This window comes from Mus musculus, chromosome 10 (assembly GCF_000001635.26).
Source record: "Mus musculus strain C57BL/6J chromosome 10, GRCm38.p6 C57BL/6J".
Lineage (NCBI taxonomy): Eukaryota > Metazoa > Chordata > Mammalia > Rodentia > Muridae > Mus > Mus musculus.
This window is the reverse complement of record NC_000076.6, coordinates 130,320,815-130,438,815: the sequence shown is the minus strand read 5'-3', so window position 1 is coordinate 130,438,815 and position 118,001 is coordinate 130,320,815. Positions and strand designations below refer to the sequence as shown.

At 38.2% G+C, this 118,001-nt stretch overlaps 3 protein-coding genes and 1 pseudogene across 5 annotated transcripts; 2 read left to right on the top strand and 2 right to left on the bottom strand.

Moving 5' to 3' along the window:
* The first annotated feature begins 9,203 nt into the window (after positions 1–9,203).
* On the top strand, positions 9,204–20,555 carry Vmn2r85 (vomeronasal 2, receptor 85). Its single transcript, NM_001102602.1, has 6 exons — positions 9,204–9,409; positions 12,154–12,436; positions 12,839–13,642; positions 15,925–16,149; positions 17,272–17,395; positions 19,645–20,555. The coding sequence occupies exons 1-6, from the start codon at positions 9,204–9,206 to the stop codon at positions 20,553–20,555; spliced, it is 2,553 nt and encodes an 850-aa protein (NP_001096072.1).
* Ctdsp2-ps (CTD (carboxy-terminal domain, RNA polymerase II, polypeptide A) small phosphatase 2, pseudogene) lies at positions 24,683–26,569 on the bottom strand (annotated as a pseudogene).
* Positions 44,575–53,016, top strand: Vmn2r84 (vomeronasal 2, receptor 84). The gene is made up of 6 exons (NM_001081448.1): positions 44,575–44,780; positions 46,657–46,939; positions 47,338–48,141; positions 49,470–49,694; positions 50,834–50,957; positions 52,109–53,016. The coding sequence occupies exons 1-6, from the start codon at positions 44,575–44,577 to the stop codon at positions 53,014–53,016; spliced, it is 2,550 nt and encodes an 849-aa protein (NP_001074917.1).
* Positions 53,017–75,346: 22,330 nt separating this feature from the next.
* Positions 75,347–115,990, bottom strand: Tespa1 (thymocyte expressed, positive selection associated 1). Of its 3 annotated transcripts, none has more exons than XM_006514006.3 (10): positions 115,847–115,990; positions 107,663–107,834; positions 91,466–91,672; positions 90,559–90,601; positions 84,049–84,104; positions 83,312–83,365; positions 82,462–82,498; positions 81,914–82,012; positions 77,961–78,169; positions 75,347–77,044 (listed from the first exon to the last, which is right to left on the bottom strand). In XM_006514006.3, exons 3-10 carry the CDS (start codon positions 91,626–91,628, stop codon positions 76,329–76,331), a joined length of 1,377 nt encoding a protein of 458 aa, XP_006514069.1. In that variant the 5' UTR covers positions 91,629–91,672; positions 107,663–107,834; positions 115,847–115,990; the 3' UTR covers positions 75,347–76,328. The 3 variants fall into 3 exon arrangements, with proteins under 3 accessions (XP_006514069.1, XP_030101098.1, NP_899087.2); XM_030245238.1 differs by having other exon boundaries at positions 107,663–107,821; NM_183264.4 differs by lacking the exon at positions 107,663–107,834 and having other exon boundaries at positions 76,174–77,044; positions 115,847–115,964.
* Positions 115,991–118,001: the final 2,011 nt, after the last annotated feature.

Genomic DNA, 118,001 nt, shown 5'->3' with positions numbered 1-118,001 from the left:
AGACTTTGGCAAGAAGCTGTAAATACTAATTGTAAACCTGTGGGGTATGACCCCAGGGTGAAATGTTTTTATTTAAAGTATTTTATTTATTTAAATTCCAAATGTTGCCTTCCTTCCTGATCCCTTTCTCAGAATTCTTCACCCCATCCCCCTTACACTTTGACTTTGAGTGTGTATTCCCCAACTCAACCTCAACCCTCACCCATACCCACAACATCACTCTCCCTAGCATCCCTTTTGCCTGGGTCATCAAGTCTCTATAGGATATGGTGCATCTAATCTAACTGAGCTAGACTAGGAAGTCCTCTGCTACATATGCACTAGGGGACAAAGGCCATCTCATGTATGCTCTTTGGTTGGTGGATAAGACTTTGATAGCTTTGAGTGGTCTGGGTGAGTTGATACTGTAGTTCCTCTTATGGTATTTCTATCAGCTTCATCTCCTTCAATCCTTCATGTAACTCTTTCATAGTTGTCTGTGTCCTCAGTCCAATAGTTGGCTACAAGTGTCTTCATCTGTCTTAGACAGCTGCTGGTAGAGCCTCTCAGAAGACAGCCATGTTAGACTCCTGTCTGAAAACACAACATGGCATCAGTAATAGTGTCAGGGGTTGGTGGCTGTACATGGGATGGATCCCAAGATGGGCAGGTGCTTCAGTGGCAAAAAAGACAGTTCTGAAGTAGGAACAGAACACTTATTGTTGGGAATCATCACAACATAGGAATTGTATTAAATATTCACAGCATTAGAAAGATGGAGAACCACTGCTGTAAAATGAGATAAACTTGTTGGTGTGTGTTTGGTTTCAAAGATGAACATGCTCTGTAGAAGTTACTTTTCCTCTCCCAGCTTCCTTAGTTGTTGGCAGTCCTTTGCTTGTTGTGTGGGATGAACATGATGCCCCATAATATTTGTTTCCTTTCATATTCACAAGTAAATTGATATTACAGTTTTTTTAATGCTATCACTTCCTTCCTTCCTTCCTTCCTTCCTTCCTTCCTTCCTTCCTTTCTCTCTCTCTCTTTCTTTCCCTTCCTTCCTTCCTTCCTTCCTTCCTTCCTTCCTTCCTTCCTTTCTTTCTTTCTTTCTTTCTTTCTTTCTTTCTTTCTTTCTTTCTTTCTTTCTTGTTTTTTTTTTCGAGACAGGGTTTCTCTTTATAGCTCTGGATGTCTTGGATCTCATTTTGGAAACTAGGCTGGCCTCGAACTCAGAAATCTGCCTGCCTCTGCCTCCCAAGTGCTGGGATTAAAGGCGTGTGCCACCATGCCCGGCGATGCTATCATTTTCTAAGCGAGAATGCTTTACAGTAGGTGAGCTGGTATTCTTTTACCACATCCACAATGATGTTCCCTGAACTATAGATGCAGTAGCTGTGATGCAGTTGTATTTGGATGTTGGTAGATATATCTATCTGTTGTTAAATAACTTAAAGCAGTGATTCTTAACCTTCCTAGTGATGCAATTCTTGCACCATCAACATGCTGGACTGCCTTGTTTGTTTTCATTGGAGAGGATATGTGTAGGTCTGCAGAGTTTTGTTGTCAGGATGGTAGGAAACCCAGAGGGTGCTCCATTCTCTCATAAGATAAGTGGGAGTAATGGGAAATCGAATATATGAGAGAAGTCCAAGAGTGGGGAAGTGAATGGGATGTAAAGTGAATACATACATACATACATATACATTAATTAATGAATGAATGAAAAATAAAAACCAAACAAATCATCTGTCTAGCCCTGAGTAAAGGATCTTTGAAAATATTTGTATTCACTTAAAAGAAGTAAAAGGTAATTGTCTTAGTCAGGGTTTCTATTCCTGCACAAACATCATGACCAAGAAGCAAGTTGGGGAGGAAAGGGTTTATTCGGCTTACACTTCCATACTGCTGTTCATCACCAAGGAAGTCAGGACTGGAACTCAAGCAGGGCAGGGAGCAGGAGCTGATGCAGAGGCCATGGAGGGATGTTCTTTACTAGCCTGCCTCTCCTGGCTTACTCAGCCTGCTCTCTTATAGAACCCAAGACTACCAGCCCAGAGATGGCACCACCCACAAGGGGCCTTTCCCCCTTGATCACTAATTGAGAAAATGCCTTACAGTTGGATCTCATGGAGGCATTTCCTCAACTGAAGCTCCTTTCTCTGTGATAACTCCAGCTGTGTCAAGTTGACACAAAACTAGCCAGTACAGTAATAAATACCAGGAAAAATCTAGGAACACACAGCCTAAATTTATCCTTATTTTTGTCACATGGTCTTAGAAGAAATATAATTATATTTTTGGGTTAGTTAAATGATATCTAGTTGGATTATAAGACCATGTGAAAAATACTTCTTTTAAGGTAGCTTAAAGTATGTAATACTGACAGAACTATAATGGAGAAAAGAGTGGCTCAAATCCTAATGTTCAGAATATTTGTTAAAGTCATGTTTTTTTAAATGATTGATTTGTGGATTGTTTGATGGATTTATTAATGTGTATTCATATAAATGGTCAGCCTCATAGATGTATGTATTCCTGATGCCAAGGTTGTCAAATAACATGGAAGACTGAAACTCTCTCTCTCAGTATCAGTTGAATGTTTGTAGTTCTCCATTTAGGTGTGTGAATACGTGAACATTTTTCTCTCCCTATGGCATGCCAAATGATAATACAATTTGTAGGTCTTACTTAGGTGACCCACCTGTTAAGTTATCACAGGTGCAGCTCCACTATTACAGAGAAGACACTGTCTCTCATCAGGCACCTTAGTCCTCCAGATTTCACTATCTTCTAGTCCTTTTACATGATGTTTCCTGAGCTGTGGGTAGAGAGGTCATGTTGTATATATATCAACCAGGATTGGACACCCTCAGTTAGTTGTCCTTGCATGTTAACAAGTCGATATTGTCTGCAATGCTACAAGTCTCTTACGCACAATCAGTATTGTGAGTAAACAGGACTATGCTTATTTATGGATATAAGGATAGGCATTAAGAATTAGAAAAAGGAAGAAAATGCCTTACAGCCAAATATTATGCAGATATTTTCACAATTAAATTCTTTCAGATAACTCTATCATATGTTGAAATGAAACAAACAACAAACAAACAAATCTAGCAAGCACACATGTTTGTATTTAAAGAACAGGGAAATGCTCTTTCATTCTCCATTACTAGTGTTAATTCTATTTGAAGATCAGCCCCAACTCTATGCTGAATACTTCTGGCTCAGTGTTTTTATGTTGATTTTTTATTTGTTTTGTTTTAGAGTGGGTTTTTTAAAAATAATTTTCACGTCATTGTCTGTTATATGGTTATGTGAATTATTTTCTTAATGTTAATATGAATTGACTAAGACACACATGCACACACATATACACACATATACACACACCCTCTTATTTCATATACATTTCCAATTTAGTGGACTTCAGATTATTAAAGCTATAAACCTTAAGACTTTCAATTTCTTGTGTCTATTTTAATATTTTTCTTTGCAAATATAATTTTATTGATTTGGATCTACTCTCTGTTTGGGAGGAGATGCCTTATTAATCTTTTCAAAGAAAGAATTATTTGTTTTATTTTATTTCATTAATTTCATACCTGAATTTGCTTATATATTTTCATTTAATTTTATTTGTTGTTGTATGTTCTGGTATTTTGTTTTTCTTTCCCAAGAACTCAAAGAGAACCATAAAACATTCACATAAAATTTCTCTCTCTCTCTCTCTCTCTCTCTCTCTCTCTCTCTCTCTCACTCTGTGTGTGTTTGCCTCATGCACAGTAGGTAGTTACTCTTGTAAACATTTCTCACTTAATTATGTTCACTGTGTCCAATACATTTTGGTAAGTTCTGTTTTGACATTCCATTCTATTTTGTAAAGTTTTCTTCTTGTTTGCAACTTTCATGTTATTACTATCCTGTAGTATATTGTTTAGCTTCCATGAGGTTGTACACTTTGTTTTTCATACCATGTTTATTAATTCCTTGAGCATCTCACATAGTATATTTGAATCGTATTCACCCTCTTTCCTGAATCGTTTCTGGATCCACTCCAACTCTCTAACAGCGAATTTCAATTTCTTTTTTTTTAATCAATCAAGTCTAATAGTTGTTGCCCATGTGACCTGTCCAGCCATTCCAGTTATTCGTGGGTCTCGAAGGGACGGCTCCTAAAACCAAATCGGGGGTGAGAGAGAAACGGAAGCCAAGCACAGAAGAGACACAGAGTCAATCTGAATCTTGTCAAGGCCTCGTTGTATTCAGCAAAACTTGTAGCTTTGTATACAAAAAGATCAAAGGGGAAATAACCCGTACGCAGAAGGGCAGGGGGGAGCAGTGGTAATTTTCCTTGGTGACTACAAGGGGAGGTATGATATCTAAAAGTACATCTTGTGGTTATGACATCTGCTGTTTGTGTCAGTCATGTCTGGAGTCATCTTGTGGTAATTGTTGGTGACCTTCATCTGGACTTAGTCAGCTTGGGGAGGGGTTCCAACTGGAACAGTCCATTGGTGACCTTTGTCTGGACTTAGTCAGCTTGGGGAGGAGGTCCAGCTTTATGTCTTAAGACTTGTTGGTCATCTTTTCCACTTGGATTATTATAAAGAATTTAGTTTTGGCTCCCAAAACTCATGAATTAAATTAAATGTGCCTATAAATATGCCTAATATACTGATAGCCAGGCAGTGATTTAGTACCTTTGGTGAGAACATATTTAAAATTGGAAGAGGTGAAAAGCTTATAGAAAGGACTGGTATTAAGGAAACAGGGGAAACCTGTGGAGTTAATTCTACAGAAACACACATATAAAAGTGGTGTAGATTCAAAGATCAACACTGAACAAAGAGATTAACATCCATCACCTGAAGGCTACAGTTTCATTATGGGTATGAAAATCATTTATAAAATGCAACTTCCTGTAATTTTCTCCATCGCCTCTCATGATTTTTGGGAAGACATTTATACTACTATTCACATGAAACAAATATTCTAGACAGAGCTAAATATTTTGAATACCACTGATATAGTAAATCATCTGTAATGATTGATTTGTGGGGAACTACATATGACTGATCCCAGGTCATGAAATCTAATTCCCAAGCCACTACAATTAACTTATGCCCTAACACTTTATTAATAATTGTTCTCTCCTTGAATCTATACTGTTTTTATGACAGATCATATTAGACCTTGACATTTAATCTTCTAAAATTTAAAACTTTTATATATGTTGATTAAGGTTTTTCTCTCCCTTAATGTTTCCCAAATCCTTCCTGTCTCTCTACTCACACAGCTTTATGTTCTATCTCTCTAAGAATCAAACATGAATCAAAGACACAAACAACAGCTAACTGAACAGAAAAATGGGAGTCAAGATAAACAAATGAAAATCAAAAATACAGAAGGAACATTGTCAAACTCCTTTCACGAGACCACAGTCACCCTGATAAGAAAGAGAATTTCAGATCATTTCTGTGAAATAAAATTCTCACAAACTGAATTCAAGTACACATCTAAAACATTATCCACCATGATCAAGTAGGCTTCATCCCATGGATGCAGATGTAGTTCAGTGTACAAAAATCCATCAATGTAATCCATCATATAAACAAACTTAAAGAAAAAAAATCACATGATCATCCTATTTGATGATTAACAAGCCTTTGACAAAATCCAATACACATTTATGTTAAAATCTTAGAGAGATCTGAGACAGAAGATACTACCTAAACATTTAAAAAGCAAAATGCAGCAAGTCAAAAGCCAACATCAAGTTAACTGAAGAGAAACTTGAGGTAATTCTACTAAAATCAAGGACAAGGAAAGGTTGCCCACTCTCTACATGTCTATTCAATATAGTTCATAAAGTTGGGTAGAGCAATGAGACAACTAAAGGACATCAAGGAGATTCAAATTGGAAAGGAAAATGTCAAAATTTTGTTATTTAAAAATGATATGATATTATACATAAGTGACTCCCAAAGTTCTACCAGGAACTCCTACAGCTGATTAATATCTTTAGCAAAGTGTCTGGATGCAAATTTGACTCAACAATCAGTAGCCCTTCTTTACTCAAATGATAAATGGGTTGAGCAAGAAATCTGGGAAACAATACCCTTCACAATAGTCACAAATAATATAAAATACCTTCGTGTAACTCCATCCAAGCAAGGGAAATAAGTATACAAGAACTTTGAAGAAAGTCTTTGAAGAAAGAATTGAGGAAGATATCAGAAGTTGGAAAGATCTCTAATGGTCATGGATAAGTAGGATTACTAGGGTAAAATGGACACCTTACCAAAAGTATTCAACATTTGCAATGCAATTCCCCTCAAAAGTCCAAGACAGTTCTTTGCAGACCTTGAATGAACAGTACTCAATCTCATATGGAAAAACAAAAAAAAAGCCCAGGACAGCTAAATCTCACCCTGGTACAAAAAGGAATCTCTGGAGTTATCACAATTCCTAATTTCAAGCTCTAGTAAAAGGCAACATATAAAAAAACCCCAAACCAACCAACCAAACAAACAAAAAAAAACCCTCATGGTATGAACTTAAAAACAAGCAGATTGATTGATGGAATTATATGAAGACCTCAAAATAAATCCATACAACTATGGATACTTGATATTTGACAAAGAATCCAAAACTATATAATGTAAAAAAATGAGGGCTGGTGAGATGGCTCAGTGGGTAAGAGCACCCGACTGCTCTTCCGAAGGTCCGAAGTTCAAATCCCAGCAACCACATGGTGGCTCACAACCATCCAAAATGAGATCTGACTCCCTCTTCTGGAGTGTCTGAAGACAGCTACAGTGTACTTATATATAATAAAAATAAATAAATCTTTAAAAAAAAAATGAAAGCATCTTTAACAAATGGTGGTGTTCCAAGAGGATGTCTGCTTGTGGAAGAATAAAAATAGATCTGTCTATCACCCCATAAAAACTGAAGACTAAGTGGATCAAAGACCTCAAACAGAAACCAGATACACTAAATTTGATAGAAGAGAAAATGGGGAATAATCTTGAACCCATAGTCCCAGGAAACAACTTCCTGAATAAAACACCAACAGCTCAGGTTCTAAGATGAACAATTAATAAATGGGACCTCAAGAAGGAGAAAATATTGGTAAAGCAATACGTGCTATAGAAGGGGAAAACTGAAACCTAAAGAATGGGAAAATATCTACAACAACATAATATCTGAGAGAGAGCTGGTATAAAAAACTCAAGAAATTGGACATCAGCAAATCAAATAATCCTGTTTAAAATGGCATGCAGAGCTAAACAGAAGTCTCAACAGAAGAATTTCTATTGACCAAGAAGCAATTGAAAGTAACCTCCTTAATATCGAGGAAATAATCAAAATGACTCTGAGATTCCATCCTACAACACTCAGAATGGCTACAATGAAAAACTCAAGTGACAGTGTGGGTGTTATGGCAATTCAGAAAAAGCCTAGGAAGATCTATGTCTTAGTTAGGGTTTTACTGCTGTGAACAGACACCATGACCAAGGCAAGTCTTATAAAAAAGAACATTTACGTGGTGCTGGCTTGCAGGTTCAGAGGTTGAAGTTCATTATCATCAAGGCGGGAGCATGGCATTATCCAGGCAGGCATGGCACAGGCAGAGCTGAGAGTTCTATGTCTTCATCCAAAAGCAGCTAGTGGAAGACTGACTTCCAGGGAAGAAGGGTGAGGATCTTAATCCCACACCCAAAGTGACACACCTACTCCAACAAGGCCACATCTGCAAACTGTGCCACACTCTAATCCAAGAATATGCAAACCATCACAGTAGTTCAATAGCAATCACAATGGAGGGAAGAGTATGCTCTTCAGCTTCCACGCACATCCCTAGTGCTTTTGAGGTGGTGTGACCATCCAGTATACAAAAACTATAGGATATCACAACAAGACACTCAATTTACCCAATCTATAGGTTTCCAAAAGTACTGAAAAAATGTAAAGTGATAAAGTCATAATTCAACAAATATATGAAACAATGTATATTCATAGTAACTAAGATAGTACAATAAACTCCATAACAAGATTTTATTATGAGCCAGTGACATACTGTCCATTCCAAAAATGGAATTAAAGACTCCATTTAAGTCAGTGTGGATATTATAGGCAGAAATATAAGGTAGTTCAAAGAATTACAAATCAAATTCAATGCTCCATCTGTTTTACTCATTGTAATGTAACCAAGTTACATAAATTAGCATAACAGACAAACACTTGTGTTGTTGTAATGTAATGCAAGACAGCACTATTTCAAAACAAATGCCAACTAGACATGAATGAAAAATATAAGGTATATGCTAACATTAGCAATAGAATTCTCTCTCACAAATGACACCTACATTCTTTCCTTTGTTCATCATATATGAAATTGTTCTCAAACTTCTTAATGAGGTGTGAACAAACATCAAGCAAAGAAATGTTTCACCAAATGGCACTGACTCCCAGGCACTGATTATCAGGCAAGAGATCAGCATAATAACTCAGTGAATGTCTGGAAAGGTACTGATATTAGACAGGTTGGGTGTTGAATCTTTATAATTCCAGGCACTTTTGGATTTTGCGTGATGACATATTCTCAAAATGACAGGAATAACAGGAAGTTTGAGAAGATTTTGTAAACATGACTGTCATACAATAATATATGGACAACAGAGAGAAAGTTCAACCCTCTCTCCATGTTTAATGTGAGACTTCCCTTCCCTACACTAGACAATGGAAGACATAATGTTCCCTGATTAAATTCAAAGTTTGAATGATATGTAACATTTGCGACCTTCTCAACTCTTGTCTTATCATGGAAGTTCTGAGTAAATCCATTGTTTTCATACATATGGCTGTTGACACTTGGTCTGTTCCAAGGTGTCCAGGAGAAGATTGTCCTTGGGATTTATGCAATGTACATGAATGAAATCATGCCACCTGAGTATGGAAACCATGATGTCCAAAATATGTTTTCAGAAATGTGTTGATCAAAAGTTTTCAGACCTCAGATGTAGAGCTTGAGGCCAGAATTTTCTGTATGTATCCAGGGAACATGGCATAGGATAAATGGAAAGGAACTGTTGAATATAATTAAGTGGATCTCCAGACAACATTATCCTTAAAACAAACAGTTATAAATATGTGTGTGATATTTGTCTCCATAAGAAACATATTTTACAATTGCTCCATCTTAGATTTTAGCACACATGAAGAAAATGTGTTCTTTAACTATGTCATTTTTGTTTCTGAAGTTTTCTCTCATCTTGTGCTGTTTGACAGAACCCATTTGCTTTTGGAGGATAAAAAGTAGTGAATATAATGATGAAAATTTGCAAAGTGAGTGTGGTTATTTCCTTTGGACCATGAAGAAACTTATGAAAGATGATTTTTATAATGTAAGATTGGATTTTAGGTAAGTCATTAATTTTATTTCCTTTGTCAATGTCAATAATTAGAAATATTTAGCCATGTACACAAACTGTGTGTTCTGTCCTGTTTCACCCCCTGCAACTTTAGGAACTACTGAAAATTAATTATTACATCAATCTCTATTTTAATACTTTCAAATGTTCACAGTTTAGTTTAGTTTTAATACATTGTTCTCCAGTTCACAATGCTGGACAATGAGACAGTCTGGATTCTGTGAAGTGTTATCATTTGTGGATGCAGTTTACGAATGAAGTAGTGTTGAAATTGTTAAGCTTAGGCTAACCAATATGCCTGGGACTTCTTTTTTCATAAACTAATGTTTCTTATGCTTTTCTGCCTCTCCCTCTCATTCCATCTCTTATTTAATTTTCATGTCTTAGGGATTAAAAGAGTACATTTTTCAATTGGTAGTCAGAGAACACTGTATACTTTGATAGTGATGGTTGCTTCACATTATTACTTTTCTGTGTTAGGTGTGTAGGAATTTTATTTCTGATGTATTCTGCATTTTCCCACACCTCATTGGAAAAGTAGTGGAAATTCTCATTGGTGACAATTTTATAAGCCATAAGAAGTTTTAAAATTATAAATATATGAACTGTGTCATACACCATTCTGGATTAGAAGAAAAACTTAGTGCCCAACACTTAATTGAAAAATGCAAATTTCAGCATTAGAGCATATTTGGTGTTTTTACTCCTGATGAGATATAATAGCTAATAGTAACATGATCTGCCATTCGTTCCTGTCAGATGAATACATTTCATATAGAGAGAAGATCTCTTTGCTCAGATATCATTTAAAGGATCTTAAAGAATTAGGAAGACAGATGTGTTAAAAGAAATCTGATGCCGGGTGTGGTAGCACATGCCTTTAATCCCAGCACCCGGGAGGCAGAGACAGGCGGATTGCTGAGTTTGAGGCCAGCCTGGACTACAAAGTGAGTTCCAGGACAGCCAGGGCTATACAGAGAAACCCTGTCTTGAAAAACAAAAACAAAAGAAAACAAAACAAAACAAAAGAAGAAAAAGAAAAAGAAATCTGATAAGTTTTAACAAAATTGACAGAGTAAAAACACACTAAAAGGTAACATTATTAATTTAAAATTATACCCTGAAACTTAGACTACCCAAGAGACAATTTGCAAAATACATGAACCTCAAGAAGAAAGAAGACCAAAATGTGGATACTTCAGTCCTTCTTAGAATGGGGAACAAATTACCCATGGAAGGAGTTACTGAGCCAAAGTTTGGAGCTGAGACAGAAGAAAGGACCATCCAGAGACAGCCCCACCCGTGGATCCATCCCATATACAACCCTCAAACCCAGTCATTATTGCATATTTCAGAAAGATTTTGCTGACAGGACCCTGATATAGCTATCTCCTGTGAGGCTATGCCAGTGCCTGGCAAATACATAAGTGGATGCTCACAGTCATCTATTGGATGGAACACAGGGCCCCTAAAGAAGGAGCTAGAGAAAGTAACCAAGGAGCTAAAGGGTTCGGCAACTCTATACTCCTATATCAACAATATGAACTAACCAGTACCCTATCAGAACTATGTCTAAGTTGCATATGTAGCAGAGAATGGCCTAGTTGGCCATCAATGGGAGAAGAAGCCCTTGGTCTTGCAAAGATCATATGCCCCAGTACAGGAGAATTCCAGGGTCAGGAAGCAGGAGTGGGTGGGTTGGGGAGCAGGGCAGGTGGAGGGTATAGGGGACTTTTGGAATAACATTTGAAATGTAAATGAAGAAAAATCTAATAAAAATATGAAAAAAGATTATTATGCTGTTTGATGGTATTAACAGTTGAAACTATTAAAAGCATATTCTACAAATATCATGGAAATATTATTCATAATCTTCTTACTGTGAATGAAATTAGCATTTTTAAAACTTTTAGCTTCCAGAGTTTTTGTTATTTGGAAATATGTAAAATATTCTTACCTATAAAATAATTTCTCTCCCAGAAACATTGATAATCTTTTTTACGTAAACTCAGTGTTCCAAAACGTACACAGTTATATAATGTGTTTTAAAAACTCTCACATTATGTCAGATAGTATCATATAAGGGCTTTTGAATATATTTCTTAACGATTCACCTTTTTAAAATTTTGTGCTGTTTTACTAATCTTAATTTCCAAAGATTATTTTGTATGGAGTGAATCAATTTAGTACTTAACACTAAACATAAGATCCTCAGTAATGGACATTATTAAATACACATTAATGATATTTAAAGGTACAAAACGATAAGAATATAAAAGTTGAACAAAATTTAGATGTATTATTTGATTCTGAAAATATTTAATATCATTAAGATGTTTGATGCATAAATTGCATTTAAATAACAAAAAAATTAAGGAGAATTTGTTACGTATTTCATATATGGTATAAGTCATGCTTTTCCATGTATCTGTGGAATTACAACTCCAAGGTTATTTTATAGCATTCATACTCAAAAGGACTGTAATCTAGTTCAAGGATGACATTGAGAGATAAAATAAAGTTTATTGATTTTCATGAATACAAAATTTATTATATAGTAGTGCCGCATGTCTATAAACTCTTGAATTGTATTCTGCTCTAACGATCTCTAATATATGAGGCTAGTTTAAAGACATTTGGACAGAAATTTAGCATGTCTCATACTACAAACTTTACTGCAATGAACTTTTATATTTCAAACATCTTCCTTAATCATCACTATGTCTTGTTTTAGAATGCCAGCAAGAGAATACGAGTTTGTTCTGGTAATGTTTTTTGCTACTGATGAGATCAACAAGAATCCTGATCTTTTACCAAACACATCTTTGGTATTCTCTGTCATGGCTGATAAATGTCAAGATTCATTGGGAATTCTGGATTTAAAATATATGCTAGTAAATGACACTCTGAATTATGTTAATTATGTCTGTGAAGCAGATGATTCATGTGCCATAGGCCTTACAGGACCATCATGGAAAGCATCCTTAAAACTGGCAATTGATACTTGGGCACCAAAGGTAAGATTATGTGACACTGAATGAGTTAACAACATTAAATTCCATTTACAGGTGACTACAAGAAAAGTTGGACAGCATGAATTTATGAGTGTGCTGCCACACACACACACACACACACACACACACACGCACACACACACACATTATATATATAGAAAATAATTAAATAATCATATCATAGATGTACTGTGTAAATAGACAATATTGTGTTCTAGGAAATTCAGACTTCTCAGGAATAGTCTAGAATCTAATAGAAATAATACATGATATTTATAGTATAATCTTACTATCCTTAATAGGAGTTCTGAAAGGTGAGTGGCATTAATTGTATATATAATTCCAAACATTTTAATAATCATATTTCTTATGTGGATGTTTCATCCTCTCTTCTACATCCTTTAGGTTTTCTTTGGACCATTTAATCCTAACCTGAGTGACCATGACCGTTTTCCCAATGTCCATCAGATAGCCACCAAGGACACACATTTGTCCCATGGCATGGTCTCCTTGATGCTTCACTTTAGATGGACTTGGATAGGACTGGTCATCTCAGATGATGACCAGGGTGTTCAGCTTCATTCAGATTTAAGAGAAGAAAGCCAAAGGCATGGTATTTGTTTAGCTTTTGTGAATGTGATCCCAGAAACCATGAAGATATACATGACAAGGGGTAATATGTATGATAAACAAATTATGACATCTTCAGCAAAGGTTGTTATCATTTATGGTGAAATGAACTCTACACTAGAAATTAGCTTTAGAAGATGGGTATATTTAGGTGCTCAGAGGATCTGGATCACAACCTCACAATGGGATGTTATCACAAATAAAAAAGATTTCAGCCTTGATCTCTTCCATGGTACTGTCACTTTTGCACACCACAAAGGTTGGATTGCTAAATTTAAGAATTTTATGCAAACAATGAACACTTCCAAATACCCAATAAGCATTTCTGAGTCAATACTGAGGTGGAATTATCTTAATTGTTCAGTCTCTAAGAACAGCATTAAAATGGATCATTTCACATGCAAAAACCCATTAGAATTGACAGCACTGCACAACTATGATATGGCCCTGAGTGATGAAGGTTACAATTTGTATAATGCTGTTTATGCTGTGGCCCACACTTACCATGAACACATTCTTCAACAAGTAGAGTCTCAAAAAATGGTGGAAGACAAAGGAAAGTACACAGAATGTCAGCAGGTAAAGTTTCTTACATTTCATTATGATTAGATATATCAATGTGATCTTTTATGTTTTATTAGATATTTTCTTCATTTACATTTCAAATGCTATCCTCAAAGCCTCCAAAACCCTCTCCCTGCCCTGCACTGCAATCCACCCTCTCTGGCTTCTTGGCCCTGGCATTCCCCTGTACTGGGGCATATGATCTTCACAATACCAAGGGCCTCTCCTCCCATCAATGGCCAATCAGGACATCCTCTACTACATATGCAAGTAGAGACATAGCTGTGGGGCGTACTGGTTAGTTCATATGATTGTTCCTCTTATAGGGTTGCAGACCCCTTTAGCTCCTTGGGTATTTTCTCTTGCTTCTTCATTAAGGTCTCTGCGCTTTATCCAGTAGATGACTGTGAGCAATCACTTCTGTATTGGCCAGGCATTGGCATAGACTCACAGGAGAGAGCTATGTCAGGTTCCTGTCAGCAAAATCTTTCTGGCATATGCAATAGTGTCTAGGTTTGTTAGCTGTATATGGGATGGATCCCCGGGTGGGGCAGTCTCTGGGTGGTCTTTCCTTCTGTCTTAGCTCCAAACTTTGTCTCTGTAACTCCTTCCATTGGTATTTTGTTCCCTTTTCTAAGGAGGAATGAAGTATTCACGCTTTGGTCATCCTTCTTCATGAGTTTCATGTGTTTTGCAAATTGTATATTGTATATTCTAAGCTTCTAGGCTAACATCCGCTCATCAGTGAGTGAATACCACGTGTGTACTTTTGTGATTGGGTTACCTCACTCGGGATGATATCCTGCAGATGCATCTACTTGCCTAAGAATTTCATAAATTAATTCTTTTGAATTGTTGAGTAGTACTCCATTGAGTAAATGTATCACATTTTCTGTATCCATTCCTCTATTGAGGGACATCTGGGTTCTTTCCAGCTTCTGGCTATTATAAATAAGGCTGCTAGGAAAATAGTGGAGCATGTGTTATTATTACCAGTTGGAACATCTTCTGGATATATACCCAGGAGTAGTATTGCTGGATCTTCTTGTAGTACTAGATTTCCCGAGTGGTAGCACCTGCTTGCAATCCCACCAACAATGGAGGAGTGTCCCTCTTTCTCCACATCCTCGCCAGCATCTGTTGTCACCTGATTTTTTGATCTTAGCCATTCTGACTGGTGTGAGGTGCAATCTCATAGTTGTTTTGATTTGCATTTCCCTGATGATTAAGGATGTTGAACATTTTTTTCAGGTGCTTCTCAGCCATTCGGTATTTCTCACTTGAGAATTTTTTGTTTAGTTCTGTACCCCATTTTTAATGGGGTTATTTGTTTTTCTGCAGTCCATATTCTTGAGTTTATATATATATATATATATATATATATATATATATATATATATGTTGGATTATTATTAGTCCCCTATCTGATTTAGGATTGGTAAAGATCCTTTCCCAATCTGCTGGTGGCCTTTTTGTGTTATTGACAGTGTCTCTTGCCTTCAATGTGATCTTTTAAATGGACCCAAAGAAAAAATTGTACATTTGTTAGAGATTATTCTCCCAGTTGAACGATTTGCACACTGCAAAACTGCCTAATGAATCTTTTACATGGATGACTATCATGCCAAAGATAACATGTAATAGGAGACAATACATTTTTATGAATATCAGTGAGTATTTTGAAAAGATGTCTCAACATTTCACCAAAAGAGTTCAAAATTTAAAATAGTGTCCAAGAGTTTTATCATAAAATCCTTAAGTGATGAATAGACTAGAATACCTTTCTAAAGAAAAATTTCTCAAAGCTTGATACATGTGCTGTGTTTAATATTCATTTAATTTAACAATTTACAAAAATTAATGATTAAGGCTGCACATTTTATTGAGTTCATGCATTTTATGTGTATACTGTATGTACATGAAAGACCCAGAAATATTTCATATTTTCACAATTTCCAGACATTCAGACTTCCCCTTCATTCCCACATACATGGCTTCATTTATCAAAAAGTATTTTTGACAAACTTTTTCACACACACACACACACACACACACACACACACACACATACACCATGTTACTTGATATCTGGTAATCATTTTTTCTAGCACATTTTATCATCAAACATTAATATGAAGTATATAAATTTGCAATTATCAATGAAGTATACTGTATTTTACTACATGGGATTATTTTAATACAGCTTTCTTTTCTGAAAGTCATTAGGAAATTGGTGGAAATTCTCAATTTTGCATTCCCTTTATTGATATGCATATGTATGCATGCATCTCTTTTAGTTGGCTCCCTTGCTGAAAACTAGAGTATTTACTAATCCTGTTGGAGAACTGGTGGATATGAATCATAGGGAATATCAGTGTGCAGAGTATGACATTTTCATCATTTGGAATTTTCCACAAGGCCTTGGATTAAAAGTGAAAATAGGAAGCTATTTTCCTTGTTTCCCACAGAGTCAACAACTTCATATATCTGAAGATTTGGAATGGGCCACAGGAGGAACATCAGTGGGTATACCACATTTTTTTTTTCAGGAGATCTAAAATTTAAAATATCAGGCACTGAAGTACGAGCATTGTGGTTATGACTAATTGCTACTCTTGCAAAAGACCATCCACAAACGTTACAATCAGCAAAATTTGATAACTCTCAACTTCATGAAATCTGGTCATAAATGCATCAAAGGCCTCTGAATTCCATGTACAATAGCACCCACATGCCTATTCACCCACAATACAGGAATATATTTATTAAATTTATAGTAAAACATACATGTACATATAATTAAAATTTTTAACTACATATAAAGCATGGAATTTTCTGATTGTGTGAACATATTTATAGCCTAATTAAAAATAGCATGTATTCATTAACATAAATCTTTCTCCAGATTCAAGGTTTTCACTTGTTTAATTTATAAATTTTGTTTGTTTATTTATTTATTTATTTATATTTCCATCATTATTCCACTTCCTGGTTTCCCCTCTTTTGTGGATGAGTGCCTTATCTGGCATCAGTGGGAGGGGAGTCCCTTGGTCCTCTGAAGGCTTGATGTCCCAACATAGAGGAATGCTAGGGTGGTGAGGCAGGAGTGGGTAGGAGTGGGGCTCCCTCATAGAATCACGGGAAATAGGGGAAGGGATGGAAGTTCAAGGTTTTCTTTTACACTTAGGAAAACTTCATTAATTTTATGAGAGTATTATATAACATATTTTGGTCATATTCATAAAAAAAACCTCTTCCTTGACTTACCCTACCTTCTTCTTCCATACAACTCAGTTCACTTTTCTAAAGTTACATATCATGAGAGAAACACTGTTGCCACATAAATATTCCTTTAGGATTAATCAGTTTATTAAGGAAAAAATTTAAATTGCCTCAACCTCAATGTTACATATATAATATTACAGGATGTAGTAAATATTGTGTGACATTCAGTGCATTTCAGGGTAATAAAAACAATAATGTGGCTGAAATTTTTAAGTTTTACTGGTTATCAGAGCACTATGTATAGCCATATCTGTTAATGTCCCATATATCAATCTATGGTTCATTATTCATAAGATGTATACATGAACTACACAAACATATTCACACACATATTATATAATATTTATGCATTGCCTCAGGTACCCTCCTCAATGTGCAGTGTGACATGTACTGCTGGATTCAGGAAAATTCATCAGAAAGAAACAGCAGACTGCTGCTTTGATTGTGTTCAGTGCCCAGAAAATGAGGTTTCCAATGAAACAGGTACATGCTTGCATACAAAAGAAAAAATGCTGAATTTGAGTACTTTCTCTTTCCAAACTAGAAATATGATATGGCCTAGATGCAAACTGAGGGCCTAAAGTCTCCATGTGTCAGAGCTTAATTAGTTAAATAATGTCAACTTCTTTTGGACCCAGCAAATTACTTGCAATATCTTCCTCAAACAAGGCATTTCTCTCACAACATGATGGTTACTGATTTTATATTATATAGAAAATGTTTCAGGGGACATCCATGCTTAACAATTTTTAAAAGTAATATTTTAGGCATAATCTATGCATATGGTTATTTTTCTTTGATTCATTGTACAAAGAAACTTGACCACCTGATCAGTCCATAATCTTTCCCTCCATCACCCAGCTTAGTCCCTGACAAAGACCAGATGCTCAGAGTAACAGTTGTTGTTTAATGAAATATATTTTAAAGGCCCTGCAGTGGTGGTGCATGCCTGTAATCCTACCACTTGAGAGGCAGAGGCAGGTGGAGTTCTGAGTTCAAGGCCAGCCTGGTCTACAGAGTGAGTTCTAGGACTGCACAGAGAAACACTGTCTCAAAAAACCACATATATATATATATATATATATATATATATATATATATATATATATATAGAGAGAGAGAGAGAGAGAGAGAGCTTATATGGCTTAATGAATTAAGAATTTACTTTTAAAGCATTAGGACAAGAGTGAAGATTTCCAGAATGCAACAAGAGTTGTGATAGTGCTTCTCATCAATCACTTCCTAGCTAAGGAAAGAGGGATGAATTTGAACATCTGCTACACACACTCCAGTGAAGTTTGCTTGGCAGGCCGATAAGCCTGAGAGCACTCATGAGGCAAAGAATTTCAGAGAAACTCACCTCCTGGAACCTTGGTGTTCTCATAACCCATATACTCACACCCTATCCCCACGTTAGTCTGGTGTATGGTTCCACGTGCTCTCTTTTAGTATTATTTTATTATAAGTGCCTTTTAAGATTGAATTCTGACATAGCTAAGCCTTTACCAGTGTTCCAATGTCCCAGAAAATCCTTGCAGCCGACAAACTTGGAATTCAGTAGGAATTCAGTAAGAAGGTTATCTATTCAGTAACATTCAAATTTACTTCTCTTAGAGAATGTGAAACTAATTAGGCATTACAAAGAACGGAGCCAGAATAGCTCAGGGCTGGTCTGCAGTGTTTACTTGGGACAATAGCCAGTCTTACCCAGACAAGGGAATACACAGTAGCCTAGTGAATAGGTGGGTTCACCATGAAAGAGTTAGGGAATCCTCCTGAGACAGGTTTCTATACTAGGCCCAAAGAAACAGCATAATCAGGCATTTACTAAGAACCCCTGGTGGTGGGTTTAACAATAGACTAGCATTACACCTGGCTCCCTTCTTAGAGGTAAACACCAGGGCGCCTGGTCCCCACCTTCTTTTGATGTATACATATGTATACATTCCTTTTTTATTGGGTCACTGTAACTCCAAGGATGTATCTCGCCTGGTTTCTTGTTGCTCTTCTGTATAAAAAGTATGATCTCAACTTGAAATATTATATTCAGATTCTACACAACCTCTTGTGTTGAGTCTGTCTGTCATTCATTCGCCGAATCCTTGTCCACCTGCAACTAAAGACCCATTCTATGCAGACAAGGAACTGAGAGGGTCTATGTTAAACATCCATTACCTTTGTGCCATGTAACTTGGAATGTGTTCCTGTGAAAAAAGAAATTGTACCAGAATGAGAGGTACATGGATATGTCTATGAGGAATACAGCTCCAAAAATGCAAACAATGCCTTTATTTGCATGAGGATTTGTATGTTCTGGTTCCTATGTGTAGATAGAGACAAAGGGGCACAACCAACAAAGCAAACAAAGTACATAATGCATTTCATCAACTGACATCAATAACAATGTCTGCTACACTACCCTTGTCTGTGAATAGTGAATTTATGGTTTGAGGAATTAAAGAATCTGATATCATGCATATTACTATTCACTATATTTTTTGGTTAGTAAATAATTTTTTTTTAATGTTCCATTTCCTATGATGGTGATCTGTTCCCTCACAATGCATAGGTTAATAGAGAACAATCTTAAGTTAGTGGTTCCTACAGCAATAAGGAATGGAACAGATGCTCAAAACCAAATTATTTATTGATATATCCTCTGAATAATACAAGTCCCCAATTATTAACTATGTAATTATAATATCTTATAAGGGTTTATTGACATTTGCCAGCAGATATGGAACAGTGTGTGAGGTGTCCAGACGATAAATATGCCAACATAGAGCAAACTCACTGCCTCCAAAGAGCTGTGTCATTTCTGGCTTATGAAGATCCATTGGGGATGGCTCTGGGCTGCATGGCACTGTCCTTCACAGCCATCACAATTCTAGTACTAGTCACTTTTGTGAAGTACAAGGATACTCCCATTGTGAAGGCCAATAACTGCATTCTCAGCTACATTCTGCTGATTTCTCTAGTCTTCTGCTTTCTCTGCTCATTGCTCTTCATTGGACATCCCAACCAGGTCACCTGCATCCTGCAGCAGACCACATTTGGACTATTTTTCACTGTGGCTGTTTCTACAGTGTTGGCCAAAACAATAACTGTGGTCATGGCTTTCAAGCTCACTACTCCAGGAAGAAGGATGAGAGGGATGATGATGATGACAGGGGCACCTAAGTTGGTCATTCCCATTTGTACCCTAATCCAACTTGTTCTCTGTGGAATCTGGTTGTTAACATCTCCTCCCTTTATTGAAAGAGATATACAATCTGAACATGGGAAGACTGTCATTTTTTGCAACACAGGCTCTGTCCTTTCCTTCCATGTTGTCCTGGGATACTTGGGTTCCTTGGCTCTGGGGAGCTTCACTGTGGCTTTCCTGGCTAGGAACCTTCCTGACAGATTCAATGAAGCCAAGTTCCTAACTTTCAGCATGCTGGTGTTCTGCAGTGTCTGGATCACCTTCCTTCCTGTCTACCACAGCACCAGGGGGAAGGTCATGGTGGTTGTGGAGGTCTTTTCCATCTTGGCTTCTAGTGCAGGGTTGCTAGGGTGTATCTTTGTCCCAAAGTGTTATGTTATTTTAGTTAGACCAGACTCACATTTTATACAGAAGTACAAAGGTAAATTGCATTATTGAAACTTTCATACTATGAAAATGTTAGATGATAGTCAACATATCTTTTTCTTTGTCCTAACAAAAGAAGTACCTAATCATATAAAACTTTTTAGTAATATACAAATTTGAACTTACAAACAGGACAGCACTGTCCATTGTTATACTAAGTACCAAAGTTTGGTGGAAAATGGTTTTATTCATAAGTACACAAACCTGAAGTATTGATATCCAGGAATCTCAATTGAGGAATGGCTCACATAATTTTCACCTGTGGTTTTGTCTGTAAGCCATGTACTTAATTAATGATTAATATATTCTGACCCTACTGACTGTAGACAGTAGCACCACTAAGCAAGTTTTTCAATGAGGTATATGAAAAAAGATTGTAGATAGGATGAACATAAAGCCAGTAATCAGCATTTTTTTCATGGACTTTGACAGAGTTCCTACATCCATGTTCTTGTCTTGGCTTCTTTCAGTTAACTGTGATGAATGTACATAGAGAAATAACACTATCCCATATATTCCTTTTGACCATGGTGTTTTGTTATAGCAACAAAAACTAAAACATCAGCAAGTTGGTAAATTGCAATGGTTGGTATTTGAAATATCATAGATTAGTTTCAATCAATTTCTTGATTTGAAAAGAATAACAAGATTGAATGTTATTATCTTATTGGGCTTAGCTACAGTACTGCATAATGTTGAAGGCCAAACAGAGGCCTGGGATATCGGAAAGATATACCATGTTCTATGAAGACATTCATAACATCATATAACATAGTACTAAGAATATAAGAGTATATGAAAAAGAGTATGGGGTTCAGATTGTGCCTTATAAGGCTCTTGAACTTTATGTGAAAACACACCATTTCATTATGAGATGTGGATGTTTCATTCACTGAGGAAAATCGGTAGTGAAAATAATGTAGTACAAAAACCTACATCACATTTAGGTCAGTGAAGTTTGTGAACATATATCACTCTAGATGAAGGATCTCTTTATAAATTTGTTAAATTTATATAGTAACTATAGATTATTCAGTTTAATATTACACAAAGACACATAAAAACACACATTACTATTTCTGAATATCAGTTGTAGGACAGTGTGATTTTTTTTTCTCAGACTACTGTTTGTTGGTTTTTTTTTAACTGCTTTTTGGTAGCTTATTTTTGAGAGTGTATTTTAATTGTTTTTTTCTTTATATTTCCTGATTCCAACATACCATTTGTAACTCTGAACTTCTAAAATGCACATGATGCTTATATGATTAATTATTATTGAGTGCATATATGTATTTGTGTGTATATATATATATATATATACATACATATACACACACACACACATTTTGAAATATAAACTGTAGAGACCATGTAAAACTGCATACATTTATGTTCTGATGGCTCATTAATTGTTACTACATGGCTAATCTTTGTTCCATTTTCTTGCAATGACATCCTGTCCCATTCCCATATTTACGGTTCCCTGTAAATGACTGTGTAGGCTAGAAGCTTTGTGACCATTTTTCCTTCCATACTAGCATGCATAGCATAGCAGTCCTACCTCCAATTGTATTTTTGAGCCATGTTCATAAGATTTTTTTGGTTTACACATTTGCTTTCTAGAAAATTTGTATTCCCAGCCAACTTCCTCAAACTTTGACTTTCAAGATCTTTCCCACCATCTTCTTCATATTTCTGTGTAACTTGGATGAGGAAATATTTTGCAAGAGGTTACAGTCATCATAATTCCCTTTACCATTTCCTCTGGTAGCATGCAGTGTAATTTCTAGCAACTTGAATTCTAGTCATTAGAGTTAAAGCTTCTAGTTGGGAACCAGCATAAATTGTCCATATTTGATGACATAAGTAAGGTTTGTCTTTAGGACTATCTTCTTATTACTGGTTTATATTGAACAAAAACAGCACTCAGGGTTCAGCAATCTGTGTGGGAAAGTATGCCAAAAAGTATAAGTGGCAGAGGTATTGGGTGACTTGAACAAAACAGTATCATTAAGACACAAAAGAACTGACAATCATATGACCTCCAAGAGATTTCTCAGCATTCATAAGATCTGCACATGATCAAGTGTCCTAGTATTAACAAGGAGACATGAACAACTGCAAACACATTATAAATTTAGAATACATGGCAATTTCTGTCAAGGAACATTCTTTTGTTAACATGAAATTAAAATATGATTATCATTAATGTACTCTATATTTGTTTTACATCACTGGAAAAAGAAATTGAGGAAAGAAGACAAAAATATCTTTAATCAAAGACTTGGTAGTACCAGGAGATATATTAAAGGATCACTACACTCGAGATATAAGACATGTAATCTCCATTTTCTGCCTGCTGTCACACTTCCCTGGCAATGAGGTAAGTGTGTTGGTCTGGTGGAATTCTGTGTTGAATACCTTTTTGGAGAATTGTACTTGTTACAGATCACATCCTCAGCAAAGGTCAACTTTTGATGAACTTTTACATGGGGCACAAGTTTTTCCAAATCCCTTGCTTATTTGTTAAGATGTATCCACAAATTTCTTCCCCAGATGTCTTTTTCATCAAAGTTATTTTTCCATTTAATTTAATGTTTTACTTTTGATTTCTTCTTTGTGAATTGCACATCATATACACCCCCCCCCCCAGGTTCATTTGGTAAGACATATGCAAAATATTGTGCTGGTTATTTTTTATCACCTTGATACAAATTAGAGTCATTTCAGAGGAGGGAATGAAAACATGACTTTAGGCTGTTTCCTTGATTACTGATCAGTGTAGCAGAACCCATCCCAATGTGGGTGGTGCTAACCTTAGCCTGTCAGCCCTGGGCAGTTTAGAAAATCATGCTGGACAAGCTAGCAATTTGCATTCCTCCATGGTCTCCTTCACTTCCTGCCTAGGTTTTCTCTATGCCAGACTATATCCAGGAAGCCAAAGGAATCTTAAAATTCCCTATGTTGTTTTTGTTAGTGTTTTAGCACAGCAAGAGAAATCAAGCTGTAACTTTTTGCCTAATTCAATACAAATCAAGGAGTGAATCTTAGGCACAAAACAGTATGATTGAAGTGTTTTCTTTAGTAATTATTTTTTTATAACAACCTCATAATCAAGCCAGACATGATGGTACATGACATTAGTTTGCTCAATTGAAAGGCAGAGATAAGAAGAAATTTTCTGACTTTCAGAAAATGAAGACAAAGTCAGGCTCTGTAATCCTAGATCTCATGTGGTATTTGTTAGCATCTTTAGCTTTAATAGGAATAGAAATAGTTCGAATGTTTTGTGCTTGGGGCTAGAGAGATAGTTTGGAAATTATGGGGAATTTGGTTACCAGGCTCACAACTACTTCTGAATCCAATTATTTCGTTTTCATTGCCCTCTTCTATCCTCGTGCACTCATGGACATGCATCTCTCTACAACACATACATGATTGATATTAAATGGGAAAAACAAAACAAGCAAACAACAACAAAAATACTTTGAGAAAATTCGCAGTTTTACTTTTTTTCTCCTAAGAAAAATTCTTCTATCCCCTTTTAGGCTCAGATTCAAGAACTCCTACTAGTCTTGAATATTCAATTCTCCTACCCAAGAATTCCTAGGGATTATGACATGAAGTTATACAGTTCTCATATGTACTTCTTGATATAAACAAACAATCCCACATATTAGCCACTTAACAAGAAAAACAGCAGCAGCCACAACCACATAGGTCTTCTTCAGGAAGCTGGGTGGAGTTGTTGCCAAATGCATGTAATCACTGTAAGAAGAAAACGTATGGGAGGCCTATAAGTTCATCAAAGGCAGTGTTTGCTACACAGTGAACTGATGACCAACATTGGTGAACATCTCACAAGTAAAAACAAAGGTCTCTCAGCTTTGAAAGTTTCTTTTCTTTTCTCTTCTTCTTTTTTTTTTTTTTTTAATGGTGAGCATTAGACTAGAAAGCTTGGTGGCTTCTAGAATTTTCTGGAACTATTAGAAAATTTGTTCTCTCATTCAAGGACACTGGAATTAAAACAAACATACCACAGGTTCCCTTTAAAAAACTCTAACTTATAGTCTTTTTTCTTTCTATCTTTCTCCTTAGTTTCATATCTCTGCATTCTTAATCCTCTTCTTTTTTTTTTTTTGAACATTTGCATTTTCTTTGTACCCCAGCGCTTCCCACACAAACCTCAGGCCCAGGACTGGAGCTCGGGCGAATATAAACCACTCCAAGTTTAGAAAGAGATTTTTAAGAGTTAAAAGAACAGAAATCAGCTATATGTCCTCCTCCAGGGCAGAGAGAAGACCTCCTTTCCCATGGGAGTAGGACTATGGCTTGGGAGTGAGAGGCTGGCCTGGCACTGGAGCCCGGGTACAGAGAAGTGCCCATGGCAGGCATTCTTGCTGGAGCCAGGTGTAGCCCATAGGACACAGAACCTGGTGGGTCTGCGAACATGCTCTCATATTCCCAAACATGTCTGCAGCTGCTGGCTAGGTTTCTGTGTTTTCTGAAAGATGTGTGTCTGGGCATCCAAAGCAGCCTCCGGCCTCTCCCTTCTCCTTGGCACAGGTCTTGATGCTGAGGGAAAGCCATGGTTTGGCGAGGGAGCCTACAATAGTTTTCATGGCTGTAAAGCTCAGTAGCTCACAGCATAGCAGGAAAGAAGACAAATGACTTGGGTTGAGTCCTTATCTTTCAGCTTCTCCCCCTACTGCACAACTGGGCACCCAGGACCATAGTTTACCGGACGGGCACATGCACGCACACACACCCACACAACCACCTGGGAACTGAGCACGGGGTGCAGAGAGCTCTGGGTCTTGGTCTGATTTCCTGCTCTGCGTGTGACCTGCTTTTGTCCCACACGCCCTGGCTACTTGCAGACCCTGTCAGTGAGGCTGACCACAAAGGCACAGTGTAGCAGAGTCCCCTGTTGGGATGGCCGTTTCTTGGAGCAGGAAGGCTAAGGGGCCCGCAGCTGCCCAAGGCTGGTGTAGACATCATCAGTTCCACTTAGCTCCTCGAAGACTGGAATCAGGTTCAGCAACTCTGTATCTGCCATGTCATCAAACCAGGACTGCACAGGCACTGCATTTTCTGGGTGGAAGATGTAAGATGCAGGGGAGTTGTCCAGGATGACAGTTTTCCTCAGGTCCCTTCCCAGGCGGCTGAGGTCCTTGACATAGCAGCCCTGGTGGAACACACAAGCCTCTCGGAACAGGCGGGCCCGGAACACCCCGCACCGGTCCAGGAGATCAGTCACAGGGTCAGCATACTTGGCCAAGCTGGCAGTGAAGAGAACACATTCGAAGAGCTCCCCCATCCGTCTCAGGAACTCATCCGACGTAAGGCCTCTTGAGCACATACACCTGGTGCGTGGTCCCCTCAATCTCTACAGGCACTATGAAGTCAGCATTGTTGATCGGCTTAAAGGAACTGTGCACAAGGGTCTCATCCAGGTCAATGACCACGCAGATCCTGCCTTGATCTTGCTCTGTCACCTCGGGGAGCAGGCAGGTCCCAGGGATCTGATAAAACTGGTACTGGAGACACTGGAGCAGATCGGACTTGGCGATGGTGTTGGCCTCCTCCTTGTGTGTGAGCTCAGTGGAAGAGCTGGACTGGACAACATGCTGTGTGTGGAAACAGCACAAGAGGGCCTTGAAGATGCTGCGGCCACGGGGCTTCTTAGGCGAGGACTTGGAGACTAGGCCTTGCTTGGTGAGCACCAGGGCGTCTTCCCTCCGCGCCTGGGTGATGATGGAGCCGTGTTCCATCTAACAATCCCGCGGGCCCGGGCTGGCTGGGCGGGAAGACGCGCGGGCGGGCTGGGCTGGGGGGCCTGGGCGGGGGCCCGTCGGGCTCCGGCTCCCGAGACTCCGACTCCCGCAGCTGTTCACATCCCCCTCGCGTTTCCTCCCCGGGCCGGGAAGGGAGGCGGCCTGCACAGAGGGCGGGCGGGCCAGGCGGCGGCTTCCCCGGTGCCCCCAGCCCCGATCCCCCGGTGGCAGCTCCGGGCTCCTCAGTTTATAATCCTCTTCTATAATGTCAAATTAGATTGAAGATTTTGGCAAGAAGCTGTAAATACCAATTGTCAACCTGTGGGGTATGACCCCAGAGTGAACTGTTTTCATTTAAAGTATTTTATTTATTTAAATTCCAAATGTTGCCTTCCTTCCTGGCCCCTTTCTCAGAATTCTTCACCCCATCCCCCTTACACTTTGCCTTTGAGTATGTATTCCCCAACTCATCCCAACCCTTGCCCATACACACAACATCACTCTCCCCAGCATTGCTTTTGCCTGGGTCATCAAGTCTCTACAGGATATGGTGCATCTAATCTAACAGAGGCTAGAATAGGAAGTCCTCTGCTATATATGTGCTGGGGGACAAAAAGCATCTCATGTATGCTCTTTGGTTGGTGGATAAGACTTTGGTAGCTTTGAGTGGTCTGGGTTAGTTGATACTATAGTTCTTCCTATGGGGTTTCCATCAGCTTCATCTCCTTCTATCCTTCCTGTAACTCTTTCATAGTTGTCTGTGTCCTCAGTCCAATAGTTGGCTACAAGTGTCTTCATCTGTCTTAGACAGCTGCTAGTAGAGCCTCTCAGAAGACAGCCATGTTAGACTCCTGTCTGAAAACACAACATGACATCAGAAATAGTGTCAGGGTTTGGTGACTGTACATGGGATGGATCCCAAGTTGGGCAAGTGCTTCAGTGGCAAAAACACATTTTTGAAGTAGGAACCGAACACTTATTCGTGGGAATCTTCACAACACAGGAATTGTATTAAATATTCACAGCATTAGAAAGATGAAGAACCACTGCTGTAAAATGAGAATTACTTGTTTGTTGCGCGCGCCCAACTGGCCAGGAAGAACGACGCTGCAACAGGATCCTTCTGCACACGTTTATTCAGTCCTGTTTCTTCTTGTTTATATCTCCCTTGTTTATATTTCCCTTGTTTATATCTTCCTTGTTTATATCTTCCTTGTTTATATCTCCCCCGAACCCTGGGCCTCTCACTCTTTTATACTCTCAGTTCCCATCCACGCACAGCAGGCCACGCCACTTCACCAGGCACGCAGCATCAGCTAATCAGGGCAGAGGGGCATATCTCCATCAAAATGGATTCACCTGGTACACCTGCGCAGCTCTCAAGATGTTTGTGGCTTATATGAGGAAGTCAGGTGCAAATCATACGACTTAGCTGCAGTCCCTGGCGCCTTTGGGACTGCTGCCACACCCGCTCCTCACACTTGTTGGTGTTTTTGGTTTCAAGGATGAACATGCTGCATTCTACAACCAATTAATGACACTCCAAATTTGTAGAAGTTACTATTCTTCTCCCAGCTGTCCTTAGTTGTTGGCAGTCCTTTGCTTGTTGTGTGGGATGGTGACTCATAAGCCCATAAAATTTGTTCCCTTTCATATTCACAAATAAATTGATATTACAGGATTTTTTTTTATCCTATCATTTTCTAGGCAAGAATGCTTTACAGTAGGTGTCCTGGTATTCTTTCACCACGTCCACAATGACATTCCCTGAACTATAGATGCAGTAGCTGTGATGCAGCTGTATTTGGCTGTTGGTAGATATACCTATCTGTTGTTAAATAACTTAAAGCAGTGATTCTTAACCTTCCTAATGATGCAATGCTTGAATCATCAACAGGCTGGGCTGCCTTGTTTGTCTTCGTTGGAGAGGATATGTGTAGCCTGCAGAATTTTGATGTTCCAGTCTGGTAGGAAACCCAGAGGGTACTCCATCCTCTCATAATATAAGTGGGAATAATGAGAGATCAAATATATGAGAGGAGATGTCCAAGAGTGGGGCAGTGAATGGGATGTAAAATGAATACATGCATACATACATACATATACATTAATTAATGAATGAATGAAAAATAAAAACCAAACAAATCATGTGTCCAGCCCTGAGTAAGGAATCTTTGAAAATATTTGTATTCATTTAAAAGAAGTATAAGGTAATAAATACCAGGAAAAATCTAGGAACACACAGCCTAAATTTATCCTCATTTTTGTCATATGGTCTTATAATCCAACTAGATATCATCTAACAAACCCAAAAATAGAATTATATTTCTTCTAAGTACTTCTTTTATGGTAGCTTAAAGTATGTAGTACTGACAGAACTATAATGGAGAAAAGAGTGGCTCAAATCATAATGTTCAGAACATTTGTAAAAGTCATTTTTTAATAATTGATTGATTTGTGGATTGATTGATGGATTTATTAATGTGTATTCATATAAATGGTCAGTCTCATAGATGTATGTGAAACACAGGAATTCCTGATGCCAAGGATACATGAGTGTGTCAGATAACATGGAAGACTGAATTTCCATCTCTCAACATCAGTTGAATGTTTGTAGTTCTCCACTTAGGTGTGTGAATACATGAAAATTTCTCCCTCCCTATGGCATGCCAAATGATAATACAATTTGTAGGTCTTACTTAAGTGACCTAATTGCTATATGATTACAGGTGCAGCTCCACAATTATAGAGAAGACACTGTTTCTCATCAGGCACCTTAGTCCTCCAGATTTCACCATCTTCTAGTCCTTTTACATTATGTTCCCTGAGCTGTGGGTGGAGGGGCCATGTTGTGTATATATCACACAGGGTTGGATAACCTCAGGTAGTCATCCTTACATGTTAAGAAATTGAGATTTTCTGCAATGCTACAAGTCTATTACACATAATCCATAGTGTGAGTAAACAGGACTATGCTTATTTATGGATATAAGGATAGGCATTAAGAATTAGACAAAAGGAAGAAAATTCCTTATAGCTGAATATTATGCAAACATTTTCACAATTAAATTCTTTCAGATTACTCTATCATATGTTGAAAGGAAACAAACAACAAAACAAATCTAGCAAGCACACATGTTTGAATTTAAAAAACTGGGAAATGTTCTTTTATTTTCTGAGTACTAGTGTTAATTCTACTTTGAAGATCTGCTGGGACTCTATGATAAATATTTCTGGCTCAGTGCTGTTATGTTGATTATTTGTTTTGTTTTAGAGTAGGTTTTTTAAAAATAATTTTCATTTCATTGTCTGTTATAAGGCTGTAAATCATTTTCTTAATGTTAACATGAGTTGATTAAAACACACATGTACACAGACACACACACAGACACACACTCACAGACACACAGACACATATACCCTCTTATTTCTTATACATTTCCAATTTAGTGTACTTCAGATTATTAAAGTTATAAACCATAAGACTTTCAATTTCTTGTGTCTATTTTAATGTTTTTCTTTGCAAACATATTTTATTGATTTGCATCTACTCTCTGTTTGGGAGGAGATGCCTTAAACTTATTAATCTTTTCAAAGAAAGAATTGCTTGTTTTATTTTATTTTCATTTCAATAATTTCATACTTGAATTTGGTTATATATTTTCATTTAATTTTATTTGTTGTTGTATGTTCTTGTCTTTTGATTTTTCTTTCCCAAGAACTCAAAGAGAACCATGAAACAGTCACATAAAATATTTCTCTCTCTCTTTCTCTCACTTTCTCTCTCTCTCACTCTCGCTCTTGCTCTTGCTCTCTCTGTCTCTCATGCACAGTAGGTAGTTTCTTTTGTAAACATTTCTCACTTAATTATGTTCACTGTGTCCAATACATTTTGGTAAGTTCTGTTTTGACATTCCATTTTATTTTGTAAAGTTTTCTTCTTGTTTGCATCTTTCATGTGATTATTATGTTGTGGTATATTGTTTAGCTTCCATGAGGTTGTACACTTTGTTTTTTCATATCAAGTTTATTAATTCCTTGAGCGTTTCACATAGTATATTTGAATCATATTCACGCTCTTTCCTGAATATTTTCTGGATCCACTCCAACTCTATCATATGTTGAAAGGAAACAAACAACAAACAAATCTAGCAAGCACACATGTTTGAATTTAAAAAACTGGGAAATGCTCTTTCATTTTCTGAGTACTTTATCAAGTACTTCAGTGACTTTCAAGTTCTTCTTCTTCTTTTTTTTAATCAATCAAGTCTAATAGTTCTTGCCCATGAATTAAATTAAATGTGTCTATGAATATGTCTGAGATACTGATAACCAGGCAGTGATTTAGTATCTTTGGTGAGAACATGTTTAAAATTGGAAGAGGTGAAATGCTTATAGAAAGGACTGCTATTAAGGGAACAAAGGAAACCTGTGAAGTTAATTCTACAGACACAAATAGAACTCAAGAAGGTGGATTCCAGAAAATCAAATAACCCCATTAAAAAATGGGGCTCAGAGCTAAACAAAGAATTCTCACCTGAGGAATACCGAATGGCAGAGAAACACCTGAAAAAATGTTCAACATCCTTAACCATCAGGGAAATGCAAATCAAAACAACCCTGAGATTCCACCTCACACCAGTCAGAATGACTAAGATCAAGAATTCAGGTGACAGCAGATGCTGGTGAGGATGTGGAGAAAGAGGAACACTCCTCCATTGTTGGTGGGATTGCAAGCTTGTACTCTGGAAATCAGTCTGGCAGCTCCTCAGAAACTTGGACATAGCACTACTGGAGGATCCCGCAATACCTCTCCTGGGAATATATCCTGAAGATGTTCCAACTAGTAAGAAAGACACATGCTCCACTATGTTCATAGCAGCCTTATTTATAATAGCCAGAAGCTGGAAAGAACCCAGATGCCCCTCAACAGAGGAATGGATACAGAAAGTGTGGTACATTTACACAATGGAGTACTACTCAGCTATTAAAAAGAATGAATTTATGAAATTCCTAGGCAAATGGATGGACCTGGAGGGCATCATCCTGAGTGAGGTAACCCAATCACAAAAGAACTCACACAATATGTACTTGCTGATAAGTGGATATTAGCCCAGAAACTTAGGATACCCAAGATATAAGATACAATTTGATAAACACATGAAACCCAAGAAGAACGAAGACCAAAGTGTGGACACTTTGCCCCTTCTTAGAATTGGGAACAAAACACCCATGGAAGGAGTTACAGAGACACAGTTTGGAGCTGAGACGAAAGAATGGATCATCTAGAGACTGCCATATCCAGGGATCCATCCCATAATCAGCCTTCAAATGCTGACACCATTGCATACACTAGCAAGATTTTGCTGAAAGGACCCAGATATGGCTGTCTATTGTGAGACTATGCCAGGGCCTAGCAAACACAGAAGTGGATGCTCACAGTCAGCTTTTGGATGGATCACTGGGCCCCCAATGGAGGAGCTAGAGAAAGTAACCAAGGAGCCAAAGGGATCTGCAACCCTATAGGTGGAACAACAATATGAACTACTCAGTACCCCCCAGAGCTCATGTCTCTAGCTGCACATGTATCAGAAGATGGCCTAGTTGGCCATCAGTGGAAAGAGAGGCCCATTGGTGGTGCAAACTTTATCTGCCTCAGTACAGGGGAACGCCAGGGCCAAGAAGTGGGAGTGGGTTGGTGGGGGAGTGGTTGGGTGGGGGAGTGTGTGTGTGTGTGTGTGTGTGTGTGTGTGACTTTTGGGATAGCATTGGAAATGTAAATGAAAGAAATATCTGATTAAAAAAAGTGGTGTAGATTCAAATGAACAACACTGCACAATGAGATTAACATCCATCACCTGAAGGCTACAATTTCATTATGGGTATGAAAATCATTTATAAAATGCAACTTCCTATAATTTTCTCCATCACCTCTCATGATTTTGGGGAAGAAGTTTATAATAATATTCACATGAAACAAATATTCTAGACAGAGCTAAATATTTTGAATACCACTGATATAGTAAAACATGTGTAATGATTGATTCATGAGGGAACTACATATGGTTGATTCCAGGTCATGAAATCTAATTCCCAAGCCACTACAATTAAGTCATGCCCTAACATTTTATTAATAATTGTTCTCTCCTTAAATCTATACTGTTTTTATGACAGATCATATTAGACCTTGATATTTAATCTTCTAAATTTTAAAATGTTTATATATGTTGATTAAGTTTTTTCTCTCCCTTAATGTTTCCCAAATCCTTCCTGTCTCTCTACTCACCCAGATTTATGTTCTATCTCTCTAAGAATCAAATGCAAATCAAAGAAACAAACAACAGCTAACTGAACAGAAAAATGGGAGTCAAGATAAACAAATGACAACCAAAAATACAGAAGGAATATTGTTAAACTCCTTTCAAGAGACCACAGTCACCCTGATAAGAAAGAGAATTTCAGATCATTTCTGTGAAATAAAATTCTCACACACTGAATTCAAGTACACATCTAAAATATTATCCGCCATGATCAAGTAGGCTTCATCCCATGGATGCAGATGTAGTTCAGTGTACAAAAATCCATCAATGTAATCCACCAAATAAACAAACTTAAAGAAAAAAAATCACATGATCGTTCTATTCGATGATTAACAAGCCTTTGACAAAATCCAATACACATTAATGTTTCAAATCTTAGAGAGATCTGAGACAGAAGATAGTACCTAAACATTTAAAAAGCAAAACGCAGCAAGTCAAAAGCCAACATCAAGTTAACTGAAGAGAAACTTGAGGTAATTCCACTAAAATCAGGGACAAAGAAAGGTTACCCACTCTCTATGTGTCTTTTCAATATAGTTTATAAAGTTAGGTAGAGCAATAAGACAACTAAAGGACATCAAGGGGATTCAAATTGGAAAGGAAAACATCAAAGTTTTGTTATTTAAAAATGATATGATATTATACATAAGTGACTCCCAAAATTCTACCAGAGAACTACTACAGCTGATTAATATCTTTAGCAAAGTGTCTGGATGCAAAATTGACTCAACAATCAGTAGCCCTTCTTTACTCAAATGATAAATGGGTTGAGCAAGAAATCTGGGAAACAATACCCTTCACAATAGTCACAAATAATATAAAATTCCTTTGTTTAACTCTATCCAAGCAAGGGAAAGAAGTATACAAGAACTTCAAGTCTTTGAAGAAAGAATTGAGAAAGGTATCAGAAGATGGAAAGATCTCCAATGCTCATGGATTGGTAGGATTATCCTGGTAAAATGACCACCTTACCAAAAGCATTCAATATTTGCAATACAATTCCAATCAAAATTCCAAGACAATTCTTTTCAGACCTTGAATGAACAGTTCTCTATCTTTTATGGAAAAACAAAACACCCAGGACAGCTAAATCAACCCTGGTACATAAAAAGAATCTCTGGAGTTATCACAATTCCTAATTTCAAGCTCTACTAAACGGCAACATTTACAAACAACAAAAACAAACAAACAAACAAACACACAAACAAAAACACATGGTATGAACTTAAAAACAAGCAGATTGATTGATGGAATTAAATGAAGACCTCAAAATAAATCCATACAACTATGGATACTTTGTATTTGACAAAGAACCCAAAAACTATACTATGTAAAAATAAAAGCATCTTCAACAAATGTTGTTCCAAGAGGATGTCTGCTTGTGGAAGAATAAAAATAGGTCTGTCTATCACCCCATAAAAACTGAAGACTAAGTGGATCAAAGACCTCAAACAGAAACCAGATACACTAAATTTGATAGAAGAGAAAATGGGGAATAATCTTGAACCCATAGTCCCAGGAAACAACTCCCTGAATAAAACACCAACAGCTCAGGTTCTAAGATGAACAATTAATAAATGGGACCTCAAGAAAGAGAAAATATTTGTAAGGCAAAATGTGCTATCGAAGGGGAAAACTGAAACCTAAAGAATGGGAAAATATCTACAACAACATAATATCTGAGAGAGAGCTGGTATAAAAAACTCAAGAAATTGGACATCAGCAAATCAAATAATCCTGTTTAAAATGGCATGCAGAGCTAAACAGAAGTCTCAACAGAAGAATCTCTATTGACCAAGAAGCAATTACAAGTTAACCTCCTTAATATCAAGGAAAGACTAATCAAAATGACTCTGAGATTCCATCCTACAACACTCAGAATGGCTACAATGAAAAACTCAAGTGACAGTGTGGGTGTTATGGAAATTCAAAAAAAAACCTAAGAAAGTCTATGTCTTAGTTAGGGTTTTACTGCTGTTAACAGACACCATGACCAAGGCAAGTCTTATAAAAAACAACATTTACTTGGGATTGGTTTACAGGTTCAGAGGTTCAGTCCATTATCATCAAGTTGGGAGCATGGCAGTATCCAGGCAGTCATGGTACAGGCAGAGCTGAGGTTTGAAGCCTTCATCCAAAGGCTGCTAGTGGAAGACTGACTTCCAGGGAAGAAGGGTGAGGATCTTAATCCCACACCCACAGTGACATACCTACTCCAACCAGGTCACACCTATTCCTACAAGGCCACACCTCCAAATGGTGCCACTCCCTGTACCAAGAATGTACAAACCATCACATTCTACTCCTAGCCCCCATAGACTTGTTCAAACACATGAGTCTCTGTGAGGCCATACTTAAACATAGCATAATGCAAAATGCATTTAGTCCAACTTTCAAAGTCCTCATAGTCTAAAGCATTCTCAACAATGTGTTAAAAGTCCAAAGTTCAAGGTCTCTTCTGAAATCCATCCAATCACTTAACTGTAATCCTCAAAGAAAGACAGGAAACCAGGTGGGCAAATTCCAAATCTGCATCTCCATGGCTGATGTCAAAGCAGTTTTCAGATCTACACTCCTTTTTCATCTTTGTTGAATGTAACAAATTTTCTCTTGGGCTGGTTCCACTCCCTGTTAGCAGCTTTTCTCAGCATGTATCCCATGGCTCTGGCATCTTTAACATCTTTGAGTCTTTCAATATTACAGCTTCTTGTTTCAGTGTCTGGGATTCCAATTGATCTTTTGGGCTCCTCCTAAGGGCTGGCATCACTTCTCCAGCTCTGCCCTCTGTAGCACTCTAAGCTCAGGTTGATCCACTTCACTACGGCTTCTGTTCTTGGTGATCATCCTATGGTACTGACATCGCCAATACACTGGGGTGTGCCACTCCAACTAGGCTTCACCAATAGCCTCTCATAGGCTCGCTTCATGGTGCCAAGCCTCAAATCCTTTGCATGACCGCTTCAGTCCTGAGCCATCAAGTACAACTGAGGCAGCATCTTCACCAATGGCCTTCCATGGCCTCTCACAGTGCCAAGCCTCAGCAGCTCTTCATAACCCCTTCATGCTTTCAAAACCAGTAACACCTTAGTGACTCTTTCCCATTACCAAGTACAGCTGCAGCAGGAGGTACAACCTTGGCTATCTCTGGAATACAGCTTCTATGTGCTCAAAGAAAACACTTCCCAGAAGATTTCACCTTATTGATGCTCGTCTCTTCTTCTTTTTTTTTCCATTTTTTATTAGGTATTTAGCTCATTTACATTTCCAATGCTATACTAAAAGTCCCCCATACCCATCGCCCCCACTCCCCTACCCACCCACTCCCCCTTTTTGGCCCTGGCGTTCCCCTGTACTGGGGCATATAAAGTTTGCAAGTCCAATGGGCCTCTCTTTGCAGTGATGGCTGACTAGGCCATCTTTTGATACATATGCAGCTAGAGACAAGAGCTCCGGGGTACTGCTTAGTTCATATTGTTGTTCCACTTATAGGGTTGCAGTTCCCTTTAGTTCCTTGGGTGCTTTCTCTTGTTCCTCCATTGGGGGCCCTGTGGTCCATTCAATAGCTGACTGTGAGCATCCACTTCTGTGTTTGCTAGGCCCTGGCATAGTCTCACATGAGACAGCTATATCTGGGTCCTTTCAGCAAAATCTTGCTAGTGTATGCAATGATGTCAGCATTTCGAAGCTGATTATGGTATGGATCTCTGGATATGGCAATCACTAGATGGTCCATCCTTTCGTCACACTACCAAATTTTGTCTCTGTAACTCCTTCCATGGGTGTTTTGTTTCCTATTCTAAGAAGGGGCAAAGTGTCCACACTTTGGTCTTCATTCTCTTGAGTTTAATGTGTTTAGCAAATTGTATCTTATATCTTGGGTATCCTAAGTTTCTGGGCTAATATCCACTTATCAGTGAGTACATATTGTGTGAGTTCCTTTGTGATTGGGTTACCTCACTCAGGATGATGCCCTCCAGGTCCATGCATTTGCCTAGGAATTTCATAAATTCATTCTTTTTAATAGCTGTGTAGTACTCCATTGTGTAAATGTACCACACTTTCTGTATCCATTCCTCTGTTGAGGGGCATCTGGGTTCTTCCCAGCTTCTGGCTATTATAAAATAAGGCTGCTATGGACATAGTGGAGCATGTGTCCTTCTTACCAGTTGGGGCATCTTCTGGATATATGCCCAGAAGAGGTATTGCTGGATCTTCCAGTAGTACTATGTCCAATTTTCTGAGGAACCGCCAGACTGATTTCCAGAGTGGTTGTACAAGCTTGCAATCCCACCAACAATGGAGGAGTGTTCCTCTTTCTCCACATCCTCGCCAGCATCTGCTGTCACCTGAATTTTTGATCTTAGCCATTCTGACTGGTGTGAGGTAGAATCTCAGGGTTGTTTTGATTTGCATTTCCCTGATGATTAAGGATGTTGAACATTTTTTCAGGTGCTTCTCTGCCATTCGGTATTCCTCGGGTGAGAAATCTTTGTTCAGTTCTGAGCCCCATTTTTTAATGGGGTTATTTGATTTTATGGAGTCTACCTTCTTGAGTTCTTTATATATATATTGGATATTAGTCCCCTGTCCAATTTGGGATAGGTAAAGATCCTTTCCCAATCTGTTGGTGGTCTTTCTATCTTATTGACGGTGTCTTTTGCCTTGCAGAAGCTTTGCAATTTTATGAGGTCCCATTTATCGATTCTCGATCTTACAGCACAAGCCATTGCTGTTCTATTCAGGAATTTTTCCCCTGTATCCATATCTTCGAGGCTTTTCCCTACTTTCTCCTCTATAAGTTTCAGTGTCTCTGGTTTTATGTGAAGTTCCTTAATCCACTTAGATTTGACCTTAGTACAAGGAGATAGTAATGGATCAATTCCCAATCTTCTACATGATAACAGCCAGTTGTGCCAGCACCATTTGTTGAAAATGCTGTCTCTTTTCCACTGGATGATTTTAGCTCCCTTGTCAAAGATCAAGTGACCATAGGTGTGTGGGTTCATCTCTGGGTCTTCAATTCTGTTCCATTGGTCTACTTGTCTGTCGCTATACCAGTACCATGCAGTTTTTATCACAATTGCCCTGTAGTACAGCTTTAGGTCGGGCATGGTGATTCCACCAGAGGTTCTTTTATCCTTGAGAAGAGTTTTTGCTATCCTAGGTTTTTTGTTATTCCAGATGAATCTGCCGATTGCCCTTTCTAATTCGTTGAAGAATTGAGTTGGAATTTTGATGGGGATTGCATTGAATCGGTAGATTGCTTTTGGCAAGATAGCCATTTTTACTATATTGATCCTGCCGATCCATGAGCATGGGAGATCTTTCCATCTTCTGAGATCTTCTTTAATTTCTTTCTTCAGAGACATGAAGTTCTTGTCATACAGATCTTTCACTTCCTTAGTTAGAGTCACGCCTAGGTATTTTATCTTATTTGTGGCTATTGAGAAGGGTGTTGTTTCCCTAATTTCTTTCTCAGCCTGTTTGTCCTTTGTGTAGAGAAAGGCCATTGACTTGTTTGAGTTAATTTTATATCCAGCTACTTCACTGAAGCTGTTTATCAGGTTTAGGAGTTCTCTAGTGGAATTTTTAGGGTCACGTATATATACTATCATATCATCTGCAAAAAGTGATATTTTGACTTCTTCCTTTCCAATTTGTATCCCCTTGATCTCCTTTTGTTGTCTAATTGCTCTGGCTAGGACTTCAAGTACAATGTTGAATAGGTAGGGAGAGAGTGGACAGCCTTGTCTAGTCCCTGATTTTAGTGGGATTGCTTCAAGCTTCTCACCATTTACTTTGATGCTGGCTACTGGTTTGCTGCAGATTGCTTCTATCACGTTTAGGTATGGGCCTTGAATTCCTGATCTTTTCAAGACTTTTATCATGAATGGGTGTTGGATTTTGTCAAATGCTTTCTCAGCATCTAACGAGATGATCATGTGGTTTTTGTCTTTGAGTTTGTTTATATACTGGATTACATTGATGGATTTCCATATATTGAACCATCCCTGCATCCCTGGGATGAGACCTACTTGGTCAGGATGGATGATTGTTTTGATGTGTTCTTGGATTCGGTTAGCAAGAACTTTATTGAGGATTTTTGCATCAATATTCATAAGGGATATTGGTCTGAAGTTCTCTATCTTTGTGGCGTCTTTTTGTGGTTTAGGTATCAGAGTAATTGTGGCTTCATAGAATGAGTTGGGTAGAGTACCTTCTGTTTCTATTTTGTGGAATAGTTTGTGAAGAACTGGGATTAGATCTTCTTTGAAGGTCTGATAGAACTCTGCAATTAACCCATTTGGTCCTGGGCTTTTTTTTGGTTGGGAGACTATTAATGACTGCTTCTATTTCTTTGGGGGATATCAGGCTGTTCAGATCATTAACATGATCTTGATTCAACTTTGGTACCTGGTATCTGCCTAGAAACTTCTCCATTTCATCCAGGTTCTCCAGTTTTGTTGAGTGTAGCCTTTTGTAGAAGGATCTGATGGTGTTTTGGATTTCTTCAGGATCTGTTGTTATGTCTCCCTTTTCATTTCTGATTTTGTTAATTAGAATGCTTTCCCTGTGCCCTCTAGTGAGTCTGGCTAAGGGTTTGTCTATCTTGTTGATTTTCTCAACGAACCAGCTCCTCGATTGGTTGATTCTCTGAATAGTTCTTCTTGTTTCCACTTGGTTGATTTCGCCCCTGAGTTTGATTATTTCCTGTCGTCTACTCCTCTTGGGTGAATTTGCTTCCCTTTGTTCTAGAGCTTTTAGGTGTGTTGTCAAGCTGCTAATGTATGTTCTCTCTAGTTTCTTTTTGGAGGCACTCAGAGCTATGAGTTTTCCTCTTAGAAATGCTTTCATTGTGTCCTATAAGTTTGGGTATGAAGTGGCTTCATTTTCATTGAACTCTAAGAAGTCCTTAATTTCTTTCTTTATTCCTTCCTTGACCAAGGTATCATTGAGAAGAGTGTTCAGTTTCCACGTGAATGTTGGCTTTCTATTATTTATTTTGTTATTGAAGATCAGCCTTAGTGCATGGTGATCTGATAGGATGCATGGGACAATTTCAATGTTTTTGTATCTGTTGAGGCCTGTTTTGTGACCTATTATGTGGTCAATTTTGGAGAAGGTACCATGAGGTGCTGAGAAGAAGGTATATCCTTTTGTTTTAGGATAAAATGTTCTGTAGATATCTGTCAGATCCATTTGTTTCATAACTTCTGTTAGTTTCACCGTGTCCCTGTTTAGTTTCTGTTCCCATGATCTGTCCATTGGTGAAAGTGGTGTGTTGAAGTCTCCCACTATTATTGTGTGAGGTGCAATGTGTGCTTTGAGATTTACTAAAGTTTCTTTAATGAATGTGGCTGCCCTTGTATTTGGAGCATAGATATTCAGAATTGATAGTTCCTCTTGGAGGATTTTACCTTTGATGAGAGTGAAGTGCCCCTCCTTATCTTTTTTGATGACTTTGGGTTGGAAGTCAATCTTATCAGATATTAGGATGGCTACTCCAGCTTGTTTCTTCATACCATTTGCTTGGAAAATTGTTTTCCAGCCTTTCATTCTGAGGTAGTGTCTATCTTTTTCTCTGAGATGAGTTTCCTGTAAGCAGCAAAATGTTGGGTCTTGTTTGTGTAGCCAGTTTGTTAGTCTATGTCTTTTTATTGGGGAGTTGAGACCATTGATATTAAGAGATATTAAGGAAAAGTAATTGTTGGTTCCTCTTATTTTTGTTGTTAAAGTTGGCATTCTGTTTTTGTGGCTGTCTTCTTTTAGGTTTGTTGAGGGATTACCTTCTTGTTTTTTCTAGGGTGAGGTTCCCGTCCTTGTATTGGTTTTTTTTTTTTTTCTGTTATTATCCTTTGAAGGGCTGGGTTCGTGGAAAGGTAATGTGTGAATTTGGTTTTGTCGTGGAATACTTTGGTTTCTCCATCTATGGTAATTGAGAGTTTGGCTGGGTATAGTAGCCTTGGCTGGAATTTGTGTTCTCTTAGTGTCTGTATAACATCTGTCCAGGCTCTTCTGGCTTTCATAGTCTCTGGTGAAAAATCTGGTGTAATTCTGATTGGCTTGCCTTTATAAGTTACTTGACCTTTTTCCCTTACTGCTTTTAGTATTCTATCTTTATTTAGTGCATTTGTTGTTCTGATTATTATGTGTCGGGAGGAATTTCTTTTCTGGTCCAGTCTATTTGGAGTTCTGTATGTTTCTTGTATGTTCATGGGCATCTCTTTCTTTATGTTTGGGAAGTTTTCTTCTATAATTTTGTTGAAGATATTTGCTGGTCCTTTGAGTTGAAAATCTTCATTCTCATCCACCCCTATTATCCGTAGGTTTGGTCTTCTCATTGTGTCCTGGTTTTCCTGGATATTTTGAGTTAGGATCTTTTTGCATTTTCCATTTTCTTTGATTGTTGTGCCGATGTTCTCTATGGAATCTTCTGCACCTGATATTCTCTCTTCTATCTCTTGTATTCTGTTGCTGATGCTCAAATCTATGTTTCCAGATTTCTTTCCTAGGGTTTTTATCTCCAGTGTTGCCTCACTTTGAGTTTTCTTTATTGTGTCTACTTCCCTTTTTAGGTCTAGTATGGTTTTGTTCATTTCCATCACCTATTTGGATGTGTTTTCCTCTTTTTCTGTAAGGACTTCTACCTGTTTGATTGTGTTTTCCTGTTTTTCTTTAAGGACTTGTAACTCTTTAGCAATGTTCTCCTGTATTTCTTTGAGTTATTAAAGTCCTTTTTGATGTCCTCTACCATCATCATGAGATATGCTTTTAAATCTGGGTCTAGGTTTTCGGGTGTGTTGGGGTGCCCTGGACTGGGCAAAGTGGGAGTGTTGGGTTCTGATGATGGTGAGTGGTCTTGGTTCCTGTTAGTAAGATTCCTACATTTACCTTTCGCCATCTGGTAATCTCTGGAGTTATTTGTTATAGTTGACTCTGTTTAGAGATTGTTCTTCTGGTGATTCTGTTACCGTCTATCAGCAGACCTGGGAGACAGACTCTCTCCTCTGAGTTTCAGTGCTCAGAGCACTCTCTGCTGGCAAGCTCTCCTCTTACAGGGAAGGTGTGCCGATATCTTGTGTGTGGACCTCCTCCTGGCCGAAGAAGAAGGCCCCAAACAGGACCTTTCCCAGAAGCTGTGTTGCTTTGGCAGGTCCCAGAAGCTGTCCAGTTCTGTGGTGCACCCTCTCACCTGTTCAGACTGAAGCTGAGGGCTTCTGAGCCAGGCGGACACCTGTCCTCTGGTCGGGACGGTGGCCAGCTGTCTGCGGCCCGAAAAGGGTGCTGCCTCAGTGGCTCTCTGGCTCCGCCTGTCCCAGAAGCTGTTCGGTTTTGTGGTGCCGCTCGTCTCTTCTTAATCACTGCTAATTTCTTAGCTCCAGCTAACCAGCATCAATTGTCCAAGTAGTTCCTTCTATTATTCATTCTAAAGCCAGAGCCACATGGCTGAAACTGCAGTGTTCTGCTGCTGGCAGGAGATGGAACATGGCCTCCTTGTTCTATTACATTACCACCAGCTTTCTTTTCTCTAACTCCTTCACTACCTAAATTGGCTGTTCTGGATCTTGCTGTGTAGATTGATCTAGAATACAGAGATCAGCATCCCAGTCTCTGGAGATTAAGGTATATCACCATGCCTGGATCTAAATTTAGCTGGGTAGGATCTTGCCCCAAAGTCCCACTCCCTTAATCTGTTTATCCTAAAACATAAGATTTTGCTCCATTTCACTTCCTGGAACCCCTTTAATACTCGAACCATATCTTTTATATTTTTCCTTTCTAAACTTGCTATGCTTGTTTAAACTTCTCTTTATAAGACTTAACCAGAGAACAAAGTCTCTGTTGAGCTTTTTTGAAACTTCCTTTATTAGTGCAATTAATCTGAGTCTCTTCACCTTAGCCCCAGGCAGACTTTTCAGACAAGGGCAAAAGTAGCCACATTCTTCACCAAAATACCACAAAACAGTCTTTATACCACATTCTGAAATTCTTCTCCTTTGAAATCACTTGGGCCAGGTCAATAGAGTTCAAATACCTCCTAGCAACTAAGTCTTCCATATTCCTACTAGGATGACCCATTAAGCCCCATTTAAAGCATTCCACTGCTTTCCAAATCCAAAGTTCCAAAATCCACATTCTTTCAAATAAAAGCATTGTCAGGCCTATCACAGCAATACCCCAGTCCCTGGTAGTAACTTCTGTCTTAGTTGGGGTTTTACTGCTGTGAACAGACACCATGATCAAGGCAAGTCTTATAAAAAACATTTAATTGGAACTGGCTTACAGGTTCAGAGGTTCAGTCCATTATCTTCAAGGCAGGAGCATGCCATAGGCAGAGTTGAGAGTTCTATGTCTTCCTCCAAAGGCTGCTAGTGGAAGACTGACTTCCAGGCAACTAGGGTGAGGATCTTATGCCCACACTCACAGAGACACACCTACTCTAACCGGATCACACCTTTTCCAACAAGGCCACACCTCCAAATGGTGCCACTCCCTGGTCCAAGAATATACAAACCATCACAGTAGTTCAATAGCAGTCACAATGGAGAGAAGAGTCAGCTTCCATGCACATTCCTAATTCATTTGATGTGGAATTATTGTCCAGTATACAAAAACTATAGGATATCACAACAAGACACTCAATTTATCCAATCTATAGGTTTCCAAAAGTACTGAAAAAAATGCAAACTGATAAAGTCATAATTCAACAAATGTATGAAACAAATGTATATTCATAGTAACTAAGATAGTACAATAAACTCCATAACAAGATTTTATTATAAGCCAGTGACATACCAACCATTTCAAAAATGGAGTTAAAGACTCCATTTAAGGCAGTGTGAATATTATAGGCAGAAATATAAGGTAGTTCAAAGAATTACAAATCAAATTCAATGCTCCATCTATTTTACTCATTGTAATGTAACCAAGTTACATAAATTAGCATAACAGACAAACACTTGTGTTGTTGCAATGTAATGCAATACAGCACTATTTCAAAACAAATACCAGCTAGATATGATTGAAAAATATAAAGTATATGCTAACATTAGCAATAGAATTCTCTCTCACAAATGACACTTAAATTCTTTCCTTTGATCATCATATATGAAATTGTTCTCAAACTTCTTAATGAGGTATGAACAAACATCAAGCAAAGAAATGTTTCACCAAATGGCACTGACTGCCAGGCATTGATTATCAGGCAAGAGATCAGCATAATAACTCAGTGAATGTCTGGAAAGGAACTGATATTAGACAGGTTGCGTATTGAGTCTTCATAATTCCAGGCTCTTTTGGATTTTGCATAGTGACATATTCTCAAAATGACAGGAATAACAGGAAGTTTGAGGAGATTTTGTAAACGTGACTGGCAAACAATATATGGACAACAGAGAGAAAGTTCAACCCTCTCTCCATGTTTAATGTGAGACTTCCCTTCCCTACACTAGACAATGGAAGACATAATGTTCCCTGATTAAATTCAATGTTTGAATGATATCTAACATTTACGACCTTCTCAACTCTTGTCTTATCATGGAAGCTCTGATGAAATCCATTGTTTTCATACATATGGCTGTTGACACATGGTCTGGTCCAAGGTGTCCAGGAGAAGATTGTCCTTGGGGTTTATGCAATGTACATGAATGAAATCATACCATCTGAGGATGGAAACCATGATGTCCAAAATATGTTTTCAGAAATGTGTTGATCAATAGTTTTCAGACCTCAGATGTAGAGCTTGAGGCCAGAATTTTCCCTATGTATCCAGGGACCATTACATAATATGAATGGAAAGGAATTGTTGAATATAATTAAGTGGATCTCCAGACAGCAGTAGCCTTAAAACAGACACATAGGTCTACATATGTGTGATATTTGTCTCCATAAGAAATGGATTTCACAATTACTCCATCTTAGATTTTAGCACACATGAAGAAAATGTGTGCTTTAACTATTTCATTTTTGCTTCTGAAGTTTTCTCTCATCTTGTGTTGTTTGAAAGAACCCATTTGCTTTTGGAGGATAAAAAGTAGTGAATATAATGATGGAAATTTGCAAAGTGAGTGTGGTTATTTCGTTTGGACAATGAAGAAACTTATGAAAGATGATTTTTATAATGTATGGTTGGATTTTAGGTAAGTCATTAACTTTATTTCCTTTGTCAATGTTAATAATTAGAAATATTTAGCTGTGTACACAAACTGTGGGTTCTGTACTGTTCCACTCCCTGTAACTTTGGGAGCCACTGAAAATTAATTATTACCTCAATCACTATTTTAATACTTTCAAATGTGTCACAGTTTAGTTTAGTTTTAATTCAGTGTTCTCCAGTTCACAGTGCTGGACAATGAGATAGGATGGATTCTGTGAAGTATTATCATTTGTGGCTGCAGTTTATGAATGAAGTAGTGTTGAAATCGTTCAGCTTAGGCTAATCAATGTGCTTGGAACTTCTTTCTTTCATAAACCAAGGTTTCCTGTGCTTTTCTGCCTCTGCCTCTCATTCCATCTCTTATTTAATTTTCATGTCTTAGGGATTAAAATAATACATTTTTCAATTGGTAGCCAGAGAACACAGTACATTTTGATAGTGATGGTTGCTTCACATTATTATTTTTCTGTGTTAGGTGTGTAGGAATTTTATTTCTGATGTATTTTGCATTTTCCCACACCTCATTGGAAAAGTAGTGGAAATTCTCATTGGTGACAATTTTATAAGCCATAATAAGTTTTAAAATTATAAATATATGAATTGTGTCATACATCATTCTGGATTAGAGGAAAAACTTAGTGCCCAACACTTAGTTGAAAAATGCAAATTTCAGCATTAGAGCATGTTTGGTGTTTTTACTCCTGATGAGATGTAATAGCTAATAGTAACAGATGAACTGCCAATCATGCCTGGCAGATGAACACATTTATTATAGAGAGAAGATCTCTTTGCTCAGATATCATTTAAAGGATCTCAAAGAAGTAGGAAGACTGAGGTGTTAAAAGAAATCTGATAATTTTTTACAAAATGACATATTAACAACACACTAAAAGGTAACATTATTAACTTAAAATTATTTTGCTGTTTGATGGTATTAACAGTTGAAAATATTAAAAGCATGTTCTACAAACATCATGGAAATATTATTCCTAATTTTCTTACTGTGACTGAAATTAGCATTTTCTTAAAGTTTCGCTTTAAGAGTTTTTGCTATTTGGAAATACGTAAAATATTCTTACCGATAAAATAATTTCTCTCTGAGAAACACTGATAATCTTTTTAAAGTAAACTCATTGTTAGACAATGTACACAGGTATATAATGTGTTTTGAAAATTCTCACATTATGTCATATGGTATCATATAAGAGGTTTTGAATATATTTCTTAATGATTCACTTTTTAAAATTTTGTGTTGTTTTACTATGCCTAATTCCCAAAGAATATTTTGTATGATTTGAAACAATTTAGTACTCAATATTAGATATAAGATCCTCAATAATGGATATTATTAAATACACATTAATGATATTTTTAGGTACAAAAGGATATGATAATAGTAGTTGAACAAAATTTAGATTTATTATTTGATTCTGAAAATATTCAATATTATTAAGATGTTTGATTCATAAATTGCATTTAAATAACAAAATATTAAGGAGAATCTGTTATGTATTTCATATATGGTTTAGTCATGCTTTTTCATGTATCTGTGGAATTACAACTCCAAGGTTCTTTTATAGCAGTCTTACTCAATAGGACTGTAATCTAGTTCAAGGATGGCATTGAGAGATAAAACAAACTTTATTGATTTTCAATACAAATGATACAAAACTTATCATATAGTATTACCCCATATCTATGAATTCTTAAAATGTATTCTGCTCTAATGATCTCTAATATATGAGGCTAATTTCAAGATATTTAGACAGAAATTTAGCATGTCTCATACTAAAAAATTAACTGCAATGAAATTTTATATTTCAAACATCTCCCATAATCATCACTATGCCTTGTTTTAGAATACCAGCAAGTGAATACGAGTTTGTTCTGGTAATGTTTTTTGCTACTAATGAGATCAACAAGAATCCTGATCTTTTACCAAACACCTCTTTGGTATTCTCTGTCATGGCTGGTAACTGTCAAGATTCATTGGGAAATCTGGATATACAATATATGCTAACAAATGACAGCCTGAATTATGTTAATTATGTCTGTGACATAGATGATTCATGTGCCATAGGCCTTACAGGACCATCATGGAAAACATCCTTAAAACTGGCAATTGATTCTTGGACACCAACGGTAAGATTATGTGACACTGAATGAGTTAACAACATTAAATTCCATTTACAGGTGCCTACAAGAAAAGTTGGACAGCATGAATTTATGAGTGTGCTGCCACACACACACACACACACATACACACACGCACACACACATTTTATATATATAGTAAAGAATTAAATAATCATATCATATATGTACTGGGTAAACAGACAATATTGTGTTCTAGGAAATTCATACTTGTCAGGAATAGTCTAGAATCTAATAGGAATAATACATGATATTTATAGTATATTCTTACACTCCTTAACAGGAGTTCTTAAAGGTGGGTAGCACTAATTGTATATATAATTCCAAACATCCTAATAATCATATTCCTCATGTGGATGTTTCATCTTCTCTTCTACATCCTTTAGGTTTTCTTTGGACCATTTAATCCTAAACTGAGTGACCATGACCATTTTCCCTATGTCCATCAGATAGCCACCAAGGACACACATTTGTCCCATGGCATGGTCTCCTTGATGCTTCATTTTAGATGGACTTGGATAGGACTGGTCATCTCAGATGATGACCAGGGTGTTCAGCTTCATTCAGATTTAAGAGAAGAAAGCCAAAGGCACGGTATTTGTTTAGCTTTTGTGAATGTGATCCCAGAAACCATGAAGATATACATGACAAGGGGTAATATGTATGATAAACAAATTATGACATCTTCAGCAAAGGTTGTTATCATTTATGGTGAAATGAACTCTACACTAGAAATTAGCTTTAGAAGATGGGCATATTTAGGTGCTCGGAGGATCTGGATCACAACCTCACAATGGGATGTTATCACAAATAAAAAAGATTTCAGCCTTGATCTCTTCCATGGTACTGTCACTTTTGCACACCACAAAGGTTGGATTGCTAAATTTAAGAATTTTATGCAAACAATGAACACTTCCAAATACCCAATAAACATTTCTCAGTCAGTACTGAGGTGGAATTATTTTAATTGTTCAGTCTCTAAGAACAGCATTAAAATGGATCATTTCACATGCGAAAACCCATTAGAATTGACAGCACTGCACAACTATGACATGGCCCTGAGTGATGAAGGTTACAATTTGTATAATGCTGTTTATGCTGTGGCCCATACCTACCATGAGCACATTCTTCAACAAGTAGAGTCTCAAAAAATGGCAGAAGACAAAGGAGAATACACAGAATGTCAGCAGGTAAACTTTCTTACATTTCATTATGCCTAGAGATATCAATGTGATCTTTTAAACAGACCCAAAGAAACAACTGTTCATTTGTTAGAGATTATTCTCGCAGTGGAACGAGTTGTACACTGCAAAACTCCCTAATGAATATTTTACATAGATGAATATCATGCCAAAGATAACATTTAATAGGAGACAATACATTTTTCATGAATATCAGTGAGTTTTTTTGAAAAGATGTCTCAACATTTCACCAAAACAGTTCAAAATTAAAAATAGTACCCAAGAGTTTTATCATAAAATCCTTAAGTGATGAATAGACTAGAATACTTTTCTGAAGAATTTCTCAAAACTTGTTACATTTGCTGTGTTTAATATTCGTTTCAATTAACAATTTACAAAAATAAATGATTAACACTGCACATTTTATTGAGTTTATGTTTATTTTATGTGTATAATGTATGTACATGAAAGACCCAGAAATATTTTTTATTTTCACAATTTCCAGACATTCAGACTTCCCCTTCATTCCCACATACATGGCTTAATTATTAAAAAAGTATTTTTTATTTAATGCATTTTATTAGATATTTTCTTCATTTACATTTCAAATGCTATCCCCAAAGCCCCCTATACCCTCTTGCCACCCTGCTTCCCAATCCACTCAACTCCCTATTCCTGGCTCTGGCATTCCCCTGTACTGGGGCATATAACCTTTGCAAGACCAAGGACCTCTCCTCCCAATGGTGACTAAACCCAGGGATCCATCCCATATACAACCAACAAACCCAGACACGATTGCATATGCCAGAAAGATTTTCCTGAAAGGACCCTGACATAGCTCTCTCTTGTGAAGCTATGAAAATGCCTGGCAAATACAGAAGTGGATGCTCACAGTCATGTATTGGATGGAACACAGGGCCCCTAATGAAGGAGCTAGAGAAAGTTCCCAAGGAGCTAAAGGGGTCTGCAACACTATAGGAGGAACTACAATATGAACTAACCAGTACCAGTACCCCCCAAAGCTTTGTCTCTAGTTGCATAAGAAGTATTTTTGTCAAACTTGTTCACACACACACACACACACACACACACACACACACACACACACCCCATGTTACTTGTTATTTGGTAATCATTTTTTTCTAGCACATTTTATCATCAAACATTAATATAAAGTGTATAAAGTTTCAATTATCTGTGAAGTATATTATATTTTACTACACGCGGGATTATTTCAATACAGCTGTCTTTTCTGAAAATTGTTGAGAAATTAGGGGAAATTCTCAACTTTGCACTCCCTTTTTTGATATACATATGTATGCATGCATCTTTTTTAGTTGGCTCCCTTGCTGAAAACTAGGGTATTTACTAACCCTGTTGGAGAAATGGTGAACATGAATCATAGGGAATATCAGTGTGCAGAGTATGACATTTTCATCATTTGGAATTTTCCACAAGGCCTTGGATTAAAAGTGAAAATAGGAAGCTATTTTCCTTGTTTCCCACAGAGTCAACAACTTCATATATCTGAAGATTTGGAATGGGCCACAGGAGGAACATCAGTGGGTATACCACAATTTTTGTTGTTTCTTTTTTTTTTTTTTTTTAGGATATCTAAAATTTAAAATATCAGGCACTGAAGTAAGAGCTTTGTGGTTAAGATCAATTGCTACTCTTGCAAAAGACCATCCACAAATGTTACAATCACCAAAATTTGATAACTCTCAACTTCATGAAATCTGGTCATAAATGCATCAAAGGCCTCTGGATTCCATGTTCAATAGCACCCACATGCCTATTCATCCACAATACAGTAAAATATTTATGAAATTTATAGTATAATGTATATGTACATATAATTAAAAATTTTAACTACATATAAAGCATGGAATTTTCTGATTGTGTGAACATATTTATAGCTTGATTAAAATTAGCATGTATTCATTAACATAAATCTTTCTCCAGATTCAAGGTTTTCACTTGTTTAATTTATAAATTTTTTATTTTTTATTTATTTACATTTCAAATATTATTCCACTTCCTGGTTTTCCCTCTTTTGTGGAAGATTGCCTTATCTGGCATCAGTGGGAGGGGAGTCCCCTTGTCCTCTGAAGGCTTGATGTCCCAGCATAGAGGAATGCTAGTGGTGGTGGAACAGGAGTGGGTGGGATATGGGAGCTCCCTCATAGAATCAGGGGAAATAGGGGAAGGGATGGAGGTTCAAGGTTTTCTTTTACACTTAGGAAAACTTCATTAATTTTATGAGAGTATTATATAACATATTTTGGTCATATTCATCAAACAACTCTTCCTTGACTTACCCTACCTTCTTTTTCCATACAACTCAGTTCATTTTTTTTAAAGTTACAAATCATGAGAGAAACACTGATGCCACATAAATATTCCTTGAAGATTAATCAATTTAATAAGGAAAAATTTTAAATTGCTACAACCCGAATGTTACATATATAATATTACATGATGTAGTAAATATTGTGTGACATTCAGTGCATTAAAGGGTAATACAAATAATAATCTGGCTGGAATTTCTAAGATTTACTGGTTATCAGAGGACTATGTATAGCCATATCTATTAATGTCCCATATATCAATCTATGGTTCATTATTCATAAGATGTATACATGAATTACACAAACACATTCACACACATAATATATATAATATTTATGCATTGCCTCAGGTACCCTCCTCCATGTGCAGTGTGACATGTACTCCTGGATTCAGGAAAATTCATCAGAAAGAAACAGCAGACTGCTGCTTTGATTGTGTTCAGTGCCCAGAAAATGAGGTTTCCAATGAAACAGGTACATGCTTGCATACAAAAGAAAAAGTGCTGAATTTGAGTACCTTCTCTTTCCAAACTAGAAATATGATATGGCTTAGATGCACACTGAAGACCTAAAATCTCCCTGTTTCAAACCTTAATTAGTTAATGTCAACTTCTTTAGGACCCAGAAAATAACATACAGTATCTTCCTCAAACAAGGCATTTCTCTCACAACATGATGGTTACTGATTTTATATTATATAGAAAATGCTTAGAGGGACATACATGTGTAACAATTTTTTAAAGTAATATTTTAGGCATAATCTATGCATATGGTTATTTTTCTTTGACTCATTGTACAAAGAAACTTGACCACCTGATCAGTCCATACTCTTTCCCTCCATCACCCAGCTTAGTCCCTGACAAAGACCAGATGCTCAGAGTAGCAGTTCTTGTTTAATAAAATATATTTTAGGAGCTTAAATGGCTTAAAGAATTAAGAATTTCCTGTCAGAGTTAGAACAAGAGTGAAGATTCAAAGAATGCAACAAGAGTTGTGATAGTGCTTATCATCAATCATCACCTAGCTAAGGAAAGAGGGATGAATGGGAACACCCATTACCTTCATGCCATGTATCTTGGAATGTATTGCTGTGAAGAAAGAAATTGTAGCACAACAAGAAGGACATGCATATGTCTATGAGGCATACAGCTCCAAGCATGAAAAAAATGCCTTTATGAAAACTGTATTTGCATGAGGATTTGTATGTTCTGGTTCCTATGTGTAGATAGAGACAAAGGGGCACAACTGACAAAGCAAACAAAGTACATAATGCATTTCATCAACTGATATCAATAACGATGTCTGCACACTACCCTTGTCTGTGAATAGTGAATTTATGGTTTGAGGAATTAAATAATCTGTGATTATACATATGATTATTATTCATATTATTTTTTGGTTAGTAAACATTTTTTATCTTCCATTCCCTATGATGGTGATCTGTTCCCTCACAATGCATAGGTTAATAGAGAACAATTATGTTAGTGGTTCCTACAGCGATAAGGAATGGAACAGATGCTCAAAACCAAATTATTTATTGATATATCCACTGAATAATACAAATCTCCAATTTTTAACTATATAATTATGATATCTTAGAAGGATTTATTATTGTTTGCCATCAGATATGGAACAGTGTGTGAGATGTCCAGATGATCAATATGCCAACTTAGAGCAAACCCATTGCCTCCAAAGAGCTGTGTCATTTCTGGCTTATGAAGATCCATTGGGGATGGCTCTGGGCTGCATGGCACTGTCCTTCACAGCCATCACAATTCTAGTACTAGTCACTTTTGTGAAGTACAGGGATACTCCCATTGTGAAGGCCAATAACTGCATTCTCAGCTACATCCTACTCATCTCTCTAGTCTTCTGCTTTCTCTGCTCATTGCTCTTCATTGGACATCCCAACCAGGTCACCTGCATCCTGCAGCAGACCACATTTGGACTATTTTTCACTGTGGCTGTTTCTACAGTGTTGGCCAAAACAATAACTGTGGTCATGGCTTTCAAGCTCACTACTCCAGGAGGAAGGATGAGAGGGATGATGATGATGACAGGGGCACCTAAGTTGGTCATTCCCATTTGTACCCTAATCCAACTTGTTCTCTGTGGAATCTGGTTGTTAACATCTCCTCCCTTTATTGACAGAGATATACAATCTGAACATGGGAAGACTGTCATTTTTTGCAACACAGGCTCTGTCCTTGCCTTCCATGTTGTCCTGGGATACTTGGGTTCCTTGGCTCTGGGGAGCTTCACTGTGGCTTTCCTGGCTAGGAACCTTCCTGACAGATTCAATGAAGCCAAGTTCCTAACTTTCAGCATGCTGGTGTTCTGCAGTGTCTGGATCACCTTCCTCCCTGTCTACCACAGCACCAGGGGGAAGGTCATGGTGGTTGTGGAGGTCTTTTCCATCTTGGCTTCTAGTGCAGGGTTGCTAGGGTGTATCTTTGTCCCAAAGTGTTATGCTATTTTAGTTAGACCAGATTCAAATTGTATACAGAAGTACAAAGGTAAATTGCTTTACTGAAACTTTCATAGTATCAAAATGCTAGATGATAGTCTACATATCATTTTTTTTGTCCTAACAAAAGAAGTACTTAATCATATAAAAATTTTTAGTTATATAAATTGGACTTACAAACAGGATAGCACTGTCCATTGTTATACTAATTACCAGAGTTGGTGGAAAATGGTTTTATTCATAAGTACACAAACCTGAAGTATTGATATCCAGGAATCTCAATTGAGGAATGGCTACCATCATTTTCACTTGTGGTTTTGTGTGTAAGTCATGTACTTAATTAATGATTAATATATGGTGACCCTACTGACTGTAGACAGTAGCACCTCTAGGCAAGTTTTTATAGAAGGTATATGAAAGAAAACTGTAGATAGGATGGACATGAAGACAGTAATCAGCATTTTTCCTTGGACTTTGACTGAGTTCCTGCATCCATGTTCTTGTCTAGGCTTCTTTAAATTAACTGTGACCAAAGTAAATAAAGAAATAACACTTTCTCAATATATCCCTTTTGCCCATGATGTTTTGTTATTGCCACAATAACTAAGAAATCAGCAAATTGGTAAATTGTATTGGTTGGAATTTGGAATGTCATAGATTAGTGATTCAATAAAGTTATTGATTTGAAAAGAGAAAAAAGACAGAATGTTATTAGCTTATCGGGCATAGTTACAGCATTGCATATTGTTGAAGGCCATCACAGAAGCCGGGGATATTGGAAAAATTTACCATGTTCTATGAATATATTCATAATATTTAGATAACATACTACTAAGAGTATAAGAGTATATAAAAAAGAGTATGGGGTTCAGATTGTGTCTACTGTATAAGGCTCTTGAACTTTAAGTGAAAACACAGCATTTCATTATGAGATGTAAATGTGAGGAAAATCGATAGTGAAAATAATGTAGTACAAATACCTATATCACATTTAGGTCAGTGATGTTTGTGAACATATATCACTCTAGATGAAGGATCTCATTATAAATTTGTTAAAATATTACTAACTATAGATTATTCAATTTAATATTACACACAGAAAGACACATAAAACCATATACACATTACCATTTCTGAATATCAGATGTTGAAGGCCAGTATGATTTTTTTTTCTCAGAGTATTGTTTGTTGCTGTATTTTCTAACTGTTATTTGGTAGCTTATTCTTGAGAGTGTATTTTACCATTCACATAAAATCTCTCTCTCTCTCTCTCTCTCTCTCTCTTCAGGTGATGGATTTTAATCTCTTTGTGCAGTGTTGACCATTTGAATCTACACCACTTTTATCTGTCTTCATCAAGTGTGTCTTTCTCTCTGTCTCTCATGCACAGTAGGTAGTTTCTTTTGTAAATATTTCTCACTTATTTATGTTCACTGTGTCCAATACATTTTGGTATGTTCTATTTTGACATTCCATTCTAATTTTTAAAGTTTTCTTCATTTCCATCTTTCATGTGATCATTATGCTGTAATATATTATTTAGCTTCCATGAGGTTGTACCCTTTGATTTTTCATATCAAGTTTATTAATTCCTTGAGGGTTTCACATAGTGTATTTGAATCATATTCACCCTCGTTCCTGAATAGTTTCTGGATCCTCTCCAACACCCTAACAGTGAATTTCAAGTTCTTCTTTTTTTTTTCAATCAATCAAGTCTAATAATTCTTGCCCATGAATTAAATTAAATGTGCCTATGAATATGCCTGAGATACTGATAGCCAGGCAGTGATTTAGTACCTTTGGTGAGAACATGTTTAAAATTGGAAGAGGTGAAATGCTTATAGAAAGGACTGGTATTAAGGGAACAAAGGAAACCTGTGGAGTTAATGCTACAGAAACACACATATAAAATTGGTGTAGATTCATATGATCAACACTGCACAAAGAGATTAACATCCATCACCTGAAGGCTACAGTTTCATTATGGGTTTGAAAATCATTTATAAAATGCAACTTCCTGTAATTTTCTCCATCACTTCTCATGATTTCTGGGAAGAAGTTTATACTACTATTCACATGAAAGAAATATTTTAGACAGAGCTAAATATTTTCAATACCACTGATATAGTAATCAGCTATAGATTAATGATTGATTTGTGGGGAACTACATATGACTGATCCCAGGTCATGAAATCTAATTCCCAAGCCACTACAATTAACTCATGCCCTAAGACTTTATTAATTGTTCCCTCCTTAAATCTATACTGTTTTGTTTTTATGACAGATCATATTAGATCTTGACATTTAATATTCTAAATTCTAAAACTTTCATATATGTTGACTAAGGTTTTTCTCTCCGTAAATGTTTCCCAAATCCTTCCCACCTCTCTACTCACCCAACTTTATGTTCTATCTAAGAATCGAACGCAACTCTACAATCAGTAGTCCTTCTTTACTCAAATGATAAATGAGGTGAGCAAGAAATCAGGGAAACAGTACCCTTCACAATAGCCACAAATAATATAAAATTCCTTTGTTTAACTTTATCCAAGCAAGGGAAAGAAGTATACAAGAACTTCAAGTCTTTGAAGAAAGAATTGAGAAAGGTATCAGAAGATGGAAAGATTGCCAATGCTCATGGATTGGTAGGATTACATAGTAAAAATGGACACCTTCCCAAAAGCATTCAACATTTGCAATGCAATTCTGATCAAAATTCCAAGACAATTCTTTGCAGACCTTGAATGAACAGTACTCAATCTCATATGGAAAAAAAAACACCCAGGACAGCTAAATCAACCCTGGCACATAAAAAGAATCTCTGGAGTTATCACAATTCCTAATTTCAAGCTCTACTAAAAGGCAACATTTACAAACAACAAAAACAATAAACAAACAAAAACACATGCTATGAACTTAAAAACAAACAGATTGATTGATGGAATTAAATGAAGACCTCAAAATAAATCCATACAACTATGGATACTTGATATTTGACAAAGAACCCAAAACTATACAATGGAAAAATGAAAGCATCTTCAACAAATGGTGTTGTTCCAAGAGGATGTCTGCTTGTGGAAGAATAAAAATTGATCTGTCTATCACCCTATAAAAACTGAAGACTAAGTGGATCAAAGACCTCAAACAGAAACCAGATACACTAAATTTAATAGAAGAGAAAATGGGGAATAATCTTGAATCTATAGTCCCAGGAAACAACTTCCTGAATAAAACACCAACAGCTCAGGTTCTAAGACGAACAATTAATAAATGGGACATCAAGAAGAAGAAAATATTTTGTAAGGCAAAAGGTGCTATCAAAGGGGAAAACTGAAATCTAAAGAATGGGAAAATATCTGCAACAACACAATACCTGATGGAGAGCTTGTATGAAATTGGACATCAACAAATCAGATAATCCAGTTCAAAATGATATGCAGAGCTAAACAGAAGTCTCAACAGAAGAATCTCTATTGACCAAGAAGAAATTAAAAGTGTTCATCCTCCTTAATATCGAGGAAAGACTAATCAAAATGTCTCTGAGATTCCATCCTACTGCACTCAGAATGACTACAATGAAAAACTTGAGTGACAGTGTGGGTGTCATGGTAATTCAGAAAAAGCCTAAGAAGGTCTATGGCAACAAAGCCATTCAGGTTAGACATCCCCAAGAGAGATTCTTAAGTCGATAATGACAGTTTATTGAAGGCAAAGGGTTTGCTCTGAGTTGGCATGTGTATCATCTCTACACTTGACATACTGCTCCTTGGTCTGCAGAAGCCCAAGGGAAAATCCACTGTTGATTCAATATTTCTCTCACTCCCTGTATAAATCAAGCAAACATTTTAAAGTTGAGCAGAAATTGCCTTTATTGTTGCTGTAAAGCACTATCCTGGTCAATTATGCTATAGCAACACTTGCCACTCCATGAAGCATATCATCTTCATGAAGAAGATAAAAATAATCAATTTCCTCTTTATCATCTTCCATAGTTTTTATTTGTGTATTCATTAAAGAAATAAGTTTCCTAAGGCATTGTAAATGATGAAGTAAAATAGCCTAAATTGGGTATGTTTGAAAGCTTAAATTGTTTTTTTTATTAGATATTTTCTTTATATACATTTCAAAAGTTCCCTATCCCAAAAGTTCCCTATACCCTCCCTCTGCCCTGCTCCCCTACCCATCCACTCCCACTTAAATTGGCTACTTACAATTCCAGAGACTGTTCAGGGTGAGGGAAAATACTTGTGTGGTTTTTATAACATTCAGAACATTCAGCAGTTTGACTATCTTAATGACTTTGGCTATTGTATCATCACCCATAGGATAAAACTGGCATCTAAGTTCTTGAGTAATCATTGTTTATATTGAGCTGTCATTCCATTACTATTGATGCAGCTTGCATGACACCATTCAGCCTAATATCATTAATCAAGAGTTTAACTTATTCATTTTATGAGTTCTCAACATTTGGCCATTTTCAAAAATTTCTCTATAAGGATTATATATGAACTTAACTAAATTCACATCTATTTCTATTTCATTTCTCACTCTTAAACAAGAGGACAACAGGTAATTCAATCTACTCATTAATCATGTGCTAAACAATTCTATGTTTGAAATATATACATACATACATATATATGTATATATATATATATATATATATATATGTATATATATATATATATATATATATATATATATATATATATATATAGGCTTTTTGACATAGATCAATGAAGTTTGTTTAGTGCAAACACATATAGGTATAAGTTTGTGAAATACTGTGTTAGTAACTTTGTCAGTGCAAAGACATTTATACAATAGTGAAAAGACAGTTTCCAGTAGCATTCTTACACTTTACCATATTTGAGCCATCATGACAGGTTGTTCTCATTACATGCGAAATGCTAGCTGGCAACAGGATACTAGCTATTGTCCTGATTCCTCACAAAGCCCTAATCACAATGTGATTATAGATGTAAACTTCAGCATCCTTGTTTCTGAGGGTTCTTAGGAAATGTCCAATTTTAATGTCCATAAACACACATATTTCTTTGGAAATAATTTAGAAAATATTTCTTATTATTTGAACATTTTAAGGATCAAGTTTCACTCTAGGAAGATAGGACATGTATATAGGATCAAGGAAGGGCATGATTACACATATGCATAAATAATATGACATGGAACAATATCTGAGAAAGAAAGCAGTTTTAAATCTGATTCTTTGCCCAATACTTTTCTGGAAAATGTATTCTTTGCAGGCATTGTAAAGTGACCCAAATATGCAGTTTAAGTAACAGGGTAACTGCTATTTTGGGGAAAAGCTATTCATCAGCTTAATTGATTACATTAAGAACCAAGTGAGTTTACATCACCACTTGCTTTCTATGTTCCTACAGTGTTTTAGTGAGCAAAGAGGGAGAAGATAATTGATCTTCAGAATTTTTTTTCTGAAGAGAATATTCACATGTGTCATTTTAAACCTCATTCTCACTGCAAGGGAAACAGACAAAACAGCAGGCTCTTACTCGCTCCTGATGTAATTTCTTTGTATCCATGAGTGCAAGCAACCATGCATATAGTGGTGGGGATTTGTGAATAATGAAATCAGTGTTGGTAACTGATAGGGAATTCATTATTTTCATTTATCTTTAACAGTTATAGCTCTTATCCTGTTCAGGGACTTAAGCATTTCTTTAGAGCTACAATAATAATAAGGTCACAATTCTTAAAATACATTGCTTACCTTGATGCATATTTCTGTTTTAGAAAAATGGAGTTAATTAATTTTTTTGCCTTCTCAAAACTAAACAAAAGGTTAGAATGACTGTCTGGATGTTTGAAATAAATCAGGACTGAATCTCCACTTGCATCCATGTCAGATCTTCATGCCAGCTCCACAGACAGCACAGTCTGCCTGTCTCCTAGGATGTCTGCACTAACCAAGAACACAAATGAGACTCCTGCCCCATTATACATGCTATCTGGGACCCGCCCCCCCCAAGCCCAGCAGGTGTGGGATATCTCTCTGCCTGAGCCCCATCAGCCTTCCCTTCTGCACCCTAAACGGATCAGTGTTCTTGCCCAACCCCCAACAGTCTGCCTGTCTCCTAGGCAGTCTTCTCTAACCAAGGATACAGAAGGACTGCTCTAAGAAGAGATACAAGAGGCCTACCCTGGCCAGAGACTATACAGCCTGCCTCCCAGGAGGCCTGCTCTGACCCTAGTCACATAACTCTACCTGCCTCTAAGGAGGTCTTCTCCAGTCCAAGACACCCAGGCCAGTTAACACCAGAGAAAATGAGTTGGCCAAGGGCAAGCTAGGGAACATAGGCAACAGGAAGCAATGCAATTTGGCACCATCAAAACAGAGTTCTTCCACCACAGCAAGTGCAGGGTAGCCTAACATGCGTGAAAAGCAAGATTCTCATCTAAAATCCTATCTCATGAAGAAGATAGAGGCCTTTAAGGAGGATATAAATAACTCCCTTAAAGAAATACAGGAAACCACAGGCAAAGAAGTAGAATCCCTTAAAGAGAAAACAAATAACTTCCTTGAAGAAATACTGAAAAGCCCAAACAAATGACAGAATTTAACAAAATGGTCCAAGAATGAAAATGGAAATAGAAACAATAAAGAAATCACAAATGGAGGCATCCCTAGTGATTGAAACCTAGGAAAGAGAAGAAAAACTACGGATGCAGGGATCACCAACATAACCAAAAAAAAAAAAAAAAAAAAAAAAAAATTGAAGAGAGAATCTCAATTGTAGAATATACCATAGAAGATATTGACACATTGGTCAAAGAAAATACAAAGTATCAATAGTTCCTAACCCAAAATAAAAGGAAATTTAGGACACAACGAAATTAACAAACCTAAGAATTATATGAACAGATCAGGGTGAATACTTCCTGTTCAAAAGACCAGAAAATATCTTCAATAAAATCATAGAAGAAACTTTCCTAACGTAAAGAAAGAAATTGCCAGAAACATACAAGAAGCCTACAGAACATCGAATAGATGTGATCTGAGAAGAAAATCTTCTCACCACATAATAATCAAAATGCTAAATGTATAGATCAGAGAAAGAATATTTAAAATTATAAGGGAAAAGGGTAAGTAACATATAAAGCCAGACCTATCAGATTTATACCTGACTTTTCACCAGAGACTCTAAAAGCCAGAAGATCCTGGACAGATACAATCCAGATGCTAGGAGAATACAAATGCCAGCCTAGGCTACTATAAGTAAAAACTCTCAATCACCATAGATAGAAAAACCAAGATATTCCATGACAAAACCAAATTTAAATATCTGTCTAAGAATCCAGCCCTATAGAGGATATTTGAAACAAAACTCAAACTCAAGAAGGGTAAACCCAAGAATACACAAGAAATTAAACATCTCACAACAAACCCAAAAGAAGAAAATCACACACACACACACACACACACACACACACACACACACACACACTACTTTCTCCAACCACAAAAATAAGAGCAACTAACAATCATTGGTCTTCAATATCTATCAATAACAATGGATTCAATTTCCCCCATAAAAAGCCAATACAGTGAGTACATATCATGTAAGTTCTTTTGTTATTGGGTTACCTCACTCAGGATGATACCCTCCAGGTCCATCCATTTGCCTAGGAATTTCATAAATTCATTCTTTTTAATAGCTGAGTAGTACTCCATTGTGTAAATGTACCACATTTTCTGTATCCATTCCTCTATTATAAATAAGGCTGCTAGAAACATAGTGGAGCATGTGTCCTTCTTACCAGTTGGAAAATCTTCTGGATATATGCCCAGGAGATCAAGAGGGAAAAGCATCAGGGCACAGTCACAATGAAAAGCAAAATCAAATTCCAACTGTCCAATCTCTGGGATCCACTCATGATCTTCTGGATTCCTCCAAGGGTCACTTTTCCAGCCCTGCTCTTTGTAGAACACATCTTGTCTTCTAGGCTCTAGCTGCCTGTACTCCACTGCTGCTGCTGTCCTTGGTGATCATCTCATGGTACTGGCATCTCCAAATCAATGCATGACCCCTTCAGTCCTGGGCCATCAATTGCAACTGAGGCTACACCTTCACCAATGGCCTTCCATTGGCCTCTCACAGTGCTGAGCTTCAGCTGCTCTGCATGACCCCTTCATGCCTTCAAAACCAGTACCACCTGAGTAACTCTTACACATCAAATCCAGCCTAAAATATAGTACCCGAAAATGTATGGTATATTATTGGAAATTAGGCAAAATTTAAGTTGCTATCTTTAGTGAATCTGATTTATTCACCTCATTCTTCCTCATTCTCAACTGAAGTTACAGAAAAGCATCAGTAACAAAGAAACATTTGTCCCCTTATTTTAAAAAGTGAAAGATAATTCACTCTCTTACCTATAGCAGTGAGGTTCTTGTAGGTCTCCAGCATCACATCTTTGTAGAGACTCTTCTGTGAAGGATCCAGCAAATTCCATTCTTCCCAAGTGAAGTTCACATGAACATCATCATAAGTCACTGCATTCTACAACATCCCATACATGTGTACAACAAAAGCATATACAGAAATCACTATAAATGTATGCTTCATTAACAATTCATGTAATTCTGGTGCTTCCTCCACTTTTTTACAGACACAGAAGTTCTAATGTAATCACTAAGTCATTTTAGAAGGAAACTGAATAATGAGATTCACCTTTGTCATTTCTCTGCCCTTTGAATAGGATACAGCCTTGCAAGAGAAATGCCAATCAACAGACATAAAGAGAAAAAGAGTGACAAGCAAACAGTACTGAACATACATCAGAGAAATTGTATGAACAATTACTAACTACAAAAATTATAGGCAAGCTGAGTATACTGACACATACCTTTAATCCCAGCAGTAGTACACATTTTGGCACAATGTGACTTCTGTACTTACCAGGAAGCTACAACAATCAGAAGGTTTACCACATTTGTGAAAGAATAAGGGGATACAGAGGAAAAGCCAAGAATATAAGTCTCAAATTATAGTCAAGTTTGATCAAAAGAAATGCGGCCAGGAAAAAATGTATAAACTTGACCAATATTACCTATGATTGCATGTGTATACAAATTAAATAAACACAGACTTCAAAACTCCCAGAAAAATGACTCAAAGTGACCCCTAAACCATTATATTTCTGACCTTCCAGACACTATTGACCTTAATTCCAAACAGAGAGGCCTCATGGTCTAGAGCTCTCTCTGTATGGAGGTGACCAGAAAGGTGGGCTATGGCTTAGCATCCCTCCCTGCCCCCATGTCTCTTTGTGATCTCATACAAACACAGCTCCACTGAGCCCACACACAAACCAAGGCTGAAGAATAATTAATGTCTGCTTCTTGCCACGTGGGTTATGGCACATAATATGGAATCTGAGATACTTACCTACACACCACCATGTACACCTGAGAAACCTCTGTACCTCAGAAACTCCTTTTGTACCCTAGGATTGAATTTCCCTGAATCATGCCATTGGGCTGGTGGTAGTGGAAAGGTAAAAGGATTTTAATCAAATATTGCTGGAAGATGATCATCACCTCCTTTCTACCAGTTTCTAAACTATTTGTAAAATGTATCACACAAAACTGAATATGAACTGTAATGTTCAGACCTCCATTTTTAAAATCTATCATCCCACTGCACAACAAAAGCAATGCTGTGTATGAACACTGGGTCCTGATATTATAAGCAACAGCTTCCTATGGCCAGAGCAGCAGAGCCTCCTCCCCCCAAGGAATTGACCTTAGAAAGGTTCAGAGGCTGCCACATGTCCCAACAGAACCATAGTGTGGTTCACAGACCATCCTAGTTCAATTAAATTGGACTCTGATAGATTAGCCAACATGTTCTTCCTGGTGGCCATCACAATCACCATGGTATGGCTTGTGATCTCTCTAACAGCTCTCTGATGAACTGCATCAGAGGAGAATATGGAAAAAATCTTAAAGCTACCTCCTACTGGTGCTCCTCCTGATTGCTAGCCTGCCCAGAGTCACCCAGCTGGGCCTCAGGATGGTGCCTGCTCCCCAACTGGAGGATTAGAGATTAAATGACTCAGACAGCACAGGCCTTCCAAGGTCTGCTTTTCACCCTAGGGGCAGACAGAGCCCTAGTCTGGTAAATTTGTATTTTAGTAGAATCTTCCACTCTCTTAGGGCACCTGTCCATCTTCCAAGGTCGTTTGTGTGTTCACTCTATTACACACTCTACATCATCCAGTGAAGCCATTCCTTTGCTTCACAGCTGGGAGGTCCTGCAGCCAAACTCCAGTCAAACTCAAACAGTAACAGCTAACAACAACTGAAGAAAAGTTGGCTACGAACTTGAAATCAAGGAACAGTGAATGGGAGGCGAATGATAAAAGAAATAAAAAAAGGAAAGGACATGGCTGCTCCTAGGTATGGTGGAGTAGAAGGTGTATTATAGAGCAAAGGGAGGGCACAGCCAGGGCAGGGACATCTAGGAGAGTCCAGAGTAGATTAGACTCTGAGCCATATCAGGAGAGGGTGAAAGGGAGAGGAGGAGAGTCACACTAAGAGGCCAGGAGGATAAATGACAGAGGAAAAGAACCAGATACTCAAAATAGTTGATTTACATAAGGTAGGGTAGCTGGGAATAGGGCAGCCCAGTCCCTAAACTAGAGGGCAGGTATGCCAGCTATACCCTGTGACTGGTAGGGACTAAGGGATGCTGAGAGAACCTGACAGCTAAGTCCACTCTGATTTGCTAAACAGGAACCTAAGCCATTTGTCCCAGGGTTTGAGACTTAATAGTAGAGAGAAATGAGAAGGTTTAAATGATTTAATTATAATCTCAAAAGTTATTTTAAAAACTTGAAACACGCTTTATAGTTCAATATTCTCCAGGGATTAGATATATATACTAGAACACACCAAGTATTACTCATATCTTTTCTCTCAGTCTGTACACTTTCAGACAGAAAAAAACAGGATTCCTATTAGGTTTGTCCAGACCTTCTGTGTTGGTTGAACTAGTGAAACTATCCTTATTTAGATTCTTAATTGCCCTGGTCTGTGAACCTACAAAATTGGCTACTTTAGTCTTTTATTGTCTAAAATTGACTACCTTACTACCCACTGTTAATGCCAACTACTGTTAAGGCAGGAAAGCTTTCCTTCCCCCCTATTCCTTTCTGTGCTGTGACTACACCAGCTTCAAAGGTGACCAGTCAACTCAATTCTTACATAGGTCCCGTTTTACTTCTAATTCCCCTAAAAATGTCAGGGAGGTAGAAGGACACTCATTCACCGATCTTTCTTCCTTCTCACTGACCATTCAGGGCCCAGCCTGGAAGGAGTTGTAGCACTGTCTTCCAGGCACTAGACAGCAGAGGTAGGATTAGGTGTTCAAAGTAAGTCTTAAGTATATAGCATGAGCTATAGAAGATATTGTTCTAAGCAGACAGAAATAATCAAAGCACCTGAGAAAAAGGTGGGCAGGTCTATAGGCATGCAGGTAGAGCTGGTAGGCCTAGTGATCACAGGCCTCTGTCCTGGGCAGCAGCAAGCCTATAGGGATGTATGTGAAGTTGTAGCTCCAGAAATGGAGTGCAGAAGAGGCTAGGAAGAGCTTGCCACTGCTGGGTTTGCCCAGAGGAGCCATCAGGCAGGGGGTTAGGGTTAGGGGGTCTCACCTAGTGATCAATGATGGCTGTTGGTGTCTGGGGTTGTGGTTAGAGCTGTGGAACCAGAAGATTGAGTGCAAAGGGGGTCAGAGCAGACCCCACACCTGCTGGGCTTGCCAGGAATCCAATAGGCAGGAATTTGAGGCTTGGGAAACTTACCTGGTTGGCCCTGGCAGCATCAGGCCTCCAGGGATGCAGGTGAAGCTGTGACCAGGGAAATGGAGTGCCTCAATGCTTCCTTTGTTGAAGAAAATAATTGCTTTGAAAATAAAACCCATGCTCTTCTTGCCTGCTACAGGAAAAAAAAGTCTCAGCTCCTCTGTCTTGGCTTTTGTGATAGCTATTCTTGGTGGTCAAATTGTCTAAATCTGAAATTAACTAGAATCCAAAGAGTTGGGTACTGTAGGGGATTTTTCTTATTTATAGCTTTGAAATGGAAAACCCTTCTTTAATTTGAATCTTTTGAGGTGATAAGATCCAGCTTTTATCTGGGCCATAGCTTCTTGTGGCTCTCTCTCTCTCTGTATATATATATGTTGTTGTGTCTGACCAGCGGCTCACATGTCTGGGTTCTAGTCTGGAAAGGCATCTTGGAAACCTGGAAGAGAAGAGGGGCTAGGCGGCGCGAGAGGAAGATGTAGCTAAGACAGTCATTCTGATCAAAGCTCAATTTTTTATTTCCGACACTCAGTTATGAAGGAGGGGGAGGGGGCCCGATTCCCACCAAATAATCCTGGAGTCCAGTAGCAGGGTGACCACGTGTATGGCTCCGGAACAGCAAAGCGGCAGGTTCCAGCAGTGGGGGTGGCAGAACGATTGAGCGACAAGCTCCATCCCGATGTAAACAGTGGAACCTGAGCAGGGGGAGGGGAGGCTACAATATATGTGTGTGTGTGTGTGTGTGTGTGTGTGTGTGTGTGTGTGTGTGTGTGTGTCATTGAGGATGATAGCTCTTTTCCCTTTTTCCCCCTATCTCTGGCTAGCATGTTCATTTTTTTTTTATTAGCATTAGAGCCTATTTCTTCAGAATTCTGGTATATACAGAAGACCAGCTGAAACATCCAGCCACCTGAACTGGATTCTTCAGCTTTCCATTGGTACACAGTCTGGTTTTTGGCCTAGTTGAACTGTAACCTTCCTAGCCTTGAGCAGGCTAAGCAGACCTTGAACATTTGCCAGGACAGGTCTTATCAATCTGGACAGAGACATCTGTCTTGGCTTCAGTTGCAGGTTCCCATGGGAACTTAGCTGTTTTGTCTGCCTGTGCTGATCTTGCTCTACAACATACTCCAGCTGAAGCATGGGTTTGTGGGTTTTTTTCCCTTTATAAATGAAAAACTTATTATTAAACTTTGAGCCTTGATCAGAACCTTTGTCTTGGTTTCATTCTTCCCTCACCTCCTTATCTTTTCAAAACCCAGTTCACCTGTGGCTGCTGGACGGCTACATTGGACCACAGCCTGTGAGTCATTCTATTAAATCCATCTTCTACATATACAAAGCAATTCACTATATCAGGTCTGTTCATCTAGAGAACCTTTACTAATACGGCTTTTCCCCTCCCCACCTTCACACTGAGGAAAATGTGCTTGTTAACAATAGTTCCCCACAGTGTTTGCCATCTGTTTTCTGCTTTTCTGTGAGGGTTGTCTAATACCTAAAAATGAAAAGTAATTGCAGTTTACCTGAACCCAGCATGAAGCCACAAATCAAAAATCTTGTTTCCAAAAAATCCTCCTCTAATATTAATATTCTGAGCACCCTTTCACTTGTGGGACAAATTGATAACTCCACTGCAAGTTAAGTAATGGGCTATGCAAATTCTATCACCACCATGGTGTGGTAGGTCATCCATGGTGCTAGGTAGTAAGCAGCAGGAAGATTCAGCCACTCATGAGGTCCCTTGTTGTCCTAGTCTCTCCCTGGACCTGGCAGTGGCCTCTGAAGAACTTTTCTATGGGGGCGGGGGGTGGCTACACTGACACAAAGCATTCTGAGCAGGGGCTTGTGTGTAGAAACATACTTGGTAGGACTCCAAACTTGGAGAGCCCTAGTTTCTCTAGTGTCTTCTAACAATTCTGCCCTTAGCATTTAATATTTAGGTGTAAGATCCATTTGGAGTTAATTTTGTGGAGCTTGTAAAAGTCATATCATCTGAGTAGAATTCATGATGTAAAAGATTTAACAATGTTTAGGAAATATTAAGTGACACTAAATAGAATTTAGATGAGGGAGGCCTATCTCTAAAACTCCCCACAGAGAAGTAGTATGCTAACCAGGCCTGTTAGAGATTAGAATGCTAGGATACACATGTTTGTTTACCAGGATTGTCCAGAAACTTGGCTTCAAACCATAACAATGAAAACAACCCTGGTCTACAACCAGCCACTAGGCCCAGCCCATATCAAAGAGCAGGCCTTTAATAAGCTGCTCAGTGGGACATTGCAGTGTTACAATCGACATTAAGGCCTGGTACCCCATAAAGGTTCAGTTTTCTTCTTGAGAAAAGCATAGTTCTGCCACATGGACAAGACTACACAGTGTGACAACTCTTTGAAAAGGAAAAATGCTATTGTGTTGAAGGCTGGCCTGATCAAGCAAGACTTTCTATGAAGCCCTCATGCATGGAAAAAATGATATAGCTCCTTCTTAAACTTTGCTTGACAGAGCCAGTAACAGTCTGGGGCCTAGGCCTTGGGAGCTTTCCCAAGTATTCTGAGAATAAAATAAAGCTTGTTCTCTAATGCCAGGAATATGCTTAGGAGGTCTGGGCCTTTGGGGAGAGGTTGCTTCAGATTCCGAGAACACAACTCTTTCCCCCACATGGAGTTGTGGTTATCAGTCCTATAACTGAAAAAAATATAACGTAAAAGCAAAATTCTAGGCCTTTAGGCCCAGGATTGAGAATGTGACCTCTATGACTCAATGCTCCAAGGTATGCTAATCATAAAACAGATACTGACATTCCTCCACCCACCCGTTTCCTGTGTTTAAGGAGTATTCATTCAAAGAAAGTCACCCTGACCCACCCTGACTATTGCTGGAACCCGCTATGCAAATGTGCTACTGTTAGGGGCTCTTAGAAACTGTCTTGAGAAATAACCTGCACAATTACCAGGTATTCCTTGTGACTCTTGTGACTTTGCATTTCCTTGTGACTCTTAACTGGTATCTTTGGTATTTTCCAACAATGCCCTCCCCACCTCCTTGAGTTGTGATATCTTCCTTTAAGTACCCCCTGACCCAGCTACTCCGGGCGCCACAGTTCTCTACCCCTGTGTGGTGTATGACTGTGGGCCCGAGAGTGCTCTTGAAATAAAAAGTCCTCTTGCAGTTTGCAGCAAGACCGTTTCTCGTGAGTGATTTGGGGTGTCACCTCTGCTGAGTCAGAACGTGGGGGAGTCCTCACATTGTGGGTCTTTCATAGCCACTGTAGGCATGGTCAGTAATATTCTTGAGATACAGTATATTCTGCTTGTACAGCATTATTTTATTAGACTTCTCATGAGTTTGTCCCATAGTAGATAGTTTCTGCTGACTTCATAGAAGTCTCCCATTTCTTTCCACTTTTTTCTCCTATAAGTAGTATACAATAAACTATTTTTCAGAAGCTTACTTGGCATAAGACATAGCTTGTGCAAGATCTCCCCACCACAGCTTTTATACTTTATACTTTTACTTCTCTTATTTTCTCATCTTCTGACACCACCAAGTTGGGAAACTGTCACTGAGAATGACCTGCTGTTTGAGGGCACCGATGTACTTAAGAAATAATCTTGGGAATATCTTTGCTGTGTAAATTTCCCATCTGTCTTAAGTGGCTAGACTTGCATGCTCCAGTCCAAAGTTATATGTGGAACATGATTTCTACCTTCAGATCGGAATAGGAGGAACAGTTTACTGTGTACACTGCAAGGTGAAACAGGGTAGGTTGCTAAGGACCAGCCTTGCCTAAGTTCCTGAGAGAAGGAGTGTTTTGGAACAGTGGAAACAAATGACTCAAAATCAAATTGGTGGTGGGGGTGGAAGTGGTTGTCCAAACTGGTGGCCTAAGTTGTGCTTGAGTTGGATCTCTAGACAGCCCTCTCTTGTAGTCTTTTTGAAATAGCTAGATGTTCCAGGGTTGAGACATCTCTCTCTTTCTGTGTTCTGCTCTAGAGAGCTTTTTCTTGCTATTCTAAAAAACTCTCTGGTTGAGACAGCTAGCTTTCTGCTCTAGACAGCTTTCTAGTTGAGACAGCTCTCTTTGCTAGTAAAAATTCTAAAAGCTCTCTAGATAGCCCATGTGCTTTTTGACCAAAATCAGAAAAGTTGCTATGAAAAATTCTATAAGTAATTCTTGTGTTTTTTGATTAAAACCAGAAAGAAAGTAATTCTAAAAGAGTTCTTCAGACAGATTGCTAGATAGCTACTAGAAAACATTCCACAAGAGACTTATCAGCTCTCTAAGCAGTTCTTTGGATTTCTAGCCTGTTAGAAAAAAAATTCTAAAAGAGACATAAAATTTTAAAAGAGCTGTGTTCATTCTACATGGACTTTTCAACCAAAATCAAATTGTTCAGCTCTCTCTCTCTCTCGAGAAAAATTCTAAAAACAACAACAACAACAACAACAACAACAACAACAAAAAACCAAAACAAACCAAAACAAACTAAAACCCTGCTATCATTTTCTGCTAGCTAATCTCATGTAGACCCAAAGCCCAGGTTTTTTATTTATTTTTTTAACATATCAATTTGGTTATCTATTCCAGGTTCTCTCTTGAACAACCAGTCAGTAATCAACATTCCATAACCTTATCCTCTTAAGAGACATCAAGCCTAAACAGGAGCCAAAAAGATGCTGGATGGGACTCCACCCCGGAATTCCATTCCGACCACACCTGGACCTAAAAGGAATCTGCCTGCAGTTGTATCTTCCTGTCTTTGTATCTTTCTACAAGCTGGCTCATAGTGTAGCTGCCTCTGATCCTTTAGATCTGTGAAACTCCTTATACAATTCATATTGCATCCTTATATTTTTGCGTAGTTGAGAAATTAGGTTTGAACTCATGTCTTTAGAGTTCTTTTCCACAGCCTTAAGGCCCCAGGGTTTACCATTTTGCTAAAGACAGACACACCCTCGACTCCTGGACTGCAGTTTCTAATTATCATGGAGTCATTATCAGGGTGGACTTTCATCAAAGGAATGTGAAAATATGTACATTAGTATGCAAACAATCCTTATGCCCATACCAGTCATCTACACTTGTGGAGTCCCAAGCCTACTGGCCCTGTTCCAGGGGCAGGAACCATGTCATTCCACCCCTACTGAGGCCATACTGGACCCAGCACTACCCAATAGCCAGATCATAGACTAAAGTTTAAGGGAGTCAGCTGCAGGGTTCACCATTATGAAGAAGGACCTGATTCAGGCAGGATGAGTAATTTTGTAATTTTCCAGTATGTATTAATTCATGCATGTGAATAAAAACAGAATAGATTGGTGGGTGTACACTTTGGGTAGGGTAGCTTGAGCCAGAGAATATTGAATTTCTAATTAAGGGGCTGTCTCTTATGTAGCTATGTGTAATCCTTGTTGACACAGTTAAGTCAGCTCAGAAATTTGAAACACATGCCATTGGCTGTAGCTGTGTGTGTCATGTTACAGATCTCAGCAGCTAACATTGTACATAGTGGCAAGGTGAAACTATATCTTATTGATGCCATTCCATCTACCAGAGAAGGCCTGTTCTTTTTCAAAGTCAGTATACCTATGTGTTTTTTTCTATTTGATTTTTCAATTATATTACTCTTTGCTACTGATGCTCTTCTGTAACTTCAATTGAGAATGTGGAAGAATGAGGTGAATAAATTGGCTATAGTTCAAAGGTTCGCTGAAGATAGTAACTTAAATTTTGCCTAATTTCCAATAATATACCATGAATTTTCTGGTACTATATTTTAGGCTGCAATTGGGCAGACCATAATATTGAAGGACATTGTCAGAGTTCCAGAAGATATGAAAGGTTATTTTCATGTGCAAGCTGATACAAATATGCTTCTGAAGAAATTTTGATGTGTCCTGCCTGGAAATTTTAAAGAAAAGCAACAGGGTAAAAAAAAAAAAAGCACTGTCTTTTAGTGACTATTAAATTTAATGACTATTAAATTCTCAAAAAACCATGTGCCTCAATGTCAGGTATCTGGTGTGTTTGCAAGGCATTCCTGTAAGAAAGAAGAGGAGGAAATAATGCCTTAACAGCACCACTTGATCATAACCCCATTAGAGCTATGGTGTAGAAATGCCAATCTGTTTAGGCTCATACCATTTAAATATTGCAAAATATATGCATGTTGAATAGGTGTTACATATATTCCAAAACCGTCTAATAAGCAAGTAGTTCATAGTAAAGCTGGAGTTACTCAGATACTTGTAAGATGTTTCTACGTTTGGTGAGAGGGGCAGTGTATGAGTTGAGAATGTTGTTTCATAGAAAACTTAATCCCATAGCACATGTTTATGAGGAACAAAAAAAGTCAAATTGTGTGAATGCAATGTGGAACCCTTTCATTTGTTGTTATTCTTCTTTTAATAGGATTATTACATGTCACAATGGATACAAGCCATGTTAGCATAGGGATATTGAAAGAAGCAATGTACCTCTCTCTGTCTTTTCTAGACAAATGAGAAGATATGCAGTAGTATCCACTTCAAGTAGACTTTCTGAGTGTTATTCAAGTTTTCAGTTAATTGTTTTTTGTTAAGGTCTAGGGAAAACATTAAAGCCTAGATGGAATGTTAAGACCTAGGTAACTGTTACCTGGCTAGCCTGCCATTTGTGCTGTTGCTAAGGAAACTTTCTCATATGTTGTTTCTGCTGTTACTAGAAAACTTTCTCGTGCCCAAGTTATTTGTATATTCTGTTATATTCTGTGCTCTTGGAAACCAAACAGAAGTCAGTTAGAACTGCTTGGTATAGTTAGCCACAGTAAGCTTGGACCCGAAGCAACTACCCAGCAGCAATTCCTGTACCTGTGTATAAGTTTTTATGGTATTTGCTTTATAAGATGTCCCTGGGATGGAACCCAACAAGAGAGACAGCTACATCTATTTAGAATAAGACTTCCATTTTAAGTAGAGGTTGAGTGAAGTTTAAGTTCCCAAGATCTTCCTGGGAATTGACAACCTTAGTTGGCAGAAAGAGGCATGTATGTGAGTAACTGACATCCTGGTTAATGAGTTAAGACATGAAAGTTATATAAGGCAAGTTGAATACCCCAACCAATTGGTACAGGATAAATGTACAACAAAGACATGTTCCTAAGGAAATCCCCTATCCCTAAATCTTGATTGGTGGAATAACTTGATACAGGTGTTTGTTGATCTCAGGTTTACAAAGCCCCATAGGCTTTTAATTCAAGGTCACAGTTCAGCTCCCCAGTCTGAATTATAGCTCTGATTGATCAGTCCTGGGACATATACCCAGTAAACTATCCCTGTCTGACTGAGATTGGTATTTGTGTGGTTTGTGAGGTGACTCCTGGACTCCAACAGTTTTCCAAATCTATTGGGAACATTCACAAACTCCCATGAATACTAGGAATATGGAAATTCTTCTGTTTTTCCTGATTCACTTTGCAAATGTGGTACAACTCATAGGAAAAATTATGAGTGAAATCAGTGTGGTAAAGCTCTGAGTTCTTCCTGTTCTCTTCAAACATGTGAAAAGCTTCATATAGAAAAAGAATGCTATAATTGTAAAACATGTAATAAATGCTCTTACCATTCAAAGATCTAAAACAACCCACAATCTAGGGGAACACCATGAATGCAAACAAAGTGATAAAACTTTAAGATCTGACACCTCTTTATCATTAGACCAAATTATAAAATTAATCTATACATATAAAAAGAGTCATCAGTGTAATGACTCTCTACTCTCTCCCTCTCTCTGCCGTTGTCTGCCTCTACTACCCTCTTACCTGCCCTTCCCTAACCTCAGGTCCACCCTGGGAAAAGGGGGTAAGGTTTCATCACAGCTCTCTGCCATGACAATAAACACCTTAAAACCATGTACTGTCTCTTCTCATTGGGATCCACCGTGCCGGAGTAATGGAGCAGGTCTTTCTCTAAAGAGCCACAGGACTAATCTCACACAGGAGGTCCCTCTACTTTCTCAGCTACTGCTTCTACTGAGCCCAAACAAGACAAAGACTCTCCCTCTCTGCTGGATGTTTCACCTCCTATTTCCTGCCTTAGTTCATTGGCCATTGGCTTTTTAAAATTGACAGGTGATGCTTCCATGAAGCATTTAAGAGATTCTCTCTACAACTTAGAGCTTGTGGGAGTGGTCAGTCAATGACAGGTCTAACGAGGCACAAAACAAGAGAAGGAACACATTCTGGACACTGCCTGGAAGGCTTAAAGAACCAAACACAACTGACTTAAAAAAATCAATGAAATAATTCCTAATGATATTCTGCTATACTTATACATGGGTTCCCAGTTCAATCATCATCAAAGAGGCTTCCTCTGTCAGTTGATGGGAGCATATGAGGACACCCATATCCAAACACTAGGTGGAGCCTGGGTTAGGGGGTTAGGGGGTTAGGAAGTTGGGGTTAGGGTTAATATATGACATAGAATAATCACTGCATATGTTTATCATTGTTATATTATATGACAAGATAGTATATTGAAAATAAACGCCATAGTTTCCCAGATCATTTAAGTTCCACCAAACACAAAATTATACTTTGAGGTATCTATGATATGAGGATATAATCACAATTGTATTCCCTCTCACTTCCTCTAGCAAAGGCACTTCCTTGGCATATATTAAAAGAGAAAGTGGGAGGAAAAAAAAACTCTTCTGCCAATAATAGCATGGAAGGAGCAGGTCCTCTTTTAGCAGGAAGGATGCACATATGCTAATTTCAAATCAACATTTGCCTTATACAGATGAATTATTTGTAGATGGAAATGAGAAACACACAAACACACACATACACACATGCACACACACACACACACACACTTGGGGGTGGTGGATTTTAGCCTTAAAAAAATAAGATGAAGAAGTTCCTAGAGTTTTTTTGTGGGGAAGGTTGCCATGGAGGGTGGGTTCTAAGTCCTTACCCTTGGAGGTTGGATGTCTCTGGACAATGAAGATTTTTCAGCTGAACAGAGTGACTGTTGAATTTTTCTAGCATATCTTACCTATCCTTATGCCCTTAAAGAGATAGGGAGGTTTAGTCAGTATATCTCAGTCTATTTCCCCTCCACACTTAGCACATAGGTCTCAATCTTTGCTGTGCTGCACTGAGCAGTTTTTCTCACCTTGTGATCTCTTAAAGAATAATAGAAGAGAGTGGTAATTTATGTTTCTTTTCAAAACATCTCACTATGAAAACAAACTACTCTTAAGAGTAGGCTACATGACCAGCAGTAGATAGCTAACAGAAAACCCAAAACCCAAACCAAACCAAACCAATCCCTCCCCCCCCCAAAAAAAAAAACAGTTTCTGGTTTTGTGATTTTAAGGGATTCCTGAGTGTAAGCACAAATGGGCCTCTGCAACTGTATGTGGTTTTGTGACTTTTCTTGGGCTCTTTTTCTCCTGTTTGTTTTATCTACTACACGCCTATTTATATTTTGATAGGCAGATAGAGTGTGGATCTAGATGGGAAGGGAGGTGAAGAACTAGGGGAAATGGGGGAGGCCGTAATTCAGATATGGTGTATTAAAAACAACATTTTCAATAAAAGAGAGAAAAAAAAACTACATGGGAAATACTTTGCAAACACCAAGACTGAAACAAAGACTGTCCTAGAAGATATTTTTGATTCTCTCATATTTAAAATAGTTTGTTTTCATATGCATCTCTTAGAAGATTCATAATTATTCGATATTTCATGTAAACATATTAAATAAAAGGAAAGTTTGGCTAATGATAGAAATTATAACATCCTAATATGTTATAGTTTTGAAAAAACATGTGTAGGATGCAGAATATAATACAGAATGTCTAACCATCATCTCTTCTGCTATGTTGACAGAAAATATGATATAGTCATATAGTTAAAATATATTTATTTGCCAGACAATTCTGATATTTTGGATTCTGAAATTTACTCTGAATGGCTTCAGGTTTGTTAGGGGAGTTGATGTTCATGGGACATCTTGATATTTTCTTGTGTGAGGCTGACATCTAGTGGAGAAATAACATAGAAGCACATGCTCATCAAGGCAACTGCAATATACTTACATACACACATAATATACACACGGATCTGCAATATACATACATACATACATACATACATACATATATACATACATAATATACATAAGAATTTGCAATATACTTCACATGTTTTCTGTTTTAATTCAGTGACTCTAGGAGTTAACTTCCTTTCAAATTTCTGTATGATATGGATGGGTTGGACTAGTCTTTGAATGAGAATTTACTCTTGGTAAATCTTTGAGATAGGAAGAATAGGGCTGGAGAGATGGCTCAGCAGTTAAGAGTTAAGACTGTTCTTCCAGAGGTCCTGAGTTTAATTCCCATCAACCACATGGTGGCTCACAACCATCTGTAATGGGATCCGATGCCCTCTTCTGGTGTGTCTGAAGATAATGACAGTGTACTCACATATATAAAATAAATAAATCTTAAGAAAAAAGATATGAAGAATAAAGGATTCTGATAAGCTTAAAATTTTTTTTAAAAAAACTGTCTGTGATGGATTGCTAAAAAAATACCCAAAGAGATAGGACTGAGGAAACCAGAGGGATCAAGGACACCACAAGAAGACCTACACAGTCAACTAACCTGGGCCCATGGGGGCTCACGGAGACTAAACCATCAACCAAAGAGCATGCAGGGGCTAGACCTAGGCCCCCTACACATTTGTAGCAGATGCGCAGCTTCATGTTAGCCCCCTTAACAATTGGAGTGGGGACTGCCTTTGACTCTGCCTCCTGCCATTAGATTCCCTCCCCTAGCTGGATTGCCTTGCTGGGTCTCAGTGGGAGAGTATCTATTCCTGCCGAAGCTTGCCAGGGCAGGTGGTACCCAAGAGGCTCTTCCTTTCCTCTGAAGAGAAGGAGGGGTTAATAAGGGGGAGGGATTGTGAGAGTAGGATTGGGAGGGGGGGTGTGCTATGATCAGGATGTAAAGGAAACAAAGAATTTAACTAATGAAAAAAAGGACACCCAAAACCTTCCTGTCCCACTGTGTTTGTACAGATAGACAAACAGATGAATGGATGGACACACACACACACACTTAAGCAAAGACATGGACAGAGAGATAGGAAAGCAAGCAGAACATGGACAGGGAGATCTCTTAGAGTAGCAGGCAAGCAGAATATTGACAGAGAAATCTCCAGAGAGAAAGCATAACATAGAGAGAAGCAGACTGGAAAAGCTGTATTAAGCAGAACCCAGGTCGTTTGCTTGGATCCACGATTTGACTTCAAGTTGTTTGTCTTCGAAGCTCCTAGTCACCCTTTCTCTCAGAACCCCTCTCCATGCTGAGGCTGGTCCTTGGCAAAAGACATATTTTATTAAAGAATGTGTAGTTTTTTTCCAATTTCATTTATATGAAAAACATTTAAAAAAAACATCAGTACATGTACGTTTCATGAGAAACTGAGCTCTCATCTGCTCCAAATCTGAAGCATCCTGAAGCTGCTGAGTTAAAGATTGGTCAGCTCATGTCTGGCTTGTCCCTGGTTTTGTTTCTGCTGGATGGTGGGCAAGTTCAATGACTTAATATTCTTGTCCACAGGAACCCTTTGAAACAGATTCTTTCTTGCTTTGCTTTTTCTTTCCCATGGACTCTCATTCTCAGCTGAACGTGGCTTCTCATTAATGTCCTGTAGAACCCACAGCTGTCTCCTTACCTGTGTAGAGTTTATGTGGTACTGTGGACCTGGTCTTGCTAGAGCATGAGCATGGCACATGTCTCCCTGTGTTTCTTCTTTAGGGTAGGAAACACATGGAAGGGAAGAAGTAGATGGATTTGTATTTTGTATTGGGGGAACAGACTCTTCCCCAAGGGCTTGCCTATGCTCAGGGTCTTGCTGGATCTTCTCTCCTTTCACTCTGTCCATCACTTCCCACACAATTTGATCCAAACTGTTCTTTTTGGGGTTGTTGTAAGATGATGATAGCCGATCTCGGGAACCTGTATACAGGCACATTTTTGAGATTGCTCTCCTGAGACGTTCTCTGGGTGAGTAGGGTTCAGGCTCTGGAGCCAGAATCCTGATGGATGGCACATCCGTTGGGTCGAAATTCCAGAACATGTTGGATGGTGTGAACTTTTGGACAGGTGTCTTAGACACATAGGAGTAGAGACAGAAGAAAGCATCAGCAGTGACAGCCAGCGTCTGCACCTGCTTAAACCGGCCTAAATATAAGAAATAAGGATGGTGACTCTAGGAGCTCATTGGTAAATTACATTTTTAAAAATAGATTTATTTTACTTATATGAGTACACTGTAGCTGTTTACAGACACACCAGAAGAGGGCATCAGATCCCTTTACAGATGGTTGTGAGCCACCATGTGGTTGCTGGGAATTGACTCAGGACCTCTGGAAGAGCAGTCAGTGCTCTTAACCATTGAACCATCTCTCCAGCCCGGCAAATTACATTTTTAATATGTCCACTCAAAAGCTTCCCCAAAGCTCTAATTTCAGAGAGAGGTACCAGTTTATTCACTGGTGATCCTCCCATTTAGAGTTCAGGTCCCTTTCTTGGCTTCCAGACTTTCTATCTCCAGTAAATAACCCAACAAAGAGATTTTAAAATGGACTAAGATTAAGAATTTTGTGCTGATTTGATTCAGCTGAAGATCAATAGGTTGCTGTTGTTATGGTTTGCCAAGTGGTTGTGAGCAAAGAGATTAGGAGAAAATGGCTATCTGATGGCAAAGATCAAACTTGCCCCAAGGAACTTGATGCCCCTAATCAGCAGGAAGTCATTTAATAAGATCAATGCACCCTTTACCTTCTAAACTTTTTTTTCTCTCTTATCTAGTGTTGGGGATGGGTGGTGGTAGAAAGGATTGGGGTGGAGAAGAGTAGTTAAAAAAAAAAAAAACAGTAAAGTAGTCAAAATAGTAATGGCACTAGGCTTCCTGAAGATTTTTTTTTCAAGAGAAAAAAAAGCAGACACCAAGTGCTCCATTTTTAGAAAAATATAAATAAAAATGGAATAAGCAAAGGACAAAGTTAACCATGAAAAAAAGAGGGTATGGAGCTGCTGTTGCAGATGAGAGAAAGATAAAGGAGAAGAACGTGCATGGATCTAAAGTAACACTCACTGGCCAGCATCAGGCAGGGATCCTCCATCTCCATCCTTTGCACCTGAGACTTCAGGAAGAGCTGAAAGTTAATGCCCTTGGCCTGAGAAGGGTTGCTGAAAAATCTTGCAGGGATACGAGATGTGTCTTTGTGGTTCTCGTGCCCGAAGCCCAGGCTGAAAAGAATATCTTCTGCATCTTCTTGTACCTGGTCCAGAATCTCTGAGATGCTGAAGAGAGGAAGTTTTGGTACATAGGTTAACTTGGAGACATCAGTGAATTCATAATATCTGTGAAGGTTTGAGTAACAATGGCCCCCATAGACTCATATATATGAATACTTAGTCACTAGAGAGTATTGCTATTTGAAAGGATTAGAATGAATAGGTGTGGCCTTGTTGGAGGAAGCATGCCAGTGGAGGTGAGCTTTGAGTTTTCAAAATCCCATGCCAGGCCTAGGCTCTCTTTCTTTCAGCCTGTGGAACAGGATTTAGCTCTAGACAACTATTTCAGCACCATGCGTGCTGCCATGCTCTCCACCAAGAGGACAATGGACTAAACCTCTGAAACTGTAAGCAAGCTCCCAATTAACATTTGTTTTTTTTTTTTTTAAATAAGAGTTGCTTTGGTCATGGTGTTATGGTGTTTTTTCACAGCTACAGAACAGTGACTAGAGCAATACTTAATAGTATTGTAGCTTTGAAAAGAGCTGTTAATATTTGAACCTAATTTCTGTGTCTGGAGGCATGGGGAAGTATATTCCAGTTCTGTTTATAAAAAAAAATTAGCATAGAGCTTTGAACCGTTTCTACAGCAGAAAACAAATCTAAATGAAGATGAAAGCTCTTTGCAGGTGAAAAGCAATACAGAGCAAAGAAATATGTCTGCATTGTCAGCTCCTGGCTGTACACTGTTGTAGATCTGATTTTTGTCATGTTCTTTGGAGTTTGTCACTGTACTTGCCTTAGAAGTTTCTGTGAGACAACTAAACAATTAGTGTAAAAGACCTCAGGTGATTCCACCTCACACCAGTCAGAATGGCTAAGATCAAAAATTCAGGTGACAGCAGATGCTGGCGAGGATGTGGAGAAAGAGGAACACTCCTCCATTGTTGGTGGGATTGCAGGGTTGTACAACCACTCTGGAAATCAGTCTGGCAGTTCCTCAGAAAATTGGACATAGTACTACCGGAGGATCCAGCAATACCTCTCCTGGGCATATATCCAGAAGACGCCCCAACTGGTAAGAAGGACACATGCTCCACTATGTTCATAGCAGCCTTATTTATAATAGCCAGAAGCTGGAAAGAACCCAGATGCCCCTCAACAGAGGAATGGATACAGAAAAGTGGTACATCTACACAATGGAGTACTACTCAGCTATTAAAAAGAATGAATTTATGAAATTCCTAGCCAAATGGATGGACCTGGAGGGCATCATCCTGAGTGAGGTAACACATTCACAAAGGAACTCACACAATATGTACTCACTGATAAGTGGATATTAGCCCAAAACCTAGGATACCCAAGATATAAGATACAATTTCCTAAACACATGAAACTCAAGAAAAATGAAGACTGAAGAGTGGACACTATGCCCCTCCTTAGAAGTGGGAACAAAACACCCATGGAAGGAGCTACAGAGACAAAGTTTGGAGCTGAGATAAAAGGATGGACCATGTAGAGACTACCATATCCAGGGATCCACCCCATAATCAGCATCCAAACGCTGACACCATTGCATACACTAGCAAGATTTTATTGAAAGGACCCAGATGTAGCTGTCTCTTGTGAGACTATGCCGGGGCCTGGCAGACACAGAAGTGGATGCTCACAGTCAGCTAATGGATGGATCACAGGGCTCCCAATGGAGGAGCTAGAGAAAGTACCCAGGGAGCTAAAGGGATCTGCAGCCCTATAGGTGGAACAACATTATGAACTGGCCAGTACCCCGGAGCTCTTGACTCTAGCTGCATATGTATCAAAAGATGGCCTAGTCGGCTGTCACTGGAAAGAGAGGCCCATTGGACACGCAAACTTTGTGTGCCCCAGTGCAGGGGAAGGCCAGGGCCAAAGAGGGGGAGTGGGTGGGTAGGGGAGTAGGGGTGGGTGGGTGTTGGGGACTTTTGGTATAGCATTGGAAATGTAAATGAGCTAAATACCTAATAAAAAATGGAAAAAAAAAGACCTCAGGTACATTCAATACCTGATTTAGAGAGGTGTCGCTCTTTCTAGCACTTTGTTCATCTGGAGAAGTGCTATTTCAGAGAAGATCAAGTACTACCCCTCTCCCTGCCATGCATTCTCTTATTCTGAATAACTTGACATCTGTGTTCAATAACTGTTTCAACAATGGAGTCTTAATGATGATCCTATAAGAATTCCTAAAATTATATCAGTGATTATTAAGCTCTTTTATAGTGGAACTGCTATTAGATCCTTTTCTGATAGTCAAAACTGCAATGAGAACGATGTCAGTCTCCCATGTATCACCAGTTAATTGATTCTAGATAGTAACTAGACTTTCTCTTACTCAGAGCACATTCCAAGAGGTTGTAAAACAATTAACCAAAGGTCATAAAAAGGGGTACTAATGATTTATTACAAGTTCTAGGACAGAATATAAAATATTGACTGTGTTTATCTATACAAAACTTTACTAATAACTTAGTTATGGTTTTTAACTTTCAGTGAACCTGTGGAGCTGAGACAGGTGATGGATGTTTAGCCAGATACTTACTCCTAATGGATATGCATGTAAACATTCTCTGTTGTAAACTTCTACTTCAATTTATGATTTGATTTTATGTGGGAACTTGTGGTGAACTTTTTACCATGTGATCATGTATCCTGAAAGATGTATAAGTACTGAGCACAAAGAGACAAGAAAAAGAGTTTTTCCCTTGCCTCACTTAGGATCTTTCTGCTCCCCCTTTCTTCAAAAGCTTTCATAAGAAACTTTTTACAACTTAGTAATAAACACTATAATCACTTTTCAGAATGTCCCTTTTTCTTCCAGGGACTTCCAACTAGCAAGCTAAAAGAGCTGCGCAATTCTTGCTGAGATAGAACAAAGGCCACATTACTTAACATGCCCCCCTGCCCTCCCTCACCCTCCCCTTGCTGTTAGGCTACAGGTGTCAATCCCCTAAGCCAACAGCTTTTTACCTTCAGAAAGAGGAAGTACATTTTAAGGACTTTTTAGAAGTTATTAACATATCAGTACAGTTAGAGAGCTAGAACTTCCAGAGACCATCAGACTTTAAAGTCACACCAGAGTCCTACTCTATGCCTTGCCTCTACTCTCTCCAGGCCAGCAGGCTTTTGGCACTAATAAATACCCTTTCTATATATAGGGAGAGATTCATTCTATAAGTTCTGTTACTCTAGAAAACCCTGACTAATACAATACCTGAATCTTACTTCTATACATTTCCATGTCATTGAATTTTATGTAGGTAGGGTTAGCCACATGGAGAAAAAGTTAAGTCTCAGTATCACATCTCAAGTTGAAATTTTGTCCTCAAATTTCTGACACTCTTATTATAGCCCACTAATACTTTCCATCTTGTTTTAGATTTATTTGTACAGGAATATTGTCCGCTCTATGGAATGGATGGGATCCTAAGACAGATCTTGCCTCAGCTTTGCAAGTTCCATGCATTTAACGCTTGGACGTAACTGTATTGTATTGCTTCTACCAACAAATTAGTTAATTAAAAAAATACACAATGTTTATTGAACTAGGTACTGTAATAGTACTCTTACTACATCTCCTGTATAGGTTCAGTGGAAGGATGCTCCTATGTTTTGTACATAGTATCCATTTCTAAGAAGAAGGTTCCTCTACACCCCTTCCTCATTTTGGTACAAACATCACCATATTTCTTGACTGTAAATAGAAAATGTATATAAGCTCCAGGAAGCAGAGCCTAGTTTCTCATCCCTCAATGAAACTAACCCTCTAAAACTTACCTTGAACTGGTTTTGTTGGTTCCACCAGTCATGCTGCTGGAAGCCAAACTAGAGCCAAGATCAAGTAACTGGCAAAGCCTGGGTGTCTGGAGGAAATTCCTAAAGAGATGAAAGGTGATGTCATTCAATTCCAGTTTCTAATCTATGCCTTGACCTTAAGCTCCCCCTACTGAATGTATTTTCCCTGTGCTGAGGAAACCTAGACTATGCCCTCCCCCCCCTCCTGGTTAGAAAGTCTTTCTCTTCATATGCCTAGTCTTGCTGGGACTAGATGTCCCAGGGTGGGGTGGTACCAGAGAGGGGTTTCTCCTTCTTTGAGGAGAAGGGAAGGGAATAATAGGGGAGAGATTTGTAAGTGCAGGACTGGGAGGAGAGAAGGAAGGCTGAGATGGGGATGTAAAGTGAATAAAATAAATTATGGGGGGAAAAAAGCTTTTCTCTTTACTGTGTGTTTTGGATTTTTCCTTAAAATTTCTGACTCTGTAACCTCATCTAGTTCGTTGTCCCCTTGGGTGATATCATTCAAACTGTCTAAACTTCATACTTACCTAGAGAAGAGGTTTCCATTGGTAGACAGTAATGTGGCTTGGATAGAAACAGAAAGGCAAAAACAAGTTAGAAAGGAAAGCTGAAAGCACACGTGCTCTTTTTCTATCCATAAAATAACACCACTGTTTTACTCAGTGGTACAGAGTTTGGGATCAAACATAGCCTAACAAGTGCAACAGACATGTCAGAGAACACTTTGCTTGCAGTCTGAACTTGAGGTCTAGTCAAGAGATTCTCTGACGTGAGGGTCAGCATCACTCTGATCTTTAGGATCCTTTTCCTGCTCATCACATGGCTTATTCATCAATCACATGGCTGCCTATCTTAAAAGTATCTGGAGACACTGGGGAGAGACAGTCCTTCTATATTTTAAGTCCTTATCCTCCTGCATCAAATATGCCTCTTAAAACTGCTTCTCAGGGGGGATGTAGCTCAGTGATAGAGCCTAGCAGGATGGGTCACTGGGTCTGATATCCAATATAAAAATGAAGTAGGAGAAAAAGGAGCAAGAAGCTCTTAAACTTCTTTGGTTCTTTGGGCTTCTAACAAGGAAAAGAAGTCACAAAGGTAAGTATATAGCAAATATTATAGTGCTTTGATATAGTCTTGAAGCACCATGCAAAGACTGTCAGGAATCATTATAAGCAGGTTAAGAAATATTTCTAAATCTGGAGTACTTTCTGTGTTTATCACATATCTAAACAAATTAGAAACCCAACCTATTCTCTCCATCTAGATAGGACCCCAGAGAAACCCTGATTCTTTAAGTTTTCCTTCCACCCCATCCTTACATCATACCATGTGACCCTCTCTGTACTGATCCCAACATCACACAGCTGAGCCACTCACCCTCTGCTCCAAGACTCAAGTCATCTTCAAAGCTTGTCCCATGGCTAGAATATCCTACCAAAAATAAAATCACACAAAAGTTGCAGAAAATAAAGGCAGAACATAACACAACACACACACACATACACACAGCACACTTGAACATGTCCTTAGATTCACATAACTACACAAATGTGCTAGATATTTACATATTCACAAAGCTTCCCCCAAACTTTACATCAGCAATCACTGTCATGGTTTGATTCAAGGTTACATACATTCATTTATAACTTATCTGTGTATTTTGTCACCTATAATCATGTGCACAATCTTCTATTAAGTAGTTAACACATGAGGGTGTCTCAGTACACTTAGGGATAAACAAATATAAATGTACATAGTTCTCGAGGTTATTTTCTAATAGCAACTATTAGCAAAGCAACCACTAACAGGTAAATTCTGAATATTAGGGAACATTTGCTTTGAGGTAGTACTTCCATTTGTACTTTCTAGACTGTTCTATAACAAATGGTATTTTTCAGAAGCTAAAGACACTCATTTTCAAGCGTAAATATGAATGTGGATATATATAAACACAGACACAGAAGCACACACACACACACACACACAGAGAGAGAGACAGAGACAGAGACAGAGACAGAGACAGAGACACAGAGAGAGACACAGTGAGAGACAGAGAGTGTGAGAGCACATTGCACAGCATCCAAATAGAAAAAAAAAAAAAAAGAACAGCTCACCACTGTAGTTAGATTGCCCTGATTCTTCAGAAAGGCCCTCTTCAGTGTCTCTACAACTAAAAATATAATTACATTTCCAACTGTCTTTTTTCAAATGTCCCCCACATGTTCACATACTTTTCCAATGAGAGTCAGAACGACTGAATTTGCTTTTATATTGGAGACAATTAGGCTGTGGTTAATTGACTGAGAAGTTCATAGATTGAAATGTGTTTTATTTCTAAAAGTGCTACTATTGTTATGGCCACTTTGCCTGAAGTTGGTTTTGCAATGATTCATCAATCTTTATCAAAATAGGAAAAAAAAAAAACCCACAGAAGCAAAACTGGAGAAATACGTTATAATAGGACAGAGTTTTTCTATACCATAATTTCCGTCACTTCCTAGTGATCTAATAGCTAGAGTTTGACAATTTATGATGTCATAATTTCCATGTAATGTATACAAATGTCAGTTATTTTCAGGTTTTTGTCAGTTCACCATATCTACCCACATCTCTTTACTTTCCCAGCATCCATGTTCTTGCTTGACTATCACATCTTTCAAGAAACAGAGGAAACTGCATCCTGGATAGATATTTTGAAAACTGGTAATGGTACTTTATCACCCATTCACCATCTTGACCTGAACAACAATGGGAAATCAGTATAACAGACAGTGAGAAGTAGCAGTAGTTTTATAAACAAAACAAATTCCCTTTGTTTGAAATGGGTGAGCAAAGTAATCTATAAAAGAGCTTTGAGCTGGGATCAAAGCACCTGGGATCCAGTCTTGTCTTATCTTAATTTATATATTAAGTAACAGAATAATATAATTATTGGATACAGATTTTAACAGAAGAAAGGTGTGAAAAATTTCAGGTTACAAAATCCATTACTTCATAACATACCTTCTTTCTAAGAAATCACTTTTTCTAAGTAGCAATGAAACTTTTGTAATCAGCAATGTAACGTATGTATTCAGTGATGTGTCAAGTCTAATTCTAATTACACTAGTCAATGGGGAAAATGCCTTTTTAAAAATTTTATTTATTTTATTTGTATGAGTATACCGTAGCTATCTTCAGACACACCAGAAGAGGGCATTGGATCCCATTACAGATGGCTGATGGGAATTGAATGCAAGACCTCTGGAAGAGCAACCAGTGCTCTTCACCTTTGAGCTATCTCTCCAGCGCCCAAAATGTCTAACTTTAATAATCCCTTCCTGGAAGAAATAGCACAGGTTGGAGTCTTTCAGAATGTGAAGTTGGTTCTTACTGCTTTAACACAGAAAGTTGAATGCACACATCCATCATGGAAATCAGAAATACTAGTAGAGGGTTGAAACTAGAAAAAAACACAGCATTATATTCTTTTTCATGATTCTTGAGCTCTTTTGCCTAATCTATGTTTTACCTTATCACTTTATTTTTAAGTACTACTTCAGGCATTACCACCTTTGGAGGCCATAGAGAATAAAGCCCTTTCCTCATAATCAGTTTTAGATCTCCACTTCTTTCCCCAGAAACCTTAGAAAGGAAACTGCCACAACTGCCTCTTCTTAGGATTTAAAATGCTATATCAAAAGATGGAGATATCAAGACTGTTTTGAGGCCCATTAAGGGAAAGTTAATTCTTCCTGGTCAAGGAATAGAATCTCAGTTCTTCCTCTGATCTTGAGTGGAGATAGGAAATTCTGATTTGCCCCCAAAGATTAGAGCATTGCATACTATTATTTCTTTCCTTAAGAGTTATTCCATATGGGCCTGTCAATTATTTGTCCAGAAGACCACTATGATTCATTTGAGGACATGCTAAGGGATGGGAAGAAGCCTACCCACAGTGCACTCTCTTACAGAGCTTCTGCCATACTGTACTGCTAAGCTTGCATTTTTTTTGAGTTATAACTCAAGAAGATAGTAACTTTTCCTCTTCTTTCTTCTTCCCTTCTTCTCAGATGCCAGGCAAAAGTCTAAGAAGGATTTCTCTGATGCTGTGAGTATCCTAACTCATTCTCGACATGCCTAATCCCTCCAGCTTGTAGCTGCTTGTCAACTTCTGTGAATGAACACAATGGTTTTCTTGAATCATAGCTGAAAAGGCATTTAATTGTAAACACATTACATCATGAAATTTTCAGGTAAATAGATGGAACTGAAAAAGATCATATCAAGTGAGGTAACTCAGAACACAAAAGACAAATATCACATGTTCTCTTTCATTGGAGGACCCTAATTCCAAATTTTCCATTGGGAAAACACTTCCTAGAATAACTGTAGAAATCAGGAAAGTAAAATTGGACCATTTCTGGGGTAAGTGTGTGGGAACAATAGTGATCAGGACTAAATGAAATATTTACATATACATAATAATATATATTGGGAAAGAGAATCAAGTCTAAAACGTCACAGTCACTTTATATAATATTTTATACAAAGTGCCTGCCTTTCAACTGTTACCTATTACATGTGTAGCAGTTTGTGTTCTCATGTTAATTATGTTACCCCAAACCTGTTTACAGGACTAAAGGAAGCCTGTCCCCAGATGGTTTTTGACTGGTTAATAAAGTTACAGGCAGTCAATAGCTGGGCAGGGAGACAGAGGTGGGACTTTTAGGATTCTCAGGAAGGGACTGAGGAAGGAGGAAGAGGGGATTCTGTCATGATGAGGATGTGGGTGATGGAGCACACCGGAGGTACAGGAGGGAGAGACAGCTGAAGTATAGGTACAAGGGGAAAGTGGGTTGCCCAGCAGGGTCCAGGGCAGCAAAGGTGAAATATAGATTTAGTAAATAATAACTCAGGAATACCAGAGGGGAGTATGTGTTAGTCATGTGGAGTTAAAAAGTGGCTCAGCCGCTGCCTAGGACATATTAAAAATAAGAATACAGGTATGTGTCTTTCATTTGTGAATCCAAAACACTTGGGTGGGTGTAGAGGAGGCATGCACACCTGCCAGGAACATAAAACAGATTAAATATCTACCACTACACACATGAGGCTAGGTGTAGAATTTTCTACATATGATGCCATCCTAGCATTTAAAAGTTTCATATTTTGAAAGATTTTTGATTAGAGCAGCAATTTCTTCAGTGTATTTACTATCATCAGAATTACAATTAAAACGATATTATTTCACTTTTACACTCAATAGAAATGTCTGTATATATTCAGCAAAAGAAAACTAGTCAAAATAAGCCAGAGAAAAAGCCAAAGAATCTCTAATTATTGGAAAGTGAAAAAAATGTTATAATAAGTGTGTAAGTTAATACTGCACAATAATAAAAAAGGAGGTTGATGGCTTCACAAAAATGCATAGATGAACATTACAAATAATATAAAGTCAAAGAAAACAGTTCAGAAAATACCATAACTTGTGTATAATGTTATGTCAAGATATTGATTATCCTGTAAGGCAGAAGAATGAATGGAAAATGACCAAAAATTTAAAAGGCTTTTAAAATGCTGGTAATGTTCTGTGAAAATTCATTCAACAGTATTAACTCATACTAATTAATTTTTTCAGTAAAAATAATAACTTAATATGCTTTAAAGTAAAATTAAAATGCTGTTGATCTATATGCTACAATTCAGTAAGATTTACATTAAAATGACTGGTTAAAATTCTAATTTCTGCAAAAACAAATTTCACTATTACTACCTAAATATAATATACTCATTCTATAGTTATCAGGTTGTAATCTGGAAGGTATTTTGTTGGTTGTTTTTGAGAATCAGCTTGGATTGAGCCTTTGAACACTGGACTTTATAATGAGTATGTGAGCTCTATCTACATGTTACCTGATAACTAACCTTAGAGGACCGTATGCAGCTTGTTGTTAACTGAAACATCCACATACAGTGCATGAATATAGTGCAAATATATAAAGGATAATAAAAAAAGAAAACTGGAAACACTTTCAATGCATAATAACTGCCCTTCAAGAGCAAAAGTAAGAAAATTTGCAGGCTTCTTTATAGCATATTAAAAAAGTTAAATACTGAAATTATTTTAAAACATAAAAAAATGGAACTGTGTGCTGCCCTCCTCATCTCCATTGTACTGGCCACTGCTCTGCCTGCCTTCACCAGGCCTGCTACACTAGGAGCTTCCAGGTTAGACCCTTCCTGCTGCCCCCAATTCCCTGCCGGCCATGCCCCCTGGAGTATGCCCAGCTTTTCTAAGACATGCACTGCCCACTGAATTCCATTGCCCAACCCAAGTTTGCTCACTGTAGGCCTGCTGCACCAGGAACATCCAGGTTAGGCAAGCCTTCCCGATATCTGCTACGTCAATAACATTAACTTGCTGAAGAAAGAAATTGAAGATATCAGAAGATGGAAAGATTTCCCATGATCATGGATCAGTAGTAAGATTAACATAGTATAAAATGACCATCCTGCCAAAAGCAATCCACAGTTTCAATGCAATTCCCATCAAAATTCCAACACAATTCTTTACAGACCTTGAAAGAGTAATTCTCAACTTCATATGGAAAAACAAAAACCCAGGATAGCTAAAACAATCTTGTACAATAAAAGAACTTCTGGAGATATCACCATTCCTGATTTTAAGCTATACTACAGAGCAATAGTAATAAAAGTCACATGGTATTGGAATAAAAACAGGCAGGTTGATCCATGGAATGGAACTGAAGACTCAGAAATAAACCTATGCACCTTGATAATTGACAAAGAGCAATGGGGACAAGAAAGCATCTTTACCAAATGGTGCTGGTCTCCATGTAGAAGAATGCAAATAGACTCATATCTATCACCCTGCAAAAAACTCAAGTCAAAGTAGATCAAATACCTCAACATAAAACCAGATACAGTACCTCTAACAGAAGAGAAAGTGGAAAACTGACTTAAACACAGGAGACAAATTCTTGAACAGAACACCTATAGCACAGGCACTAAGACCAACAATTAATAAATAGTACATCATGAAACTGAAAATCTTTTGCATGATTAAGGGCACCATCAATAGGATAGAATACAGACACACGCACACACACACACACACACACACACACACACACACACACACACTCAAGAACACACAGTCAAGAACAGCAACAACAACACACTCAAATAGGACAGAACAGAAGCCTACAGAATAGGAAAAGATCTTCACCAACCCTACATCCAATAGAGGACTGATACACAAAATATATAAAGAACTTAAGGAATTAGACACCAACAAACTAAATAACCCAAATGAAAAATGGAGTACAGAGGTAAACAGAGAGTTCTCAACAGAAGAATTTCTAATGGTCCAAATGCTCAGCATCCTTAGTCATCATGGAAATGCAACTCAAAATGACTCAGTTTCCATCTTACACCTTTCAGAATGGGGAAGAACAAAAACTCAAGGGACAACACACACTGGCAAGGATGTGGATCAAGACATCATGAAATTTTCAGGCTAAAGGATAGAACTTAAAAACATTATCCTGAGTGAGGTAATGTAGACCTAGAAAGACATGTGTACTCACTTATAAGTGATCATTAGCCATAAAGTGCAGGATAACCATGCTACAATCATCAAACTCAAGGAAAATTGGTAATAAGGAAGGCCCAAGGGAGGAGGTGTGAAACTCATTCTGAAGAAATGGGTCTAGTGTAGCACCAGGACTTTTCATCATGGCTTCTCATCAAAACCTGCAAACCATCGTCACCTTCCACCACTAGAAGGCTGCCTTTTACATTCAATGAACTGTGTCTAAGATTAGGGTAAGAAATGCCACACCTTTTTTAAACAACTGGAAAAAAACACAAAATAAATACTTCTTGGCACTGCCATTCAAGGCAGACTAAAATAAACATCCCTGGATTATTCAGTACTATTTATTCCCTGCCAAATAAGCAAGTGTGGGTTTATTTATGTCAGTTAATTGATGAGTTTGGATTAAAGGTTATATAAGCCTGGAGACATTCCTGGATGGAAAATAAGGAGTAGGCAGAAGTTGTACATCTTAGAAGTCACTCTTGCAAGAAGAGTCAGACATAACTAGGTCACAGAAGCTTCCCTGTGTCCAAGGAGACTGAGTCTAAAATGGTACAGGCTGGTGGAATTTCAGGAGAGCCTTATATTTTAAAGCACCTTAGAGAAAACAAGCAATATACTTTAAAGCCTCTGAACTCCTCATGGTTTTGTAGCCCCTGAGTCCCTGTTGTACTCTGTTCCTGAGGAGGAATGATCTACCTCCATCTATTCTTTTTTTTTTTTTTTTTGACATATCATATAAAACTGTAGTAATGGGGAAAGCCAATGGGAGGGGCCTACCACTCATGCCTGTGATTCTAAGTAGATGCAGAGTTTCATTTTCTCTTAACTCTATCCCAGATCTTTCCTGGATTCTCAACCTTCCTACTGAATATCATCTCAGCCTCAAGTTTCATTTGTCCAACAGCTTGGACTACCAACTGACCCAAGTCCCAAATGTCTTCCTTGTCTCTGAGTTCATAGGGACTGGGTCCATCATCACAGCTATCTGCCAGCCACATTTTTGCTTTTGAGCACTTACCCACAGCCCTGCAGCCAGTCCTCAATCTTATTGATTGGATTCCCTAGAAAAAGCAGACATTGTATGATTGTGGGAACCAAAGAAAACCACACCTCCCTATGTAACTCAGGCATACTGCAAGTTGTCCTTACACAAGCCACAGCATGACCCTTTTACCCATGGTGGTTTTGTGTGTGTGTGCCTGCATGCATATAAAAGGAATGTACTCATATATAAAGATGTTGGACATGTCTCCTCTTTCCTGTAGACCTCAGAAAGTTCCCAGTGTACAGACAACCATGCTTTCTACTTTCTTTTCTAAAAATTTGGGAAAAGGGATGGTTCCTTTCCCAAAAATAAACAGTGAGGAGAAGAAAAAAAGGAAGAAAAGAAAGAAAAGAAAAGAAAGAAAAGAAAATGAAGAAATGTCACAAAAGGGATGGCCCTGTGCTTTTTTTCCCTAACAAATAAACAAGGATGGTTTTACTGTTTTTGTTTCAGACTACATCTCTGGTATTTCTCTTTGAACATCAGATGACATGGGCTTTTGGAAAAAGGACAACTACTTCAATGAGTCTGAAAAATCTTCAGTGAAACTTCTCAAAGGTCACTTGTATCAAAGTTGCAACCTAAATCTGCGCATAAACTATTTGTAGTCTTGTTACACACACTTAATTCACAGACAAACCCTGTTCTGTTCCTTGACTCATACAGAAGTTTCTCATGAAAGGTGTCCCTTTTTGTTTCCCAACCATATATGCCTATAGCTGCCTCATATAATTCATGTATCATATGATACTATACCTCTCCCTTACAATCATTGAAAAGAGTCATAATGACACTTTGTAAGGTTCTACTCTAAGTAGAGGCTATAGCCATCCTGTGCAAGATACAGTAGACATCTATGTAACATTCAGCATTTTCTTACCTTCCTGGAAAACATCATCCAGGCTAGAAGGCTCGGGATCCAGTGCATCCTGAAGAGCTGCTGCTGCTTCCTCTTCCAGGACCTGGGTTTGCCAGTTACGACTCTGTCGTAACCAGGCCCTTCGTTTCTCCCAGGATGTGGGGCTCAGTACCGATGCCTCCATTGTTCGAGCCCACTTTCAGGCCTTCCTATCAAACTGATGCCTTCCTGAAAGTTGAAACATGGGGGAAAATATCTTTTACCATCTCTTCATATCAACTCCTCTAAAGGTGAATGTCTAACTGTCTGTCTGTGCAAAAAGCTTTTTCACTGCCTAATCAGGAAAGAAATGATGCTTAGCCATTTGCTGCTTCAACCCATCCACCACTGAGATACCAGATCTTTTGAGTTCAGACTTCATCTTAGAGAACTTGACCTAAGGTTGAGTTCAAATTAACTAACAGACCGGTCAGTTTACCCTCCAACAAGACTTCTGTCTGGAACCAGTTTCCAGGTTATTCCTCAACAAATCTGCATCCCCAGGTTACAAGCCTGTCCCTGGCACTTCACTTCCTACAACCATCAATCAGGAAAAACGCAGTAGTTAAGTTTATGGTTTGGCTTCCAGCACCAGCCAATTATGTTAAAGGCCATAATGCTCCCCCTCTCACTCCCAATCAGAGGTGTGCCAGGAGAGATTACCCCCCTCCCCCCCCGGCACGTTTTTAGATTTTAAAAAATTGGATATTTTATTTATTTACATTTCAAATGTTATCCCCTTTCCCCGTTTCCCCTCAGGAAACCTTCTCCCCTCCTCATGTTCATCATGCCACCCACTTACACTTCCTGGCCCCAGAATTCCCCTACACTGGGGCATTGAGCCTTCACAGGGCCAAGGGCCTTTCTTCCCATTGATGCCTGATAAGGCCATCCTCTGCTACTTATGCAGCTGGAGCCATGGGTCACTCCATGTGTACTCTTCGGTTAGATACCCCTTCTTGTTTTTATAAATGCTTGCCTCAAACTAACCTTAGGGCTGCCCCCTCCCAATCTCTTGCGTGTGGACCAAGCTCGAACTTGAATAAAGAGACCCTAATGCGATTGCATTGGAATCAACTCCTTGGTGGTCTTTTGGGGTTCACAAATGCTTCCTGGCACACCACCACCACCACCAAAAGTAGGAATGCCTGAAAAAAATCTAAGTACCAGGTCAAGTATTTCAAGTCAGTAAGTCTAAAAGCTTTAAACATCACAGGAGTCACAGGCCACTGAGGAAATTTTTTGACTTAAAGTATGCCTACTTCTTGTGGTAGCTGAAATGTTCTATTAAAAAACACTTTTCTTAAGGCAGGTATGTTGGTCCATACCTGTAGCTCTAGCACTCAGAAGGCTCAGGCAGACCAATCTAAAGCCACAATTCAATAGAGACTATGTTTAAAAGAACTGTTTTCTTTACTCTTTGTAATTTTGCATCTCAGAATCTAGCATTGAAACTAAAATATTTGAGGAACTGGGGAGATGCCTCAGTCAGTTAAGTGCTTGGCACACAAGTATAAGAACCTGAGTTCAGATCTCCAACACCTACATATAAGCCAAGTAATTTTAGCTGTGGAGGCAGAGCTGGGAGGATCAGTTTCTGGAGTTTGTTCATTAGCTAGACAACCTAGTCAGCTCAATTAGCTTAAGGTTCAGTGAGAAACCCTGTCTCAAAAAATAGGGTAAAAAGAGATTCAGGAAGACATTACCATTGTCCTCTGCTCCCCCCTCCCCATTAATAAAAGAAAAGGAAAACAAAAATCTTTACATTTCCACTTTATTTCATCTGCATGGAGATAGCTTTTTAAAAGTTTAGAATTAGCAAAGTTTAAGAAGGCCAAATTTCCACAAAAGGATGTGATCACACCTTTAGTGTCTAGCTTGTCTTTCTTTTCTTTTCTTTTTTCTTTTTTCTGGATTTGTTTGGTTTTCTAGGAAACACATGAGATTTTCCCCAGGAAAAGAAAAGGAAATAAAAGCTATAATAGAAACAGGACACGTAACTTACTGCCTCAAGTAACCAGCAGATCACACCTTCCCACAGTCACTTTCTAATTTGTCAGTTTTCACATTGACTATGAGTTGCTTACTCAGCCTGTTAATGTAACTGTCACTCCACAAATTGCTAGTTAATTTGACACCTTTACACTCTTTCCCAAAATATATAATGCCTCTAGACACAGAATCTGAGGGGAATAAAGGGAAGAATCATTTAGCTGTCCAGATAGAGCTTGAAAGGCAGGTGCTAATGTGAACTCAGTCACACCTGCATCCCTCCACAGCGAGTTAGTATATTTTCAAAAAAAATTCAGATCTTGTACTTCCATCCTCTGGAATGGCCATGCACAGATTCATCTTCAAAATTATATTTCAAACTATTAAAGTCAGAGAAAATAGGAGAGAAAAATATAAGAATTTCAAGAGATTTCACTTAAGACTCAAAGTTACTAAAGCAGCTTTTTTTTTTTTTTAATGAATGTTCTGGACACAAACTGTTCTTCTAGTGCAATAAAATTGTTTCAGTTGTTTTGTCTTGCTGTATACTGAGAAAGACAATCTATAATTGTTTTTGACTAGTCTAGGCTCCTTCCCTTTGGGCCCAGTCCAGGATTTGCCTTCTAGAGAAGGCAGCTTTAGCGTTATAAGATGTTTTTGCACTCCTGTTTGCCTTTTAGGAAGCAGCCAATCACTTAACTAAGCTCAGGACCAAGGAAAGCTAGAAAGAGGGTCAGCAGAGGAGACTGCTGACTTGCTATCACTGGACGATTCAGGATGAGGAGACTTGCTATCATTGGGTGGATGAGGGTGCCTCCAGAAAGAATTCAGGAAAATTCTCTGGAAAGCCTGAAATTAGAGTGTGTTTTCCTAGTCATGCCTTCTAAAATATTTAATAGACTATTTTCAGTCCAGAAAAGTAGATGGCAAACTGACTTGCTCATTTCTTTAATTTCTTCACACAAATCACAGGAAATCCTTAATGCACAAGGACATTTTTGGTGGTTAGAAATACTTAAAAGGACAGGATGCTTCCGGTCTCCATCTGTGCCCCAGAGCTAAGGCTGTCACACATCCCTCCACACCCAAATTCTGCCCAGGAGAGAGCTGGTCTCCCCAGAAGTGCTGACACACCTAAGATCACAGGCTCACAGGACAACAGGAGAGACAAGCTCCAGTCAGAGATAGTAAGACCAACTAACACCAGAGATAACCACATGGCAAGAGGCAAGTGCAAAAACCTAAGCAACAGAAACCAAGGCTACTTGGCATTGTCAGAACCCAGTTCTCCCACCAGAGCCAGTCCTGGAAACTCCAACACACAGGAAAAGCAAGATTCAGATTTAAAAATCACATCTCATGATGATGATAGAGGACTTTAAGAAGGACATGAATAAATCCCTTAAAGAAATACAGGAGAACACAGGTAAACAGGTAGAAGCCCTTAAAGAGGAAACACAAAATCCCCTAAGGAGTTCTAGGAAAACATAACTAAACAGGCAAACTGAACAAAACCATCCAGGATCTAAAAATGGAAATAGAAACAATAAAGAAATCACAAAGGGAGACTACCCTAGAGATGGAAAACTTAGGAAAAAGATCAGGAGTCATAGATGCAAGCATCACCAGCAGAATACAAGAGGTAGAAGAGAGGATCTCTGGTGCAGAAGATACCATAGAAACCATTGACACAACAGTCAAAGAGATGCAAAATGAAAAAAATCCTAACCCAAAACATGCAGGAAATGCAGGACACAATGAGAAGATCAAACTTAAGGATAATAGGTATAGAAGAGAGTGAAGATTCCCAACTTAAAGGGCCAGTAAATATCTTCAACAAAATTATAGAAGAAAACTCCCCTAACCTACAGAAAGAGATGCCCATGAACATACAAGAAGCCTACAGAACTCCAAAGAGACTGGACCAGAAAAGTAATTCCTCTTGTTGCATAATAATCAAAACATCAAATGAAATAAACTAAGAAAGAACATTAAAAGTAGTAAGGGAAAAGGGTCAAGTAACATATAAAGAAGACCTATCAGAATTAAACCAGACTTCTCACCAGAAACTCTAAAAGTTAGAAGATCCTGGGCAGATGTCATACAGACCCTAAGAGAACAAAAATACCAGCCCAGGCTTCTATACCCAGAAAAAAATTCAATACCGTAGATGTCAAGATATTACATGACAAAACCAAATATACACAACACCTTTCTATAAATCCATCCCTACAAAGGACAATAGATGGAAAATTCCAACACAAGGAGGGAAACTACCCTAGAAAAAGCAAGATAGTAATCTTCTTTCAAGAAGAAGATAGTTACACAAACAATCCCATCTCTAAAAACAAAAATAACAGGAAGCAACAATTACTTTTCCTTAATATCTCTTAACATCAGTGGACTCAATTCCCTCCCAAAAATACACAGAATAATGGACTGGATACATAAACAGGACACAGCATTTTGCTGCATACAGGAAACACACCTTAGTGACAAAGACAGCTACTACCTCAATTTTTCAAGCAAATGATCCCAAGAAATAAGCTGGAGTAGCCATTATAATATCAAATAAAACCAACTGTCAACCAAAAATTATCGAAAAAGATGAAGAAAGACATTTCATACTCATCAAAGGAAAAATCTACCAAGATGAACTCTCAATTCTGACCATTTATGTTCCAAATGCAAGGGCAACAACATTCATAATAGAAACTTTACTATAACTCAAAACACACATTGCACCTCACACAATAATAGTGGGAGACTTCAACACTTCACTATCATCAATGGTCAGATCATGGAAACAGAAACTAAACAGAGACACAGTAAAACTAACAGAAGTTACAAACCAAATGGATTTAACAGTTATCTATAGAACGTTTCATCCTAAAGCAAAAGAATATATCTTCTTCTCAGCACCTCATGGTACCTTCTCCAAAATTGACCATATAATTGGTCACAAAACAAGCCTCAACATATACAAAAAGATTGAAACAATCTCATGCATCCTATTAGAGCACCACAGACTAAGGCTGGTCTTCAATGACAACAAAAACAACAGAAAGCCCACATACACATGGAAGCTGAACAACCCTCTACTCAATGATAACTTGATCAAGGAAAAAATAAAGAAAGAAATTAATGACCTTAAATGAAGGTACAACATACCCAAACTCACAGGACACAATGAAAGCAGTGCTAAGAGGAAAACTCATAGCGCTGAATGTCTCCAACAGGAAACTGGAGAGAGCTTACACTAGCAGCTTGAAAGCACACCTGAAAGCTCTAGAACAAAAAGAAGTAAATACATTCAAGATGACAGGAAATTATCAAACTCAGGGCTGAAATCAACCAAGTGGAAACAAAAAGAACTATTCAAAGAATCAACCAAACCAGGAGCTGGTTCTTTGAGAAAATCAACAAGATAGATAAACCCTTAGCCAGACTCACTAGAGGGCACACTAATTGGATAGTACCCTAATTAACAAAATCAGAAATGAAAAGGGAGACATAACAACAGAACCTGAGGACATTCAAAAGATCATCAAATCCTACTACAAAAAGCTATAGTCAACAAAATTGGAAAACCTGGAAGAAATGGACAATTTTCTAGACAGATACCAGGTACCAAAGTTAAATCAGAATCAGATTAATGATCTGATATCCCCATATCCCCTAAAGAAATAGAAGCAGCCATTAATAGTCTCCAAACCCAAAAAAAGCCCAGGACCAGATGGGTTTAGTGCAGAATTCTATCAGATCTTGAAAGACGACCTAATTCCAGTTCTTCTCAAACTATTCCACAAAATAGAAACAGAAGGAACACTACCCAATTCGTTCTATGAAGCCACAATTATGCTCATATGTAAACCACACAAAGACCCAACAAAGAAATAGAACTTCAGACCAATTTCACTTGTGAATATCGATGCAAAAATACTCAATAAAATTATCACAAACGGAATCCAAGAACACATCAAAATGACCATCTATCATGATCACGTAGGATTCGTCCCAGGGATGCAGGGATGGTTCAATATACAGAAATCCATCAACATAATTCACTATATAAACAAACTCAAAGGGGAAAAATGATCATTTCATTAGATGTTGAGAAAGCATTTGACAAAATCCAACACCCTTTCATGATAAAATCTTGGAAAGATCAGGAATTCAAGACCCATAACTAAACATAGTAAAAGCAATATACAGCAAAGCAGTAGCCATCATCACACTAAATGGAGAGAAACTTGAAGCAGTCCCATTATAATCAGAGACTAGACACCTATAGACTACCTATTCAATATAGGATTCAAAGTCCAGAGCAATTAGATAACAAAAGAAGGTCAAAGGGATACAAATTCCAAAGGAATAAGTAAAAATATCACTATTTACAGATATGGTAGTATACTTAAGCGACCCCAAAAATTCCACCAGAGCACTCCTAAACCTGATAAACAACTTCAGCACAGTGGCTGGATATAAAATCAACTCAAACAAAAAAGTAGCCTTCCTCTACTCAAAGGATAAACAAGCTGAGAAAGAAATTAGGGAAATGAAACCCTTTGCAATAGTCACAAGTAATATAAAATACTTTGGTGTTACTCTATCCAAGCAAATGGAAGATCTGTATGACAAGATCTTCAAGTCTCCGAAGACAGAAATCAGAGAAGATCTCAGAAGATGGAAAGATCTCCCATGCTCATGGATTGGCAGGATTAATATAGTAAAATGGCCATCTTGGTGAAAGCAATCTGCAAATTCAATGCAATCCCCATCAAAATTCCGACTCAATTCTTCATAGAGTTAGAAAGAGCAATTTGCAAATTCCTTTGGAATAGCAAAAGTCCCAGGATAGCGAAAACTATTTTCAACAATAAAAGGACTTCTAGGGGAATCACCATCCCTGACTTCAAGGTGAATTACTGAGCAATAGTGATAAAAACTGCATGGTATTGGTACAGAGACAGGCAAGTAGATCAATGGAATAGAATTGAAGGCCCAGAAATGAACACCTATGATCACTTGATCTTTGACAAAGGAACTAAAACCACCCAGTGGAAAAAAGACCGCATTTTCTACAAAGTGCTGATTCAACTAAAGGTCAGCATGTAGAAGAATGCAAATCAATCTATTGTTATCTCCTTGTACAAAGCTTGAGTACAAGTGGATCCAGGACCTCCACATAAAACCAGATACAACCAAAAGATGGCCTAGTCGGCCATCACTGGAAAGAGAGGCCCATTGGACTTGAAAACTTTATATGCCCCAGTACAGGGCAACGCCGGGGCCAAAAAGTGGGAGTGGGTGGGTAGGGGAGTGGGGGGGGGGAGTGTATTGGGGACTTTTTGGATAGCATTGGAAATGTAAATGAGGAAAATACCTAATAAAAAAATTAATTCTAAAAAAAAAAAAACAGATACACTGCAACTTATAGAGGAGAAAGTGGGGAAGAGCTTTGAACACATATGCGTAGGGGAAAATCTCTTGAACAGAACACCAATGGCTTATGCACTAAGATCAACAATTGACAAATGGGTCCTCATAAAATTGCAAAGCTTCTGTGAGGTAAAGGACACTGTCAATAGGACAAAACAGCAACCAACATATTGGGAAAAGATCTTTCCCAATCCTACATCCGATAGAGGGCTAATATCCAATATATGCAAAGAACTCAAGAAGTTAAACTCCAGAGAACCAAATAACCCTATTAAAAATGAGGTACAGAGGTAAACAATGAATTCTTAACTGAGGCATACCAAATGGCTGAGAAGTACCCAAAGAAATGTTCAACATCCTTAGTCATCAGGGAAATGCAAATCAAAACAACCCTGAGATTCCACCTCAGAATGGCTAAGATCAAAATCTCAGGTGACAGCAGATGCTGGTGAGGATGTGGAGAAAGAACACTTTTCTATTGTTGGTGAGATTTCAAGCTGGTATAACCACTGTGGAAAGCAGTCTGGCAATCTCTCAGAAAGTTGGACATAATACTTCCTGAAGACCCAGCTATACCATACCTGGCCATATACCCAAAAGCTGCTCCAACAAGTAGTCTTATTTATAAAAGCCAGAATCTGAAAAGAACCCAGATGTTCTTCAACAGAGGAATGATATAAAAAATTTACACAATGGACTACTACTCAGATATTAAAAACAATAAATTCATGAAATTCTTAGGCAAGTGGATGGAATTAGAGAATATCATCTTGAGTGAGGTAACCCAGTAATAAAAGAACACACAGGGTATGCACTCACTGATAAGTGGATATTAGCCCAAAAGCTCAGAATACCCAAGATACAATTCACAGACCACATGAAGCTCAAGAAAGGAAGACCAAAGTGTGAATGCTTCAGTGCTTCTTAGAAGGGGGAACAAAATACTTAGGGGAGGAAATAAAGAGACAAAGTGTGGAGCAGCAACTGAAGGAAAGGCCATTCAGAGACTCCCCTACCTGGGGATCCATCCCATATACAGACACCTAACCCAGACACTATTGCGGATGCCAAGAAGTACTTCTGACAGGAGCCTGATATAGCTGTCTCCTGAGAAGCTCTGCCAGACAAATAGAGGCAGCTGCTTGCAGCCAACCATTGGACTGAGCATAGGGTCCCCAATGGAGGAGTTAGAGAAAGGCCGAAGGAGCTGAAGGTGTTTGCAACCCATAGGAAGAACAACACTATCAACCAACCAGACACCCCAGAATTCCTCGCAACTAAACCACCAACCAAAGAGTACACCTGGAGGGACCCATGGCTCCAGCTGTATATGTGGCAGAGGATGGCCTTGTCAGACATCAATGGGAGGAGAGGCCCTTGGTCCTGGAAGTCCTGATGCCCCAGTGTAGGGGAATGCCACGGTGGAGAGGAGGGAGTGGGTGGGTGGGGCAGCACCCTTATAGAAGCAGGGGAAGGGAGGATGGAATAGGGAGTTTCTGGGGCGGGGCAGGGGAAACCGGGAAAGGGACTAACATTCAAAATGTAAATAAATAAAATATCCAATAAAATATTAAAAAATTAGAAAAAATTAGAAAAAGAGAAAAACTTAAAAGGATGGCAGTAAGGCATGAAAAGCATGGGGAAAAGGAATAACTGGGAGGGGGAGACAGGAGGGAGAGGTGAGGTAGAGAAATTAGTGGAGAAGAGAGAAAGGGAATGAGGGAAGAAAATGAGGGAAGGAAAGCGGTAAGAAAAGGAAGGAGGTGGGGAGAGGAGGAAAAGAAAGGACAGAAAGACAAGAGAGACACAACTAGAAAGGGACATAGGGCTGACACACTAGGCTCTGATATCCTATTGTCTGTACCAAACACAACTGGACACACCTTATTTTCTTTACCTGGGATGACAGGCAAAGATTCTCAGTACTATCTTTGATAAGACTATTTTATGTTCTTCACATCTTTGAAGCCTCATTCAAATAAGCAAATTTCTTCTCCACCTCTCTTCAGCTCTGGTTTTTCTTACACATTTTCTCTCTCTCTCTTTCTCTCTTTTTTTTTCATCCTAAGTATTTGCTGCACTAGACCCACAAAGCCCTCAGTCTGTTCTCAACCCGTTTCCTCCAGGAAGCCAGATGTGGCTTCTACAGTTGGTGTTAACCCTGTCTGTGCGTGACTTCCCTGTTACACTTTTACTTTACACTTTTATTAATTTATATTATGTTTTATTTACTCTTCTACTTGAAACATAAGCTCCAGGGTCAGATTTTTTGTCTAGATTGTCCACTGCTGTGATTCTAATGTCTAAAACAGAGTCAAACATGTTGTTGGCTAAACATGAGAGCCTAGTGCCTTAACAAGTTACCACAGACAAATTCAGTACGTAGCTTCAAGGCTCCCATAAGCTTTAACTATGTGTGAGGGACAGAAAGTTAGGGAACGGAGAGATGATAGTTCTAAATCCTGTTTCTGCAATTCTGAACAACATTTGCATGTGTCTGGCAATGCCTTTTTCTTATTTGTACATCCTTATTCAGACCAATTGCAACTATCTAAAGGAAAGTGTATACAGAAACAGAATGCTTAATGATTTAAAAGTTACAAAGAAAGGCTCACAAAACTGGCTGTGGTTACAGGCAGCAGAAAGATACAAACTAAGAGGTCTAACACACACTGCAAAGAACAGTAATTTTCTGGCAGTTTGGATAAGAATGAAAAAATTTACTCACTTTAAAAGACAACTATGGTAGGGGCTTAGAAGGTGTCTTAACATCTAAAGTGTTTGCTATGTACTCACAAGGACCTGAAGTACATCCTCAGAACCAATATGAAAAAGCTGAGAGCTGTACCACATGCTTATAATTCCAACACTGTGAGTGAACTTAAGATGATTTCTGGGTCTCACTGGTCAGGCAGTATAGCAAATTCCAGAGTAAATGTAAGATCCCATGTCAAGATTTATGATGGAAACTGATAGAGGAGAATGCCTGACCTTGACCTCTGGCTTCCACGTACATGTGCTCGAGTGCTTGTGTACACAAGCTCCTGTGCTCTCCCCCTCCCCTCATGATCTCAAGAGAGAAGATGCAAAGGAACTAATTTTCTAAAATGTGGCTTTTGGTGTGGAAATTAAAATAAAAAGTAATTTTCCCCAATCTTTGTCATAGTTGGGTCACCATGAACTGTTCACAAAGCATTAAGTGGAACTACTGTAAAATGGGTAGCAATATTGGGAAACAGAAATAAAGGGTTTGGTGAATAGTAAGAGGATGAACACACTTCCGGGAGATAAGAAACTAAGTTCTGTTTCTGGACATCAAAGGAAGTGGCAAATGATATCAGATAAACACACCAGCAGTGAGTATGTTACAGAGAAATGACAGATGGGTACAGAGATGGCAAGATACAGCTTTGGAGGTTTTTGGAGGGAGGCTAATAGAGAGATTGGGATAGAAATATTTTCTCTAAATGTTCCAGTAGCAACAATGGTCATCAGACAAAAGTGTATTCCCACAATATAGTGGAACCTGGTCAGAACGTCTGCTACACAAGCTTGACAACCTGAATTCAATCACTGAAATCCAAGGTGGAAGAAGAAAACTGACTCTTGAAAGTTGCCCTCTGACCTCCTCCCAGCACACACCATACACATACACACAATGATCATGAAAATACTACTACTAAGTAAAAGCTAAAAAATATGAATTACCATTCATATTCACATCATTTCTCTGATCAGTTTCTAGCAACCAGCATGTGTGATTCTGTCATATTAAAAAAGTATATAGCATTTTTGTGTTAATTGGACCACTCTTTGTAAGGTCTCTCTTGAGCCCCATGACAGGGAATGGTGTAATGCTTTTTAATGGAGATAATTTAGCAAATATTGTACCTGCTGAAGAGCAAGACTCACACTTGTGCTGGGAAATTTCCTTCAACTAATATATATCATAGAAGAGGTACAGACCCACCTGCCTTTCTCCATGGCTTCAAATCTTCTATGGGTATATTACCTACCTTGTAGTGAAGGGATGCTATGTGGGACCATCTTTCTGTACTTAGGTTAATATACCATAAGGGTAACTCAAGTCTGATTAAATTTTAAAGTTCAAACTAGCAAATTATGCTATTTTTAGAAAATCATTTTCCATTCTAATTTTTCATTTCCTACTCAAAACTTTCTTTGAACTCTGACTGCTACCTTCCTTGATGCTAATTTATTATAACTTTGGCTGTATTATGTCCAATGTTGAGAGAGAAGGTGGCAAGTGGCAACCTGTATATTTTTTCTTTTGTTTTTACCAATAATTTAAGAAAAATGCCACATAGTATCTACTTTCTTCTTGTCTGAATTTCCCCAAAGCCTAGAAATTTCTCTAGAATTTTTTTTTCTTGAATTATTTCCCATAACCTACCAGGAGGCCCGGTATTAACTACAACCAAATAGAGTAAGACAGGATGTTCTTTGTTCTGTGAAGAGTTTATAGAAGTAGGGATGAAGTTACATCTGTGGCTTAAGATCACATGATTGTTTAAGAACTGTGCCTATCTTCTTTTTTTTTTTTTTTTCATAAACCAATGAATTTTATTGTAGTTACATACAGGAATATGAGCAAGAAGTTGTTGACAACAGCACAAGGGACACAAAGACAGTTAGCTATGCAGAAATTTGAAACCAGAATATGATACAGATCATGAATACTAGACACTGGGAGAAAACTGCATATCTGTAGGTATATCAACAGGATAAAGACCATATTATGTTGGTGGCTCAGTTGGTCCTATCTATCCTCTTTTAAGAAGTATAATTTGTCTGAGTTTCTTCATTTGAGTTAAACATACAGAATGCTATTAGTTTCAATATTGTTTTTGAGAGGTATATTAGCTGCAATAATCACTTTCCTTTTCCATTGAATTATTTTCAATAATTTCAATAATTGTAAGGAAAGAATCCTTACAAATGTAGTGAATGTGACAAATGCTTTACCCTCAAAAGTGGTCTTAGAATTCATCAGAGTGTTCATACAGGAGAGAAACTTTACAAATGTAGTGAATGTGACAAATGCTTTATGCACAAATGCAGTCTTAGTAGTCATCAGAGACTTCATACAGGAGAGAAACCTTACAAATGTAGTATATGTGACAAATGCTTTACCAGCAAAGGCTATCTTGGAAGTCATCAGAGAATTCATACAGGAGAGAAACCTTACCAATGTAGTGAATGTGACAAATGCTTTACCCACAAAGGCAGTCTTAAAAGACATGAGAGAATTCATACAGGAGTGAAACTTTACAAATGAAGTGAATGTGCCTATCTTCTAACAAAACACATGAAACTCAAGAAGACCAAAGACCAAAGTGTGGTCACTTTGCCCCTTCTTAGAATTGGGAACAAAACACCCATGGAAGGAGATACAGAAACAAAGTTTGGAGCTGAGATGAAAGGATGGACCATCTAGAGACTGCCACACCCGGGGTTCCATCCCATAATCAGCCTCCAAACATAGACACCATCGCATACGCCAGCAAGAGTTTGCTGAAAGAACCCTGATATAGCTGTCTCTTGTGAGGCTATGCCAGTGCCTGGCAAACACAGAAGTGGATGCTCAGCTATTGGATGGAACACAGGGCCCCCAATGGAGGAGCTAGAGAAAGTACCCAAGGAGCTAAAGGGATCTGCAACCCTATAGGTAGAACAACATTATGAACTAACCAGTACCCCGGAGCTCTTGACTCTAGCTGCATATGTATCAAAAGATGGCCTAGTTGGCCATCACTGGAAAGAGAGGCCCATTGAACTTGCAAACTGTATATGCCCCAGTACAGGGGAACACCAGGACCAAAAAGTGGGAGTGGGTGGGTAGGGGAGTTGGGGGGAGGGTATGGGGGGACTTTTGGGATAGCATTTGAAATGTAAATGAAGAAAATACCTAATAAAAATATTTTAAAAATTATTGTCAAATACCTGTAGCAATAGTGAAGAAACAGCTGAGAAAGTGTCAATATTGCTGAATTGAGAACATTGTCTACTTAGTACTAGATTGCTAGTCCATGTTCTAGAAGATTCAGCTACAGTTTCACAATACACTGACATGGTGAATCAAAGAAGCAGGGACTAGAAATAACTGATTTGTGTAGAGCATCTAATATTTATCCACAAATATGTCCTATAAAATGCTTCACTTAATTCTAACCAATACCTTAGAGCTAATCATTAGCATCTGAAGCTCAGAGAGAATGTCTTACTCAAGGACGTGTATTTACGTATTAAAAGGGCTTGGATATAAGCTTGCATTGGTTTGACTTCTTGGTGTACAGTCTTTACACAAATACTGGAGTAATAAAATAGCCTATTGTCACCCAAGTATCTGCAGATATACAGTCTTGGATGAAGGAAAGGAGTTGTGAGTTGTTAGCAATTCCTCTAGACTCTGCCTATAATTCCTCTAGGCTCTGCCCAACCGTTACCTAGTAAATAGCTTGTGTCTGCCAGTAAGAAGACCGCTCTAGTTTTCTGTCTCCTCTTCTCTTCTCTTCTCTTCTCTTCTCTTCTCTTCTCTTCTCTTCTCTTCTCTTCTCTTCTCTTCTCTTCTCTTCTCTTCCCTTCTCTTCTCTTCTCTTCTCTTCTCTTCTCTTCTCTTCTCTTCTCTTCTCTTCTCTTCTCTTCTCTTTTCTTCTCCTTCCCTTTCCCTTCCCCCTTCTCCCCTCCCCCTCCCCTTCCCCCTCCCCCTTTCCCCTCTCCCCTCCCCCTCCCCTTCTCCTCTCTTTCAAGCTTGAAGCCTTTCTTCTTCTCTTCCTCTCTCCTCCCTCTTTCTATCCTTCTCTGTCTCCCTTCCTTTCTCTGCCTCTACTCCTTTCCAGGTCTCCATTCTGCTCCTCAGCTTCCTTCCAATAAACTTTTTTCTGTACTAGGCCTGCCATATGGCTTGATTGTTCAGGGGGACACCTTGGCAGGTGCCCCCTCTCACCGCATCATGCCGCGATTCATAAAACACAAGATTATTTAATAAATTCACTGCTTTATATGCTGTTAAGCTGTCTATTTTATAGTCTGGTGGAGTAGAAAAAGCATAAACCTAACGCATTTTGTACTGAGCTGTGTGATAATCACAGCAAAAAAGTATTGCTTTGTTTGTGTTACCAGCATAGTTTTCTTCTTGATTCCATCTTGGTGATCTGGAAGCAGACTAACCTCCCTCGGGCTTGCAGGTCAGTTTTCCAACAAGGTTCAATTTGGAATTACATGAAATTTCTTGATTGCTTTTAGATTGTAAAATTAGAATATTTTAGCAATGACTAGAAAAGCACTGAATTAACAAAGTTAATAGTCACAGCTCTGTGGCAGGCTCAGCATATGCCTAGTTACTGAATTGCTAGATTTTTTTTTTTTGAACATCTGGAAAATCTTGTGGAAAGGGCAGTGGCAGCTAGGGTAAATTGTGCTGCATTAAGAGGACTGGGAACAATGATATCTACCACAATTTACTGTGGACATATCTTTTTTTCCCCAAGGGGGAGGTTTAATTTTATTTAAAACTGGAAATTGTGGTTGATGAATTTCTCTGGGATGCGATATATTAACAATGTGCCAAGTGGGCTGCTGCCTCTTCCTCGCCCTTCCCCCTTCCTCCTTTTCCTCCTCCCCCTCCTCTTCCTCCTCTTTTTTTCATGTATTGAAAATAGACCTGTTTCATATAATACATCCTGGTTACAGTTTCTCCTCCCTCTACTCCTCACAGTTCTTCCCCATCTATCTTAATATTTAAATATAACAAATGGGCCTACCACTGTGAAGCTGACAATACCTCTGCTTATATATGGTTCAGTATAGGGATATTTTTAAACTCCCAGTAACATGGGCGATATTTCCTTTTCTTCACAGTTTTATTTAGAAACTCAGGGAAAGAAAAACATGTAGACAGAGCTTGGGACTTGGAATCAGTGTATTCCTGTTTAAAAATAGTAGTTTGTCCACTTATACATGTGAGTTTTTGGCAAAACTACTCAACCTCTCTGTATCTAAGTGTTTTCAATATGTAAACTGATAATTGCCACACATTGTGTGTTATTGAAGATTAAAATTAGGTATTATATAATAAATAATATACGAGGTTGTTATTAATTTTCTCTCAATATAAGCCAGTTCTCTCAAAAAAGGGAGACAAGGGAATGATCATTAGAATACACTAGAGTGCACCACATCAGGATGTTAAAGAGAGGTGCTCATATTAGGCAGAGATCAACTGTGAGAAAAATAATCCCTTATTATTTTCTATTTATTTGTGTGTGTTATATTTATATATGCATGTACTCATATGTGCATCCATAGAGGCCAAAGGTATATATTTGGTATCATCCTCTATCATTCTCTGAAATAGTCTCTCACTAAATTTGGGATATACTGATTTTTCTAGGCTGGATGGACCATGAGTACTTGGGGTCTTTTATCTCCACTACTTCAGCATTAGTAACAGATTGCACCACCACTTCTAGCTTTTACATGAGTACTGGGGAATCCTCATCTAGTTCTGTCCATTAAATCATTCTCTACTTCAATAGTGCCTATCCTTATATAATGTCCAGAGGGACCAGAGGGAAATCTAATCCTGGACACTCATTTTAGAGTAAAAAAAACTAGACAGAGATAAGAAGGGGTAAGGAAAGATAAGGGAAGAAGGGGGAGAAAGGAGGCATGGAGGAAGGGAAGGAGGGAGGGAGAGAAGTGACGATAGAACATAGGACTCACAGGTTTATATCGCAAGTGTGTTCTCTCTTCCTTTTATCACACAGGGTTCTTCCTACCACTCTCAGATTCTAGATCAGTCTTCAGTGCTCTGGACCTCCTTCTACCAACAGACCAGACAGGCTTCTCTTCTCTGTATGTTACTTCTGCCCTAAGCAGTACCTGTGAATTGGGACTGAGTGAGATCAAGGGAAAAAAAAAAACAGAAAAAGGAAATAGAGTTTCCATGATGTGGCCCAACAGAACTTCTGCATCCTTAGCCCCAGGCACAGTCTTACCAATTCAGAAGTCTGGGGAAATCCCAGAGCAGACAGCATTTCTCTGTGGACAGGGCAAATTTAACTTCAAGCCAGGTTGACCCTCTTTAAACTTATGTATCAGAAACCTACAATAGGCTGTTGCACTCCTTTTAGATCAATCGTAACCAGAGTGGCTCTAGGAAGATTATTAAATCAAAACTTGTGGGGCTGGAGAGATAGCTCATGGGCTGGAGAGATGGCTCAGTGGTTAAGAGCACTGACTGCTCTTCTGAAGGTCCTGAGTTCAAATCCCAGCAACCACATGGTGGCTCACAACTATCCATATTGAGACCTGACGCCCCCTCCTGGTGTGTCTGAAGATAGCTACGGTGTACTTACATATAATAAATAAATAAATCTTTTTTTTTTTTTTTTTTTTTTTGCAATTAGACTTTTATTATAGTTACAAAAAACCCAAAACAAACAACAAAACCATTTTCACAAAAATATCTGGGAAAAAAAATACCTCTTCAATGTTAACTCCTACAGTGAAGGAAGTTTGCCAACAAAACTTGAGTTTGGGGACTAAAGTGGTAGCTAATTCTTTAGAGCAAGTGTTTATGGCTCCAAGGAAGAAATACCTGGGTCGTTTCACATAGACGCTCTATGGTACATTACTTTTTTTTTTTTTTACATTATTTATCATATCTAACCCCTGGTTTCCAAAATAATGTAATTCAGAAGTGTACTCGGTCCCAAATACCAATGCTGATGATTAACTAGGATCTGCATATCATGGGATTTTTGTACATTTACTTTTAATGTTTGAGACAGCTTGATACAAATTCCTTTGGGCTTAAGATAATCATATTTGTCTCCTTCAAAATTGTGCTTTAAGTGATAATAACCATAGGTAGATTGTAAAGAACTGATAAGGCAACTAAGATGGGAGGATTCCACCAGCATCCAAGGCTTGTAATCAAAAGGCAACAACACCAAAGAGACAGCAGGGAAGGGCGGTGAAACACACTGGCATTTTGAGAGTCTAAGTAAGGAACAGGACATGTTCTACTTCTACTTCTGCAGTTACCACTGGGAGGTCTCGTGCCCTTAGACATGTTCCACGTGTCTCTGTCCAGCAGGTAACGAGTTGTTCAGTGATCTGTTTTATGGGACCCTCCTCACTCCTCTACTCCTTAATGAAAGACCGCAAACGAGACTCAGTTGTTTGAAGATAAAGCCATTAAAAAGGGCTGATTCCTCATGAAAGGTTCCTAATTCTCATCAAGGCCAAACTATACTATATCCTGATACTGTCCAATGTGGTATAAAGTTTGTTCAATTGTTTTATCACACAGTTTATCCACTACTTACTGTGTGTGTACAGTTCTTATATATTTTAAAGTAGGTCTCTTAGAGTATGATAACATTTTTAATATATATATATGAGATGAAACTGTTGATCATAGTTGCTTAAACTATAGTTGTGAAACATAGGGGCAACAGAGAGCAGACATCTGGGTAGATGTGGACTGGGCAGGCTCAACCCTCAGACAAAGAAGAAACCTGAAGTTGAAATGCTCAACCCGTACCCACTTGCCAATATCTCTGTGTAGATTTTGTCTTTATGTTCTGACCAACATATATATTATTTTATATACTTAATTATATTTGTCAAATAACAAGAAACTTTGCAACAGGCATCTTCATATGAGAAACCAATTGAATGAGAAACATCATGACCTAGGGGCTTTTGCCTGAATCATAAGTATAGACATTGGAAATTACACTGCTCCATGAACTAAATGGAAGGCATAGGAGCAGGAGTGGTTGCTTGCAGTTCTGTGAGCTGTCCAATCACCAGTGTAATGGAGCACTGTGTGTGAAACTAACAGAATGAATGGGTATCTGAATGATGGCTGTCACTAATATTAACAACCTCTCTGCTCCTAAAACTTGGAGAATTCACACAGTTTGACTTATGTTTCAATGTATTACTATAAAACTAGAGGCAGCATTTCTCTATTCAGCATTTCTTGAGTAAAAGTCAAGTACCTATTTAGATCACAATGATATCAAAAGCCTTTCTTTAATGGCTTTGGATTTCAAGAATGCTGATAAATCGTGTTCTTGAAGGACTGGTATAGATGGGCCCCATTTCCTCTTACTCGGTGTTTAGCACAGCTTGGCGATAATTCTTGACACTCAGTCAGTCCTCTTCTATTGACTTTGTTCAAGGTCTTCTGTTACTGTTGAGCTTTAAACAGTTAAGATTTAAAAAAAAATAAAGCATATGATAGTTTTTTAAATGCCTAATTTATAACACTTCTACAATATGACTAAAAGTATTCTGTGGGCATTCATGACTGCTAAAACCCACACAAGTTCTCCATTCAGGAGTAGAGTATGTGGCTAAGAGTGTTCTGGGGGCATGAGTGACTGCTAATTCGCACACAGGTGGTCCCTTTGGGAGGAGAATTGCAAGTCCTCATACCATGTACACATCTACCCCTGTACCAGCACTGCAGTGAGGCCTTATACATTGTTAGCCATGAAAACCAGGCTCAAAGTTTCACCTTGCAGACTAAATTTCTGTCATTGTTAAGATTTACTGAATAAAAGGTACCAAAGAGATTCTTATTTCAATGTGATAAACTATCATGACTTCTATAAAGATTCTGTAAAGATGGCTGTAACATGCAAAGTTTAAATCATCCAGAAACAGCTGTGGCATGACCCTGAGGCTGAGGGTGGTTGCTACCCTTTACATCTACAAAAATAGACTTCCTACTGAGAACGACATTCAAGGCAGCCCTCTCCACTGGTGGTTTACCTCTCCAATGGTAGGTTATAGGTGTCAGGAAGTGGGCAATCCCTGACACAATGGGTTTTGACAACAGACATGTTATAGATCACTATGGCTGGAGTTCTACTCCTCAATTTTTTTACATTCTAAGGAAATTCCCTTTCATGTTCTGGGCCTTTTGTTTTGTTTTATGTTGGTTTTTTTTTTTGGCATAAATCAACAAAATAGTCATTTTAAAGTCAACCCTTTAAAATAACCATTTGGAACTTGGGCACTTTTTATTTAATATTTTCTTTGGCGATGTCATTCCTGCCCCAGGAAGAGCATGGTATGACAGACAGCTAATGGCTGGGTGGCACAAGACCTCTTTCCAGACCTTCTGTGACCAAAACTTGAGTCAAGCAGATATACATTGATGATAAAATAGTAGAACTGCTTAAAATTATATTTCCTCATAAGCATCCTTACATTAATATCATAGACATGGGAATTTGAAAACTTATGTATTTAACTAGCACCGACTACTTACATATAATAAATAAATAAATCTTAAAAAAAAAAGGAAAAAGAAAAAAACTTGTGATGTTGGAGCACTCTGAGACATCTATGACCTAAGAGAGCACTTCAGTCTCTGGATTAGGGAAAAGAAAAAAAGGATGCTATTTAGTAAACAGTAGAAGCTACACAATGTAATTTCTTTGACTTTGTTTTTTCATTCCTTACAGCACTTCAGTCTTTGTTTCATGAGGTAGAAAAATGTTGTTACTTAGTAAATAAAAAAAATAAAACAAAAAGTTAGTGTTACTTGGTAAATAATAGAAACTGTGAAATGTAACATAGTAGACTCCATGCAGAAGGAGCTGCAGTGGGCAAGTGAGCTTCCTGGAGATTGCCCACAATTTTGCAAGGTTGCTAAGGGTATACCTTGGATAGGCACAACCCCAAAGGCTTCATTCCAGGATTGCTTCTTGCTACTGATGTGTCCTCTCATGTTTGTCATTCCTATATTCCTTGTATATTCAGCTTGGTATGATTAGATGTGGGGAGAATCTCACTCCCTGTAGCCTGGTATGATTACTTGCTGGGTGATAGCCCACTCTATTGGGCAATTTTCCTGCAGATCAACATGAAGATGAACTTGCATAGAACAATATTGTTTAGATGAATTAATGATTGTACAGAAATCCTGAAGTGATTTAAATAGTTTTAGGAAGTTAGAGTAGTTGATATAAAGTTTAAGGAGATGGTTTAAGTTGTTTTGACAGAAACATATAATAAAGTTAGAATTAAGAGCAGAACATGCTCCCTCCCTTGTTATATGATGAGGGCTGCATAAGTTAAAAAAGGAGTACAGTGCGCTTTCATGCATTATAAGCACATACTCATATTTGGAAGAGAAAACTAGGCTTTGGACAAGTTAATGATCAAAGAAAACAGTCATTCTAGGCGAGGTCTGAGTTCCTGCATCTTGTAATCTAGGGATGTGGCCATATGTTTTGCTGTACACTAGGAAAAGACCCTTGTCTTTTATGAATAAAGAGCAAATAATTCTTAGTATAAGATGATTGGCCATTTTAGCTGAAAAGACTTAAAAAAAAAGACTTAAGATGGGTGATGATCTGTTTCTTGGTAAATACAGGTTGTCAGCTAAGCATAGAAAAAAAGCTTGCTACTATAAATATGATTTCTTAAATCTTATTAATCATGACAAAAATTATTGCTTTAGGGTTATGATAAATTTATAGAAAAAAGTTAGATTGAAAATATTTAGTTAGGTATGAGTTTCAAAACAAAAATACATAATCAATAATCCTGTTGTAAATTCCTTTTGTGTAATGATCTTAATCTATTTTGAAGAATATGTTTTTTTAGAGAATATGTAACTTGTGGCTATCGTGTCATCTTTTTTTATATACAGAACTTTGACTTCATGGTATAAAAAGGCTAAAAGAAAAAATAAAGTTGTTGAAGTCAACTTGTTGTTGGTGTTTGCTCCATCCACCAAATATGTATATGTGTATACATGTATGCATATATTGGTATATGTATGTATGTATATCTATCTCTATCTATCTATCTATCTATCTATCTATCTATCTATCTATCTATATGTAAGGTTGGTTGAAGCTTTGCTTTATCCATCTAGTTGTGAATATGTGTGTATGTATGCATATATATATATATATATATATATATATATACATATATACATGTAAAGTTGGTTAAAGCTTTGCTTTATCCATCTAGTGTGTGAATATGTGTATATATATATATATATATATATATATATATATAGTTATTGTTTTTCTTGCTTCATCCACTCAGTGCATGTGTGTGTGTACATGCCTGTGTATGATTTCTCCCTCCTTTCTTTTTTCTTTTTTTTAAATCTCTTTTTTATTAGATATTTTCTTTACTTACATTTCAAATGCTATCCTGAAAGTTCCCTATACTCTCCCCGTGCCCTGCTCCCCTACCCAACCACTCCCACTTCTTGGCCCTGGCGTTCCCCTGTACTGAGGCATATAAAGTTTGCAAGATCAAGGGGCCTCTCTTCCCAATGATGGCCGACTAGGCCATCTTCTGCTACATGTGAAGCTAGAGACACGAGCTCTGGGAGTACTGGTTAGTTCATATTGTTGTTCCACCTATAGGGTTGCAGACCCCTCCAGCTCCTTGGGTATTTTCTCTAGCTCCTCCATTGTGGACCCTGTGTTCCATCCTATAGCTGACTGTGAGCATCCACTTCTGTATTTGCCAGGCACTGGCATAGCCTCACAAGAGACAGCTATATCAGGATCCTGTCAGCAAAATCATGCTGGCATATGCAATAGTGTCTGGGTTTGGTGGCTGATTATGGGATGGTTTCCTGAGTGGGGTAGTTTCTGGATGGTCCATCCTTTCGTTTTAGCTCCAATCCTTTCTTTTTTTCTAGTTACTGGCTGCCATCAGCAGCAGCCCCTGTTGGTTGCTATCAAACCTGTTGCTATCAGCACCAGCCCCCAGTCACTGACTCTACACTCAGCCCTCCTCAGTTTACCCTGTGGTGTTGAAGCTTGCCTTCAACAGTAACTCCTTTGCCTTTCCTTTTTTTAAATGCCATTTTTCCACAAACAATTTAGCTGAATATTAAAAGCAAATCATCTAAGTTCTTTTCCTGTCATTCCCTTTGAACATTCAGATATGAGGGAGATTTCTGGAAGGTTTATAAATGACCATGGGAGATATTAAAGTCATATATTTGCATCAAGTCATACTGTGTTGTTGGTGTGTGAGAGATGCCATTAAAAAAATCCCAGCAGACTAAAAGGTATCAGGAATAAGCAAACAGCTCACCCTGGATAATTACACATAGCTTTATTTAGACTTGTTTAGAATAAGTGAAGAGATTTCTTGACTACCGAGTGATCTCTGTGTATTGCTATCATTAACTCAATGTTTTGTTTTCATGGTCATGGAGTTACTTCATTCCTGTTCTCATTTCCCGCTTTTATTGCACAGTAGATACATATATTCTTCTCATCCCTCAGCTTATTTGACAGATTCTCTTCTCAGCCCAAATCTGTGTTTTGGCCATTCTCACTGGGCCCGGGTATGGGTTGAGCATAGGGCTGTGGCTTTTGGGTTAGTCACTTTCCTTAACCTCTAAGTGGAAATCAGGCAGCTATGAGTCTACACATAGAAAGTAATGCTTGCGACTTTTCCATTGCTGCCATTCAGATTGAAGCTTGAGTCATGACATGGGTCAAGACTAAGACACGAGCCAAGACCCAACTTTCTATTAGAATCTGAATCTCAGAACTTGAACCTAAAAGTCTCTCCACATCACTATATAGTGCTTCATCCTAGAAAATATCTTAACTTTCAGAGGATCGAAGGAGTTAAGAGAACATTATTAGTCTGGTTATAAATAGCCTCTAAATCTGTCTGAGTGCCTGTGTTTGTTGGCTCTTTTTCTATCCCTCCTTCTATAGCTTTATCTTGCTATCTATGATAACATTTTCTGTAGAAGTCAACCAACAAACCTGGCCTTTTGAGCTCTTTTTTTTTTTTTTTTTAAACCAATGGTCATGATTTAGGACCTGCAGATCCCTGGCTCTTACTGCTCAAGCTGAATATCTGCTGAATCAGAAGCTTGGGCATTTGCAAGCTTCCAACCTCTAATTACTCATGAATTGTATAAAACCTCCAATTAAGGACCTTTGTGATATACGAAGTCACAAATATTTCCTTGGGCATTGTTTTAAATGCTTATTATCTTACTAAACTACTTCTACAGTACACTTTTATCTTGATGGGGCTCTGCCCTAAATCCCTACATTGCCTCTTCTACCCACAGATAAAGTGGGTTGTGGGATAAAATGGGTTGTGGGATAAAGTGGGTTGTGGGAAAAACCCAGTGTGAATGATATTTCCATGCCTCCTCCTTTACCAGGATACAGATGGATAGCTACCCTGAAACAAAGGGTGTTGGAGATGCCAGCCCCAATATTATATAGGTCACTGAGAGGTCAACATATTTAAATGAGATATAAGGCAAAACCCTAGTCTTCATAAAATGTGAACCATGGGCCTTTAGTAAATTTGGCCTGTCATTATCCAACTGTGCAAATTTTCCCACATAGTAATTTTTATATACCTCACAACACTTTATCTCCACATCTTTTGCTGAAGATTCCAAAGAAAAGCTGAGAGAAAAGTCAGGCCAGGTTTGTATATTCCCAAATTCAGAGATAAGGGAACTAAAAAGAACCTATCATCAAACCAGGAAACTTCTCTTGTTCACAGCTTTTCATAATTGAAAATAGAATTAAATGGCCACACATATGAGTTTAGCAAGATGCTAAGAATTCTCATGAGAAAAAAGGAATTTTGTGAATAGCAATTCAGTTCATCAAAAAGGCCATGATTCATGACCCCAGAACAATAACATCTGGTAGCCAGGAGGATGGGAAGAGGCATCTCTGCTCAATAGTTCCAATGATGAGGCTGTAGAGTTAAGGTCAGGAATGAAAGTTTCTCTCCTGATAAATCTCTTAACTTGGAGGCCAGATTTTTCCCCCCTGACCCATATCCTTTTCTCTATAACTATCTATAACTCTATATCAGTTCCACTCTAAAGCCAAAGAAAACTACACTTACCAGAGGTAAGAAAGTTCTCGAAACAGGGTTGAATCTTTCTCAGGAGTGGTGCTAGAGATGAGGGCTGTGTGATAGTTTCATATCGCAGACTGTGACTTTCTCTCTGTTCTCATTCAACTGTCAGCTCAAAAGAGGAAGCGGATGTGAGAGAACACAGAGATATCTGTACATGCATCTGCACGGCCTCTGCCTCTTAGCCAGCCACATCCTCTGCTCTAGCTTAGGAGACAGAAGAATAAAGCATCTATCACCCATAAGCTTACAGGCAGAGCCCATCCCCTGAAATGGCTGCTTGCAGCGACTTCAGTTTTTTACACCTAGGGAGGGGTATTGCCCACTAGACAATGGGAATCTGGAAAAGTCTTCCTCTAATATAATTAGAAACAGTTAGAATCTACTCCTGTAGCCAAATGTACATAGAAAATGTAGAAAATGATTTAAAAATTAGACTTGTCTCTCCATAAAATCTACTCACATTTATTCTATAGTTGAGGACTTCACCCTACTTGGGATTTTTCATAACTCTTTCACACTCAGGTAGACCCCCCAGAAGCTTCTTCATAAATACTATTAATGAAAGCAATTTTTATGCATTAACTTCTTTTTAAAAATTTTTATTGGATTTATCTATGTTTCTGTGTGTGCATATTCTCTCTCTGTCCCTCCCTCTCTCTCATTCTCTCTCTCTCTCTCTCTCTCTCTCTCTCTCTCTCTCTCTCTCTCTGTGTGTGTGTGTTCATGCCCCTGTCACAGCATGCATGTGGAGGTTAGAGGACAGTTTGAAGGAGTCAATCTTCTCCTTCCACCATGTAGATCCTGGGTTTGAACTCAGGTCATCAAGCTTATTAGAAGGCAACTTTACTCACTGAGCCATGTTCATTTTCTTTTTTCTTTTCTTTTTTAAAATATTTTTATTAGGTATTTTCCTCATTTACATTTCCAAAGCTATCCCAAAAGTCCCCCATACCCTCCCCCCGACTCCCCTACCCACCCACTCCCACTTTTTGGTCCTGGTGTTCCCCTGTACTGGGGCATATACAGTTTGCAAGTTCAATGGGCCTCTCTTTCCAGTGATGGCCAACTAGGCCATCTTTTGATACATATGCAGCTAGAGTCAAGAGCTCCGGGGTACTGGTTAGTTCATAATGTTGTTCCACCTATAGGGTTGCAGATCCCTTTAGCTCCTTGGGTACTTTCTCTAGCTCCTCCATTGGGGGCCCTGTGATCCATCCAATAGCTGACTGTGAGCATCCACATATGTGTTTGCTAGGCCCCGGCCTAGTCTCACAAGAGATAGCTATACCTGGGTCCTTTCAGCAAAATCTTGTTAGTGTATGCAATGGTGTCAGCGTTTGGAAGCTGATTATGGGATGGATCCCCGGATATGGCAGTCTCTAGATGGTCCATCCTTTCGTCACATCTCCAAACTTTGTTCATAGCAGCCTTATTTATAATAGCCAGAAGCTGGAAAGAACCCAGATGCCCCTCAACAGAGGAATGGATACAGAAAATGTGGTACATCTACACAATGGAGTACTACTCAGCTATTAAAAAGAATGAATTTATGAAATTCCTAGGCAAATGGATGGACCTGGAGGGCATCATCCTGAGTGAGGTAACCCAATCACAAAAGAACTCACACAATATGTACTCACTGATAAGTGGATATTAGCCCAAAACCTAGGATACCCAAGATATAAGCTACAATTTGCTAAACGCACGAAACTGAAGAAGTACGAAGAACAAAGTGTGGACACTTTGCCCCTTCTTAGAATTGGGAACAAAACACCCATGGAAGGAGTTACAGAGACAAAGTTTGGAACCATGTTCATTTTCTAACACTTTGCTTGTTATGCTTAAACCCACTTCAGGTTCCCTTATTCTAGGAAATAACTAACTACTTTTACAATAAATTTTTAAGAGTTAGACTTTTAAAGATGACTACACCCCAGAGCTGTCTTCAGTTTGCTGTCTTTTAGTTTCAGGGAGGCCTTATTAAACTCTAGAAGAGAGTTTCCCTCTTTCACTTTCATCCTGGGTAGCATTTAGTACCACTGACCATGCCTCCACCACAGCCTCAGCATCTCCTATTGGGTTTTCTTCTTGGTGTCTTTGATAGTTCTCTTTTCGGTCTAGATATCTCCTGCATCTTCTG

Excerpts from the sequence above, each read along its gene's own strand:
- Vmn2r85 (NM_001102602.1), top strand. The coding sequence starts at position 9,204 with ATGAAGAAAATGTGTTCTTTAACTATGTCATTTTTGTTTCTGAAGTTT. Across the intron at positions 9,410-12,153 it reads AATGTAAGATTGGATTTTAG|AATGCCAGCAAGAGAATACG; the intron begins GTAAGTCATTAA and ends GTCTTGTTTTAG. Across the intron at positions 17,396-19,644 it reads TGAGGTTTCCAATGAAACAG|CAGATATGGAACAGTGTGTG; the intron begins GTACATGCTTGC and ends GACATTTGCCAG.
- Vmn2r84 (NM_001081448.1), top strand. The coding sequence starts at position 44,575 with ATGAAGAAAATGTGTGCTTTAACTATTTCATTTTTGCTTCTGAAGTTT. Across the intron at positions 48,142-49,469 it reads AATACACAGAATGTCAGCAG|TTGGCTCCCTTGCTGAAAAC; the intron begins GTAAACTTTCTT and ends CATCTTTTTTAG. Across the intron at positions 49,695-50,833 it reads GGGCCACAGGAGGAACATCA|GTACCCTCCTCCATGTGCAG; the intron begins GTGGGTATACCA and ends GCATTGCCTCAG.
- Tespa1 (XM_006514006.3), bottom strand. The coding sequence starts at position 91,628 with ATGGAGGCATCGGTACTGAGCCCCACATCCTGGGAGAAACGAAGGGCC. Across the intron at positions 82,499-83,311 it reads CTTGAGTCTTGGAGCAGAGG|CCACATTACTGTCTACCAAT; the intron begins GTGAGTGGCTCA and ends TTTCTATCCAAG. Across the intron at positions 78,170-81,913 it reads ACCAACAAAACCAGTTCAAG|CATCTCAGAGATTCTGGACC; the intron begins GTAAGTTTTAGA and ends TCCTCTCTTCAG.